Raw genomic sequence first — 144,179 nt, 5'->3', positions numbered from 1 at the left:
CTGAATACTGGTGTTCCCCAGGGGTGTGTGCTGAGTCCCTTCCTGTATGCCCTTTTTACTCATGACTGTTCATCCGTCCATGAAACAAACACCATCGTAAAGTTTGCAGACGACACGACAGTCATTGGCCTGATTATGAACAATAATGAATTCGCATACAGGAATGAGGTACAAAACCTGACAGCCTGGTGTTCCGTCAACAATCTCATTCTCAACACCCAAAAGACTGAAGAGATTGTGGTGGATTTCAGGAAGTCAAGGAAGACAGATCTTGGTCCAGTGTTCATTGGTGGCGAGGCTGTGGAGAGAGTCTCCAGTTTTAAATTCCTGGGGGGCATACATCACCGAGGACTTTTCCTGGGCAATACACACCTCAGCTGTCATTAGCAAGGCACAGCAACACCTCTATTCTTTGAGGAAATTGAGGAGAGCCAGACTGTCTCAAAACATTCTGGTGAACTCCTACCGGTGTGCGGTTGAGAGCATCCTGACATACAGCATTACTGCTTGGTATGCCAGCCGCACTAGGAAGGAGCAGAAGGCTCTGCAGAGGGTCATTAAGACGGCCCAAAACATCATTGGGACTCAGTTACCAGCAATGGAGGACAACTATCAGGCTCAATGTCGGAGCAGGACTTTAAACATCATTCGAGAACCAGCTCACCCTGCTCACTACCTTTTTAAACTACTCCCCTCTGGTAGGCGATACAGGGCAATACATGCACACACTACAAGACTGAAACACAGCTTTTTTCCCAAAGCTGTTAAATTGTTGAACATGGACTGACACCTCCTATACATACATACATACATACACATATTGTGTCTTCCCCCTTTTTACCGGCTGGACTCATCACGGTGTTATTCAATATATTGATACTGATATGCTGCTAATTATCATGGTTCATTTGCACACTGCCTTTTATTTTTTTTTATACTTTATATTTGAGTAAGTATGTTTGTTTTCTTTTATAGTTATAATTGTTCTTATCAATTTACTGTTTTGGTTTTTTATTAGGCAAGGGAGTGCCATCGTAATCTCATTGTGTTGTTGTTGCAACAGTACAACGACAAATAAAGAAATCTATCTATCTATCTATCTATCTATCTATCTAGTCGGCCCAGGTCATCGGACCCTCCTGTGCAACGTCGCAACAGGTCAGCCCCGCCCTATAGTTCCTGCAGCCTGGCGGAAACGCGTTCTCGACTCAGTACACGGGTTGACGCACCCCTCCATCAGATTGACTGTCCGACTAGTCTCCAGCAAGTTCGTCTGGCATGGGCTGCGCAAACAGGTCAGTGAGTGGGCCAGGACTTGTCCGCACTGCCAGACATCAAAAATGCAACGACACACCAGGGTCCCGCCACAGCAGTTCCAGCCTACCCGTAGAAGGTTCGACCACATTCACGTCGACCTCATTGGTCCCCTGCCTGTTTCAAGAGGAGTGCGGTACCTCCTTACCATCATGGACCAGTTCATGAGGTGGCCAGAGGCAACCCCTCTCTCAGACATCACAACCGATTCCTGCACCCGGGCGCTGCTCACAACTTTGGTCTCACGCTTTGGTGTTCCGGCCCACATCACTTCAGACAGAGGCGCCCAGTTTAGCTCCAGCCTATGGTCTGCATTAGTGAACATGCTAGGAACACAGCTGCACACCACCACAGCCTACCACCCTCAGTCAAACTAGTTGGTAGAACGTTTCCACCACCATCTGAAATCAGCCCTGATGGCTCGCCTGAAAGGTCCTAACTGGGTCGACGAACTTCCTTGGGTCCTGCTTGGCATACGCACCGCCCCCAAGGAGGATCTCCACGCTTCATCAGCTGAATTCATGTACGGTGCCCCCCTGGTCGTCCCAGAGGAGTTCATACCCGCCCTTAGGGGACAAGAGGAACAACCTGCAGTAGTCCTAGGAAGACTGCGCGAGAGGCTCGGCAGCTTGGCACTGATTCCCACTTCGCGACATGATCAGTCCCCATCCTGTGAGCCCAAGGAACTACAAGACTGTAAGTTTGTTTTGTTCGCAAGGGCACACCCCGGGCACCGTTGCAACGACCATATGAGGGGCAGTTCCGGGTCGTCAGAAATAATGGGTCCACCTTTATCTTGGACATTGGGGGCAAGGAAGAAGTCTTCACGACGGACCATCTCAAACCGGCCCATTTAGACCTACAACAACCGGTCGAGGTCCCAACACCGTGACACAGAGGCCGACCACCTAGGCAACAGCTAGCACAGCCCGCGAACTTTGGGGATCATATCGCTGGTTCTGTGGGGGGGGGTTGTGTGGCAACGCGCCATCCGCGCAAGTGATCCGGCTTGGCGGCCAGGGCGCACATCGTCGGAGTGGCGAGGCCCAAGATGGCACTGGGCCTTCGTCTTCCCCAAACGACGGGGGAGAACCCACGTGCGCGAAAAGTTTTTATGACGTAGTGCGTACGTCATTTCCGTTTTCGGAGGGCGGGAACCGCGCTGCTTAAAAGGCCTGCGCAAGGCGGGTAAATAAATCAGTCTTGTTCCACAGCTTGCAAACTCATGTCTTTATCCTCGCATCGCGGTAGCAGCCGCTACAAATTAAACATAAATTATACACAATTTTACAAGAAATACAATTTAAAACAAAATAACAAAGTCCATTTTAGGGCAAAAATAAAAATGGTCATACTGTTCCTCTACTAAAGTAGTGATTCAGGTTGTGCAGGTTGGTTCAAGAACTGAATGGTTGAAGGGAAGTAGCTGTTCTTGAACCTGGTGGTGTGGGACTTCGGGCTTCTGTACCTCCTGCCTGATGGTAGCTGCGAGAAGATGGCACAGCCCAGATGGTGGGGATCTTTGTTAATAGATGTTGTCTTCCGTGGAAAAAGCCTGTGGAAACACATTCAACAGGATCTTTCCAAGGGGAATCTTTGAATAGCAAAAATTTGTAGGATGGGGGAAAGAGAGGCGGAGTAGGACCAATCGGAGTCCTCTTTGAAAGAGCCAGCACAGGCAGGAGGAGGTGAATGACCTGGGTTGGTACTGAGCCTCAGGCTTGAACCTACCACAACTGCAGGATTGTGGCCACTTGCACCAAAGAACCTGGGTCAGGAGCCATGAGGTAGAGGGAACAACATCTGTTCATGCTACTGATGGTGTGGAGGGATGTGCCCGTGAGGTGTTGGGCTGAGTCTAAGACTCTCTTCAGCTTCTTACATTCCTGTGCATTTGAATTGCCATCCCAGACCATGATACAACCAGTCAGGATACTTTCAACAGTACATGCCGAACCTCTTTCAACTCCTAAGAAAGTAAATATGCTGGGGCAGCTTCCTTGTGATTGCATCTATATGCTGGACCCGATCCAGGTTGCTAACGCCCAGTGTCAGCCTGTTTCATGAGATACCGTGCCACAGATCTCAAACAACTGTGGCTGGCTCTAACATAGCTAAAATTCCATAGAACCTTGCCTGCTGTGTGCCTTGGCTCCATGTGGGCTATCATTCCGCAAATTCCTGACTACTGTGATAATCTTTAATTCCTCAGAGCCTTCAGCCCTTTGATCCTTACCCCTCAAGTTAGCTGGTCTTGATTCTATCTGGAGTTTAATTTTGCAGATACATGATGACTGTAGGTTGTGATTCTATCTGTGATGTGAATCCACAGATTCCTTGTCTTCCGTAGGTGCTGATTCTATCTGGTCTATAATTCCAAAGATCGTTAAAAGGAATTCAGCATGCCCCCTTTGACCTTCACCAATTTTTGTTGATGCACAATAGAAAGCATCCTATCCGGATTCATCATGGCTTGGTATGGCAACCGCTCTGCCCGAGACTACAACAAACTGCAGAGAGTTATGGACACAGCTCAGCACATCATGAAAACCAGCTTCCCCTCCATGGACTCGGTATACACTTCTTGCTGCCTCAGTAAAGCAGCCAACATAATCAAGGACACCACCCACCCTGGACATTCTCTCTTCTCCACCCTCCCATCAGGCAGGAGATACAAATGCCTGAAAGCACGTACCACCAGGCTCAAGGACAGCTTCTATCCCACTGTTATAAGACTATTGAATGGTCCCCTTGAATGATAAGATGAATTCTTGACCTCACAATCTACTCTGCACCTTTTTGTCTACCTGCACTGCACTTTCTCTGTCACTGTAACACTATATTCCACATTCTGTTATTGCTTTTTCCTTGTACTACCTCGATGTACTGATGTGATGAAAGGATCTGTATGGATGGCATGCAAAACAAAGTTTTTCACCAGAACTCACCAACAAGTACCAAGACCTCACTTGGCTGGCGGTGAGAGGGGCCCTCCCAGTCAGATCCCTCCTGTATGGTTGGACCTCACTCCCAGCGCATGTTGCCCCTGGGAGGGCTGCGCTGGGGACGAGACGGTCGCCCACCTCTTTGCCGGCTGTGGGTTTGCGAGGAGGGTGTGGCAAAAGGTGCAAGGGGCCTTGTCACCGTTCATCCCCAGCAGTTGCCTAACAGAGGATTCTCTGATCTACGGGCTGTTTCCAGGGACATGCGCAGAGACGGACATCAACTGCTGCTGGAAGGTCATCAACTCGGTGAAAGACGCCCTTTGGTCTGCCTGAAACTTGTTGGTCTCCCAGCACTGCGAGATGTCCGTAGGGGAATGCTGCCGGCTGGCACATTCCAGGCTGCAGGAGTACGTGCTGAGGGATGAACTGAAGCTGGGTGCAGCCAACGCAAGGGCTCGGTGGGGAAGGACTACAGTTTAGGGTTCTTCTGCCACAGGAGAGGGAGGGGTGGGGTCAGGCGAGGAAGCCCCTCAAATATTGTAAATATGGGATTGGGGTATCACCCCAGGGAGCCACACGAGTGGCATTGGTGCTGTGTTTTATTTATATAAAAAGTAACACTAAGAATGGAACTGTACACAAATGTAAAGTTTTGAACTGTTTTATTATTGTATATAGTTTCCTTTATTATGAATAAAGTTTATTTTGTTAAAAAAAAGAGAATGCCCCAACCGATGAAGGTAAAGCCGACCATATGCCTTCCTTACTATCCAATCTACTTGTGTTACCACTTTCAGGTAGCTATGGACTTGGACCCCAAGATCTCACTGTACATCAATGTTCTCAAGGTTCCTGCCACTTACTGCATACTTTCCCCCTTACATTTGACCTCCCAAAGTGCAACACCTCACACTTGCCCAGGTTAAACTCCATCTGCCAGTTCTCTGCCAATATCTGCCACTGATCAGTTCAGAGGAGATGTGCGGGGCAAGTTTTTTTTACACAGAGTATGGTGGGTGTCTGGAATGCGCTGCCAGGGGTGGGTGTGGAGGCAGATACAAAAGAGGCATTCAAGAGGGTCTTAGATAGGCATATGAATGTGCAGGAAATGGAGGGGTATGGACTGAGTATGCAGAAGGGATTAGTTTAGCTGGGCATTTGAGTACTAATTTAATTAGTTTGGCACAACATCATGGGCCGAAGGGCCTGTTTTTGTGCTGTACTGTTCTATGTTCTATCTATGTTCTATGATCTAGGTCCTGCTATATCATTTGACAACCTTCTTCACTGTCCACAACTCCACCAGTGTCTGCATCATCTGTAAACTTACTAATGAGCCCATCTCCATTTTCATCCAAGTCATTTATATATAGCACAAACAATGGAGGTCTCAGCACTGATCTCTGTAGAACACCCTGGTCACAAACCTCCAGACAGATGAACACCTCTCCACCACTACCCTCTGTCTTATAAGGCCAAGCCAATTTTGAATGCAATGTACCAAGTCACCATCCATCTTACCATGTGAGACCCTGTCAAGTGCCTTACTAAAGTCCGGATGGACAACATCCATTCCCCTACCCTCATTAATCACCTCCTTGAAAATCTCAATCCAGTTAGTAAAACATGACCTACCCTGCACAAAGCCATGCTGACTGTTCCTAATTAGGCCATGCTTTTCCAAATGCTCATAAATCCTATCCCCAAGAATCCTCTCCAATACCTTCTCTACCACTGATGTGAGGCTCATCAGCCTATAATTTCCTGGCTTATCCCTACAGGCCTTTTTAAACAAAAGGAAAAACATTGGTTATTCGCTAGGCCTCTGGACCTTGTCTGTGGCCAGAAATCTTTGTTAAGGTTCCAGCAAGCTCCCCTCTTCCCTGTCTCAATCACCTGGAGTAAATCCCATCAGGCCCTGGGAACTTATGCACCTTAATGTCCTTCAATAGACCTAACATTGCCTCCTTCTTGATCTCAACATGCCCCAGATTATTAGCATACCCTACACTTATCTCACTATCCTTCTTGTCCGAAATAAAGCAAGTATTTACTGGAAACTCGCCTTAGAAAGGAGAATTCTCATTTATTTGCTTTCAGTTGAGATAAAGATGTGAAGCAACCTACTGCACATTGTGAATAACAAAAAAGACAAACAAAGTTGAAGTTTGAACCGAGTGCAGTTTTGATAACATCTGTGTACACTCATGGGAGCTAGATGTTATTAACCACATATGGTTGCTAAGGAGTGTAGTGCTGTGCTGGTGCTTTCAAAGTGCAACTGATGGTGAAACTGCAGAGTTAACATACAGAAAACCACACAATATGTAGAGCTTGGTGTTATTTTTTGAACATTGGCAGGCAGCCTGAATGTAAGGCTCCAAGCAGAAATGTGTCAACTAAGGGCTCAGATGGAGTGCACATGAACAGGGTTTTATATTTATTTTAGGCATGTGGACATTGCTGATAAGGCCAGCATTTATTAACCTGTGGTTGAGAAGATGGAAGTGAGGTGCTTTCTTAAATTGTTTGAATAAGTTACAACATTGAGCTTATCACCCCAGCCCTACCCTATCAGCAGTATTCCCCTTATCCTACCTTCTCCTACCTTCTCTGCAATTTTAAAGTCAGTTTTATCGCTGTTCTGACCAAGGGTCTCCAACCTGAAACATTCTGTTTCCCTCGCACAGGTGTCACCGACCCTGCTAAATGTTTCCACTTCCTCTTTTATTTCCTATTTCCAACATCTGCTGTCTTTTTTTTAATCTTCCCTCAGCAGCGTCATTGGGGAAAATAGAAGCTCATAATGTAGGAGGTGACATTTTAATGGAGGAGGAGGAACATGTTAAATATGATAGAGGGTGGTGGGTGTATGTCTAGAGCTACCAGAGGAAGCAATGGAGGAGGGTAAAATTACAGCACTTTAGAAGACACTTGGACAGGTAAATGGATAGGTAAAGTTTATGGGGATAGGGGCCAAACACAGGCAAATGGGACCAGCTCAGGCAGGCACCTTGGTCAGCATGGACAAGGGCCAAAGGGCCTGTTTCTGTGCTGTATAACTGTGACTCTATGATTGAGTGGCTGACGAGGAGCAGAGATTGGGCATAAATGGGTCTTTTTCTGGTCGGCTGATATACCACAGGGATTAGTGCTGTGATGTCAAGAGCTGTAGTTGACTTGGATGAATTTTGCTGGCAATACAAAGGCGGGTGAGAAAATAAGTTGTGAAGCAGAACCGAGCAGACCACAGGGAAGTACAGATCAGCCAGATAAGCAATACCGAAGTTATGAAATTGCCCATACTGGTGGGAAAAATAAAAAAAAACTAAATTTTTTTTATATTTATTGTCTAAATGGTGAGAGATTGCAGAGGTGTGAGTTGCAAAAGAATTTGAGTGTCCTAAGTGCATGATTTGCAAAAGTACCTGCGATTAGGAAAGCTAATAAAATGTTTTTTACTGCTTGGGGAATTGAACACAAAAATAGGGAGATTTGCTTCAGTGTAGGGAGACCACATTTGGACTACTGTGTACAGTATTCATCTCCTTATATAAGGAAGAATGTAAATATATTGCAAGCAGTTCAAGGAGGGCTTGCTAGACTGATACCTGGAATGGGTGCGGTGTGTTTGGAGCAAAGGTTGGACAGGCTAGGTTTGTGCTTGCTGTAGCTTAAAAGAATGAGGGAAAACTTAATGGAACAATGTAAGACCCTGTGGGATCATGACAGGGTGAATATGGAATGTATATTTCCTCATCAGAGAACCGAGAACAGAGGATAATTGTTTAAAATAAGGTGTTGCCCAGTTGAATACCAGGAGGTGATTCTTCTCCTCTCAGAGATGTCGTAATTTTTTGTAACTCTCATCCTCTTCCGTCTTCCACAACTTTGTAGGCCAAAGGGCATGTATTGTGCTGTATGTTTCTGTATTTCTAAAACACAATAGAGGCAGGGTATTTTAAAGGCAAGAATAGGGAGTTTCCTGATGAGAAAGACATTGGAAGATCACTGGTCATGGACAGGGATACAGAGTTGAGTCACAATCAGATCAGACATGATATTATCGAAAGACAGAATGGTCATAGGTGGCCTACATCTGCCCCAAATTCATTTGTTTGTATTTTCTTCCAATGATGGAACTCCCTGTTACCTAGAAAGTTCCAGAGTTTGGATCCAACAACGATGAAGTTATGGCGATTTATTTTCACATGAGTTTGATGTCTCTGAGTCAGGAGGCGGTGTTGTTTCCCACGTGACTTCTGCCCTTGTCCTTGATAGTAGGGGCACAGGTTTGGGACGTGCTACTGGAGTAGCCTCACACGGATGGTACAGACTGCAGCCACAGTGCACTGGTGGTGGGGGAGGTAAATATTAGCATGGTGGTTAGGGAAGCAACCAAGTGTGCTGCCTCGTTCTGGGAGGTGTCAAGCTTCTTAAGTGCCATTGAAGCTGCATTCCTCCATACAAGTGAGGGTAATTCCCTCATATTCCTGATTTCACAAGATCACAAGATCACAAGATAAGGGAGCAGAAGCAGGCCATTCGGCCCATCGAGTCTGCTCCAAGGAAAAGGGAAAAAGAAATGGGGTGGGAAAAAAGAGAGAAAAAAAAACTATTCTAATCCCATTTGCCAGCCTTATCCCCATATCCCTTGATACCCTGACTATTTAGATATCTGTCTATCTCCTCCTTGAATACCCCCACTGATCTGGCCTCCACTGCTGTGCGTGGCAAGGAGTTCCACAATTTCACCACCCTCTGGGTAAAGAAACTTCTCCTCATCTCTGTCTTGAAACTGTACCCTCTAATTCTAAGATTGTGCCCTCTGGTCCTGGACACGCCCACCAAGGGAAACAGCCTAGCCACATCTACTCTATCCTTACCTGTCAACATTTTAAATGTCGCTACGAGGTCCCCTCTCATCCTTCTGTACTCCAGCGAGTACAGTCCAAGAGCCGACAAACGCTCATCATACTTAAGCCCTTTCATTCCTGGAATCATTCTCGTAAATCTCCTCTGAACCCTCTCCAACGTCAGCACATCCTTCCTAAGATGCGGGGCCCAAAACTGCGCACAGTATTCCAAATGAGGCCTCACTAGCGCCCCATAGAGCCTCATCAACACTTCCTTACTTTTATACACTATACCTCTCGAGATGAATGCCAACATAGCATTCGCTTTCTTAACCACCGATCCAACCTGGTGGTTAACTTTTAAGGTATCTTGTACGAGTACCCCCAAGTCCCTTTGTACTACCGCACTATCAATCTTCTCTCCTTCTAGATAATAACCTACCCGCTTATTTCTACTTCCAAAGTGTACAACTGCACATTTCTCAACATTGAATCTCATCTGCCATTTCCTTGCCCATTCTCCTAAACTGTCTAGGTCCCTCTGCATTCTTTCTATTTCCTCTATGCTCCCTACTCCTCCACTTATCTTGGTGTCATCCGCAAACTTAGCCACACAACCATTTATTCCATCATCCATTTGTGTCTTGCTGATTGGGATATGCTATTTGTAGGATGCCTACCTCTGAACAGCCCTTGTTGTAAATAGTAGTTCCAGTTCAGTTCTTGGTTAATGACAGCTCTGCTACAGGATATTGAAGGTGCGGAATTTTGTCAATGGTAATGCGACTGAACGTCAAGGACTCTGTGCTAACCCAATGTAACTGCACTGTGTAATGAATTGACCTGTACGATCGGTTTGTAAGACAAGTTTTTCACTGTACCTCGGTACAAGTGACAATAATAAACCAATACAATACCAATTAAACTCGAAAGAGCGCAGAAAAGATTTACCAGGATGTTGCCTGGACTCAGGGGCCTGAGTTACAAGGAGAGGTTGCAGAGACTATATTCCCTAGAATGTAGGAGATTGAGTGGTGACCTGATAGAGGTATATAAGATTATGAGCACCCAGGGAGGGGGTGCTAAAAACAAGAGGGGAGAGGTTTAAGATCAGAAGCAAGAGATTTAAAAGGGACATCAGGGGCAGCTTCTTCACCCAAAGGGCGGTGCGTATTCGGAACGAGCTGCCAGAAATAATGGTTGAGGTGGGCAGATTAGCAACATTTAAAAGCCATCTAGGTAAGTCCATGGATAGGAGAGGTTTAGAGGACTATGGACCAAATGCGGGCAGATGGGACCACCTCACTGGGCAACACAGGCAGCATGGACCAGTTGGGTGAAGGGCCTGGTTCCGTGCTGTATGACTCCATGAGTCTCAAACTGGGCATGAACGAGCAGGTTATTGGAAACAAGATGCCGCACGAGAATGGAGACTGTGAATGTACTGGGGATTAACGAGGAGGCGTGTGCACAAACAGGGCAATAAAAGAGGTTGTGTGTGTTCTGAAAGTAGAATATGTGTGAACAGGCTAATTAAAGCAGTGTGCAGAACAGGAGGCATTAACAGAGGCAACATGTGAACTTGTGGATAAAGGCAACATGTGAACTTTAAAGTAAGAGAGGTTTCAGGCAATGTAAACATTTAGAAATTAAGAAATGAGTCAAAAACTGCAAACATACATCTGCCTAGTGAGCAATGCATCAAGACAAATATCTTGGATTTGTTAAGAATATCCTCAGTACAGCATTTACTTTATAATGTGCTGTCAAAGTGAAACTGTAAACATCCAAGGTGAGTCATTTACAGAAAATGTTCTTTCAGTTCCTCAGAAACCACTGAGTGGATGTGTTAAGGAAACCAACTTTCTGTCTCAGTTCAGTTTTGTCTTTACTCAGGTCACAATAACCACTGACTTTGACTGCATGAGGTTGGAATAAATGGGTCATCAGTAGTTAGCGTGGGGTTTTTCAAACCCCAGTTTATATTCAATCCTCAGTTATGAATTTGGTTTTCAAGTATCAATCCTCTTCCACAACAATGTTCAGAAGATTTTCCTTGAAACTAGTTGTTGCTTTGAACATGAAAATGTAAAGAAAAGTCCACATTGATGCACAATCCAACACTGCAGTGTGAAACACTGAAGCTCCCTCCCAGGTATTTATGCCTTAAATATTTTCGCAAAGAGAGCCAGAATTACAATCTAAACCACTTCTGTGCGCCACCTATGAGAAACATTTTACTTTAACAATGCCTGATTACACACTGATATTTTTAGTTACAGTTAAGGACTCAAAAGCCAGAGTTCACATTGTTCCATTAGCTGATGCACCACACTTACTAGGTGTTTGCAAAACCTTTAGTGCTCATTCCATCCTGATAAAAATCTCAGTATATTCCACCAGACAAAATTCCGGAAATACCGTGCAAGTCAAACCTCATCTGTGCAGAAGTTACCAACAAGACCAACCACATTCTCATCCAGATTGTTAACATACAGTAGATGACATAGTGGTCATCAGCATACCACTGGTCACAGGACTCCAATCTGAAAAACAATCCTACACTATGACTCCTACCACCAAGCCAATTTTGAATCTAATTAGATCCCATGTGATCGAACCTTCGAGACCAGCTTACCACGTGGGACGTTGTCAAAGGCCATGCTAAAGTCCACATAGACAATTCTACCACCCTTCCCTCGTCAATCCTCTTGGTCACCTCTTCAAAAAACTCAGTCAAATTTGTGAGTCGATTTCCCATGCACAAAGCCATGCTGACTATCCCCAATCGGTCCTTGTCTTTCCAAATGCAGATAGATTGTGTCTCTCAGAATCCACTCCAGTAACTTTCGCACCACTGATGTTTTGAATCATCGGCCTGTAGTTCCCTGGCTTGGACATGCAGCTGTTTTTCAATAGAAGTATAAGATTAGCCACTCTCCAGTCTTCTGGTACCTCACCCATGGCTATCGACGATACAAGTATCTCTGCCAGGTCAATACATTCAATAGTGTTAACTTATTTTTTTTTAAACCCCTAGCACCATTGTCTCTATACATCCCCCTAGGATGATACAACATTTGTCAGCAGTTAACGGCTTCCCCACCTGACTCAGCCCCTCCATGTGCGGTAGCAGAAAGAGCCCAGACTTTGGTCCTTCCCCATAAGAGACTTAGCATTGGTGCTAAGTCTTCAGTGCGTCCCTCAGCACGTTCTCCTGCAGACTGGAATGTGCCAGTCAGCGGCATTCCCCTATGGACATCTCGCAGTGCTGGAAGACCAACAAGTTTCGGGCAGACCAAAGGGCGTCTTTGACTGAGTTGATGACCTTCCAGCAGCACTTGATGTCTGTCTCTGTGTGTGTCCCCGGGAACAGCCCGTAGATCAGAGAGTCCTCTGTTGCACAGATGCTGGGGATGAACTGGGACCCTCGCATCCTTCTCCACACCCTCTTAGCAAATCCACAGTCTGTGACCATCTCTTGATTCTTCCAGAAGTAAACTCCAAATGCAGCATTGCATACCATTCAAAAAAACCTAAGATTTTTTTTACAAAACTAACTCTCCACATCTTTCTCTTCAGAAAGCATGTATGTCCCACCTCCCTACGGAAAGATTGCAGACATATTTTCTGCTTGTTCACCATTAGTAACCATTGTGGTGTCTTAACAGGAAATTTCAGTTTAGTAAGAATGTGAGAGTGAGGCCTTTGAATGTTGCATTAGTGTCAATGAGAGAGCTGTGTCCACCAGAGCAAAATCCCAGCATTGTACAATGACAGACATGTGTCCAGCAGTACTATAGTCTAATAGTACGCAGTTACAGACCTCTCATTGGTATCCCAGTGTTACACATAGGGCGACAGACTTGTGGTCACCATCCATCGTACTGTACCACAGTGCCATCAGTAGCGTACCCAGTGTTAAAGAATGACAGACCTCTGCCCATCCATAAAGTACTCCAGTTGTACAATGACAGAACTATGCTCATCAGTGCTATACACCACTGTTAAACACTGATAGATCTGCAACTACAGTATTGTAACCTAGTATTATACAGTAAAAGCCTATATCCAACAGTCTTATACCAACATTATTGTGATAACCCCAACTGCATGGTATCCCATGGCCTGAGCTGAATATGGACCTTGATTTGGACAACATCAGAAGATCATACAGGCTGTCCCCATGTTATAAAGGGCTGACTTATGGACACCTGTCAATGCAAACGAGCTCCTGTTCCCCCTATTCTGTAACCCCTAAAAGATGTCCCAGGTTTGATAATTCCCTAACACTCCCACAATATTACTAGATTCAAAAGTCCGACGTACATATCTGTGTCTGTTCTTATGAACAGAACTAGTTTCCTCTCTCTCTCCACGTTTAGTAATTATTCTTTCTTTTCAGTCTTATGTGCTTTTGATGCCATTCATTACAACACCATGGTTACCATATTGAATGGTTTTTGTGTATTTTCTGACATGAACAAAATCACCTGTAAAAATAGAACCTGCTTGTTATCGGAAAGTCTGTACAGGTAACTCCATTTTTCTTTTCATCGCTAGTGCCTGACCTCCTAAGTATTTTAAACAATTTGTTTTTCTGCTTAGAAACTATTCCGACTCGCTTGTTATTTCAAACTTTTCTGCAGAAACCCAGGTATGCCGTATATCCTGTTTCTCTGGTTCATTTAAAGAAAGGTCGTCATTTTCTGGAATGGATATGGCTAATAATCTGGAGAAGCAAGATATACAGCATATCTGTGGGTATTATATGGCAGCAGAAATGAAACAAGAAGCAAAGCTCTACCCCCCCCCTACTTGGTAGTAGTACCCCCCAACTTTGCTGTTGTCTTTCTCCACAATGTGAAAACAGACCATAACATCATTTCATAATACACAGACAACTGGCAGGTCCGGACATGTAGAATCATGTAAGTGACTGGAATAGTTCCTCATATGAGGCAACCACCTTCTTGCAGTTACCATCAGGCAGGAAGTACTGAAGCCTGAGGTTCCACACCACCAGGTTTGGGAACAGCCACTGCTCTTCAACCATTCATTTCCTGAACCAACCTGCACGACCCTGATCACCACCTCACTAGTGCAACACCATGACCTCTTTGACCACTTTGATCACTTCCACAGCTTCTGGTAACTGCTCCCCACCCACCCCTCTCTCTCACCACCCCCCCCCCCCATCCGTTCCTTTTCTCTCCCCTCCAGATCTACCTGGCCCCCATTATCATGCCTCTTTCCCCTCCTCCCCTCTTTCCATCTACCTATCACCCGCACACTGCTCCCACTGGGTCCCCTCCCCCACTACCCCCCCCCACCTCCCTCCCTTTATTCCATGCCCCACTTTTGTCTCCTGTTAGATTGCACCATCTTCAGCTCTTTGTCCCTTCAACCTGAACACATGAATGATAGAAAAATAGGGGGCTATGTGGGAGGGAAGGGTTAGATAGATCTTAGAGCAGGATAAAATGTCAGCTGAAGGGCCTGTACTGTGCGGTAGTGTTCTATGTTCTATGTTAACCTATCACCTGCCAGCTTCTGGCACCATTCCCACTCTCTCCTCCCCCAACTACCTATCAACTCCCCCCAACCTCACCTGGATCCACCCGCCAGCTCTTACTCCACCCCTTCCCTCCACCTCTTTATGCCGGCTATCTCCCCCCCCATCCTTCAGTCCAGATGAAGGGCCTGGACCCAAAACGTCAACTGTCCATCTCCCTCCACAGATGCTGCCCGACCCGCTGAGTTCCTCCAGCATCTCATGCGTTGCTCCAGATTCCAGTGCCTTCAGTATCTTGTGTCTACAATGATAACAAACCTTCCCTATTTCTAAACTGCACCCCCTCTCCACCAGTAATAAAGGTCAATATGTCTTTTTCCGATGAAACTACTTGCTGCACTTGCTTGCCAACTTTTTGTGATTCATGTACAAGAACATTTAGTTTGCAGTGTACTTCACTCATTTGTAGTCTTTTTCCATTTAAACATTAATCTGTATTTTATTCCTCTTACTGAAGTGCATGACCTCAGACTTCCCCACAATAACTTCCATTTGCCAAGTTGTTGCCCGCTCCCTCTATCTACATCCCTTTGGAAAGTCACAATATCCTCATTTCTTCCTTCTCTTAATCTTGCACTAATGTCCTTATGCTTTTTTTGTTGCTTATTTTGCGGACGTGCAAGTTATGTATAACTTAAGCTGATGTTAATCTATGTTGGTTCCTGTCTTATACTTTGCTGTTGCTGCAGAAAGCTTGTGGAAGGAAGAAGCAGAAATGTGAAGTGCTGAAGCAAACATAAATGCTAGACACTGGGAGAATTCAAAGTTCATTCCCTTTAAGTAATCCCCACACCCCTTCTCCCACACACACACCCCCAACCACGCTTCTTCTCCTCTTCCCTTTCCTGGCCTCTCTCTTTTTTCTACCCCTTTTTTTCTCTCCTTACCTTTGACCCATCCCCCGGTGGATCTGCTCTCCCCTCCTCCCCCACACCTGCCCATCACTATCTCTCACCTGCATCTACCTATCACCACCCAGTGCTCACCCCGCCTCCCCTCTTTTGTCCACCTATCACTGCTCTGCTTTTCCTTCCGATGTATCTGGCTTCTTCTTTTCCTATCTTAAGTCCTGAAGAAGGGTCCTGACCCGAAATGTCAACCGCTTGCTTTTCTCCACAGATGCTGCCTGTCCTGCTGAGTTCCTCCAGCATCATCATGTTTATCATAAGGGCAAGACTGACCTGCCAAAGAGAACTGCGGGACGGCTGTGTGCTATGTCTCACTGAAACGTGGCTTACACCTGCTTCACCTGACTGTGCCATTCAACCTGAGGGCTCCTCAATTCAGTGAATGGACCATACAGCGTCCTCGGGCAAAGTTAGAGGTGGAGGGGTCTGTTTCTTAATCAATAACTTGTGGTGCTCAGACGTGATGGTCCTGGCGAGCTCCTGCTCACCCAGCCTGGAATATCTAATTTTGAAGTGTCGACCATTCTTCCTGCCATGGGAATTCACCTCAGCTATCCTGATGGCAGTCTACATCCCACCACAGATGGACATGAAGCCTGTACTCAATGAGCTATACTCCATGGTCAACAACCTTGAAACAGGATACCCTGAGGCCCTCTTCATTAACGTAGGTGACTTCAACCAGGCCAACCTCAAGAGTGCGTTACCAAAAGTACTACCAGCATGTCTCTTGTCCCCACAAGGGCTCTAACAACCCTTGACCATTGCTATACACCCATCAAAGTGCCTTCTGAGCCACCCCTTGCCTTCATTTGTGAAATTCGGACCACCAGGCTGTGCTCCTCCTCCCTGCATACAAACAGAAACTGAAACAGGAGGATCCGGTACAGAGAGTCGTGCGGTGCTGGTCTGAGGAAACAGATAAGCTTCTAAGTGACCTGCTTTGAGACAGTGGACTGGTCCATGTTTCAAAGACTCAGCTGCCAGCCTAGATGAGTGTGCCCCACCCATCACAGACTTTATCAGCAAGTGTGTTGAGGACTGTGCACCAAAGAGGACAATACGGGTCTTCCCAAACAGGAAACCATGGATGAACCGGGAGATCCACTCCCTACTGAAGTCGAGGACTGCTGCACACAGATCTGGTGATCCCTGACCTGTACCACGGAAATCGAGATATGACCTTCGGAAAGCTATCAGGAATGCCAAGAGACAATACCAGTCCAAAATCAAGTCCCAGACCAGCCATCAGTTATGGCAGGGCTTACATGCTATAACGGGCTACAAAACGAAGTCAGGCTACATAGTTAACAACAGCGCATCCCTTCCCGATGAGCTTAACGCATTCTATGCGCGTTTTGAACAGAAGGGGACTAGTTTGTCACCACCCACCCCAACAGCCTCCAATACACCTGAACCTGTTATCACCATTGAGGATGTAGATCAGTCTTCCTCAGAAAGCATCTGGTCCCGGATGGTGTCCCTGGCCGAATGCTCAGACCTTGTGCTGGAGGGGGTATTTGCAGACATATTTAACCTCTCCCTGCTTCAATCTGAGGTTCCCACCTGTTTTAAGAAGACCACTATCATCCCGGTACCGAAGAAATGCAAGGTAACATGCCTCAAATGACTACTAACCAGTGGCTCTGACATCCACCATCATGAAGCGCTTTGAGACACTCGTCATGGCACGCATCAACTCCAGCCTCCCAGACAACCTCGACCCACTGCAATTCGCCTGTCACTGAAACAGGTCTACAGTAGATGCCATCTCCCTGGCCTTGCACTCAGCTCTGGAGCATCTGGACAGTAAAGACGCCTATGTTAGACTATTGTTTATTGACTACAGCTCCGACTTCAATACTATAATTCCAAGCAAACTTGTCACCAAACTCTGAGACCTAGGACTCAACAACTCCCTGTGCAACTGAATCCTTGATTTTCTGACCGTCAGACAGCAATTAGTGAGGATAGGCATCAACACCTCCAGCACGATTATTCTCAACACTGGTGACCCACAAGGTTGCATCTCAGCCCCCTACTCCCTATATACTCATGACTGCGTGGCCAGATTCTGCTCTAACTCCATCTACAAGTTTGCAGATGATACCACCGTAGTGGGCCGTATCTCAAATAATGATGAGTTGGAGTATAGGAAGGAGATAGAGAGCCTAGTGGCATTGTGTCATGACAACAACCTTTCCCTCAATGTCAGCAAAACGAAAGAGCTGGTCATTGAATTCAGGAAAGGGGGCAGTGTACATGCAACTGTATACATCAACGATGCTGAGGTTGAGACGACTGAGAGCTTCAAGTTCCTAGGAGTGGCCGAGAAAGCTCACCAGTGCCTCTACTTCCTCAGGAGGCTAAAGAAATTTGGTATGTCCCCTTTGACACTCACTGTGTGCATGCATCTGTACTTATGAGTCTGTATATCCATTGGGGAGGAGGTACAGGAGACTGAAGATCCACACTCAACGATTCAGGAACAGCTTCTTTTCCTCCGCTATCAGATTTCTGAATGGTCCACAAACCCATGAACACCACCTCGTTATCCCTTTTTTTTGCACTATTTATTTATTTTTGTAATTGATAGTGACTTTATGTTCTTGCACTGTAGGTGCTGCAGCAAATTTCACCTCATCCAAATCAGTGGTAATAAATCTGATTCATCTGTCTGTGTGTAGCTGTGTATTGGTCTGGGTTGACAGAGGTGACTGTGGGTTTGTACAGACTTGTAACTGCTCCATTAACCCATCTGGATTCATCTTTTCAGAGCGAGTTCCATTCTTCTGTTCAGCCCTCCCTTACCTCCTTCTGAAAACCAACTTATTTTTCCCAGTTCTGATCGAGGATCCGGACTTGAAACGTTAACTGCTTCTCTTTCCAGAGACGCATGGACACTGTATGAGGACAGAATGAGAAGACTAGGCCTACGTTCTCCGGAAGAATGTGAGGAGATCTCACTGAAATTCAGATGGGCTCAACAGGCTGGATGTAATAAGGCTCTCTCCTGGCTGAGGAGTCTCAAACTCAGGGTCACAGTTCCAGCAAAAAGGATTGTCCATGATGAGGAGAAATTTCTTTACTTAGCCAGCGGTAAATATTTTCAATTCTCTATAGTTGTGCAGGCAGAAGGGATTGGTTTAATTAGGCATCATTAGCTTAATTAGTTCAGCATAACAATGTGGGCTGAAGGGCCTGTTCCTGTGCTGTACTGTTCATTGCTCTAAATTCTACCCTGGATCCTGGCATAAGAATAATACAGGGCTCACAGATATAATGTGTTAGCATTTCCCCATTATACCACGAAATGTATTTGTAAATGTCTTTGGTGACCAAAGCAATTTACAATTCATGAAACAGTTTGAAGGATCGTGTCTGAAGGGAAATGGCGCACAGCAAAATCCCACAAACAGCAATTAATCTCTGACTTTATAAACAGAAAACGAACTGCTGGAGGAATTCAGCGGGTCAGGCAGCATCATAAGACCATAAGACAAAGGAGCAGGAGTCGGCCATTCAGCCCATCGAGTCTGCTCTGCCATTCTATCATGAGCTGATCCATTCTCCCATTTAGCCCCACTCCCCCCCCCCCGCCTTCTCACCATAACCTTTGATGCCCTGGCTACTCAGATACCTATCAATCTCTGCCTTAAATACACCCAATGACTTGGCCTCCACAGCCGCCCGTGGCAACAAATTCCACAGGTTCTCCACTCTCCGGCTAAAGAAATTTCTCTGCATCTCTGTTCTGAATGGGTGCCCTTCAATCCTGAAGCCGTGCTCTCTTGTACTAGACTCCCCTACCATGGGAAACAACTTCGCCACATCTACTCTGTCCAGGCCTTTTAACATTCGAAATGTTTCTATGAGCACCCACCACCCCCCCCCCCCACCATTCTTCTGAACTCCAAGGAGTACAGCCCAAGAGCTGTCAAATGTTCCTCATATGTTAACCCTCTCATTGCTGGAATCATTCTAGTGAATCTTCTCTGAACCCTCTCCAATGTCAGCACATCCTTTCTTAAATAAGGAGCCCAAAACTGCACATAGTACTCCAAGTGAGGACTTTGCATCTGTGGAAGCAAAGGGAAAGCCAGTGCTTGGGGCTGAGACCCTGCATCAGGACTGAGATAGGAGGGGAGGAATCCAGTGTAAAGGTGCCAGGAGGTGTGGCAAGGCCAGAGCTGGTCCATGTGAGGAGAGGGTGATGAGGAGATGGCAGCCGGGTGGGGGAGGGAGGGGTGGAGGTAGCGGCAGAAGCTGGGAGGTGAGGGGTCGAGACAGCGAAGGGGAGAGGGAGGGGTGGGTGGGGAGGGATGAGGGGACCTGGCACTCACGGAGCGAGTGCTCCCAGCAAAAAGCAGAAAACGGGTGAGAGAGGAGGATACGGCTGGTGGTGGGATCTCCTTGCAGCCGGCTGAAGTTGCGAGGAACGACCTGCTAGATGTGGAGGTTGGCGGGGTCCATGATGACCAGGGAGAGCTCTCTCTCTCTCTCTCTCTGTTCTGTCTGGGTGAGAGTGCGGCAAATGCTGGAGATACGGGTGCGGGCTCTATCCACAGTGCTGTGGGGTGGGGGGGGGGGGGACAGTCACGTTTCCTCAAAAAGAAGGACATCTTCCTATGAGCAGTTGTCCAGAGAAACGAAGGACGCCGGTGTGGAGCAGTTGACCAGGGCACCAGGACAGCGAAGGGGATGAGGGGGAGGGATGACGGCGGACCTGTAGGAGGAGCCTAAAGTTGAATGTGCATAAAATACATGTGCGTAGCAACCAAGAGCGACGCTGGCCGCCTCGCACACCTCGCTAGAGGACAGATCGGGGTTCTTTTCCTGACCTTGTGACTTCCATCGTCGAGTGAGTCTTTTTACTTTTATAATCACTGAGCATTAACCAGATCCGAGGTGGGGCTCTCCACTGAGGAACGTTCCGACTTGCAGCCGCTGTTATACGTGTGGATTAATGATATTCTAGTTAAACCGCTGATGTGACCATGGAATCGGTCAGCGCTTCAGCGGAGTTCAAGCGGGGGAAATTGCGCGGAATTATAGAAGGGCTTCACTCAGTTTAAAACCATTCAGCACGCGTGCGACGGAACTAAAGTTATTTCACCCTGTTACTTACAGAATGTCGGCCCCAGACACGTTGAATCGGTTTGAATTGACCGGTCCGCAAGACAAAGGTAAAGCCACATAGCTCCTGCTGCATGAGAGTAAACTGCAGATGCTGGGGACCCGAAACATAAACATAAAATGCTGGAAACACTCAGAATTGTGTTCATCTCCACAGATGCTGCCTGGCCTGCTGTGTGTTTCCAGCATTCCCCCCTTTTTTTAACTGCAGCTCGTACCTCAGCTTCTGACGAGATGCTACCCCTGGCCTGCCGAGTTTTCACAGCATTTTCAGGGTTTTTTTTATTTTAAATTTCCAGCGTCTGCGGGGGTTTTGTTTCTGATGTTCAAGCTTTTGTTGTTCACCTACTCCAGTTAGGAGAATCTGGATCATCTAGTTGGGGTCATGATCCAGTCTACTGTGAGCCTGTGTTGTACAAGTATGCAGCGCAGGGTTCGTGGGAGCATTGGCCTTTGCTGGGTTGAGCGGGCAGCTCCACAGTTCCTAGATCGTGACTAATACACAGAGGAAGCGGTGCTTAATCGCAAAGTTAATTAGATTTGCATCTTACTCTTGGGGACGTGTTGACTTGCTGCTGGCAGCCTGCAGCAAATAGAGGGAGAAGAACAAGTTTTTTTTCCCCCGTGGTTTAGCCTCGCTGAGCCTGCAAATATTTTCAACTTTTTTCTCTCTTTCAACTGGGTTTGACGAGAGATCCTAAACTGATATCTGAGTTAACCAACAGACGCAGTTAAGTGGAAGCACAGAAGTTTATACTTGATCTGGGTTTTCTGTCTTGGGTAGCTTCCAAATGTTTAAAACGTCAGCAAATGAAAAATGTAAACACGGCAGTGTCCTGTAGACAAAACGGTTTCTTTTTAATGGCTTCCTGAGAGAGATCTTGACAGAAAGATGGGAAGCGAGGGTCGGAGACGGGGGGGTGGGGGGCGGGGGGAGCTGACAAGGAGCGGGAGGGACGGGCATGGGGACGAAATCAGAGATGGGGAATTGCAAATATAAGGCCGGAATGGGGAGAAGAACGCGGCTGGTGGGAGGATGGTATCTCGAGTAAAGGGGTTCGAATTGAAATGGCTGAGCCATTTCCACAAAAAGAAAGAGAAAACTGGTGGGGAGATATATTGTGATAGAAGGTGGGATTGGGGGAGAGAGTCGTACATTAATATCTGGTACTTTTATTGCAGATCACAATAAGAAACCAAAAAGGAAAACCAAGCCACAGCAGGATAATTGGAGCAGGTGAAGTTTCTTTCATTACATGAACAAACAAATTATATCCTGGGCTAAGGGTTGGAACGCTCTTTATTTACTGAAATACACCGTCGTCTTTTGTTCACTGTTGACGTTGGGTTGGACGGATGCCGGTTGTGGATTTACAGCCTATTAACGCTCCCCGTTCTTTCAGGTTTCGGGAGCTGTACCTGGCGGTCAGCGTCTCCGCTTTTTTAGACCGGTGTATGGAGGAGAAATACGGGAAGCCGAGACCGCGATGAAGATAGACGCGGAGGGAACTGCAACACTATCAAATATGCGGAAACGTATCCCACACACAGAGTCCAAGAGGGTTAGAGCGGGAAAGGCAGAGAGACGAGAGAGAGGGAGTTTGTTCAGAAAGAGTTGTACAGAAAGAAAGAAAGAGGGAGTTTGTTCAGAAAAAGGCACAGAGGGACTGAGGAAGCGAAGGACAGTGATGAAGCAGGAGCAGAATCCGCCATACTGCGCTCCTTTTGGAGCTAAATTGTTCCTATCTGCGTGTGCATTGACAGTACAGAGTCGTGCGGGTCAGAACTTGGTGCATTGCCAAGTTTGGGGAGAGAACAGACAGCGTTTCAGGCCTCAGAGCGAGGTTCCATCAGCCCGGGCAACGTGTGTGTTGGATACGCTCCCGCATTGGAGAGTGGAGCGCGGTTCCTGGCCGGTGTCTGTGTCTGCATTCATTCAGTTTTCTCTCCAATGTGTGACTCTGTTCGCCGGTGGAACACACACGCACAATAAAGAAGCCATACTTCAGCCCGTTTCAAATTGCCTTTGTTTTAGACGGAACATTCAGCCTCACGCCCCATGAGGGCAGGCAACTGATCACATGCCGAGTCACTGCTCAGCTAATCATTTCCTCAAGTACTTCATCGACGATTTGAAAGTGGCTGTGTTTATTCTGTATCTTGTATCTTGTTCCTCCCCTGGGCTAAATATCAAACTGTGTGGACCTTTCTGTGCTCTCGGTCATTTTTTATTTGTCCTCTCCCACGTTCTGTTTTATTCTGTATCTTGTATCTTGTTTCCTCCCCTGGGCTAATATCAAACTGTGTGACCGTTCTGTGCTCTCGGTCATTTTTATTTGTCCTCTCCCACGTTCTGTAAAGTCCTTTTGCCTCTGGGTTGGATAAATTAATTCATCAATCTTCTGTTGCCAAGGTGCTGGTTGCCAAGTTTCTAACTGAGTGGCGGGAAGGGCCGGTGTTGGTCAGAGTCCAGTCAATGGGTGCAACCCTTTTCGTGATCCTTCCCAGGGGAGACTGAAGCTCCTTCGCTGCTCAACAGCAGCTGGAGCCTGAGCCCGGGTTCCGGACAGTCTGAAGCAGAAAAGGGGTGACCTTTCCTGAAGGATGGTCTCACTCCACTTCAACGTCTAGCTCCAAGCAACTCCCGAGGCTCAACCCCATCCGACAGAATCTTGTGCGTCTCTCCACAGGGTTCGGGTACATTGGCCCCAATGCAATGTCCACAGGTTTTGTCGGGGGAGTCCAGCTCAGGTTAGACAGAGGGTGTAACCCTGTCCTCCAAACACCCGGTGGGGGGTCACATGCGCAGAATTTCCTTCAACAAGGGAATGCAAACGTGGCCGTTTCACCCGTTTAAGACGGGACGGATGGCAGTCTCTGGATGGGAGATCCTGCTCACGGATGCTCCACCAGTCCCCAGAGTGGTGCTCCCTGTTTCTGGGAGTACACCGGCTGAGGTCATTGTGAGATCACTTGTGAGGAGCAACGGGACCCAGAATGTGCACAAAATTTTTTTAAAAAATGATGGATGTTCATGCCTAGTTTGAAAGGCATCGCTCTTCCGTTCTCCATGCCCAACGTACCACTGCACCATCCTGACTTAGCTCAGTAACATCAACACACTGTGGTCTGAATCTATAATTCTCTCAATAAAACCCTGGATATTTGTCACTTCTACCCTGTATGGACGTGTGGTGGGGGGAGGGGGGGGCGGGAGAGGAGGGGAGAGGGGCGTCGCTGCTGGAGATGAAGGTCGTTGCTGGAGTCGGTCACTGCTGGCGGGGAGCAGGGTTAACTGCTGGCAGAATATCCCCGGGGAAGGGAGAGGGCCGACTGATGGGAAGAGGGTGTCAATGTTAGGGTAGGGTCAGGTCACCTCCATTGAAGGGGGCATCACTACTGGGAGAATCATCACTGGGGAAGGGTGTCAGTGTTGGGGAGAGGGTCGTTGTTGGGGCGAGGAGTTGCTTTGAGGAGGGGGCATTGCTAGGTGAGGGTCTCAGTGTTGAGGAGAGGGTCGTTGTTGGGGGCGAGGAGGTCAGCTTGGAGAGGGGGTCACTGCTAGGTGAGGGTATCAGTATCGCAGGGAGGCTGTTGGGACAGTCAATGGGGGAGCGATATGACAGGACGAATGATGGAGGATGGTGTCACCATTGGGGGATTGTGGATCACCGCATGGCAAGCTTTGTGAGGGGAGGGTTCTTCACTATTGGGAGAATACCCTTGGGGAAGGGAGACAGGTGACTGCTGGGACGATCATCACTCAAAGTAGGGGGTAGGAGGTGGTTTAGCTTGATGGTGGAGGATGTGATCATTGGCAGAGAGTGAACCATTGTCGGGGGAGGGTCACTGTTGGATCGGGGACAGAGTTGCAGGAAACCATCAGTGCTGGCAAGTAAGTAACTGCCAGGGGAGGGTCACTGTTGGATATGTCACTGTGGGGAAAGACAGGTCAGAGAGGTTTTGTTGTCAAGGGGTCATGGGCTGTAAGTGGGGAGGCTGTTTGAGGCTAGTGAGTTGGGGGGCGGTGAAATTTAAACTGGCAAATTGGTTTATTATTGTCATAGATACCGAGGTTCGGTGAAAACTTAGTTTTGCATGCCATCAGTGCAGATCATTTCATCACATCAGTGCAAGGGAGAAGCAATAACAGAATGCAGAATAACAGTTACAGAGGAAGTGCAGTGCAGGCAGACAATAAGGTGCAAGGCCACAACGAGGTGGATTATGATGTCTTATCGTACCAGAGAACCGTTCAATAGCCTTATAACAGCAGGATAGAAGCCGTCCTTGAGCCTGGTGGCACATTCTCTTAGTACGTGTTGTATTGTTGAGGGATCATTCTGCGGGATCCTGGGTCACTGCTGGGGAAAACTGTCCCGGCCACCAAGCTAAGTAAGACTTGAACATGAAGAAAACATCATTTTCAGCAGGCCACTGATGTGGAGTGGGGGTTGGCGGGGAGGGGGGTGGTGGCGATGGGGGTGGGAGACGTGGATTAACACCACCTTCCTGGCTCAGATGCAGAACCAAGAGGCTGGACTCCTGAGCAAAATACAAACTGCCGAAGGAACTCACCGGGTTGGGCAGAATCTGTGGAGGGAAAGGGATGGTCGGTGTTTTGGGTGCAGACCTCGCTTCAGGACAGAGAGTGCAGAGGGAAGATGGCCGGTATATCAAAGTGAGAGGGAGGGGTGAGATAGAGGCTGGTAGGTGATAGGTGGGACCAGATGTGGGGTAAAAGGCAGATGGAACGAGTGGCGGGTTTTTTCCCTTGTTTTACCTTTCCTGTCCCCACCCACCCATCTGCCCATCATCCCTCCCTTGTCTGGTTCCACCTATCACCTTCCTTACAGCCATAGAGCAATACAGTACAGAAACAGGCCCTTCAGCCCAACTCATCCATGCTGACCAAGATGCTCAACTGAGCCGGTCCCACTTGTCCACATTTGGCCCATATCCCTCTGAACCTTTCCTATCCACGTTCCTGTCCAAGTAGCTTTTAAATGTTGTTAATGTACCTGCCTCAACCACTTCCTCTGGCAGCTTGTTCCACCACCGTATGTGTGAAGAAGTTGCCCCTTTTAAATCTCTCTCCTCTCACTTAAACCTCTGCCCTCTAGTTCTTGACTCCCTTTCCCTGGGAAAAAGTGCATTCACCATTTCTGTGCCCCTCATGATTTTATGCACCTCTGTAAGGTCATCCCTCAGTCTTGTAGCTCTATTCTTATGCATTAGTTGGGCTAATTTGCTAACCTCAGACCTGTCATCCCCTCCTCTCCCCCACCTGGATCCATCTGCTTATATTTTTCCCCTAATCCGTTTGCACCTTTCACCTTGCAGCCTGTCTCTACACTCCCTCTCACTTCTATGCACTTTCTTCCCTATACAGTCCTGTTGAAGAGGCTCAAACCTAAACACCGACTATCCCTTTGCCTCTACAGCCGCTGCCTGACACACTGAGTTCCTCCAGCAGTTTGTTGTTTTTGTTATCCATTCAGATAGTCAGTTTCTTTTCCAAAACTGACTGCTGTTCACACACCAGAGCTTGCAGATAAGGTAAACTGGCGCCCTCTCTAGACGAAAAAAAACTTGGATGTCAAAGTTGAGTTTATTGTCGTATGCACAAGATATTTATTTATTAGTCACACTTACATAGAAACACACAGTCAAATGCATCTTTCTGCGTGACTGGGAATGTGCTGGGGGCAGCCCGCAAGTGTCGTCACTCCTCCTGCGCCAATGTAGCATGCCCACAGCTCCTAACCTGTAGATCTTTGGAATGTGGGAGGAAACCGTGGCACCCGGAGGAAACCCACGCAGAAACGGGGAGAACTTACAAACTCCTTACAGACAGCGGTGGGAATTGAACCCGGGTTGCTGACACTACCGTGCCGCCAAAATACTCTGTGCATGTGTGCACAAGTGCAGTGAAAAACTTACTTGTGGCAGCATCACAGGCTCAGAGCATCAGAGACACAGCAGCCTCAAGAAAAACATAACTTAAACATAAACTATACAAAATTATACATGAACGAACACAGAACAAAAAATAAAGTCCATTGCAGTGCAAAGTGGTCATGGAGTCACTACACTGAGGTAGTGATTCCGGTTGTGCAGGTTGGTTCAAGAACCGAATGGTTGAAGGGAAGTAGCTGTTCCTGAACCTGGTGGTGTGGGACTTCAGGATTCTGTACCTCCGCCGGATGGTAGCTGCGAGAAGATGGCACGGCCCAGATGGTGGAGATCTTTGATGATAGGTGCTTCATTTTGGAGGCAGCAGTTCCTGTAGATACTACCAATGGTGGGGAGGGATGTGCCCGTGATGTATTGGACTGAGTCCACTGCTCTCTGCAACTTCTTACATTCCTGTGCATTCCAATTGCTGTACCAGAGCATGTTGCAACCAGTCAGGGTACTTTTAACACTACTCCTGTAGAAGTTTGTTAGAGTGTTTGGTAACATGCCAAACCTCCTTAACCTTCTAAGAAAGTAGAGACACTGGTGTACGTTCCTTGTGATCGCATCTATGTGCTGGGCCCAGGATAGGTTATCCAATATGTTAACACCCAGTAATTTAAATTTTTGCTGACCCTCTCCACCATCGATCCACCAATGCAGACTGGCACATGTTCACCCACCTTCCCCTTCCTGAAGTCAACGCTCAGGTGTTTTGTTTTACTGACGTTGAGCGAGAGGTTGTTGATGCAGCACCACTCAACCAGGTGTCCTGTCACACTCTTGTAAGTTGTCACGTTGTCTTTGGAAGGAACTTAGTTTGAACATGCAAATGAGTCATGATCAACATCTCTCTGAGGTGATGTAAGGGTCCGTGTCCCGGTTCACTCCCAGCAGCTGTGTGACAGAGGACTCTCTGATCTACGGGCTGTTCCCGGGGACACACACTGAGACAGACATTAAGTGCTGCTGGAAGGTCATCATCTCGGTGAAAGACGCCCTTTGGTCTGCCCGAAACTTGTTGGTCTTCCAGCACTGCGAGATGTCCGTAGGGGAATGCCGCTGACTGGCACGTTCCAGGCTGCAGGAGTACGTGCTGAGGGACGCACTGAAGCTGGGTGCAGCCAACGCAAGGGCTCAGTGGGGAAGGATGACAGTTTAGGGTTCTTCTGCCACTGGAGATAGAGGGGCGGGGTCAGGCGAGAAAGCCCCTTAAATATTGTAAATACGGGCTTGGGGTATCACCCCAGGAAGCCACATGAGTGGCATTGGTGCTGCGGTTTTTATAAAAACTAACACTAATAATTGATCTGTACACAAATGTAAAGGTTTGCACTGTTTTATTATTGTATATAGTTTGTCTTTTATTGTGAATGAAGTTTATTTTGATTTTAAAAAATCTCTGAGTTCTAAACATTCACAGCCATCTGAGAAAAATATTTCCTCCTCATGTTAGCTTATTCCATTCTGGGTATATTATCTCATTATGACAAATGGCTTTGAAGGAATTAATTGCTCCTTAAGTGTCATAGAGTCTGAGAGTCATAGACATAGAAACATAGAAAAACTACAGCACAATTCAGGCCCTTCGGCCCACAAAGCTGTGCCAAACATGTCCCTATCCTAGAAATTACTAGGCTTACCCATAGCCCTTTATTTTATTCAGCTCCATGTACCTATCTGACAGTCTCTTGAAAGACCCTATCATATCCACCTCCACCACCGTTGCCGGCAGCCCATTCCACACACTCACCACTCTCTGAGTAAAAAACTTACCCCTGACATCTCCTCTATATCTACTCCCCAGCACCTTAAACCTATGTCCTCTTGTGGCCACCATTTGAGCCCTGGGGAAAAGCCTCTGACTATCTACCCGATCAATACCTCTCATCATCTTAAACACCTCTATCAGCTCCCCCCTCATCCTCCGTCTCCCCAAGGAGAAAAGGCCGAGTTCCCTCAACCTGCTTTCATAAGGCAAGCTCCGCATTCCAGGCAGCAGCCTTGTAAATCTCCTCTGTATCCTGTCTATGGCTTCCACATCTTTCCTGTAGTGAGGCGACCAGAACTGAGCACAATACTCCGTGGGGTCTGACCAGGGACCTATGTAGCTGCAACAATACCTAAATTCAATTCCCCAATCGATGAAATGTCTTCTTAACCACAGAGTCAACCTGCGCAGCTGCTTTGAGCGTCCTATGGACTCGGACCCCAAGATCCCTCTGATCCTCCACACTGCCAAGAGTCCTACCATTAAGACTATATTCTGCCAACATATTTGACCTACCAAAATGAACCACTTCACACTTATCTGGGTTGAACTGCATCTGCCACTTCTCAGCCCAACTTTGCATCCCATCTATGTCCCTCTGTAACCTCTGACAGCCCTCCAAACTATCCACAACACCCCCAACCTTCATGTCATCCACAAACTTACTAACTCACCCCTCCACTTCCTTATCCAGGTCGTTTATAAAAATTACAAAGAGCAAGGGTCCCAGTACAGACCCCTGAGGTACACCACTGGTCACTGACCTCCACTCAGAATATGACCCTTCAACAACCACTCTTTGCCTTCTGTGGGCCAGCCAGTTCTGGATCCAGACTGCAATGTCCCCTTGGATCCCATGTCTCCTCACCTTATCCATAAGCCTTGCATGGGGTACCTTATCAAACGCCTTGCTGAAATCCATATACACTACATCTACTGCTCTCCCTTCATCGATGTGCTTAGTCACATCATCAAAAAATTCATTCAGGATCATAAGGCAGGACCTGCCCTTGACAAAGCCATGCTGACTATTCCTAATCATATTATACCTCTCCAAATGTTCATAAATCCTGCCTCTCACGATCTTCTCCATCAGCTTACCAACCACTGAGGTAAGACTCACTGGTCTATAATTCCATGGGCTATCGCTACTCCCCTTCTTGAATAAGGGAACAACATCCGCAACCCTCCAATCTTCTGGAACCTCTCCCGTCTCCATTGACAACGCAAAGATCATCGTCAGAGGCTCCGTAATCTCCTCCCTCGCCTCCCACAGCAACCTGGGGTACACCTCATCCGGTCCCGGCGACTTTTCTAACTTAATGCTTTCCAAAAGTTTCAGCACCACCTCTTTTCTAATATCTACATCCTCAAGCTTTTCAGGCCGCTGCATGTCCCCACTACAATCCCCTAGATCCTTTTCCGTAGTGAATACTGACATAAGGTACTCATTAAGTACCTCCGCTATTTCTTCCAGATCCATACACACTTTCCCACTGCTGCACTTGATAGGCCCTATCCTTTCGCATCTCATCGTCTTACTCTTCACATACTTGTAGAACGCCTTGGGGTTTTCCTTAATCCTGCCTGCCAAGGCCTTCTCATGTCCCCTTTTGGCTCTCCTAATCTCTTTCTTAAGTTCCTTTCTTTTAGCCTTATACTCCTCTAGATCTCTAACATTACCAAGCTCACCGTACCTTTTGTATGCTTTTCTTTTCCTTTTGACTAGATTTACTATAGCCTTTGAACGCCACGGTTCCTGTATTCTCTCATGACTCCCCTGTCTCATCGGAACATGTCTATGCAGAACTCTACACAAATATCCCCTGAATATTTGCCACATTTCTTCCGTACTTTACCCAGAGAACATCCGTTCCCAATTTAATCTTCCAACTTCCTGCTTGAGAGCCTCATAATTCCCTTTACTCCAAGTAAACACCTTACTAGTCTGTCTGTTCCTTTCTCTCTCCAGTGCTAACGTAAAGGAGATAGAATTATGATCACTTTCACCAAAATGTTCACCCACTGAGAGATCTGACACCTGACCAGGTTCATTTCCCAATATCAAATCAAACACAGCCTCTTCTCTTGTAGGTCTATCTACATATTGTGTCAAGAACCCTTCCTGAACACACATAACAAACTTCTCCCCATCTAAACCCCTCACTGTCTGGAGATGCCAGTTGATGTTTGGGAAATTAAAATCCCCCATAACACAACTCTGTTATTCTCACACGTTTCTAGGATCTGCTTCCCTATCTGCTCCTCAATAACCCTGTCACTATTGGCCGGCCTATAAAAAACACTAAGTAAAGTTATCGACCCCTTCCTGTTCCTAACCTCCACCCACAGAGACTCTGTAGACAACCCCTCCACAATGTCCACCTTTTCCGCAGCCATGACACTATCCCTGATCAACAGTGCCACCCCCCCCACCTCTTTTGCCTCCCTCCCTGTCCTTCCTGAAGCATCTAAAGCCCGGCACTTCAATCAACCATTCCAGCCCTGGAGCCACCCAAGTCTCCGTAGTGGCCACCACAGCATAGCTCCAAGTATTGATCCAAGCTCTAAGCTCACCCGCCTTGTTCACAATACTCCTTGCGTTAAAATAGACACATCTCAAGCCTGTCTGAACATATCCCTTCTCTATCACCTGTCTATGGTACTTACTCCTAGCTTCCTCTATCTGACAGCCAAACACCTCATCCCACCCCCCCCCCCAACAATTCTAGTCATAGAGTCAAACAACACAGAAACAGGCCCTTCGGCCCAACTGGTCCACGCTGACCAAGGTGCCTGTCCAAGCTAGTCCCATTTGCCAGCGTTTGGTCCACAACCTTCTTGACCTTGAAACAGCCGAAATAATGTCATTAAAAGTAAAATAACAAAAGTCATCCAATGAACCATCTCTGTCGCTGATTCTGAAGTTCATTGGTATGTGATAATGGATTATCACTGAATGATTATTACTGAGTGATTTACCTACTTTCGTGCCTTCATGCCATCTGTAATTCCTCCTACATACATATTTCATTAAGCTGTCACAGAGGTCACGTCATAACCAAATCTCATTGTTTCCGAGAAATGACAAAAAAAGAGGAACAAAGAATAAGCAGCATTCACAAGATAAACATAAATTCTACACGATTTTTACAAGAAAGAACACAATTACAACAACAAAATAGTCTATTTTAGTGCAAAGTGATCAATGTGGTCACGGTGTTGCTGTACTGAAGTAGTGATTAGGGTTGTGCAGGTTGGTTCAAGAACTGAATGGTTGAAGGGAAGTAGCTGTTCTTGAACCTGGTGGTGTGGGACTTCAGGCTTCTGTACCTCCTGCCTAATGGGGCTGCGGTGGCCCGGATGGTGTGGACCTTTGATGATGGATGTGGCCTTCTTGCCATAAGTAGAGATTGAGCAGTCTGAGAAAGACAGGTCTCTTGAAAACACCCTGTCTGAATCATATCTTTGAGAATCTTATAACACTTAAATTACCCCTGAGCTTTGTTTGAACAGTCACAAGACAAGCTGTATATCCCATTGTGCAAGAGTACAGCAAACTAATCTAGTTCCAGAGATTAATCCAACAGTTATATAATATAGTAAAACTTTATTTAACATTTACACACAGGTATTTTTCTATGTTCTTCAACTTGTCTGAGTGCAGTGAATACCATAGAACCACAGAACCATAGAACAATACAGCAGAATACAGGCCCTTCGGCCCACCATGTTGTGCCGACCTTTAAACCATACACAGGCATACACATGACAGAGCGAACCATTGGTATCTGGACACTGAGCAGACGCAATGGAAAAGCAGTTATGAGAAGAAGGCTGAGCCTAAGATAATAAATAAGATGAGGATTAGGCATTGTGGACCCTGAAGCCAGCTTTGCTATTCAAAGATTGATCTGATCTTCAGAGTCATTGAGAGATACAGCACAGGAACAGGCCCTTCGGCCCACTAAACCCACACTGACTATCAACTACTCTTTTACACTAACATTACTTTTATTCTCTCCACATTCTCATCTAGTCCCTCTCACCTTCTACCACTCACCTATACACGAGGGGTCATTTACAGTGGCCACTTAACCCACCAACCCATAGGTCTTTGGATTGTGTGAGAAAACCAGTGCACTGGGAGGAAAAGACTAAGAGAGGAGAGACTAAGGGAGCTAGGGCTTTACTCTTTGGAGAGAAGGAGGATGAGAGGAGACATGACAGAGGTGTACAAAATATTGAGAGGAATAGAGTAGACAGCCAGCGCCTCTTTCCCAGGGTACCAATGCTCAATACAAGAGGGCATGGCTTAAAGTAATCGGTGGGAAGTTGAAGGGAGATATCAGAGGAAGGTTTTTACCCAGAGAGTGGTTGGGGCATGGAATGCGCTGCCTGGGTGGTGGTGGAGGCAGGTACATTGATCAAATTCAGAGGGTTACTAGATAGGCATATGGAGGAATTTAAAATAGAGGGATATGTGGAGGAAGAGGTTAGATAGTCTTAGACAAGGTTTAAGGGTTGGCACAACGTAGTGGGCTGAGGGGCCTGTATTGTGCTGTATTGTTCTATGAAAACCACATGGTCACAGGGAGAGTGGGCAAACTCCACACAGACAGCACCGGATGTCAGGATTGAATCCAGGTCTCTGGCGCTGTGAGGCAGCGGATCCACCTGCTGCGCCACCATACCTCCACACTCCATCACATCCCTGTAATCCTTGATTATCCTGGAATCTGAAAGTCCAGGTATGCAAACAACTCAGTTCGAAGTAGAAACTTCAAAATATTCACAACCATCTCAGAAAATGAATTTCTCCCCGTATTAGCCTTACCCGGAGACTCATGCCGGTTCCCATTCCAGGGGAAACATCTCCAGCATCTCTCCTGTCAGAATTTTATATGTTGCAATGAGATTACCTCATTGGTACAGCTTCTATCCCACTGTTATAAGACTATTGAATGGTTCCTTAGTACGATAAAATGGATCCTTGTCCTCACAATCTACCTCGTTATGACCTTGCACTTTATTGTCTGCTTGCACTGCACTTTCTCTGTCGCTGTGACACTTTATTCTGCATTCTATATTGTTTTGCATCGTAGCACCTCAGTGCACTGTGTAATGTATTGATCTGTATGAACGGTATGCAAGACAAGTTTTTCACTGTACCTCAGTACATGTGACAATAATGAATCAATTCCAATAAGCCCGTTCCATTTACCTTTGTATATTACTTCTATTGCATGATTCTATCCTATAATTTGTTTACGGAATAAAACAAATTGTAGGATAGAATCATACAACACCTAAGGATATAATTTGGCCCCCTCCTTTTCTAGCTGTCTAAGAAAGCCCATAACACCTATTACCTGACAGAACATAGAAGAGTACTGCACAACAACAGGCCCTTCAGCCCGCAACGTCTGCACTGACCATGATACCAAATTAAGCTAAATCTCTTCTGATTTACATGATCCACATCCCTCCGTTCCCTGCATATTCATGTGTCCATCTAACAGCCTCTCAAATGCCTCTATTACCTGTTCTTTCTCACAACCCAGTAAGTTATTTCCTTTTCAACTAATTAACGAATGTTTCCTTTAATAAGTTACAATTGAGTCTGTCTCCAACACCCTTTCTGGACTATGTACACTGTCACAATAACAGTGTGCACAATGAATTTTGCCTCAGCCTCTCCCTGGATTATAATTGCAGCTACCATTAAAATGACAATTTCAGATATCTTCTGGGGAAAAAAAATTACGTGTCAATTCACGTTAGAAATCAGCAAGGAACGTTGCTGAGACAGTATTAAACATTTTACAGGTGATAACAAGATAGATAGAAGAGCAACAAAGATTTAGGGCCAGGAAGGAATGTGCAATGAAGCACAGGATTAAGTGTAAGCAACACATTCTCAAAATGTCACAAAGAGCCTAATTGACAGGTTGATTTGGTAACTGGTAAGGCAACAGCAGGCTAAGACAAGTTCTCAGCACAAGACTAGACAGAATATTGACCTGGACAGCCCAATACATCACGGGCACGTCCCTCCCCACCATCAGTAGTATCTACAGGAGGTGCTGCCTCAAGAAGGAGGCAGCACAAACACCCCTACCATCCGGGCCATGCCATCTTCTCGCAGCTCCCATCGGGCAGGAGGTACAGAAGCCTGAAGTCCCACACCACCAGGTTCAGGAACAGCTACTTCCCTTCAGCCATTCGGTTCTTGAACCAACCTGTGCAACCCTAATCACCACCTCAGTAGAGCAACACTATAACCACTTTGATCACTTTGCACTAAAATGGACTTTGTTTTTTGTTCTAGTTGTATTCTCTATTATACAAATTGTGCATAATTTATGCTTAATTCATGTTTTTTTTGTGAATGCTGCTTATATGATGCTGTGTGCCTGTGATGCTGTTGCAAGTCACTTTTTAATTGCACCCGTGCAGACTTGTATTTCTGCATATGACAATGAACAACTTTGACTTTGAATAAATTAACTCACAACACAGGCATTTAAAAAATGCATGTGGAAAAAAAAAGATGGGGCAAAACTGGGAAAGTGGAGGAAAAGAAGTTTACTACAGAACTTGCTTTCCCCTGGTTTCACACTCCTTGAGGTTCAATTTAACCTGGAATTGAGGCAGTAAGAGCTAGAGGATGCTGCAAAATTACACACTGATTAACACAGAAAAATTTGAAGCTGCCCTGTCTGTGCTACTTGATCAGTCACAACTGCGACAACCAGCAGGGCAACTCACACAAGAAGAAATTTACAGGAAACTGAAAGCAGCTTTGGAAGGTGCCCCAAGAAACAGAAATTAAAAGTCTCAATGAAGATTTCCTTCCCAGATCAGAGAATGTGAAATTTTTTTTAAAGTCCAGTCCAGTGCGGTAGAATTATATGTTATGTATGTATGTTTTATCTTGCTGTGAGATCAAAACTTTCCATGCTGAGATGAATGTAGTGTGGTCTGCAATAGCTTCCTGGTGAGGTAACAAAGACACGAAATTTATAACAGGCTGTTTGGTAAAGCTAGCAACTTGGGTGGAAGGGTGTCACTGCTCTCGTAGGGTCAGTGATATCTTAGGTTCATATTCTCACATGGCATGGAAACAGGATCTTCAACCAACTATGTCTGTGCCACCCACCCATCCATCCACTCACCCATTTACACCAATCAATGTCAAAGTCATATTTATCATCATCTGCACAAGTCCATGTGTGCACAGGTGCAATGAAAAACTTACTTGCAGCAGCATCACAGGCACAGAGCATCATATAAGCAGCATTCACAAGAAAGCATAAACAGAAATTATACAAAAATTTCACAATTAGAACAAAAACATAAAGTCTATTTTAGTACAAAGTATTCATAGTGTTGCAGATCAGTAATGATTATGGTTGTGCAAGTTGTTTCAAGAACCAAATGGTTGAAAGTAATCTTACTTTAATTCCTTTCCTTTAATTCACCCCAATTTCTCATCAACTTCCCTCTAGATTCTAGCCGTCCCCCGGGGACAACCTGCAGCTGCCAACTCACCCACCAACCCGCACGTCTGTGGGATGTGGGAGGAAGCCAGAGCACATAGGGAAACCCGTGCGGTCACAGGGAGAAGGTGCAAACTCTGCATAGGCAGCATCGGAGGTCGGGATCGAACCGGGGTCCTTGGTGCTGTGCTCTGCTATCTGCGCCAGTGAATTCTGAGTCGAGTAAACAATTGGGAGGGCGGAGAGAGGGAAGGAAATGTGATGGAAGGAAATATGGACAGGTTAAGGGACAACAGTGCAAGAAAGAGCAATATTTAGGAAGGCTGTGCACAAATAATCAGAAGTGATGCAATGTCTGGGCAAGTGAGACCACAGGTCAGACACATAAGGCTGGAACGGGTGAACAGGCTGCAGGAGACCCAGAGGTGAGCTCAGGATGATTGGCAGTGGAAGGACCAGCTAACATGGCAGAAAGATTAAGGAGAAACCTCAGGTACAGAGAGAATAGATGGCACAAGAAATTCTTCCTAAATTTGTGTTACATCGGTAAACAACATGGATTGAACGCACTCGGATAAAAATCTCTCACAGTAGGAGTGTCAAAAATGAGAAGGTAAGATAAGATAAGATTTCTTTATTAGTCACCTGTACATCAAAACACACAGTGAAATGCATCTTTTGCGCAGAGTGTTCTGGGGGCAGCCTGCAAGTGTCGCCACGCTTCCGGCGCCAACACAGCATGCCCACAACTTCCTAACCCATACGTCTTTGGAAGGTGGGAGGAAATCGGAGCACCCGGAGGAAACTCACGCAGACACACGGGGAGAACATACAAACTCCTTACAGACAGCGGCCGGAATTGAACCTGGAAGTGAGAGGTGGGAGATTTAAAGGGGATGTGAGGGGTATTTCTTTTTGCACAGGGAGTGGTTTATATCTGAAACGCACTGTTGAAGGGGGTGATGGAATCAGGTACAATTATACATTTATGAGGCATTTAGACGAACACTTAAATAGGCAAGGCAGAGAAAGGGCTTGTCTATTGTACCCAGACCTAATGCGGGCAAATTTGATTCGCGTAGACATGCAAAAAAGGTCAGCATGGACGTGGTGGGCCGAAGGGCCTCTTTCTGTGCTGCATGAATCTCTGACCCTAAGTTGCCCTTTGTCTGGTGCCCACAGGGTTCGATGACGTGGTTCCAGGTTGGAGCTCACTGGTCAAGGAGTTTAACGTCAAATGGTGAGAAGGGGAATGAGGTTGTGGGGTTGGAGAGTTCTGAGGGTGTCTGTGACCTCTCCATCCCTCCACCCGACCGCCATGTCTCAGTGAAGGGTTCACCGGCTACTGCAGGGCTGCAGGTATCTTCTGCCGGGTGGGAACGGGGCATTTCCCCGCACCTCCTCTCCCCACCCTCACCGACCGGGGGCTGGGTGGGGCCGAGCGGAGCCGGGACACTGAGCAGACTCACCCCCTCACTCACTGAGTCAGTGAGGCCGGCTGACGGCGGCTCTTCCCGTGCCTGCTCGCTCCCCCCATCACTGCCGTCTCTGTCACCCTCTCCCCCATACAGTGTCTGTTCACTTCTGACTTACCAACAGCTCAGTTTATTGTCATATGCACCAGTACAGGTGCAGTGAAAAACTTACTTGCAGCAGCATCACAGGCACAGAGCATCAGATACACAACATTCACGAGAAAAACACAAATAAAACATAAATTTACAAAATTATACAAGAAAGAGCACAGTTAGAACTTTGGGTGCAAAGTGGTCATGGTGTTGCTGTGCTGAGGTAGTGATTGGGGTTGTGCCGGTTGGTTCAAGAACCGAATGGTTGAAGGGAAGTAGCTGTTCCTGAACCTGGTGGTGTGGGACTTCACCTGTACCTCCTGCCCAATGGGAGCTGCGAGAAGATGGCACGGCCCGGATGGTGGGGCTGTTTGACGATGGATGTTGCCCTCTTGAGGCAGCGCCTCCTGTAGATACCACGAATGGTGGGGAGGGACGTGCCCCTGATGTGTTGGGCCGAGTCTATCGTTCTCTGCAGCTTCTTACGTTCCTGCACATTCGAACTGCCGTCCCAGCCCGTGATGCAACCGGTCAGGTTCAGGGTACAAACAGATATCAGGAACGGAACCCTGTTGTAACCTGAGGGCTGCCTGTATCGGGTACAGAAGGGAGGTTTCGACAGGGGTCTGGGTATCCTTTATGGTTTTAACCAGGTCTGGGGAATGGCTGCTACACTGCAGAGAGAAGAATTTATGGAGTTGGCATTATTTTTGATCAGTCTGGTGTTGGATTTGACTTGTTATTGTCACGAGTACCGAGATACAGTGAAAAGCTTTGTCTGTGCACCATCCTGACAGATCACTCCATACACAAGTGCATTGAGGGAGTAAAAAGAAAACAGAATGCAGAATATAGTGTTGCAGTTACAGAGAAAGTGAAATGCAGGTAAACAAATAAAATGCAAGGTTGCAACGAGGTAGATCGAGAGATCAGGAGTTCTTTATCGTACAAGAGATCCGTGCAAGAATCTGATAACATCGAAGCTGTCCTTGAGCCTTGTGGTACCTACATTCAGGCTTTTGTATCTTCTGCCTGACAGGAGAAGGGAGAAGAGAGAATGACCAGGGTGGGAGGGGACCTTATGTTGGCTGCTTTCCCGAGGCAGTGGGAAGTGTAGTGGAGACAATGCAGGGGAGGCTGGTTTGTGTGATGGACTGGGCTGTGTTCACAACTCTCTGCAGTTTCTTGCAGTCTTGGGCAGAGCAGTTGCTGTACCAAGCTGTGATGAATCTGGATAGGATGATTTCGATGGTGCACTTGCAAAAATTGGTCTGGGTCATTAGGGACAATTGATTTCCTCAGCCTTCTGAAGTAGAGGAGCTGGTGAGCTTCCTTGACTTGAGTTAAAAGTTGATGTGAAAAATACTTAAAAGTTCATCCATCACTAAAGTTCGCAATGGAAGAGTTTCAACTGAGAATTACCGAATAAAAGAAATCTAGAATCAGTTTACACAAAAGTGTGCAAGAATGAATGATTATCAATAGTTAAGTATTTCTCAAATACCTCTGTTTATTTTCAGAATGACTTAGAAATGACAGTCCTAACAAAGGTAACCTCTAGTAGTTTTGTATTTCTGGTTGAAAACACAACTCTGTGGATATACGTGCAATAATTCTGGCATAAATAAGTTATGACACAGGCTTTGAATCTTTAGCAGCATTGTGCTGTCAGAATATTAATTAACTGTTGTCATTTCCTGAGCTATCAAAGAATAACTGAGATCAGTGCTTCCATACCACAGTGATATTTCCACTGCAGACATTGGCACAAATATTATTTTGACAAGAAACACCACATATTGAAGAAAAAATCACCAAATGTTTTGGCAATGAGGCCTAAGTCCTTTGTTTACTGTTGCAAGATTGTGTCTCATTTTAAGCCATGTTATTTTGAAAGCTTTACTTTTCATTCGTCCACATTATGTTAACTAATACCCAGAACTCTCTTTACAAATAGTAGCCGCCAGCTTTACTTTAGAAAGATCACTTGCAACCTGCACACTGCAATCATTCAACCATTGGTCCTTGATGAGCCTGGGACTTAGGGCTGCTCATTGAACAGGGGTGCATTGGGCCTGTTCAGTGACTGGGGAGAGGGTGACTCAGACACACAGAAGAGTGCTATGTCCCTGTTATTCCCCACACCTCTCCTCCTCTGTCCCTCACCTTCATGCCAGCCACATATGCCCCTGTATCACGGCTGCCACAGAGAGTGTTCTCTAAGGTCTCCATGTTGCAGCATTCTTTATGCTGAAGCTTTATAAAACTGTGGTCAAGCTGCATCTGCAGTGTTGCATTCAATTCTGGTCGCTCCATTACAGGAAGGATGTGGGGGCTTTAGGGAGGGTGCAGTAGATGTTTACCAAGATGTTGCCTGGAGTAAAGAGCATGAGCTATAAGGAGAGGTTGGACAAACTTGGGTTGTTTTCTCTGGAGCGGCAAAGGCTGAGGGGAGACCTGATGGAAGTTTATAAGGTAGAGCAAACTGCTGGTATCCTTTCCCCAGGGTCAAATATCTGATACTAGAGGGCATGTACTTAAGGTGAGGGGGGAAAGTTCAAAGGTGATATGCAGGGCAAGTTTTTAACACAGAGAGCAGTGGGTGCCTGGAATGGGCTGCCAGGGGTGGTGGTGGAGGCAGATATGATCGATGCTTTTAAGAGGCTTTTAGACAGGCACATGAATATGCAGAGAATGGAGGGATATGGCCCATGTGCAGGCAGAAGGGATTAGTTTAATCAGGCATCATTAGCTTAATCAGTTCGGCACATCATTGTGGGCTGAAGGGCCTGTTCGCCCTGCACTGTTCTATGTTTTTTAATTGACTGACTTTCCAGTGGTCAGGAGTATATATCTGTGATTCTCAGAGACAACCCATTACAGGAATATACAGGATATCATTCTGAATATAAAACCAATATAAACCCAACAATGACTAAAAAATGAGCAAAATTCGTATCTGAAATGACTCTGTGAGAAATCACAGAACTTTCAAAAGGGTTACGAAATACACTGTTCTATTGAAGAGTCTGTTGAAAGAATTATTTCTACAGAAACAAGTCAAAAGTTACATATCAACTTGTGCACTCTGTGTCGCAAATAAAGATTAACCATATTGGAAATGAAAGACATTTTCATTGTTCCATTCCAACAAAAGCATTTCCTGGTGCAACTGTATAACCCAAAACCATTTTCAACCTTGAAGAAATCAAATCAGCTGTGCATTGTCCACAATCCCTTGACGTTTTAAAAGATACACATTTTGATTTGATTCAATTCCTGTCAAGAACGGCTTTTGCTCCACAGAATACAAATAAAGAGCTTTCCACCTAAACATTTTGAATCTCACAGAGGATACCCACACCACAGGGGACAGTGAGGAAGTATGCTTGGGTAGCAGTGTTTGAACGACTGTATGAGGGATTGTACAACAGAGTGGTGTAGGACTTTGGTGACACAATATCCAGAGGATACTTGTCTCCCTACTTAAGGAAGAATTTGAGGTTTAGGAAGCAATTCACATTAGATTCATCAGGCTAATTCCTAGAATGAGTGCTAGTCTTATGTTGAAAAGTTATATGGGCTAGATTCATACCTTCTGGAATTTAGTAAGGTGAGAGGAACCTTGACTAGAACATAAAAGATCCTGAGAGATCTTGATAAGGTGAATGTGGAGATCAATCACCAAGGAAAATCTGTTGATTGCAGAGATTGTTGGGCTGGAAGGTGAGGACCGAGAGATGAGATACAGTTTTGAAACGGGAAGTTGACAGTATTTCAAGAGTGCAATTACTCAAAGGCAGCAATGTGAATGGTATAAGGGAAAAGCAGACGGCTTTGATCACCAACTTGGACAGGTACACGGATAGGAAAGGTTTAGAGGGATGTGGGCCAAACACAGGCAAATGGGACTAACTTGGATGGGAATCTTGGTCTGCATGGACCATTTGGCCTGTTTCCGTGCTGTATGACTCTGTGACTCTATGACCTGCATGAGGGGAACAAGCTCCTTCATGTTGCGTTCAGAGTCAAGGTTAAAGAGAAGTACACATGAGTTGAAGTTACACTTACAGTTGAATTAAGATTGTGCGAGATTGTTGAAGTCCAGAGAAAATACCACAGAATGTTACCAAACAATTCTTTTGTGTCTTCCTGCAATATGTAAATTGTGCTTTACATTAAACCATGTTGAGAACAGCATAGATGGGACATATTGGCCCTTTGAGCCTGCTTTGCCAGTGATCCAGATCGTGCCCAATCATAGCACCATTTTCCTACAACCTCTCTTGATATCTACAAATCTATTGATCTCTGTCTTAAATGAATTGAATGACTCAGCTTCTACCTCGGAGAATTCCAAAGATTCCCCACCCTGTGAGTGAAGATATTTCTCATCATTTCCCTTCACAACGGTACACCACCTTTTCTGAGATTGCAACTTCCAGTTCTCAGTTCCTCAGCCACCAGAAACATCCTCTCTGCATCCAGCCCCCTGAAAGAACATTGTCAGTTTTAACAAGATCCTATCTGATTCTTTGAAACTCTAGACAATACAATTTACTCAGCCCATGTGGAGACCCTTGAATCAAAAGGTGATATGAAATATATTTAAAGTTTCATGTAACGTTTAATTATTTCTGCAATATTTTTTGGTGAGAAGGTAAAATGTAAAATTCGAAGAATTACTCCGTGAGAGGAATCTGCAATCAGTTTATCTAAAAGTGTGGTCACACATTTGCTTATCTATACAAACAACTGCTTCAAAGTTTCAGATTGAGTACTGATTGATTCAGAATTAAATGCTGTTTAACCTCCAATAATTTTGCGTTTGTGAGTAAAAACGTTTTTCCATGTATATAGAAGCATTTTTTTCTGAGATACTTGAATCGTTACTTGCAGGTTTTGAAGCTTTGTTGCTTTGTGACTCTGGAAATTACGTAACACTTGATGATTTTTGAATTCCCAATGTCCGATCCTTGTTTCCAATCAACACAGAAGTACATTCTGTTTGGATGCCCAGATTTGGTTGATTAACTCCAGACCAGGAGAGAAGTCAGAGAAAGATTTTACAATGAGGCCTGTTTTTCCATTTGCAAAATTATACTTCAATTTAAGCCATATGTTATCAACGGGAATGCGCTGCCAGGGGTGGTGGTGGAGGCAGATACAATAGAGGCATTTAAGAGGCTCTTAGTAGGCTCATGAATATGCAGAGAATGGGGGGATATGGACAGGCACAGTAGTGTAGTGGTTAGTGTAACACTATTACTTTACTCTGTATTCTGTTATTGTTTAACTCTACACTGTGCACTGTGTAATGAATTGATCTGTACGAACGGTATACAAGACAAGTTTTTCACTGTACCTCAGTACAAGTGACAATAATAAACCAATACCTATTACAGCGCCAGTGATCCAGGTTCAATTCTTGCCACTGTCCATGAGGATTTTCTACATTTTCCCCATGTCTGTGTGGGTTTCCTCCGGGTGCTCCGGTTTCCTCCCATATTCCAAAAGACGTCTGGGTTAGGAAGTTGTGGGCATGCTATGTTGGCACTGGAAGCGTGGCGACACTTGCAGGCTGCCCGCAGAACACTCTACGTAAAGGTGCATTTCACTGTGTGTTTCGATGTACATGTGACTGATAAAGAAATAAGATAAGATCAGATATGGACACTGTGTAGGCAGAAGGGATTAGTTTAGTTAGGCATTTAATTAGTAGTTTAATTAGTTCAGCACAATATTGTGGGCCGAAGAGCACATCCCTCCCCACCTTTGTTAGAACCTACTTGAGGTGCTGCCTCAAGAAGTCAACATCTATCATCAAAGATCCCCACCATCTGGGCCATGCCATCTTCTCGCAGCTACCATCGGGCAAGAGGTACAGAAGCCTGAAGTCCCACACCACCAGGTTCAGGAACAGATACTTCCCTTCAACCATTTGGTTCTTGAACCAACCGGCACAACCCTAATCACTACCTCAGTATAGTGACTCACTTTGCACTACAATGGACTTTGTTGATTTTGTTCTAATTGTGTTCTTTCTTGTATAGTTTTGTATAATTCATGTTTAATTTACGTTTTTCTTGTGAATGTTGTGTATCTGATACTATGTGTCTGTAATGCTGCTGCAAGTAAGTTTTTCATTGCTCCTGTGCAGACATGGACTTGTACATGTCAATAAACTTGACTTTGACTTTGGTTTTGAAAGATAACAGCAGTTGATTGAATACAATTGCAATAGTTTACTTCAATGTTTTGAGTCTATCAAATAGTTCCGTTGAATAACATACTCAGAATAGGAGCACATCGTAACTGATAAAGACTCCTCTGAATGTTGAAACACCTTCGCTGGGGCAAAGTAATTCACATGGATGGTCTAAAAGGTTCTGAGGACAGAAACACCTAAGACTTGCCACCCTTAATAAGTCAAGTCAAGTCAAGTCAAATTTTTTTGACTATGCACAAGTACGCTGAGTTACAGAAACAGTGAAAAACTTGCTTATATCAGCATCACAGGCACATAGATTCAGACAACAACATACAGAACATAAGTTGTACATAAATTATACAAGACGGTGAAGAGAATAAAGACTGCAAAACAAGGCAAGCACAGTAGTGTAGCGGTTAGCGTAACACTTTACAGCGCCAGCGACCCAGGTTCAATTCCGGCCACCGGTGTTTGTACGTTCTCCCAGCGCCTGCGTGGATTTCCTCCGGGTGCTCCGGTTTCCTCCCACATTCCAAAAACATACAGGTTAGGAAGTTGTGGGCATGCTATGTTGGTGCCGGAAGCGTGGCGACACTTGCAGGCTACCCCCAGAACACTCTACGCAAAATGATGCATTTCAGTGTGTGTTTCGATGTACATGTGACTCATAAAGATCTGATCTGATCTGATCTGAAAACATAAACACAATGGGAAACAAGTCCAAGGTAGTGCAAGAGGTGGTCTGTAGTGTTCCAGTTCTAGGGTAGGGTAAGGTTGTGCAGGTCGGTTCAAGAACCTGATGGGTGTAGACACAACAAAATGCCTTGAAGCCTCAGAAGGGTGCTCTCAAACAAAGCGTGACTTCACTCAACTTGAGATGTTTGGGCAGATGACAAATGCTTGTTTATTGCGGTAGGTTTCAAGGAGCCTTAAAAGAAGAGAGGGAGGTGAAGCGGTGTAGGGAGGGAAATCCAAAACTTTGGGCTTGTGCAGTTATAGGTTTGGCCACCAATAGTGGACAATTCTATCAGGATGATTGGAGGAACCCAGATAATTCAGCGCTTTGGGAGTGGTGAGGTCAAGGAGGGATTGGGGAAAAGAGAAGGAAAAGAATTTTTAAAAAATTAAGGCAATGCTTAACACAAACCCAAAACAGGATGGCGAGAATGGGCTTTGGAGTGAGTACTGGCTGACTTCCAATTTGCAGGGGTAAAATATAAGAGATCGGCCAGAACTACATTGGAATAGTCAAATGTAGAGATAATAAAGGCGTGACTGAGGGTTTCAGCAGTGGATGGTGAGGATATGCAGTCAGAAGTTTACTTGGGGGGGGGGGGGGGTGGTCAAAGGACATGTGAACGTCTGGTTCAGTTTTCAGGGATAAGTCAAGTGATATAAACCTTAGACCTAACTGAGATTAGATTGTGCAGTAGTTCGAAAGCAAAACCTGCAGATGCTGGAAATCTGAAACAAAATCAGGAAGTTCTAAATGCACTCAGCAGGTCAGGCAGCATCTGTGAAGAGAGAAACAGAGGTAATATCTCAGGTCGGTGACCCCTCATCAGAACTTACTGTGCAGTTAGTTCAGTAGTTTGCATCACTGAGTGGTTAAGTTAGTGGCCTAAGTAACTGCAGTTGTGGATCTTTGGCTTCAATTCCCACCATGAAAGCGGGAGAATTTAAATTCAAATAGTAAAACAAATTTGGAATTTGAAATATAGGAAAGAAAGCTGGACTCAGTGATAACAATAGTGAAATTTCTGGATTCTTGTATCAGTGAAGGAAGTCCACCACACATGCTTGGTCTGGCCTTACATGTGACTCCAGGAATAGCAACGCGGTTGATTCTTAACTGCCTCCTCAGCTTGTGGAGGATTAGCGAAGGACTGTATTTCCCACGATGTCCACATCCCCAATAAAAACAAAACCACTGGGAACCGTGTGTTGTGACTTCAGTTCAGTTAGGTCCTTTGGTTCATGCCTTCATTGGCATAGGGGACTGGTTTGTGCATGGCACTGGAAGTAAAGTGCAGCAACAATATAGAAGTTGGGACATCATGTTTTACAAATCGTTTGCTGCAGCGTGCTTGGGCTGCTTTGTGAAGTTCTGGTCGTTGTGCTTGGGAAGGATGTGATTAAGCTGAAGAGGGTGCAGAGAGGATTCACGTGAACATTGCCTGGACTGGAGGGTTTGAGTTATCAGATGAGACTGGATCGGCTGGCAGTGTTTTCCCTGGGGCGAGGGAGGCTGAGGGGTGGAAATTTACATGATGATGTGGGGGTGGAGGCATTGGTGGGGTCAGTAGTCACAATTTAGGCGGCACGGTAGCGTAGTGTTTAGCGCGACGCTATTACAGCGCCAGCGATCGGGGTTCGATTCCCGTCGCTGTCTGTAAGGAGTTTGTACGTTCTCCCCGTGTCTGCATGGGTTTCCTCTGGGTGCTCCGGTTTCCTCCCACATTTGAAAGACGTACGGGTAGGTTAATTTGGGGGTTTAAAAAATGGGTGGTGCGGACTCGCTGGGCCGAAAGGGCCTGTTACCACGCTGTAAATAAAATAAAAATAAAAATCCTTCTCCCCGGGTGGGGGAGTCTGGAACTGGAGAGCGTATGTTAAAGTGAGAGGGGAAAGATTTGGAGGGATTCTGAGGGGCAGGTTTTCCAAATGGAGGGCGGTGAGTATGTGGAACAAGCTACCAGAGGAGGTGGTGGAGGCAAAGTTTAAAAGTCATTTGGACAGGTACATGGATGGGAAGGTTTCGAGGGATGTGGACCAAATGCAGGCAAATGGGATTAGCATAGATAGGCATCTATGAACTTACCTTAACATGGACAAGTTAAGATGATTTCTTTATTAGTCACATGTACATCAAAACACACAGTGAGATGCATCTTTTGCGTAGAGTGTTCTGGGGGCAGCCCGCAAGTGTCGCCACGCTTCTGGCGCCAACACAGCACGCCCACAACTTCTTAACCCGTACGTCTTTGGAATGTGGGAGGAAACTGGATCACCCGGAGGAAACCCATGCAGACACGGGGAGAACGTACAAACTCTTTATAGACAGCGGCGGGAATTGAACCTGGGTCACTGGCGCTGTAATAGCGTCATGCTAACCAAGGGCTCATTTCCATGCTGTATAAATCCATGAATCTATGAGGGTGTTGTGGGGATGACTCTCTGGATATGCAAGTGCCCCCAGTTATGAACTGCTTAACGGATGCCTGATCTGATGTGGACAAATTAAAATCGCCCCATTATCTTACGTTTGGCCAGTGCATACAAGAATGACTGATGATCTTGATCATAAGACCATAAGATGCAAGAGCAGAATTTGGCTATTGGGCCCATCGAGTCTGCTCTACCATTCAGTCACGGCTGATTTTTTTCAACCCCATTCTCCCACTTTCTCCCCGCAACCCTCAACCCTCTTACCAATCACGAACCTATCAACCTCTGACTTAAATACTCCCAGTGACTTGGCCTCCTCAGCCCTCTGTGGCAATGAATTCCACAGATTCACTACCCTCTGGCTGAAGAAATTCTTCCTCATCTCAATTCTAAAGGGGCGTCCCTTTATTCTGAGGCTGCGCCCTCGGATCCTAGACTCTCCCACTGATGGAAACATCCTCTTCATGTCCGCTCTATCCAGGCCTTTCAGTATCCGGTAGGTTTCAATGAGATCCCCCCCCCCCTAATCCTTCTGAACTCCAGCGAGTACAGGCCCAAAGACATCAAACGCTCTTCATATGTTAATCCCTTCAGTCCCTGGATCATTCTTGTGAACTCCTTCTGACCCTCTCCAGGGCTGGCACACCCTTCCTTAGATATGGAGCCAAAACTGCCCACAATACTCTAAATGTGGTCTGACCAATGCCTTCTAAAGCCTCATCATTACATCCTTGCTTTTATATTCTAAATGAATATTTATTCTAAATGAATATATATTCTAAATATATTCTAATATATTTATATTATATTTTATATATAATATATTATATATATTATATTTTATATATATAATATATTATATATATATAATAATATATATAAATATATGAAAATATGTTCTAAATGAATGCTAACATTGCATGTGCCTCAGTACCGACTCAACCCGCAAGTTAAGTTTACAACCCATATGTCTTGAGCAGCCTCGTCCAGTCAGCCAGTAGTCAGTTCTCTTCAGATACTGATGGTGATTTGTACAACAGTGTGTTCGATTTCAAAACTGATTGCTGCTTGCAGTTTACATTTTTAAATTGTTCATGAAGGCCAGTTCTTGTTTGCACTAATGGCTTCTACATCTTAAACATTATACTTGAGCGCTCCGTCCTCACAACTGTAATGTTCCCTTCCATACCATTTATAACACTGCCTATCCATGTATCATTCAGTATGATCAATACCTGACACGTCCCTGCCAGTTCGTTCTGGTCAGCTGAAAATTTGTAAGGGGCTCCCTCACTAACCTTGGTTTTAGACTCCAAATGATTTCCAGATGTGAGCTGGCCTGCCTGCAACCCTTTGCATTCCTTCTTTCACTTTCCATAAACAATGGAGTGATTCATGCACCAAAGCATCCGCCCAGAACTTTGGAGAGTTATAGAAATATAATGGGTAACTGAAGGCAAGGCTCAGAGTGTTCACAGTCCTTCCAGAACTGAGCCAACACTTCGGAATGGAACAATGTGATCTAACTGATAAAGAAACCAGAGCCACAATGGTAAATCAAACCAAGCAGCGACACTGTGTTCTGATCTTGAAGGGGTAATGTGATTTTTAGAAAGGTCATTATCATTTTTGGATGTGGATATGCAATCTTCCAGCTGGAACTCTTGGGCAACATCGCTCACCGAGACCGACTGTTCTCCATTGACTCTGTAAACAGGACACCTCATCCACAAAATGGTGCCAAGGAAATCTAACAAATGGTCACAAGTAACAAGGCAGCACATAGATTTTCTGTTTATTATTTCCTCAAAATAAAGCTTATAAAAATTTTCACATCCTTCATAAGGAAACAATCCAAAGTGACAACAGTATTCATACAATAGCTTGAGGTAGGGGAATACACAGATATTTTGAAAATGTTCAATTTTATCCATAAACTTATCCAGAAAATATCTTCTCTCCCTGAATACACTGCAAGTTGTATGCTTTTCAGTACCTTACGACTACAGCTTATTTCAAGAATGGGTCTTCATTACATATCTACATTCATAGACTTGACACTCTCTTCCCTGACTTCTCTGAACCAGCTTCCCAAAACCAGGATCACGGTGGTAGATCTCCTCACTTGTCCCAACTGGCCAGGTCAGTGTGATGTACCTTAGTGTCATTCCCTTAAATAACATTCTGAGAACTTTTGTTGTTAAATTCACCACCATCCCTCATCACCAGCTGGTTTGGTGGAAGAACAGTAGAGGAATTAGACTAATAAGTAGAACACTTGGTCCATTAAATTCAGAAACAGGGGTTCAAATTCTACCACAAGGGAGGTGGGGGAATTGGGTTCAATTAATCTACAGTGTGGGGAGGGAGCTGTTAGCTTTCCTGACTCAGTGTCAGCAGGTGAAGGGTTCGAATCCTGCTTCAGTCACTGGAGGGTCTTCCATCTGGTGGGAGTGGCTGCACACGCACATGCCCTCGAGGGATGCACAGCAATGCAGCTGTTAGTACTTCAGCCTGACAACTCCAGGGAGTTGGCTTCAATTCTGACCTCTGGCACTGTCTGTGTGGAGTTTGCATGTCTCCTTCCACATCCCAAAGACTTGCTGTGAATGACCCCTGGCCAAAGAATTGGGTGGGGGCGGGAAATTAATGGGCACATGAGAGAGAATAGTTCACAGGGGAACACGGGGGGGGGGCAGTGTTAATGGGACTGAGGGGATTGCTCTAAGAGGCAGCATTAATGCAATAGGCCGAATGGCCTCCAGATGTGTTGCAGGAAAAGAGATTTACAAAGTTAAAATATGTTAAAATTAGGCAGCCCAGTGGTGCAGCAGGTACAGCCACTGCCTCACAGCCCCAGAGACCCGGGTTCGATCCCGACCTCCGGTGCTGCCTGTGTAAGTGGAGTTTGCACGTCCTCCCTGTGGCCACGTGTGTTTGCCTCGGGTGCTCCTGGTTTCCTCCCACAGCCCAACGGCATGCCATTCTGAGAGCAGCACGCTCCGGGAGTGAGGGTCCGACTGTGCAGGAAGGATCTGAGAGGGACGGATACCCCACTGCCGGTCAAGTGAGGTCTCGGTGTTTGTTGGTGAGTTTGGGTGACGAGGTTTTCTGCCAAAAGGGCTTTGATTGTCAGATCGAGAAACCATCCCACAGAATCGGCTGTATCCCTCTCCCGCGGGTGTTTCTCTGTGGGGACTTTTGTTTTAATGAGGGGCAGGTAGTGCGTTAAGGTCCAACTGAGTGGAATACTGCCTGGTGACAAGGCTAGGCCCATCCGTCACAACAATGCGGACAGGTAGAACCTCAGCAATGCAGCCACACTTGGTGCTCGCATTAAGCTCACCTTTGCCTGGAGTCACAGAGCGATACAGCACGGGAACAGGCCCCTGCCTATCGGGTCTGCCCTGACCATCAACTGACTTACTCTAATTCCATTTTCTTTTCTCTTCCCACACATTCCCTTCATCTCTGCACAGACTCTACCACTCACCCACACAACAGAAACAATCTACACTGGCCACTAAATCTGTTGGTATAGGAGCTGAGGAACCCAATGGGAACCACTCCTGGATTTAGTTTGGGGGGGGGGGGGGGGGGGTGGGGAGAGAGAGGGGGGAGAAGATGTCCTGGAATGGTCCAAGGGGTCAATGTAGTTGGCAAGTGTGGAGATCTAACAGAAGCACCAAACAGACAGTGATTCACTACACAACAGCCAGCTCACCATCAGTGCAATCCAAGCCATTGTAGCTCAGGTGTAATTCTGATCGGATCAGAACAAGTTGGAAAACATACAAGGTCAGGCAGATTCCCTGCACAGAGAACTCACAGCTCATGCCATTGATGTGATCACTGTTTCACCCTCCACAGACGCCACCTGACCCATTGGGAGTTTTTAACCATTTTCTGCTTTTGTTCTAGATTTCAAATCCTTTACTTCTGGTCGATGGCGGTGATGTGAAGCAACATGGGATGCTTCACAATGCCAGTTTTGATGTGGGAACAGTTAATTGGCTCAGAATTTTCTGCCAAAAAAAAGGTGATAAACTTAACGGAATTCAGTGTTATGAATGTATTGGCAGCTTCTATGCAACGCAGGGCAGTTTCAACAGTCCAAGTTTTTGAAAGCACAAAAGTGCCCTCAAGCTCAAGAAATTGTTCTACTTGTGTTGACTGAACTTATTGATTAGACTTGGGGCTGTCCCTCAACAATGCAAGTAATAATGATAAAGATTTGTGTGATCTCAGTCAACATCTCTAGCCCAGAAAGGGAACAAGTTGAATGCCAGGTCTCATTCCTACGGATGGTGAAGTGGTTTTAACCGTATTAAAATATAACTTTGTTTGCTTTTGTGTACTGTTTTCTCTCTCCATTGAGATCCAACCCTCATTTCCTTCCCTTAATTCCATTTTCTGTACCCAATTTCACTCTAATTTATGCTGCTTTTTCCCTCCCTTCCTTTTCCAAATGCAAACTCCCATTGATGGATGAGGCTCTGACATCCACCAGGTTATCAGATGCCCCAATGTCCTGGCTGGATGGTTACTGGTAACCTACAGCATGAGACCATTCTGTTATTGCCCAGGATAGACATGTGAAGCTGAAACTTATTGATAAAAATAGTGAAAAATATAACATCAGTGGAATTCCAGTTGATCTCAGTTGGCTGTTCCTAGCTGGCAATACAATGATGCCTTGAGACAAGACAGCTGACATTCTACAAATAACACAATTAGTGGTCAGGCACATCAATGTGGAATTTGGAAGTTGAAGTTAGCTTACCCAGCTGTGAATATTTGGGAGACACAAGAGAATGCAGATGCTGGAATCTGAAGCAATAAATCTGCAGAAAAAAAAAATCAGAAAAAGCACAAGATCCAGCTGATTCTCTGCACAGAGATCAAGGATCATGCCAGTGACAGGGTCACTGTTTCTCCCTCCACAGATGCTGCCTGACCTGTTAGCTGCTCCTTTTATTTTCTACTTTTATTTCAGATTTCAAGTATTTGGCTTCTGGTGAATGGCAGTGCTGTGAAATAATGTGGGAAATTTCACAAAGGCCCAAATCACCGACAATTCCAGAGGGAGCTCAGCACACTGAGTCCCTCCAACAGGTTGTTTGTTGTTGTAAATGTAAACAGACTGGCATGGCTGTGAAATTGAAGGCGAGGTCTGATGTTCACATTCTTGAGTTAAACTGACAATAACTTCTAATGAACAGCACGCAGTCAGTGGAACCCCTGTTTCCTGAGGTGTCCCGTTGCTTCACAGTCTGAGCATGGCGAAGAAATATCATCACTTCAGTTGGCTCCATTTTGAATGAATAGGAAAACTGCAAGTTCCTGGAGTAATACAGAAGAGTAATGCAGCATCAGAAGCATCTTTGTTCTAGTCTAAGCTGTTTGTGATAAGCCTTGATACAGTGGCTCTACTCTACTTCCAGCAGCAGAATAATGAAGATAGAGTCCTTTTGCAAGCAATTTTCAAAAATATCAGCGGTCGCCTTCATTCTCAGAGTGGTTCTGAGATTCAAGTCTGATCATCACTTCCTGAAATGAATACAATTCACTGATAATATGCAATTCACTGATAATATCCCCACAAAAACAGTAAGTATTGAGACGGAGTCAGAAAGACAGGAGAAAGACTGAGGCAGTGAAATGGAGCGTCAGAGAGTCAGAGTACAGAAACAGACCCTTCGGCCCAACTGCTCTGTGCTGAGCAAGATGCCCATCCAAGTTAATCTCATTTGCCAGCATTTGGCCCATATCCCTCTAAAACTTGCCCGTCTGTGTCCCCGTCCAAGTGTCTTTTAAATGTTGTAAATGCACCTGCCTCAACCACTTCCTCTGGCAGCTCATTCCATATATGGAACACCCTCTGCATGAAGAAGTTGCCCCTCAGGTTTCTATTAAGTCTCTCCCCTCTCTCTCCTTAAGCCTATGCCCTCTAATTCTTAACTCCCCAACCCTGGGAGAAAGACTGTGAATCGGTGAGACCTGACACAGATTAGGTGGCCACTTCGTCGAGCACCTTCGCTCCAACCACTGCAACAGCCAGGACCTCCTGGTGGCCGCCCACTTCGATTCCACATCCCGCTCCCACACCGACGTATCTGTCCACGGCCTCCTCTACTGCCACGAGGCCAGGCGCAGGTTGGAGGAACAACACCCCATATTCCGCCTTGGGAGTCTCCAACCTGACGGCCTCAACATTGATTTCTCTAACTTCTGGTAACCCCTCCCTTTCTTTTACTTCCCCCCCCCACTCCTTTGTCTTCCCTTATTCCTGCAGCTTCCCTCCCCTGCCTTGATGACCTGCCCATCTCCTCCCCTATCCTTTATTCCATGGTCCACTGCCCTCTCCCACCGGATTCCTTCTCCTTCAGCCCTCAGCCTCTTCTACCTATCACCTCTCAGCTTATTACATCTTCCCCCTTCCTCTCCCACCCACCTACCTTCCCCCTCTCACCTGAACTCACCTGTCCCCTGCCTGCGTGTGCTCCTCCCCCTCCACCCACCTTATTTCCGGCTTCTGCCCTCTTCCTTTCCAGTCCTGATAAAGGGTCTTGGCACCAAACATCAACTGTTTGGATGCTGCATGGATGCTGTCTGACCTGCTGAATTCCTCCAGCACTTTGTGTATTGCTCAGGATTCCTGCATCTGCAGAATCTCACAAGACAAAGGAGCAGAAGTAGGCCATTCAGCCCATCAAGTCTGCTCCACTACCTCACCACGATCTAAACTATTCTCCCATCTGGCCCCAATTCCCAAACTTATCCCTATATCCCTTGATACCCTGACTAATTAGATACCTATCTATCTCCTTAAACACCCCCAATGATCGGGCCTCCACAGCTGTATGTGGCAACGAATTCCATAGATCCACGACCCTCTGGCTAAAGAAATTTCTTCTCGTTTCTGTTCTAAATGGGTACCTTCTAATTCTAAGACTGTTCCCTCTAGCCCTGGACTCACACACCAAGGGAAACAACTTAGCCACATCTACTCTGTCCAGTCCTTTCAACATTTGAAATGTTTCTGTGAGGTCCCCTCTCATTCTTCTGTACTCCAGTCAGTACAGTCCAAGAGCTGACAATCGCTGGTCGTATGTCAGCCCTTTCATTCCTGGAATCATCCTTGTAAATATTCTCTGAACCCTCTCCAACATCAGTACATCCTTCCTAGGATAAGGGGCCCAAAACTGCACACACTATTCCAAATGAGGTCTCACCAGTGCCCCATAGAGCCTCATCAACACATCCTTACTTTTATACGTTACGCTTCTCGAAATGAATGCCAACATTGCATTAGCTTTTCTTACCGCCGATCCAACCTGGAGGTTCACCTTTAGGACATCCTGCACGAGGACCCCCAAGTCCCTTTGAACTGCTGTATTTGGAATTTGCCCCTCATCTAGATAATAACCTGCCCACTTATTTCTTCTTCCAAAGGTACAACAGCACATTTCTCAACATTGAATCTCATCTGCCATTTCTTTGCCCATGCTCCTAAACTGTCTAAGTCTCTCTGCAACCTTCCTGTTTCTTCAATACACCCTACTCCTCCACCTATCTTGGTGTCGTCTGCAAACTTAGCTACAAAACCATTTATTCATAATCTAAATCATTGATATACAGTGTAAAAAGAAGCGGGCCCAACACAGACCCCAGCGGAACACCATTGGTAACTGGCAGCCAACCAGAACAGGATCCCTTTATTCCCACCCTTTGCTTTCTACCTATCAGCCAGTGCTCCACCCATTCTAATATCCTCCCTGTAATTCCATGGGCTCTCATTTTATTAAGCAGCTTGTGCAGTACCTTATCGAAGGCCTTTTGAAAATCCAAATACACAACATCCACTGCTTCTCCCTTGTCCATCCTACTTGAGATTTCCTCAAAAAACTCCAATATGTTGGTCAAGCAGGATCTTCCCTTCATGAAACCATGCTGACTTAGACATATCTTGTCATGTACCCCAGGTATTCCATAACCTCGTCCTTGAGGATCGACTGCAATAACTTTCCAACCACCGATGTCAGACTAATAGGCCTGTAATTTCTCTTTTGCTGCCTCCCATCTTTCTTAAACAGCAGAACTACATTTGCGACCTTCCAGTCTCCTGGAACCATGCCAGATTCCACTGATGCCTGGAAAATCATCTCCAATGCCTCCATAATCTCTAAAGCTACTTCCTTCAGAACCTGAGGGTGCACTTCATCTGGTCTGGCAGACTTATCAGTCCATTTAGCTTCCCAAGCACCTTCTCTCTAGTAATCTTGACTGAACTCAGTTCTATCCCGAGACCCCTGACTATCAGGTATATTGCTGATGTCTTCCACAGCGAAAACTGATACAAAATACTCTTTTAGTTCCTCTGCCATCTCTTTGTTATTCATTATAATCTCTCCAGCACCATTTTCAATTGGTCCTATATCTACCTGTGTCTCTCTTTTACTCTTCATATATTTAAAAAAAACTCTTAGTATCCTTTTGTATATTATCTGCCAACTTGCTTTCATAATTCATCTTTTCCTTCCTAATGACTTTTAGTTTCTTTCTGTAAGTTTTTAAAAGCTTCCCAGTCTTCTGTTTTCCCACTAATTTTTGCTTCCTTGTATGCCCTCCCTTTTGCTTTTATTTTAGCCTTAACCTCTCTCGTTAGCCACATTTGTGCCATTTTTCCATACAGAATTTTCTTCTTTCTTGGAATATACCTATCCTGGACATTCCTCATTTCTTGTAGAAATTTCATCCATTTCTGCTCTGCCATCCCTCCATCTAGCTTACTATTCCAATCAATTTGGGCCAGTTTCTCTCTCATGTCACTGTAATTTCCTTTGTTCCACTGAAATATTAACGCACCTGATATCAGCTTCTCCTTTTCAAATTTGAAACTGAACTCAGTCATATTATGATCACTACTTCCTAAAGGTTCCTTTACCTTTAGTTTCCTAATCACCTCAGGTTCAATACACAGCACCCAATCCAAAGCAGCCGATCCCCTGGTGGGCTCATCAACAAGCTGCTCCAAAAAGCCATCCCATATTTGGCTCCTCTGTGCATTCACCCTATCTAGGCCCTTCGTGATTTTATACAACAGTTAGTGTTGAAAATAGGGAAGACCAAAGCTAACAACAAAATAGTCATTCAGAGATAACAGCATGGAAACAGGCCTCTCAGCCCATCGAATGCACGCTGACAATCAATCACCCATTAATCCCAATTTTTATTCTCTCCATTTTCTCACCAACTCACCCCAGATTCTATCACTCACCTGCACAGTAGTGGCCAATTAACCTACCAACCAGAGCACCCAGCACCAAAGATCAGCATCAAACCTGGGTCACTGGAGCTGTGAGGCAGTGGCTCCACCCGCAGCACTGCCGGGCCACCCATTTAACAGAGAATGTCCTGACGTTGGTAAATATCCTTAAGCTAAAACAGTCAGCATGTCCAGATATAGCAGCAACATCGGATATGACACCATAAATTAGATCCAACTAACATACCTTGATAAATTTACCCTGAGGCTAATGTATCTATTTTGGATGTCTTTGCAATGTTATCAACATGGCAGGGTGTACATGTGTACGTGTGATGTAAGTACAGTGGGTTGTGTGTGACATTAGAAACAGAATCCAATTTTCCCTCTGGTAAGTGTCTGAACCCGTGTATGAGATGATTAGCACAGCCTGAAAGTGCACTCTGGATTTGCTCTGTACACCAATGACATTCTGAGCTCATATTAAACCAGCATTAGATCACCAATTAATAAAACCTACAACATTGAATTAAAAGCAGTTAATTACCTGCTGTGCTGCTTGATCATTTGATTCACAGCTCGTATCTCCATTTCCTTCTGGAATGAAATAAAATGTTTCTTGGTCCTTGCACTTGTTATATGGTTTGTCTTATTTATACCTTTAAAAATTTTACAACCATCTCTGCTTTGCTGTTGGGTTTTGGTCCACTTGGTGTGTGTTTTCCACAGTTTATTGAACAGTAAGTGCCAGTGGTATCTCTGGCTAACAGGCTTGGGGAAGGTGCAGGTCCTGACAGTGGAAAGGGCTAAAGATTCAGAGATTAAATCACTTCACCCAGCAGGTCCTACACAGAATCTTGGGGAGAACCTCTGCTTCATTCGGAAACTGTGATGGTAGCTGGATGGAAACTCCTGGGAATAGGAGAGCAGTCATCAGGATACAATCTCCCACCCAACCAGTGGTGGAAGCCTGACGATCTCTCATTGCATTACGTTTCTGCCCTCAGTGCATGAAGCTCCCTCGGGAGAAAACCTGTCATGTCCTTCTGATTTCTGGGAGTTATTTTATGCATTTCTGCTCTCAACAGGTCCCCATAATTGAATATTTCAGCATTCACTGTTTGAGTTTTTTCCAAATAGTTAAAATTGATGGGTGTTTGTTTACCCGGGGTGTCTGATACCTGCTCCTCGTGGGTGAGACACCCTCGACCACACCACCAGTCCCCACCACACAAAGTTGCACATTCTATTTCCCCAGGAGGGGCTGCAGTTCCCCTAATGTCCCATTCCCAGAACTCTACATCCCTCTCGCCTTCCCTTTGGAGCTTCCAGGATTCCGTATATGAACCAGTGACCTGGGTTTCCACCACTCATCCCTCCTGACAGTGATTGTAATGGAGTCAAGTTGAGCCAAGTCGAGTTTATTGTCACGAGCACAAATTACTGAGGTCCAGGTCCAATGAAAAACTTGCTGCAGCTTCACAGGCACATAGGTACAGACAACACACAGAACATAAGTTATAGATAAATTTTTACAAGTGAAGAGAGAGAAAAAAGTGTGCAAAAACAAGACCTCAGTGCAAAAAACAAAATCACACTCAGAGACAAGTCCGCGGTAGTGCAGGAGGTGGCCTGTGGTGTTCCGTTGCTGAAGTAGGGTTCAGGTTGTGCAGGTTGGCTCGAGAACCTGAGGGTTGTTTAGGAGAGGTGCTTCTCCACATCGCTCCCCAGTCTTCCCCTCACAACCCAGAATGTGAAAGCAGTGAAAGAGAGTGTGTGAAAGGTAAGTAGTCCCAGAACCACGGCAGGTTGGGGCACTGGAATGTCTTGATCAGGATTGATCGCAGGATGGTAATTCATCCACAAGTATCCTGGGAGTTGCTGCCCAATGAAAGCCATCAAATCTCTGCCACTTATTCTCCAACAAACCCCGGCACAAAGTGAGGAAGATCCCACTATTATGGACCAGTAAGTATCTCAGACATATCCCAACTGGGATGTGTCTGCCTGAGGTACTGCTCATTTCTGTTGTTGCACTGAGTAACAACCAAGTCCCACACAAACCACCAGGCATTTGGTCCTTAGTTTACACAACGTTGATGTGTGATATGAAGGGGCAGAACATGCTCCCTAGGTTTCATCAAGTCAGCTCTACTGAAATATTTTAAGAGATGGACCCAGTGGTAAACTCTTACACTATAATGCACTCCTAATGTAAAAAATGCTGAACTCTTCAATACTTACTCCACCACACTGCTACAGATGCAATGAAGATTACAGCAAGAACGGTGAACAATGGGGGCAGTATGCTCCAGGTTAGAATTGTCACGTAACAACCTTCATCTGAAAAGGTGAAAAGTGAATTGTGCAAAATCACAGTGAGCAGCTCAACATTTGAATTATAACAGTATTATTACTCTTATTGGTTTATTATTGTCACATGTATGGAGGTACAGAGAAAACTCTGTTTTGCATGTCATCCATACAAATCATTTTATTACAACAGTGCATTTAGGTAGTACAAGGGAAAAGCAATAACAGAATGCAGAATAAAGTGTTACAGTTACAGAGAAAGTGCAGTGCAGGCAGACAATAGGATGCAAGGTCTTAACAAGGTAGTTTGAGAGGACAAGAGACCGTCTTCTCATACAAGAGGTCGGTTCAATAGTTTTATATTAGATAGGAGCTGTCCTTGAGCCTGATGGAAGCTCTCCTCTCCCCTGCCCAATGGGAGAGGGGAGAGGAGAGAATATCCAGGGTGGGAGAGGTGTTTGATTATGCTGGTTGGTTTTTCTGAGGCAGTGAAAAGTGTAGAGAGAGTCCATGGAGGGGAGGCTGGTTTCCATGATGTGCTGGGCTGTGTCCACAACTCTCTGCAGTTTCTTGCGGTCACAGGCAGAGCAGTTGCCATACCAAGCCATGCTGCATCCAGATAGGATACTTTCTATGGTGTATCTATATATTAAAAAAAAATCGGTGAGGGTCAAAGGGGTCATGCTGAACTTCTTTAGCCTCCTGAGGAAGTAGAGGCACTGGTGAGTTTCCTTAGCTGTGTTGTCTATGTGATGGGACCAGGACAGGCTATCGGTGATGTTTACACCTGGGAACTTGAAGCTGTCAACCATCTCCACTCAGCACCATCGATGTAAACGGGAGTGTGTGCACCCCCCTTCCTGAAGTCAATTGCCGACACTGAGGGAAAGGTTGTGGTCATGACACCATGTCACTAGGCTCTATCTCCTTCCTGTACGCTCACTCATCATCACCAACAACTCACATTACACTGTAGCTTTAATCCTGAAACAATAAGGACATGACAAATAGGAGCAGGAGGCCACCTGGCCCATCGAGCCTGCTCCATCATTCAATAAGATCATGGCTGATCTGGCCATGGACTCAGATCCACCTACCTGCCTTTTTCCCCATAACCCTTAATTCCCTTATGATGCAAAAATCTATCTAACTGTGTCTTAAATATGTTTAATGAGGCAGCCTCTACTGCTTCCCTGGGCAGATAATTCCACAGATTCACTGCTCTCTGGGAAAAGCATTTTCTCCTCATCCCTGTCCTAATTCTGCTCCCCCAAATCTTGAGGCTATGTCCCCTAGTTCTAGTCTCACCTACCAGTGGAAACAACTTTCCTGCCTCTGTCTTATCTATCCCCTTCTCATTCTTCTGAATTCCAGCGAGTATAGTCCCAGGCAACTCAATCTCTCCTCACAGGCTAACCACTCATCTCTGGAATCAACCTGGTGAACCTCCTCTGCACCGCCTCCAAAGCCAGTATATCTTTCCTCAGGTAAGGAGACCAGAACTGCACGCAGTACTCCAGGTGCGGCCTCACCAGTACCCTGTACAGTTGCAGCATAACCTCCCTGCTCTTAAATTCAATCCCTCCAGCAATGAAGGCCAACGTTCCATTTGCCTTCTTGATAACTGTTGCACCTGCAAACCAACCTTTTGCGATTCATGTACAAGCAGTCCCAAGTCCCTCTGCACAACAGCATGCTGCAATCTTTCACCATTTAAATAATAATCTGATCTATTTTTCTTTCCAAAGTGGATGACCTCGCATTTACCAATGTTGTACTCCATCTGCCAGACCCTTGCCCACTCACTTAGCCTATCTATATCTCTCTGCTGACTCTCCACATCCTCTGCACAATTTGCTTTCCCATTCAATTTAGTGTCAGCAGCAAACTTAAATACACTACACTCAGTTCCCTCTTCCAAATCGTTAATGTATATCGTGAACAGTTGTGGGCCCAGCACCAACCCCTGCAGCACCCTAATTTGGAACCGAATCACCTAAAGGAAATACCAGGGTTATTGGCCAGATGTTTGGTCAGGATCTTTAATGAGATGGGGGGAGGGTGAAGACATTCAGGGAGGGGACTCCTGAATTTACAGACTTCAAGGCACAATTGTCTGTAGTTGCGACAATTAAACTCAGGGATGCTCAATAGGCCAGTGGAGTACATAATATGACATGCTTATCAACTACATTTAAGAGGCATTTACACAGACACTTAAGTAGGCAAGGCACAGCAGGATACTGCCCTAATGAACAGTATAGCACAGGAACAGGCCCTTCAGCCCACCATGTTGTACTGAACTAATTGAATTAGTAATTAAAAGCCTACTAAACTGGCCCCATCTGTCTACATGTCCACGTCCCTCCATTCCCTGCATATTTGTGTGTCTATCTAAGAACATTTATTGTATCTGCCTCCACCACCACCCCTGGCACCACATTCCAGGCACCCATTGCTCTGTGCGTAAAAAATCTTGCCCTGCACACCTCCTTTGAACTTACCCACTCTCACCTTAAATGCATTCCCTTCTAGTATTAGACATTTCGACCCTGGGGAAAAGATATGGGCTGTCTACCCTATCTATGCCTCTCATAATCTTATAAACTTCTATCAGATCTCCCCTCAGCCTCTGCCACTCCAGAGAAAACAACCCAAGTTTGTACAATCTCTCCTCTAGTCCAGGCAGCATCTTGGTAAACCTCTTCTGCATCCTCTCCAAAGCCTCCACATTCTCCCTGTAATGGGGTGACCAGAACTGAATGCAATACTCTAGATGTGGCCTAACCAGTATTTTATAAATCTGCAACATAACTTCCTGACTCTTGAACTCAATACCTCGGCTTAATAAAGGCAAGTATGCCATGTTGTAGGCCTTATCGCAAACAGTGATGAGTCAGAGTACAGGAAGGAGATAGAGAGCTTAGTGGAATGGTGTCATGACAACAACCTTTCCCACAATGTCAACAAAACTAAAGAGCTGGTCATTGACTTCAGGAAAGGGGGCGGTGTACATGCACCTGTCTACATCAATGGTGCCGAGGTCAAGAGGGTTGACAGCTTCAAGTTCCTGGGAGTGATCACCACCAACAGTCTGTCCTGGTCAAATCACGTAGATGCTACTGCCAAGAAAGCTCACCAGCACCTCTACTTCCTCAGGAGGCTAAAGAAATTTGGTTTGTCCCCTTTGACTGTCACCAACTTTTACTGATGCACCATAGAAAGCATCCTATCTGGATGTATCATGGCTTGGTATGGCAACTGCTCTGCCCAAGACCACAAGAAACTGCAGAGAGTTGTGGACACAGCCCAGCGCATCATGGACACCAGCCTCCCCTCCTTGGACTCTGTCTTTACCTCTCGCTGTCTTGGTGTAGCAGCCAGCATAATCAAAGACCCCACCCACCCAGGACATTCTCTCTTCTCTCCTCTTCCATCGGGTAGAAGATACAGGAGCCTGAGGGCACGTACCACCAGACTTAAGGACAGCTTCTACCCCACTGTGATAAGACTATTGAATGGTTCCCTTATACAATGAAACGGACTGCGACCTCAGGATCTACCTTGTTGTGACCTTGCACCTTATTGCTCTGCACTTTCTCTGTAGCTGTGACACTACTTTGTACTGTTATTGTTTTTACCTGTACTACATCAATGCACTCTGTACTAATCCAATGTAACTGCACTGTGTAATGAATTGACCTGTACAATCAGTTTGAAAGACAAGTTTTTCACTGTACCTCAGTATAAGTGACAATAATAAACCGATACCAATACCAATGCCTTCATTACCACACTATCAACTTATGCAGCCACTTTCAGGGAGCTGCGGACTTGGACCCCAAGATCCCCCTGTACATCAGCAGGCAAATGGTATTAGTGCAGATCGGCAACAAGGCTGGCATGGGCGTGGTGGGCCGATGGGCCTGCTTCATGTTGTACAACTCTATAATCTGAGGGGAGATGCTCCTCTTAAGCCAAGGGTAAGTGTCTGATGAGCTGTGTTCACTACATGTTAGACACCAGCTACTCATAATCCACTTCCTACTGACATTAGCCATGATAATCAACTCTGACCAAGCCCTCCTTCCCAGGTCCGACGAGGAACATCTGCCTTTATCTCTTTGGTTAGAGACAGACAAGGTTCCTTCAGTATCCTTGCTCTTTCACTACCCCACTGTGCCCCAATCAGTGGCCTCACCCTCCTGAATCTGGCAGGGGACTCAATGAGATCAATTATATTCTCCCCAAGGCTCACTCAGCATGGACCAGGCCTGTAGCCTTTCCTATTCTGCCATTCACTTGTCCACAGCAGAGACATCACGAAGCTGAACACAGTTGGTAGAATTGAAACATGTAAATAATAATCTTTCACCATTTAAATAATAATCTGTTCTATTTTTCCTTCCAAAGTGGATGACCTCACATTTACCAACATTGTACTCCATCTGCCAGACCCTTGCCCACTCACTTAACCTATCTATGTCTCTCTGCAGACTCTCCACATCCTCTGCACAATTTGCTTTTCCATTCAATTTAGTGTCAGCAGCAAACTTAGACACGCTACACTCAGTTCCCTCTTCCAAATCGTTAATGTATATCGTGAACAGTTGTGGGCCCAGCACCAACCCCTGCAGCACCCTGATTTGGAACAATGAAGGGCTGTTAGTAAACTCACTGCTTTGCTGAATCTCTTCAACAAGGATGACGATCGAAAAGACGATCACAACAAAGGAGCTTATGATTCCGCAGAAGTCAATCGAAGCTCGCAAACCTGTTAAGTGCAGATGGTGGGATGAATTAGAAGGATAGCTTCACTGTTTATTAATGGATTTTATCTGATAAATGATTTTCTCTTTACCTGTGCTGTCTAAGAAGCGACTGATACACTTGCAACCCAAGTTCCCAATGCTGATGGTCAGGCAGACGTTAAAAGCCAGCAGGATAAGTGCAATGCACAAAGCAACCACAGGTACAGAGGCAGCTCCTGGAATTATGACCCACAGTTAAGGAAGGGAAGTTAAATGAATATAATGCACGGTTACCATTCCCCAACACTCACTCACGCTTTATACAAATTGCCTCAGGTTGTGGCTGGCACTGGAACGACTACATTCCTTCCCAGTTCCTTGCGAAAGTGCTGAGGGACCTTCCAAGAACACAGAAAGATTGAAACACAAGCAGGTCATTTAACCCCCCCGGACCTGCTCTGCTACTGAACCAGAGCATGTCTGGTCCAGACCCGACTCCACTCGTGCACATCTCCCCCCATCCCCTCACACCTTTGCTCAAAGATCGACCAGTCTCCATCGCAAGGGAACAGCTGATCTTCCAACTCTTTTTCCCCACCTTCACTGCAAATGTCGACTCAGTTTTTCCAAACTCTGTTCCAAGACACCCAAACTAATGGAAATACTTGCTCCCGAATTACCCCACCAGTTCCCATAATGTATTGAGAACTTTGGTCAGATATCCACAAACTTAATAAATACTCATCTGTGTAGTCTCTGCTCATAATTTGACGCTTTGAAGCCAGCTATCATTTTGGTAATTTATTTCATGCTCATTCCCAGGCCAAAATGTCCTTTCTAATGTCTGGTCCCCAGAAACACTTACAGCCTCCAAGTGTGATTAACCAGGACTTATCTGGCTGTAACATAATTCCTTCTTTGTTGCAAAGAAATCAAGGGATAGGGAGACAATGAGAATGGAGCCGAGAGGGATGAGCCATGATCTTACTGAATGGTGGAGAGGTCCTGACACCTCTACTTCTTACACAAGGACCTCTTAGCTCTGCTGGTAGAAGAATAGCCCGAAGTGATTTTCCAATCAGTAATCAGTAACCAATGGTGCAGTCCCTGACTGAACAAACATGACCAATGTCAAGGAAGTGCGGCTGAAAACACAATGGGTGGATTGGTCCACATACAGCAATGGACGACCACCCCCTTCTGAAACCAAACGTGTGCTGACACCCTCTGAGGCGATGATGATGTCACAGCACATGGTATTGGGGTGAAATCGAATGATGAGGTGCGCTCTGCTGTCGATGCCGTGCTTGTACCATCCGGGTGGCTCGACAACCAGGGTTTTCCTTGCCGTTTCTCTAGTAACGTCCAGCAGACAAGCCGGCACTGACACCTGGCTGAGTGTTGTGGGGCTGCAGGTGCTCATGAGCATAGAACAGGACCTTTGGCCCACGATGTTCGTGCTGGGTGTGAGGCCAAACTAGACTGGTCCCTTCTGCCTGCACATGATCCGTACCTCTCTATTCCCTGTATCTCAAAGCCTCTTGAATGTCACTATCATTGCTGGTTCTGCCAGCACCCCTGGCAGCCCGTTCCAGACACCCGCCACTCTATGTAAAAAAAACTTGCCCCACACATCTCCTTTAAATTTCCCCCCTCTCACCTTAAAGCTATGACCTCTAGTATTCAACATTTCCACCCTGGGAATAAGATTCTCGCTGTCCACTCTATCTATGTCTCTCAAATTTTAGAGAGAACCAGTAGCCTCTGTGATGGCAAAGGTCCACAGCCTCCTCCCTCCCTCCTTGCCTGAACAGATCAGTCTCATGTAAATAATGAATATTATTCATGCACGTACCTTTAATCACAATCCAGAAAATGAGGGCAATAGAGATGGCAACAAGAGACACATTGTTACAGATAAACAGGAGCAAAAACAGAAGTTTGGACTGTTTCAATGACGCTGTGGAGAAATGAAGACAAACATTAGAACATTTTGAACCCTCCGTACACTACTGTAAGAGACTGGATAGGCTGAGGCTTTTTCTTTCCCCCCCTTGAAGCGTAGAAGACTGAGGGGTGACCTGACTGAGGTTTATAAAATCATGAGGGGCATCAGGTGAATGGTCACTATCTTTTCCCCAGGGTAGGGCAGTCTAAAACTGGTTTACGATGGGAGGGGAAAGATTTAAAGGGGACCTGAGGAGCAAGCTTTTCCCCCACATTGAGGGTGGTGCGTGTATAGAACAAGCTGCCAGAGGAAGTGGTAGAGTTGGGTACAGTTACAATGTTTAAAAGGTATATAAACAGGTAGATGGATAGGAAAGGTTCAGAGGGGTAGGGGCCAAACACAGACTGGATCAACTGGGACTGTTTTCCCTGGAGTGAAGGAGGCTGAGGGGTGACCTTATAGGAGGTTTATATAATCATGAGGGGCATCGATAAGGTGGATGGGCACAGTCTTTTCCCCAGGGTTGCGGGGGGGGGGGGGGGGAGTCTAAAACTAGAGGGCACAGGTTTAGGGTGAGAGAGGGAAGATTTAAAAGGGACCAGAGGGGCAGCTTTTTCCACACAGAGGGTGGCGGGTATGTGGAACAAGCGGCCAGAGGGAAGAGGCAGAGGCAGGTACAATTACAACTTTTGAGAGGCATTTGGACAGGTACATGGATGGGAAGGGTTCAGAGGGATATGGGCCAAATGTAGGCAAATGGGACTAGCTCAGGTAGACAACTTGGGTCAACATGGATGAGTTGGGCCGAAGGACCTGTTTCCGTGCTGTATTACTCTACGACTCTGGTATGTCCTGCAATGGAGAGCGTCCCGGGTAACAGCACTGGTCTTTGTGAAGGTCAGGCTGCAGGCAATACTGATCATATTGGTTATGGAACAGAACAACATCCTCAGCAGAAGACTGCACCTTAAAGCTGAGGGGACTAGGCAATCATTTCCATACAGAGCATGAGGAGAGCCAGAAGTGGAACACCCTGTGTCTAAGGAGCTCTGGAAGTGTGGTACAGTTTATAAAACACATTGCACTGCTGATAAATCCACACACCCAGTTTGTGCACATCAGGTAACAAAGCACACAGATCCCTTGTCCACATCCCTGGCAGTGTCAGGCTGTCTGCAATTGTCCAGGCTCACATCATACCTGTTAGTTTACTCTATTTCCTGAGAACTATGCTGTAGATGTTGACACTTTGAGGTCAGAGGCCACAGTGCACAGTCACTGACACTTGCCAAACGTTTCCAGACACTGGATTTAAATCTTCCCCAGACAGAAGTTTGTTAATCCACTGGGAGGGTGCAGCCAGAATTCCACAAATCACCGGAATGGTACAGAAGCCTGAAGTCCCACACCACCAGGTTCAGGAACAGCTACTTTCCGACAATCATCAAGTTCTCGAACCAACCTGCACAACCCTGACCCTACCTCAGCAATGGAACACTACAGACCACCTCTTGCACTACCATGGACCTGTCTCTGATTGTGTCTTTGTTTTTTGTACTAAGGTCTTGTTTTTACACAGACTTTTATTTCCTCTTCTTCTTCACTGTCTTGTATAATTTATATTCTGTGTGTTATCTGAACCTGTGTATCTGTGACGTTGCTGCAAGTTTTTCATTGTACCTGTGCTTGTGCACATGACAATAAACTCACTTTAGCTAAGAGCAGAGACCATGACAAAATGGATGACGGAGATTGACAGAGAGGTTGCCACTAACAAGGCTTCAGCGCCCTCCTTCAGCCAGTGGCTGGCTGTGACATCCATTCTATGCGGACATCCTCCCCATCACTTCCAGCCTTCCCCCTTAAAACAAGCCCGTGTGCCAACGTTTCCTTGTTCTGATGAGAGGTCTTGACCCAAAACGTTAACTCTGCTTCTCTCTACACAGATGCTGTCTGACCCTCTTTCATGTCCCCTTCCCAGTGGTGTTGACACGTTCTCAGACTGTTAACTAGGTTCTTCGTCACTTCAGCATTTCTTTCTGTACCACTTCAGACTGCACAACAATCTTTGCCCCATTCTGTTGTTTTCCGCTCATCGTTGCACTGATCATTGTATTTACTACCACCATGTACACTGTTTACTTAACTCTGAGCTTCACATGAGCAAGGAATTTCATTGCACCCTGGTGCAGATGACAATAAACTAACCTGAATCTGAGACACAAGAGACTGCAGATGCTGGAATCTGGTGTGATAAATAAAAAGCTGGAAGAACTCAGCAGGTCAGGCAGCATCTGTGGAGGGAAATGGACAGTCGACATTTTAGGTCGAGACCCTTCACCAGTCCGGACTGATGAAGGTTCTCGACCAGAAACATCGACTGCCCATTTCACTCCACAGCTGATATCTGACCCGCTGAGTTCCTCCAGTGTTTTGTGTGTTAATCTGAATTTGAGTGTTTGCAGCAATTTTGTTTTTAATTTCAGATTTCCAGCATCTGCAGTTTTCTTACTTGTTGACAAGTGAATTCAGACCACCCCTTGTGGGGATATTTCAACCGCAGCACTCTCATTAGGAGAGAAGTCAGGGTGAATAGAAAAAGTTACTTAGCTGTGAGATGGACCACACTTACCAATGACAGAAAATAGGATAATTACTTCCAATGTGGCACCAGGAATGCAATGAAATTCCCACAACCACACTTATTTTGCCAAAGTTTTAAAATTAGTCAGATTAGGTTAACTAGGTACCCATGGGTTATAAAAGCAGCGATTGGACACCTACCTTGTATCAATTCTCTCCGCAAGCAGCACAGTAGCAGCAATCCAACAAATGACACTGCAGAAGATACTATCCCAACAATCGATGCCGCCACAATGACAGTCTCCACAGGAAGAAGACCTGCAATTAAAAGGGTTCCATGTCAGGATAACGAAGGGATTCCCAGAGCAGATGACCAACCATTGATTGTTGCGACAAGCTTGAAGTCCTTCACCATGCCACCCTATTAGGTGAAGCCAACATGGGACGTCAAGGTTACACAATCTGACTTTTCTTAATAAATTCACTTGAGGTCTGGGCTCTCCCTGCAAGGACAGCATTTATTGCCCATCCCTAATTGTCTGACAGAAGATGGTGGTGAGCTGCCACCTTGAAGCACTGCAGCCCTTCTGGTGAAGCTGCGCCCACAGTTTCCAGGAGCTAGACACAGCAGCAATGAAGGAGAACATAGAACAGTGCAGCACAGGAACAAGCCCTTCGGCCCACAATGTTGTGCCGAACTAATTAAACACCTAACTAAATTAATCCCTTTTGCCTACACAATACCCATATCCCTCCATTCTCTGCACAATTCATGTGCCTATCAAACAGCCTCTTAAATGTCTCCATCATATCTGCCTCCACCACCACCCCTGGCAGCACATCCCAGGCACCCGCCACTAAAAAAAAAACTTGCTCCACACATCTCCTTTGAACTTTCCCCCTCTCACCTTAAATGCACATCCTCTAGTAATTGACATTTCAACCCTGGGGAAAAGATACTGGTTAGGCTGCAGTTAGAGTATTGCATGCAAATCTGGTTACTTCACAATAGGAAGGATGTTGAGGCTTTGGAGAGGGTGCAGAGGAGGTTTACTAGGATGCTGCCTGGATTAGAGGGCATGTGCTATCAGGAGAGGCTGGAAAAATGTAGGCTCTTTTCTCTGGAGCGGCAGAGGCTGGGGCTGATCTGTTGGAGGTGGTTAAAATTATGAGGGGCAGAGATAGGGTGGACAAGCAATATCTTTCTCCCATTACTGAGCGATCCAGTACCAGAGGGCATGCATTTAAGGTGAGGGGGGTAGGTTCAGAACAGACATAAGTGGTCTGGTTTTTTGCTGAGAGAGTGGTGGATGCCTGGAATGTGTTGCCTGATAGGGTGGTGGAGGCAAATTCATTGGGGGCCTTCAAGAAGGGCTTGGATAGGCACACCAATAAGAGGAAAATAGAGGGATATGGGCATTCTGTAGGTAGGAGGGAATAGCAATATCTGCACAACATTGTGGGCCAAAGGGCCTGTTCTGTGCTGGACTGTTCTATGTTCTACAACAGGGCCTGTTCTGTGCTGGACTGTTCTATGTTCTACAACAGGCATGGTAGTGTAGCAGTTAGCGTAATGCTTTACAGCACCAGCGACTTGGGTTCAAATCTGGTCACTGTCTGTAAGGGGTTTGTACGTTCTCCGGGTGCTCCGGTTTCCTCCCACATTCCAAAGACGTACGGGTCAGGAAGTTGTGGGCGTGCTATGTTGGCGCCAGAAACGTGGCGACACTTGCGGGCTGCCCCCAGAACACTACGCAAAAAGATGCATTTCACTGTGTGTTTCGATGTACATCTGACTAAAGATATCTGATCTGATCTGACTTGTACAGAGGTACAGTGAAAATCTTGTCTTGCATACCGAGACAAGATTTTCACTGTACCTTGGTACAAGTCATCTGGCGCTGTAAAGTGTTACGCTAACCGCTACACTACTGTGCCTGCTAATACCATGCTAAACCAAAACAATTAGATTTCTGACCCTCCCTGAACAGTCAAAGAATAGAAAAAGTAATACCCGGGAATTGGAGTTCACACTGACCAGCTATCCCTCTTGATCCCAACGTAATCTCCACGTTTCCAATGTGGGGTCATCCACTTCCCCGATAGTTGGTCTCCAGAGTTTTTGCTGCTTCTACACCCTCTGTTTTTATCAGATTGAACTGTTTTGTGTTTCAATTTTGTTGGCTCTGGCTCTGGCTCATCTGGTTAGCCTCTGTCAGCTTCTCATTGGCTCTGGCCCAAGACTACAAGCTGCATTACTTCATTGCTCTTGCCCCCAGACTTGTGCCTCAGGTCACTTCCTTTGTTCTTCCTGAGTAACGCCAGTGGAAACCACTTTAGCAAAGTCAGCCAAATACTGGACCATTCTTTCCATAAGTCTCACTTCTGCCTAACTAAATAAACTACTTCTTATTTGAAATGATCTCTGGTTTAGCAGATCATCGGCAGGGACCTCATTGTGTCCATTTTCAGTTGCTCTGACCAAGCCATCCCAGAGCAAGAAAAAGTTCACAAAATAGTGGCCACAAGAACAGTCTCACAAAATGGCAGCCTCCATTCCTTCCACCACATGGCAAGAGCAAAGACATTTGGTTTGTCTGCTTCCAGGTCCTTAACTCATTCCAGTAAGAAGCCAGTGCTGTATCCGTGTTGGAAAAGCTTGGCTAGAGGAACCAGTCCGACTTCCTGCTGCAAATCACTAGCCAGGAAACTCCACTGGCACACAACATCTTTCTGCTCTCTGAAGGGAACAAGCAAAACACTGTTGTCATGGCAAAGAAGTGTTGGCACAAGTTATGGAGCTCAGTCTCTTCAGTGAGTTTATCCAAAGATGAAAGGAAAGACCTCACATCGTCACCAAGCCTTCCATAAACTCGGAAGATGTTCCTCAGTGAACGTAGTGCAGTTGTGTTGGAAGAATCTCAGCCACAGTCCTCACACTGTGGGTTCCCACAGACCGTCACACCCAGATGGTCTGCTCTTAGTGATGTTGGCTGATAAATATCGGCTGGGACACCCAGGAGAACTTATCTACTCATCCTGGTTTTGTCTTCTGACACACGTGCATTGAGTTGAGGTAACACATGGGATGCTGGTTAGGTTTCTTTGCTGAAAATGGCACTGAGGTCAGCCTGGATTGTGTCCTTGGATCCTGGGGACAGATTTGAACCCATAACCTTCTGATTCAGTGCTGTTCAATAGAGAACATTTAACAAGGAACACCACCTGAGAATAGTGATGGGCTGAGGGATAATTCCCTGGGTCTTCAGTGACCGGGGCCCATTAGGTTCCAAAGGTAGGAGCTACAACAGTGGGTGTGGCAGGGTAGTTGGAGACAAACCACTGCTGGTTGGCACCAACACACTGGCTGTGTACCAGTGGAGTTTCCTGGCCAGTGATTGGCAGCAGGAAGTCAGACTGGTTTCTCTTCCTCACCCAAGAGCACAGAGGTCAATTATCACACCCTCACCTCTTGTGACTGTGACTGGCCCACTGAGTGCAGTCTCTGGTCAGGTAACCTGCCACCATTTTGACTGACGAGGATCAGACAGGCTACAATGCAACTTGGGAAAGCTGCCTGGTGTCCTGTTCCCCACAGAACAGTTCCCAGCAGGAGGTCACTCTCAACAGGCGAACAAATAAAGATTAGCTTGACTGATGGGAGAGGGATTTGGAACAACGGTTACTGTGTGTGGAATGTACTCACCCCTGGAGTCATGATGAGAGGCATTGATCATGTGGATAGCCAGAGGCTTTTCCCCAGGGCTGAAATGGTTGCCACAAGAGGACACAGGTTTAAGGTGCTGGGGAGTAGGTACAGAGGAGATGTTAGGGGTAAGTTTTTTTACTCAGAGAGTGGTGAGTGCATGTAATGGGCTGCCGGCAACGGTGGTGGAGGCGGATACGATAGGGTCTTTTAAGAGACTTTTGGATAGGTACATGGAGCTTAGAAAAGTAGAGGGCTATGGGTAAGCTTAGTAATTTCTAGGGTAGGGACATGTTCGGCACAGCTTTGTGGACCGAAGGGCCTGAATTGTGCTGTAGGTTTTCTATGTTTCATGAATATTAAAAGGTTGAAAGGAGGTGTACAGCCAGCTTTATGTTTTGATGCATTATTCCTCACTATCAAACTGCTTACGATTTATATTAACTGTCTCTACCCCAGTACTGATTTACACAGACTGCGTTCAAAAGCCCACCATCAACAGGAGATGACAAAATGTACCCTCATGACGTGACCCATAAACCAAGCTTACCGTGAATGGTTAGCTGGTAGTTTGCTTGTACAGAGCTGACAGGATTGGTGGCAACACAGGTGTAATTTCCACAGTCACTTCTGGAAGCGCTCGGGATAACAAGGCTTCTGTTCCCATCTTGGAGGTGATGGGAGACCTCCCTTCCATCTTTCCACCACTGATAGCTCGAAGCATCTCCCACGTTACACATGAGCTGGATGGTGGAACCCGGAGAGCTGGCGTTATTCCATATCGAAGGTTTGGACAGCTTATCTAAAGGAGAAACTACTGGTTAATGAGGGGCAACGTTAGCAACGTGCTGTCACTGTGATCTAGAGACCAGTGTGTGAGAAACCAGTGCTCAGCAGGGCAGGCAGCTTCTGTGGAGGGACAAATACAGCTGGTGTTTCAGATCCAACAAAGTCAGCCCCAAACTTCACTTTATTTTTCTACGCAGATGCTGCTTGACCTGCTGAGTGTTTCTGCCGTTTTCCTTTCATTCAATCAATTTGATCAACTAACAAAGTATTATAAGCAGTATTTGATGAATCTCTACATGTATCAATCTGTTATCAGTAATTGTTGCCATTGACCTGATTTCACATTGATCTGATACAAACTGATCCCCTATTGACTTCATCAATCCTTTGTTAAAACATGCACTTGCAGTATGTTTGTACATCGATGAACATCCCAAAGAGTTTGATCCCAATGAGCTCATTTTTAAAGTCGGTCATTTTGTGATAACTGAGGGATTTATGTCAATTGTATCACGAACAGGATTGGGACCACTTGGCGTCTCACTTTTGTGCAGAATGTAATGAGATTACTGGAACAGGTACATTAAACAGTCTTCTCGGATATAAAACATGTTCCACAACATAACAATGAGCTGCTGAGTCTTCTGATCTATCTGTGGCCAATAATTCACCTACCAATTTAATAAGGGGACCAGTAAAAACATGCTCAGTATATTTTAAGGAGTTAAACTGTCCACTTAAATCAGAGGTTGATTTTGTGTGGAATCAATGTACAGTCACTGAAATCAGGCTCATGGCAGTAAATACTGAGCATGAACTAGTACATGTATAGATTTATCAAATACTCTTTTGGATTTGACATGGTCTAAAAATGAGCCTATTAGAAGTGAAGAAGGCAATTCCATAAGTAAAAGTTGGAGGTAATTTAAGAGTCCTCTTTTGCATAACAGGTTGGGTTAGTTGTTGGTCCTGATCTGAGATTGACAGCAACTTGTGAATCTGTGGGGTTAGAGGCTGCCTGCAGTGTTAACTGTGAGGATATGGAATCCGGTCACACATCTGCCATGATCTCAGAGAGTGACAGAACGGGCTCAGGGGACTAAGTGACAGGGACACCGCATCGATTTTTTAATTTACCCTTCAGGTGTTACGGTGAGCATAGGAAGACAAGGATGGGAATTGCTGGACCACATGGCACCAGATGGAGTCGGTAGCAAATGCTCAAGTGAAGTGGTTACCCACAACACACAAAATGGGGGCCTAGGGATGAAGGCCAATAAAAACACATTAAGTAGTGCATTCCTTTCTGTAGTGCTGAGATTGAAGTGGATTTGTTTTGTACTCCACATCAAGGCCTAATGTGGCACTGGGTGAAGGAGAGAACAGCGTTCATTTTTTTACATTTGGACATTGATACCCGAGAAGGATTCATAAAGTCATTGAGTAACACAGCATGGAAACAGGCCCTTCGGCCCAACTCATCCATGCTGACCAAGATGCCCATCCATGTTAATCCCATTTGCTCATATCCCTCTAAACCTATCCACAGGCAGCAGTTCCTCTTCAGATCTCCGGGATCAGCTCGGGAATGCTGTTTGGGAAATTCCACTCCTGTGCTTTGCAGGTTGAACCCTTTAAACTACAGCAGAATAGGGGCCAAAATACAAACTGATTTTAAACGTACCCATTATATGCAGACGAACATCTTGAATAATATTTCTTTGTAGATTAATGTAAAGTCTATAAAGACCATCATCTGCATAAGTCAGATGACTGAAGACAAGTGATCCATTGTAGGGGGAGAAGTCGATGCGCCCGTTGTATTTTTGTATTAAGGAAGGTTTTGCGGATCCCACATGATACTCGAGAACTTGTTCCACGGAGGGTTCTTTCCCTGGGTGTTCTTGAAGTTTTTTCCACTGAAAAACTTCAGTAATCTTCCTTTCATTCTCATCCACTCCAAGAAAAGCCACTGAGCTGCCGGGTGAACGGTAAACCTCTGTTGTATTCTGTGCTGTAAAACATACAAACCACTGGTGAGACTACACTTGGAGTATCATGGACAGTTCTGGTCGTCACATCACAGAAAGGATATGGTTGCAATAGAGAGAGTGCAGAAGAGAATTGACCAGGATTTTGCCTGGAATGAAGGGCTGTAGTTATGGAGTATGCCTGGAATGGAGGGCGTTCCCTGTAATGGAGAGATTGCATAGGCTGGGTTTGGTCTCACTGGGATGGAGGACGCTGAGGGATGACCTTGTAGAGGTTTATAAAATTACGATGAGTGTAGATGGGATAAAGAGTCAGAGTCTGTTTCCCAGGGCAGGAAGCCTAGAACTAACGAGCACAGGTTTAAGGTGAGAGGGGAGGGATTTAATGGAGACCTAAGGGGCAAGTTTTTCCCACATAGAGGTTGATGAATATCTGGAATGAGCTGCCAGAGGAGGTGGTAGAGGCAGATACAGATACAATGTTCAAAAGCCATTTGCTCAGGGACTTGGACCGGAAAGGCACCGAGGTGATACAGGCCTCATGTGGGAAAATGGGATTAGCACAGGCAGATATCATGGTTGGCATGGACGAGATGGGCCAACACGTCAATCTTCTGTGCTGTATAATTCTTGGATTCTATCTGGAAATTGTCAGGGTGAATGATACCTGGAACATGCTGCCAAATGAGGACGCAGAATCAGATACAACCACGACATTTAAGAGGCATCGAGACAGGCACTTGAGGCCAAGTATAGAAGGATACGGTCCCAATGTGGGCAACATTGTCAGCACGGGCATAGTGGGCCAAAGGGCTGCCGATGAACATCTGACTTTGCGTGCCAATAACGTGCGTCACCCAACAGTGCACGGTGTGAGGGGCACAGTCACCCAACAGCGCACGGCATGAGGGAGGTTGCAGCAAAGGGGCAAAGGCTGCTGTTGCCTGGACACGATTCCCCAGTACTCAAGTCACTGAGTGGGATTCCACCGGTGGGCAAGTAAACAGGGCAGCACAGCAGGTGGAGCCGCCGCCTCCCAGCTCCAGAGACCCGGGTTCAATCCCGACCTCCGGCACTGTCAGTGTGTGGAGTTTACACGGTCCCCCTGTGGGTTCCTCCCACCGAGCCCCGGTGCTCCCGCTTCCTCCCACATCCCAACGACGTGTGGGTCCGTGGGTCAATTGCCCCCAATGTGTGGGTGAGGGGGAGAATCTGGGTTGGGGGGGATTGCTGGGAATGTGGGGAGAATGGGTTATAGGGAAATGAGTGGGGGATGGGATTGCTGTGTGAGCTGGAATGAATTCAATGGGTCCAATGGCCTCTATATCTTCTAGAAATATGGAGGGATGGGTGATCTGACTTGCCACCTGCACAAACAAGCAAGCACCGTCTTTGGAAGTTCTCTCTGAGCCTAAGCAGGAACCTTTCCTGCACGTTTAATCAAGGCAACAGGAGGGAGAAGTTGAAGTTGCATGAAAAATACACGTCGCAGGACCCATTACACTAGCCCTCAGAGGTGACGAAACACAGCTCGGATGACGGGGTGGTGTGGGGGGTGGGGATCTCTGTAGGGAAGGAAGAGCAGCGGGGGAACAGAAAGGGAAGGGGAAGGGGGGAGGGACAGGGGAGAGATGGGGGAGGTGCAGGGGGAAGGGAAGGAGGGGAAGGGGGGAGTGTAAGATTGCGTCAATGAGCGGATAATCATTGATGGTTGACAAAACGATGTCACAGGATTTTCCTTCACATTGGCGTTAGACAGCAGACCACAGGTTAATATCCACGTTTGCGATTAATTGTGAAATATGCAAAATAAAAGTAACTTCTTACGAGGGCATCTCTAATCATTTATCCTTTCGGGTTTTGCATTCTGTCCAGCATTGCTAATCATTAACTCACACTATGGGTGCACTCCCACCAGAGATTCTGCCCATCTCTGACGGTTGTGGACACTGTTAACTAACCCAGACTCCACATCCCAGTATCCAAACCACCCCGACTCCCCGCACCCCATACCCCAACACCCCTCCGCCCAACAACCCCCCAATATTCCCACCCAACCCCACTCCCTGCACCCCAACACCCCTCCCCCCACAACCCCCCAAATCCCCACCCAACCCCACTCCTACCCAACCCACCCACCCCCACACCCCACCCTTGCACCACACACCCCCACCCACCCACTCCCCACGCACCCCATCCCCACCCCCACAGCATTCCCCACCAACCCCATTCCCACCCACCCCCAACACCACCACCACACAGACACCACTCCCACCAACTCACCCCATATCCCCCCACACCCACTACCCCCCACATACACTCACTCCCACCACCCACCCCATACATCCCAACTCACCCCCACCCACCACCCTCACTCCCTCCCACCCCCACTCCACCCACAAACACCCCCACTCCCCCCCAGTTCCACTCCACTCCCTCACCCATCCACACCACCCTTACACCCCACCCCCATCCAACCCACCCCCAAACCCCACTCCCCCACCCCCACCTACACCACACACCCCCACCCTGCACCCCACACTCCCCACACCCCACCCCCACACAGCCCTACTCCCCCCAACCACCCCCACTCCTCATCCAGCCCCTCTCCTGCTCTACCCACTAACCCCCCCACACCCACTCCCCCACATACAGCCACTCCAAATCACACCCACACACCCCACCCTCCCAACCCCGCCCACCACCCCATCCAACCCACCCCCAAAACCCCACCACCCCCACCTACACCACCCACAGCCAACCCCCACCTACACCACACCCCCCCACTCCCACCACCCTGCACCCCACCATTCCCCCACCTCACCACCCACCCCACTCCTTCACCCCCGACCCCCACACCCCATCCCCACCCCATCGACTCAACTCCACCCCCACACCACCCCACCCTCTCTACCCCAGCACCTCACATCTCCCCACACCCACTCCCCCACCCTACACCTCACTCCACCCACCCCACTCCCTCACCCCCGACCCCTGCACCCCATCCTCCCCACAACGCACCCCACATCTACTCCCCCCACCCCCACCCACTCCCCATCCCCAGTCTCTCCCTGCTCCACCCACTAACCCCCCCCACCCCCACTCCACCCACCTCCAACCCCCACACCACATCCCCCTACACCCATTCCCCCCACATACAGCCACTCCCAAATCACACCCACACCCCCCACCCACAAACCCCCCACCCCACTCCCTCACCTATCCACACCAACCCACACACAACCCCATCCCGCCACCCACACACCACCCCCACTCCCCCCACCCCCACCTACAACCACTCCACCCACACCCCCCCACTCTGCACCCCACGCCACCCACACACCCCACCCAACTCACTCCCTCACCCCCCCGAACCCCGCACCCCATCTTTCCCACATTCCACTCCTGCCCCCACATCCCACTCTCCCCACTTCAACTCTCCCCACATCCCCATCCCCACTCACTCACTCACTCCCCCCCACCCACCCCCATTGCCTCCCTAAAGCAACTTGCTACCCGCTGCTTCTCGCACTCACTCGAGTCAGTGCTTGGGTGACTCATCCAACACCAAACATCAACTCACGTTGCAGAGACAGCAGTTCACCCAGCGAAGCGGTGGTGTCTTTCAGAAATACCAGAAGTGCAACTTGTTCCAAACTTTTGAATATTTAAAATTTCTCCTTCAGATCCCTGCTGACAAATTATCTGTGCCCCTTCCAATTAGATGATGCAATTCAGATCCAACAATTCACTGCACCAGTAAACGTTTCATTTCTCAGGCCATGTCTTTCAGCCAATCCAGGTCTTGCTATGTGACTCAGCACTTTTTACTTTTTAAACTCGGTTTATATCATTTTATCCCTTTTTTCAGTTTCTCCATTTTATTGAAGATACCCCAAGTGCTGGAGATACTCTGAAAAGTCTTTTCTTCACCCTCTGCAAGACCTGGCTGGGTGTGATCTGAGACTGAAGCAACACACCCAGCAGGGGCCTAATTCAACGTTTAACATCCACTTCAAACCTCAAGCATAATGTCTTACAACATCCTGACTGTCACTGGTGACAATTCAGTCTTCAACCACCACAGAGTAACAGCACCAAGCTTCAATCCTCTCTCACTCTATTCATCTCAATGCAGCTGCTACCCCATGGCACAAGAGAGCCAAGTTCAGTCCTGACCTGCAGTGCTGTCTGGCTGGGGTTTACCCCTTCTCCTTGTGGCTGTGTGGGTTTCCCCCAAGTGCTCCAGTTTCATCCCATATCCCGGAGACGTGCGGGTCGGTGGGTTAATTGGCCGCTGTAACTTGCCCCCGGTGTATGGGTGAGGGGTAGGAGCTGAGAGGGTTGATGGGAATGTGGGGAGAATAAAATTTGGGATCAATAAGACCATGAGACATAGGAGCAGAATTAGGCCATTCAGCCCATCGAGTCTGCTCTGCCATTCAATCATGCCAGAGTTATTTTTCCTTCTCAGCCCCATTCTCCTGCCTTCTGATATAGGATTAGTGTAAATGGGTGATTGATGGTCAGCAGGGACTCAATGGGCCAAAGGGCCCACTTCAATGCTGTATCTCTCTCTGACTATCTCTGTCCAGGCAGAGAGAGAGACACACACACTCACTCACTGGAATGCACACAGTGCTTTGTCTCACTCTGCAGATGCTCTGCAGGGCTGCAGATGGTCCTAGATCTTACTGAGCTGCTCATTACCACTGACACCAATGGAAGGAATTAACCAGGGTCACCTTCACAGCTCATTCCTTGGGGTCATAAACCATGAGCAAAGATCAACATGTGTACTTGCAAAGATGTACAATGGTTCACAGTGATGCTCCTCATAACCCCCTTAAATATTCTCTCCCTTTTTTGCTGGTACAGTGTAGCTGCAATGTGTACAGCCTACAAGACCACCTCAGTGACCCCCACCACTGCTTCAACAGCACTTCCATGACCAAGACAGGCAGGACAGTAGATGCAAGAGAACATCACCTGCCTGTTCTTCTCCAACTTGCTTGCAAGCTGCTAACACTTCAAAATTGCATGGTTAAGCCCTAGAACCTACCTAACATCGAACAGTATGGCATAGGAACAGGCCCATGATGTTGTACCGAAGTAATGAAGCTATTGACACCTAACCCCTTCTGCCTGCACCTGGTCCGTATCCCTCTGTTCTCTGCACACAAGATAAGATTTCTATATTAGTCACATGTACATTGAAACACATCTTTTTGCAGAGAGTGTTCTGGGGGGCAGCCCACAAGTGCTGCCACACTTCTGGTGCCAACATAGCATGCCCACAACTTCCTAACCCGTACGTCTTTGGAATATGGGAGGAAACCGGAGCACCCGGAGGAAACCCATGCAGTCACTGGGAGAACATACAAACTCCTTACAGACAGTGGACGGAATTGAAGCCAGGTCGCTGGCGCTGTAACAATGCACCCATGAATTGTCTGAGAGGCTGCCCTGTGCCATTCATGTGCCTATCTGAGAACCTCTTAAACGCCTGTCATATCTGCCTCCACCCCCACCCCTGGCAGTGCATTCCAGGCACCCACTGCCCTCTGTGTAAAAAAACTTGCCCCACACATCTCCTTTGAACTTTCCCCCCTCATCTTAAATGCATTTGTGAGAGTAGTAGACCTTTCAATCCTGGGGAAAAAAATACCAGCTATCTACTCTCTATACCCCTTATAATTTTATAACCTTCTATCAGGTCTCCCCTCAGCCTCTGCTGCTCCAGAGAAAACAAGCCAAGTTTGCCCAACCTCACCTTATAGCACATGCCCTCTAATCCAGGCAGCATCCTGGGGAACCTCTTCTGCACCCTCTCCAAAGCCTCCACATCCTTCCTGTAATGAGGTGACCAGAACTGAATGCAATTCTCCAGATGCAGCCTAACCAGAGTTTGATAAAGCTGCAAAGTAACTCCCTGAATCTGAACTACATTCCAGGAATACCTTCTGAGATCACGTTTCAACAGTATCTTAGTCAACAAACACATCCCTAGAAAGAACAATCACTAATATTTTCATACAGTGTTTCCTGAGCACCAACTCAGTACAAGAGTGAAACTGGTGAAGTAAGCTCTTACGGATCTGAGTGATTCATAGAATTTCCACAGATAAACCACAACTTACCTGTTGAACTTAAGATTCTCGATAGGATAGCCATGTTCAGTAGATGCAGCATTTGTGATCATACAATTCCGGAGGATCAGCTGAAGTCAAATGGTTCCTCTTTCTGTGCAAGCTTAGAACCTTTTGATGACTGTGGAAAGATATGGGGGGAGAAAGAGGCTCATGTTTAATGGATTCCCCCACTTAGAACATCTAAAGTATGTAACAGCCAATGAAGTGGTCTGGAAGCAGAGCTACCACAATACCGCAGGGAATTTGACAAGCGATTTTAGCACAGCACGATCCCACATATGAAAATAACTGTGCAAGCTGCATTACTTATTGTAATTAAATTGAAACTGTTCGAAACATCGAGCAGGCTGAGTACCATCCTCCTGGAGCAAAGCAAATGCATTTCAGTTATCTTTTCATCAGAATTCTTTTCTGCAGATTATGGTGCCTGCACATTTACAGATGTCCACATTCCAGCATATTAAATGAAGATTGAAAAGCAACATGTATCCACTGGAAATTTAAAATTGTTTAAAAATAGAAAATGATGGGAATCCTCAGTAGGTCAGTGAGCACCAGTGGAGAGAGAAACACAGGAGTTGATGACACCTCATTAGGACAGTTCTTTTAAATAAAGAGTCAACAAACTGAAATGTTAATCATTTCTTGATATTGCCTGATCTACAGAGGATCCACGTTATTTAATGTTTTTTAAATTAAGTGAAAATAATTTCATATCCAGAATTCAGAATCAAATTTATGGTCACTTTCTTACATGACATGAAATTTGTTGTTCTGCTGCAGCAAGACATACAATTACTATAAATTACAAAATAAATAAATAGTGCCTAAAAGAGGAATAACGAGGTAGTGTTCGTGGGTTCGTGGTCCATTTGATGAGGGAGGGGAAGGCCCAAAATGTTTTTCCCTGTATGTTCTTCCATTGCTTGAATTTGCCCCTGAGAGTGCAATGGTCGAGGAATTGTAGGGGAAGGAAGAGCCTGCAGGTTTGATGCCAATGAACCTCATCCATAGGCAGGCTTTGGAGCTGGTGAACTTGCAGGCGGAGGTGAGAAGGCTGCCCCGTGAAGCAGTGTTGCCTCTGAGTGAGAGGGTTCCTCAATCATCCAACCTATTGCATTCACGGTCCAATGTGCCATTCCACTGAGGAAATCTGAGATACAACCAACACTCTGCATTACCTCTCAGGACCACCTTAAAGATCTAAAGGAGCTATTATTACTGAACCATGAATGATACACATCCAATGAGTGTTCAATGAGAAGGCCAGTCAGCCAGTGTTTGTCTACTAGTCTGTTAGCCTTGACCTTTCCAATTTGTGGCGCCTTGTTTGATTACACAGGATAGCATATTGACGTTCAAGACGCTTTTAGACAGGCGTATGAATCTACAGGGATGAAGGGATACGGACCAAGTGCAGGCAGAAGCGATTTAGTTTCATTTGGCATCGGGTTGGGCACAGACATAGTGGGCCGAAGGGTCTGTTGCTGTGCTGTACTATATTCCATGTTGTATATTACCAGGGAGTATATTGGCGCCGTTGTTACACGAGGGATGTAATCAGATAACTTGGTCAGTGCCCACTTCCACCAGACGGGAGACTTCTCTCCTACAACACACCAGCTCCCATGCACTGACTCACCGTGCGCTGGGCAAGGGTTCAATGCTTGGGCGCCGGGTCGCAGGTGGCCGTGTTGTTTGGGCGGTTTGGAACTCTCTGATCAGAAACGTTTGGCCACGGGACAAACCCCTTCCAAATAATCATGGTGTCTGGTACCCCCATCAGAATCCCGGACCCCCATCCCGCCTCCGGCAACAGAATTGCACAAAGTTGTAATGAACCTGATTTCTGGCTGTAGAATCCACGGCAAGGGATCTGTGTGGAATGCATTTGGAAACACTACGCCTTCAAGACAAATGACCTGCGGCCAGTCCGATCAGAAAGCCAACCAATCTATGCTGACTATTTCTGATAAATCCCTGCCTTTCCAGTGTAGATTAATCATATACCTCGTAATATTTTCCAAAAAAACGCGGGGAACTTGAAATGAAACACAGGGCCGGCCGGGCAGCATCCGCGGAGAGAGAAACTCTGAGTGTTTCCAGCATCTTATGGGAATGTTTCAGGTTTGTAGCACCCGCGGTTTACTCTCATGCAGCAAGAGTTATATGATTTCGTTTTGCGGACCCAGCCAATTCAAACCCATTCAACGCATTCTGTGAGTAATAGGGTGAAATAACTTTAGTTACTTCGCACGCGTGCCGAATGGTTTTAAACTGTCTGAAGCCCTTCTATAATCCCGCGCAATCTCCACCGCTTGAACTGCGCTGAAGCGCTGACTGATTCCATGGTCACATCAGCGGTTTAACTAGGATATCATTAATTCACCTGTAACACAGCGGCTGCAAGTCGGGACGTTCCTCGGTAGATCTGGTTAATACTCAGAGATCATAAAAGTAAAAAGAATCACTCGACGATGGAAGTCCCAGAGATCACCAAAAAGAAACCTGACCTGTCCTCCAGCAAAGTGTGCGAGACAGGAGTGTCGATCTTGGTTCCTAGACACCGGCGTTTTATATAACGTTGGGCTCCTCCTACAAGTGTCGTCATCCCTCCGCCTCCACCCCTTCGCAAATCTTGCTCTGGACAACTGCCCCGCCTACAGTCATTTGTGTCAACCGCTCATCGAAGATGTCCTTTTTGAGGAAACATGACTTCCCCTCCACCCCGCAGCACTGTGGATGGAGCCCGCACCTACATCTCCTCCACTTGCCGCAATCTCACCCCAGACAGAACAGAGAGAGAAAGAGAGAGAGAGAGGGAGAGAGAGGGGGGGGGGGGGGGAGAGGGGGGTGGAGAGAGAGGGGGGGGGGGGAGAGAGAGAGAGAACTCTCCCTGCTCCTTAACATCGACCCCGCCAATCTCCACATACAGCAGGTCATTCCTCGCAACTCCAGCCGGCTGCAGGGATCCCACCACCAGCCGCATCTTCACCTCTCACCCCCTCTTCTGCTTTTTGCTGGGACCACTTGCTCCGTGACTGCCAGGTCCCCTCATCCCTCCCCACCCATCCCTCCCTGACCCCTGGCACTCTCCCCTGCAGCTGTACAGAGATGGCCCCTTCCCTCAACTCCATTCAGGGAGCTAACGGAGTGAGGCAGACCTTCAGAAACACCTCCTCCGCCAACCAGGGCTGAGACCGAGGCCAGATCCTGTGACCGCTTTGTCGCCTGGTGCTCCTGGTTGTGAGTAATTTAAATTCCCCCTCCTCATTGCCACACCGACCTGTCAGGGTGAGGTTTAAAGCAATCTGGAGGAACAGCGCCTCGCATTCCCCCTGGGGAGTCTACAACCCGACGGCGTGCACACTGAATCCTCCAGCTTCAGGTGACCTACCCCCCCCCCCCAACTGTCCCCATCTTCCCTCCCCACCTCCCTTATTTGGTTCCACCTTCCCCTCCTATCAGACCCCACCATCCGCAGCCCTCTCTCACCTCCACCTACCTCCTCCCGGCCTCTGTCACCGTTCCTACTCTCCCCTCCTCCGTCTGCCCGTCACCCCCCTCCTCACCTGGATCCACCTATCACCTGCCAACTCCACCCCTGCCCCTCATCTCTTTACACTGGCTAACTATCTTCCAGTCCAGATGAAGGGTCTCGACCCGAAACGCCGACTGCCCGTTTCCCTCCACAGACGCTGCCTGACCCTCTGAGTTCCTCGAGCAGTTTGATTTTCTGTTCCAGATTCTAGCAGCTGCGGTCTCTTCACTGTTATTTGCAAATGTAAAAGTACTAACGATCGCAGGAATTTGTGAAGCAGGCGCACCCACTGTTGCTGCAAAATGCGTACCCTTCAGAAACTTTCTTTCTCTTTTAATCACGTTTCAAGAAATAGTCATTGTTGCTTAGATGAGTGTCCAGGGAGAAGACGGTAATCTTTTGGCTGAATGTACGTCCACACGTCTGAGCTCTTTTCTCCGCTCCTGACCCCCGCCCCTTAAAGATTGTAAATATGGGGTTGGGGTATCACCCCAGAGAGCCACACCAGTGGCATCGGTGCTGTGGTTGGTGTAAATAGTAACACTAATAATTGATCTGTACAGGCATGTAAAGGTTTGCACTGTTTTATTATTGTACATAGTTTGTCTTTTACAATGAATAAAGTTTATTTCGGTTTGAAAAAAATTAATCACTCCCAGCACAGCCAGATGTCAGTAAGGGAATGCTGCCGGCTGGCACGTTCCAGGCTGCAGGAGTACGTGCTGAGGGACGCCCTGAAGCTGGGCGCAGCCAACCCAAGAGCTGCGTGGGGAAAGACAACAGTTTAGGGTTCTTCTGCCACAGGAGAGGGAGGGGCGGGGTCAGGTGAGGAAGCTCCTTAAATATTGTAAATAAGTGACTAGGGTAGTACCACTACCCAGAAGCCACAGGAGTGGAATCAGTGCTGTGTTTTTTATATAAAAAGGTAACACTAATGATTGGTCTGTACACGAATGTAAAGGTTTTCACTGTTTTATTGTTGTATATTGTTTGTCTTTTATTATGAATAAAGCTTATTTTGGAATTAAAAAATAGTCACATCTTCCCTCACAAGCCCAGCAGCCCCCCCTGCTGATAGCACAGATATCCCACCCCGCTTGCACCATATGCAGGTTGATCCTGATCCTCTTGTAACAGAGGACTCTCAGATCTACCGACTGTTCCCAGGGACACACACCCAGACAGGCATCAGGTGCTGCTGGAATATTGCCAAGTCAGTGAAAGACACCCTTTGGTCTGCCCGAAACTTGTTGGTCTTTCAGTGCAGCTGGTTCTCTGTAAGGGAATTCCAGAGCACATGCTGAGAGGTACACTGAAGCTCAGTGCGGCCAATGCAAAGGGTTTGTGGGGAAGGGCTGTGGTCTAAGGTTCTGCCGCAGTGGACACGGAGGGGCTGGATCCTGTGTAATGGCCCCACAAACATTTAAAGAATTCAAAGAGGCTGCAATAGTGCTTTCTACGTAGACTATATTAACTTGATGTTGCCACAAACCACATAGTTACAACACTATGACTCTGTAGGCTGGGTGACACTCTGAATATAAAGAGAGCCGTGCACTGTTTTTGTATTTCTTGTATATATTTTGATGAAAGTTCATTTTTAAAATAAAATCTGCCCCTCCCCCTATTTAACTTTCTTGACTGTTGACCTCAGGAAGGGGAAGGAGGGTGAACATGAGCCAGTCTACATTGGGGGATCAGCAGTGGAGAGGGTCAGCAGCTTTAGATTCCTGGGCGTTAACATGTCAGACAACCTGCCCTGGGCCTAGCACATAGATGCAATCACAAAGAAGGCGCGCCAGCGTCTTAGCTTCCTTGGAAGTTTAAGGAGGTTCAATTTGTCACCGGACACAATACCAAACTTCTACAGATGTACTGTTGAAGGTATCCTGACTGGTTGCATCACGGTCTCGGATGGCAATTCAAATGGGCAGGAATGTAAGAAGCTGCAGAGAGTCATGGACTCAGCCCAATACATCACAGGCACATCCCTCCCCACCATCCATAGTATCTACAGGAGACACTGCCTTAAGAAGGCAACATCCATCATCGAAGATCCCCACCATCTGGGCCATGCCATCTTCTCACAGCTACCATCGGGTAGGAGGTACAGGAGCCTGAAGTCCCACACCACCAGGTTCAGGAACAGCTATTTCCCTTCAACCATTCAGTTCTTGAACCAACCTGCACAACCCTAATCACTACCTCAGTACAGCAACACTGTGACCACTTTGCACTACAATAGACTTTTTTTGTTCTAATTGTGTTCTTTCTTCTAAAAGTTGTGTATAATTTATGTTTCTCTTGTGAATTTTGTGTATCTGATGCTCTGTGCCTGTGAGGCTGCTGCAAGTAAGTTTTTCATTGCATCTGTGCACACATGGACTTGTGCATAGACGATAAACTTGACTTTGACTTTGACTTTATACAAACACAGGAATTAGAAGCAGGACAAGACCACTCTCCTGCTGAAGCTGGTCTGGCCCCTCTGTAAAATCAGGGCTGTTCAGACCTCCCACCTATCCCTGTAACTGTTCACTACCTCTCTCCCCAAGAATCTTCCACCTTCACCTTAAAAATATTCAGTCACTCTTCCTCAAGGTGCAGTAGGAACGGAGAGTTCCAAAGACTCACAACCCTCAGAGAACAAATTTCACCTCCACTCTGCCTTACACTGTAAAGCCCACTGAGCCCTGGTTCTGAGTTCTCCCACAGGAGGAAATATTCTCTCCAGATCCACCTCAACAAGACCCCTTGAGATTTAAATGTTTCAAACAAGTTGTGCCCAACTCCCCTGATTCAGTTCTTCCAATGTGTTCCTGGTTGATCTGGGTCTGCATTCTTCGTACCAGAGGGCCTCTCATCTACGAGCTGTTCCCGGAGACACACACCGAGACAGACATCAAGTGCTGCTGGAAGGTTATCTACCTGGTGAAGGATGCCCTTTGGTCTCCCTGAAACGTGGTCTTCCAGCACAGCGAGATGTCCGTCAGGGAATGCTGCGGACTGGCACAGTCCAGGCTGAGGGAGTACATACTGAGGGACGCACTGAAGCTGGGTGCAGCCAATGCAAAGACTCAGTGGGGACGGACCACAGTCTCGGCTCCTTCCGCTACCGCATACGGAGGGGCTGAGTCGGGTGGGGAAGCCCCTCAAACATTGAAATGGTGGATCAACCCCGGGGGCCACATGAGTGGCAATGGTGTTCTGGTTTTAAAACAATAAGTTAACACTACTGATTGATCCTTCTTTTGTTTATTTTTTGTTCTGAATGAAGTTTATTTCTGAAATATAAAAAAACCTGTATCTCCACTTAATATATTTACCTTTGATTTGTACCCTTTAATAAACAATCCAAAGAAAAATCAGGCACTGCCAGTCATAAAATCTGCCTGTTCCTTTCAGTTCACCATCTCCAGAGCGACGGTACCTGTCATAGGATGGTCTCTAGACATTCATCTTCAAGGTTATTCATTGCCTATCGCAATCGCTGATGTTTTATATTGAACTAACACGTCCTCTTGTAAACTGTATCATAGAATACAGCATGTTCATATTGTAGTGCGCATGCTGTGACTTATGTTTAAGACAGAGCAGAATCAGTCCACCTGCTCACCCTCAATCATTACCTGACGGATGTCAGTGACACTGCTTTCAAGTGACCACAACCTGTTAGTCACATGCTCAGCTTGGGTTTCACTTTGACAAAGGTCAATTCTCAAGGTCATCAACCTTTAGTTTCTCTGGTTCTCTGTCTCCACACACACTGCTCGACCTGCAGAATATTTCCAATACAGGCAGTCCCCGGTTTACACAAGGATTCTGTTCCTGAGAACTGTCAGTAAACCAATCTTTCCATAAGTCAGAAACAAACAATTTCAATGAAGGACAATCAACATGAAAATTTATTTATTGTCCCTCCCCTATGTTGGTATTGGTATTGGTATTGGTATTGGTTTATTATTGTCACTTGTACCAAGGTACAGTGAAAAACTTGTCTTGCATACCGATCATACAGGACAATTCATTACCCAGTGCAGTTACATTGAGTTAGTACAGAGTGCACTGAGGTAGTACAGGTAAAAACAATAACAGGACAGAGTAATGTGTCACAGCTACAGAGAAAGTGCAGTGCAATAAGGTGCAAGGTCACAACAAGGTAGATCGTGAGGTGAAGAGTCCATCTCATCATATAAGGGAACCGTTCAATAGTCTTATCACAGTGGGGTAGAAGCTGTCCTTAAGTCTGGTGGTACGTGCCCTCAGGCTCCTGTATCTTCTACCTGATGGGAGAGGAGAGAAGAGAGAATGTCCCGGGTGAGTGGGGTCATTGATTATGCTGGCTGCTTCACCAAGGCAGCGAGAGGTAAAGACAGAGTCCAAGGAGGGGAAGCTGGTTTCCATGACGCTCTGGGCTGTGTCCACAACTCTCTGCAGTTTCTTACGGTCCTGGGCAGAGTAGTTGCTGTATCAAGCTGTGGTGCATCCAGATAGGATGCTTTCTATGGTGCATCGATAAAAGTTGGTGAGTGTTAAAAGGGACATACCGAATTTCTTTAGCCTCCTGAGGAAGTAGAGGAGCTGGTGAGCCATTACAATGGTACAGAATCAGAAAGTCCCACATTCAATAGCTAGCTTCAATGGCCTTATCAACAAAGTTTACACTGGTTGATAAAACATTTCACAAGTGTCAATAGAAGAGATTGCCTCATCACTTTCCAAAGCAACTCTCTTAAGTGGCCTGCCACTGTGAACCAACAGTTACGTTCTAAAGGAAAATGGTATCAGATTACTGGGGGATGTCACTGCCAGTTTTCAAATAACCAGCTGCTACCCCATTCCACAACTCCTGAAGATGTTTGCATTTCTATGGTTAACTTTCCTATCCTGAAAAATTCTTCAAAAATTTACAGGACAATTTGTGTAAAAGTCAGCTTTCCGTAAATCAGGTCTTCCACAACATGGGGAGTCCCTGCGAACTCCTTCAGCTCAGGTTTCCAGTGTCCTGTACCTCCAGCTGCAGCTTGTCTTCCCTCCTTCCTCATCTCTTTCTATTTACGTCTCCTGCAGAGCGATGGGTCTGCAGTGAACAAGGAGGCATCACCACCTTCCTTCAGTGGGTCTGATCGCTGCCAACCACAGAGGTGCCCAAGTCACCCAGCAGATCAGGCGCCCTGGTGCAGGTCTCTGCTCCCTGACTGTTGGATGTGCACGGAGATTCCCCTGGAAAACCCAGCATCACAAGGGAGGCCTTCCCAGACCAACAGGAGGCCAGCGGAAGACAGATGTTCGTTTACCCGTACAGACATAGCCTGCGGTTGTTCAACCTCTACCTTATGGTTGTTCACCCATGTTCACAGTGAACGGTAGAGACCTGGGCAGTATTGCAGAATGGAGTGACCTTGGTGTTCAATTCACTTCAGTGGCCAGCCACATCAATCTGTGGCTACAGGAGCAGATCAGACATCGGATATCCTGTGGTGAGTGATCACCTCCTGACAACCTACCCCCGCTCCACCCAGTACCTTCTCACTCATCGACTAGGCACAAGTCAGGAGTGCGATGGAATACTGTCCACTTGCCCTACAGAGTGCAGGTCAACAATAACTATAAAGCTCAACATCGAGCAGTACAAAGCAGCCCACGATCGGTGCTCCACACACCATTGGATTGTTGCACAATGGCTGCAGTTTGTATCGTCGACTGTGGTTACTTACCCAGGTCACTCCTCCAGCACTTCTTACACTCATGACTGTGTGGCCAGATTCTGCTTTAACTCCATCTACAAGTTTGCAGACGATACCACCGTAGTAGGCCGTATCTCAAAAAACAATGAGTTGGGGTACAGGAAGTAGATAGAGAGCTTAGTGGCATGGTATCATGACAACAACCTTTCGCTCAATGTCAACACAACAAAAGAGCTGGTCATTGACTTCAGGAAAGGGGGCGGTGTTCATGCACCTGTCTACCTCAAAGGTGCTGAGGTCGAGAGGGTTGAGAGCTCCAAGTTCCCGGGAGTGAACATCACCAATAGCTTGTCCTGGTCAAATGACATAGATGCCATAGCCAAGAAAGCTCACCAGTGCCTCTACTTCCTCAGGAGGCTAAAGGAATTTGGTATGTCCCCTTTATCACTCACCAACTTTTATCGATGCACCACAGAAAGCATCCCATCTGGATGCATCACGGTTTGGTACGGCAACTGCTCTGCCCAGGACCTGAAGAAACTGCAGAGAGTTGTGGACACAGCCCAGCACATCACGGAAACCAGCCTCCCCTCCATGGACTTTGCCTTTACCTCTTGCTGCCTTGGCGAAGCAGCCGGCATAATCAAAGACCTCACCCACCCGGGACATTCTCTCTTCTCTCCTCTTCCATCAGGTAGAAGATACAGGAGCCTGAGTGCACACACCACCAGGCTCAAGGACAGCTTCTACCTCACTGTGATAAGACTATACAACAGTTCCCTTATACAATAAGATGGACTCTGACCTCACGATCTACCTTGTTGTGACCTTGCAGCTTATTGCACTGCACTTTCTCTGTAGCTGTGACACTTTACTCTGTACAGTTATTGTTTTTACCTGTACTACATCAATGCACTCTGTACTAACTCAATGTAAATGCACTGGGTAATGAATTGACCTGTACGATTGGTATGCAAGACAAGTTTTTCACTGTACCTCGGTACAAGTGACAATCAGAGAGAGAGTAACACAGCACCACCTGCTGGTTCCACCCAAACTGCATCGAGTCACAGAACCACACAGCACAGAAACAGGCCCTTCGGCCCAACTCGTCCATGCCGACCAAGGTGCCCATCTGAGCCAGTTCCATTTGCCCAGGTTTGGCCAATACCGCCTGTCAACCCTTCCTATCCAGGTACTTATCCAAATGTCTTTAAAATGTTGTTATTGTACCTGCCACAACTACTTCCTCCGGCAGCTCGTTCCATATACCCACTGCCCTCTGTGTGAAGAAGTTGCCCCTCAGGTCTGTTTTAAATCTTTCCCCTCTCACCATAAACCTATGCTCTTCAGTTTTGGTTCCCTTTCCCTGGGCAAAAGACTGCGCATTCACCTTATCTATGCCCCTCATGATTTTATACACCTCTCTATTATAGGAAGGATAGGGAAGCGTTGGAAAGGCTGCAGAGGAGATTTACCAGGATGCTGAGAGAGTATGTATTATGAGGAGAGACTAAGGGAGCTACGGCTTTACTCTTTGGAGAGGAGGAGGATGACTGGAGACATGATAGGGGTGTACAAAATATTAAGAGGAATAGATAGAATGGACAGCCAGCACCTCTTTCCCAGGGCACCAATGCTCAATACAAGAGGACATAGCTTTAAGGTAATGGGTGGGAAGTTCAAGGGAGATATCAGAAGAAGGTTTTTTACCCAGAGAGTGGTTGGGGCATGGAATGTGCTGCCGGGGGCGGTGGTGGAGGCAGGTACGTTGGTCAAGTTCAAGAGATTACAAGATAAGCATATGGAGGAATTTAAAATAGATGGATATGTGGGAGGAAGGGGTTAGATAGTCTTAGGCGAGGTTTAAAGGGCCTGTATTGTGCTGTACTGTTCTATGTTCTATAAGGTCACCCCTTCATCTCCTATGTTCCAAAGAATAAAGTCCTAGCCTGCCTAACCTCTCCCTATAACTCAAGCCCTCAAGTCCTGACAACATTCTCCTAAATCTTCTTTCCAGTTTAATGACATCTCTCCATCACAGTGACCAAAACTGTACACAATACTCCAAGTGCGACCTCACCAACGTCTTGTACAGACATTGGTGAGGCTGCACTTGGAGTATTTTGAACAGTTTTGGTCACTATGATGGAAAGGTGTCATTAAACTGGAAAGAAGATTTAGGATACCATGCTGTAGATGGAATACCATTGTGATTTGGAATTATTTTGGAGGTCTAACTTCTAGAAATCCCTCCCCAACTGTGGCAGCGCCGTCGCGAGATGGACCTCAGCAAATCCAAAGGGCAGCTCACCCCCACCTTCAGAAGGGCAATTCAGGATGAGAAGCAACTGTGGGCCAGATCCGGGGAAATAAATATAAAAAAATTAAGATTCCTCCACACACCCTTGCGTAGGTGGGATTCTTGACAGTCGACTTCACTGAACAGTTGGCTGCAGAACACACAAGGCCATGACATTTATGGCATTGGTAGAGAAGTTCCAGAGTTATAGGGAGAGGTTGTCCAGGCTAGGACTTTATTCCTGGGAAGGTAAGAGACTGAGGGGTGACCTTATCAAGGTGTATAAAGTCATAAGGGGCATAGAAAGGGTGAATGCGCACAGTCTTTCTCCTAGGGTAGAGGAACTAAAAACCGGATGGTATAGTTTTAAGGTGAGAGGGGAAGGATTTAAAATAGACCTGAGGGGCAACTTTATCATACTGGTGGTCAGTATGTGGAACGAACTGAAGTGGTTGAGGCAGGAACATTAACAGCATTTAAAAGACATTTGGATAAGTCCCTGGATAGGAGGGGGTTTAGAGGGACATGGGCCAGACGCGGGCAAATGGGACCAGCTTTGGTGGGCACCATGGACGTTGGGCCGAAGGGCCTGTTTCCATGCCTCTGTTGCACGTGCTCGCCAACTTCACTCTCACGGCTGAACGGTTCTCCCTGGCTTGTTTCTGATGCCAGAGAACTGAACATAATGCTGTAAATGTCTGAGATTGCACAAAATGAGCCACAAGCCCCAGCACATGAATCACCTGATGCTAAAAAGTTGGTGACTCACTGCCATCAGGTTCTTGAACCAAACTGAAAACCTCTAACTCTACCTCAGACTATTTCTTTTGCTCTGTCGCAACTTGCACTGGTATTTTGTCATGTTTATTTTGGTGCATGTGTGAGTTAAAGCTAATTTTCATGGCATTTATACCCTGGGCATTTGTGCCCGTTACAATAAACGTGGAATCCAGCAGTTCTGTCTACCATTCAGTAAATAGAACTGAGTGGAGTGTGCCACTGGTATCCTGAACCTTGTTACTGGCCCTTTTCTGCACAGGTTCCTCTTTATCTGAATCACCCACGAGTTTGTACAATGTATGGAATCTCTCCCTGCATGTTTTAAGTTAAATAAATCCCAGCTTCACCAGCATTCCCAAAAAACTGATGATCACCCTTGCTGTTACCATCCTGTTCAATCCCTCTCTGATGACCTCCGACGGGCTCACGGTCTCAGGATTTGGGGATTGACATTTAGAACCGAGATCGGGAGAAACCTCTTCAGGTGGTGAACCTACGCAGTTCCCTGCCGCTGATGACCAAGCTATTAACTGTGTTCAAGAATTGGAGGGAGGTATATTTCTTAATACTAGAAAGATCAAGAGATTTGGAGAGAAGGCAGCAAATGAAGCCACGATCATGTTGAATCCTCCTGAGTCTGTATTTTTTTGTGTTTCTCTGACAGAGCTGAGCACTTGCCTTCAGAGCTTCAGGAGTTCTGGAGGAACCTGGAACACGGAACATAGAACAGTACGGGACAGGACTAGGCCCTTCAGCCCACGATGCCTGTGCTGACCATGATACCAATCCAAACTAATCCCATCTGCCTGCACATGACCCACACCCCTCCACTCCCTGTCTGTTCATGCGCCTGTCTAAATGCCTCTTAACTGTTGCGGTTGTATCTGTTTTACCACCTCCTCTGGCAGCACATTCCAGGCACCCACCACTCCCTGTATAAGAAGCCTGTCCCGTAAATCTCCTTTAAACTTAAAGTCAACGAACTTGTTTAATTAGTTGAATTAAACTACTTTAACTACTAGTTTAGTTAGTTCGGCACAACATTGTGTCTGTATTGTTCTGTGTTACTTGGCACCAAAGCCGGTGAAATGCTGTGAAAAGCGACTGCAATCATTTTTCAGCTGAGTCATTCAGCACGATGACAGGCTGTTTGGCCCAGCCAGTCAGTGCTAACCATCAACCACCTACTCGCACCGTTCCCATTTCATTCCCGCACATTCCCATCAAATTCCCCCCCCCCACCCAGATTCTATCCCTCACCCACACACTAGGGGCAATTTACATGATGCTCTGAGCCCGTGATGCTGCTGCAAGTAAGTTTTTCATTGCATCTGTGCACACATGGACTTGTGGGTATGACAACAAACTGAACTTTGACTTTTGACCACAAGAAGTGACTTTGTTTTTCTTTGCACAGATCCACTGAGTATTTTGATCATTTCCTGTTTGTCTTGCCCGTGCTTTGCTAAATCTACAATATTCGTTTCAAATTCCTGGAAGAGGATTCAACTTCAAAGGAAGCCCTCCCCTGACAGCCAATTCACCCCTGCAGCCTTTTGAGAATTTGTTTTTATTAATCTCTCTGCCATTCAGACCGATTTACAAACCCTTAAAATTCAAGTAAATATTTCCAAGATTGAAATTCCTACAAATTCATAAAACTTTCATTAACAATTAAAAATCTAATATTGGTCAAAAGACTTGTCTCTGCTAAAAGTCCAATAGTCAAAGTCAAACTCAAGTTTATTGTCATATGCACAAACAGGAACGGTAGTGTAGCGGTCAGCGTAACGCTATTACAGCACCTGCGACCCGGGTTTAATTCCAGCCGCTGGCTGTAAGGAGTTTGTTCTCCCCGTGCCAGTGTGGGTTTCCTCCGGGTACTCCAGTTTCCTCCCACATTCACCCTCTCGCCTTAATGCTCTGACCTCCAGTATTTGACATTTCCACCCTGGGTAAAAGGACTCTGATTGTCTGAGATAAAAAGTGCAACCTCAAAGATTGTAAAGTCTGGTTTTGTGGAATAAAGCAGGTTAAAGTGCAGTTTGTGAAAGGTGTAGGAGTGTTTCAGTTTCCTGTGGTATTGGGATAAGATCTGGGCCGTGGGGCCTCATCAATTTGGAAAGGATGGACCTCAATAGAACTGGCACATTACCCACTCTACCCAGGTACTGATCCATCCCAGACAGGAAATGGTTCCTCGATATCGGAACCATCTGGGTTTGCACAATATATGGGATATCCCCTTGCGTATTCATTGTTTAAAGTTGAATAAATCCCATCTAGACCAGCCCCACTAAACTGAAGATCACTCTCACTGGTACAATGCTGGTATTTCCTGCACATACTTCATGACTAAAGTAGATCTCTGAAATTAAGAAAATACAGTCAGCCTCCATGTGAAGGTGTTCTTGCTAATAGGGTTCCCTTACATTCTGCTCATTATACTCTGGGCAGATTTATAAGATAAGACATCTTTATCAGACACACGGTTCATCCCCAGCAGCTGTGCAACAGAGGATTCTCTGATCTACGGGCTTTTCCTGGGGACACACACAGAGACGGACATCAACTGCTGCTGGAAGGTCATCAACTCGGTGAAAGACGCCTTTTGGTCTGCCTGAAACTTGTTGGTCTTCCAGCACTGAGAGATGTCCATAAGGGAATGCTGCCGGCTGGCACATTCCAGGCTGCAGGAGTACATGCTGAGGGACGCAATGAAGCTGGGTCCAGCCAACGCAAAGGCAAGGTGGGGAAGGATGACAGTTTAGGGTTCTTCTGCCACAGGAGAGGGAGGGGTGGGGTCAGGCGAGGAAGCCCCTGAAATATTGTAAATATAGGATTGGGGTAGCATCCCAGGGAGCCACACGAGTGGCATCGGTGCTGTGAGTTTTTATAAAAAGGTAACACTACATGAATATAAAGGTTTGCATGATTTATTGTTGTATATAGTTTGTTTTTTATGATGAATAAAGTTTATTTTGGAATAATAAAAAAAATCTGTCATATGTACATCGAAACACACAGTGAAATGCATCTTTTGCGTAGAGTGTTCTGGGGGCAGCCCGCAAGTGTCGCCACGCTTCCGGCGCCAAAGTAGCATGCCCACAACTTCCTAACCTGTACGTCTTTGGAATGTGGGAGGAAATCGGAGCACCTGGAGCAAACCCACACAGACACAGGGTGAACGTACAAACTCCTTACAGACAGCGGCTGGAATTGAACCCGGGTCACTGACACTGTAATAGCATTACGCTAACTGCTACACTACCGTGCCTCCCCAGTTGGGAGAGCTTGGGAAATTAAACCAGAGCAGGACTTACACAGTGAATGACAGGACCCTGGGGATTGTTATAGAACAGAAGGACCTAGGAGTATCAGTACATAGACTATTGTTTATTGACTACAGCTCTACCTTCAATACCATAATTCCAAGCAAACTTATCTCCAGACTCTGAGACCTGGAACTCAACACCTTCCTCTGTAACTGGATCCTTGACTTCCTGACCAACAGACCGCAATCAGTGAGGATAGGCAGCAACACCTCCAGCACGATTATTCTCAACACTGGTGCCCCACAAGGCTGCGTCCTCAGCCCCCTACTCTACTCGCTAGACACTCACGACTGCATAGGAGTGAACATCACCAATAGCCTGTCCCGGTCCAACCACGGCCAAGAAAGCTCACCAGCACTTCTACATCCTCAGGAGGCTAAAGAGATTTGGCATGTCCCCTTTGACACTCACCAAATTTTATAAATGCATCACAGGAAGCATCCTATCTGGATGCATCACAGCTTGGTATGGCAACTGCTCTGCCTGAGACCGCAAGAAACTGAAGAGAGTTTTGGATACAGCTCAGCACATCACAGAAACCAGCCTCCCCTCCATGGACTCTGACTGCACTTCTTGCTGCCTCGGTAAAGTAGCCAGCATAATCAAAGACCCCACTCACCTTGGACGTTCTCACTTCTCCCCCCTCCCATCAGGCAGAAGATACAAAAGCCTGAAAGCACGTATGACCAGGCTCAAGGACAGCTTCTATCCCACTGTTATAAGGCTATTGAATGGCTCCCCAGTACAATAAGATGGACTCGTGACTTCACAATGTACCTCATTATGGCCTTGCACCTCATTGTCTGCCTGCACTGCACTTTCTCTGTAACTGTAACACTTTACTCTGCATTCTGTTGTTGTTTTCCCTTGTACTACCTCAATGCACTGATGCGATGTGATGTGATGATCTGTATGGATAGAACATAGAACAGTACAGCACAGGAACAGGCCCTTTGGCCCACTATGTTGGGTCTGGGGCATATGTATGTGTGAGTGTGTGAGTGTGGGATATATGTACGGGAATGTTGGTGTGGGGGTTGTGTGTGGGTAAGGGGGATATGGATATGGGGGTGTGTGTGGGTATGTGTGTGGGTGTGTGGGGGTTTATGTGTGTTGGTGTGGGAGTGTATGGGTATGTGTGGGTGTGGGGGTGTATGAGGGGTATGTGTGTGGGGTGTGTGGGTGTGGGGGTATGTGTGTGGGGGTGTGTATGGGGTATGTGTGTGGGGGTTATGTGTGTGTGTGGGGGGGTATGTGTGTGGGGGTATGTGTGTGGGTGCGTGCGGGGGATATGTGTGGGGGGATATGTGTGTGGGTGTGTGTGGGGAGTATGTGTGTGGGAGTGTGTGGGGATTTATGTGTGTGTGTGGGTGTGTGGGGGTATGTGTGTGGGGGTGTGTGTGGGGGTATGTGTGTGGGTGTGTGTGGGGGTATGTGTGTGCGGGTGTGAGGGTGCGGGAGTATGTGTATGGGTGTGTGTGGGGGTATGTATGTGGGTGTGTGTGGGGGTGTATGTGTGGGTGTGCGAGGGTGTGGGGGTATTTGTGTGTGGGTATGTGTGTGGGGTTGTGTGGGTGTGTGGGTATGTGTGTGGGGGTATGTGTGTGGGGGTGCGAGGGTGGGGGGTATGTGTGTGTGTGGGGGTATATATGTGGGTGTGTGTGGGGGTATGTGTGTGGGTGTGTGTGGGGGGTATGTGTGTGTTGGGGTATGTGTGGGGTTGCGATGGTGTGGGGTATGCATGTGGGGATGTGTGGGTGTTGGGGTTTATGAGGGGTATGTGTGTGGGGTGTGTGGGTGTGCGGGTATGTGTGTGGGTGTGTGTCTGGGGTATGTGTGTGGGGGTTATGTGTGTGTGTGGGGTATGTGTGTGGGGGTGTGATGGTGTGGGGGTATGTGTGTGGATGCGTGCGGGGGATATGTGTGTGTGGGGGTATGCCTGTGTGTGTGGGGTGTATGTGGGGGGTATGTGCGCGTGAGTGGTATGTGTTTGGGTGTGTGTGGGGGGTATATGTGTGGGGATGCGAGTGTGTGGGGGTATTTGTGTGTGGGTATGAGTGTGGGGTTGTGTGTGGGGGTGTGAGGGTGTGGGGTGTATGTGTGTGTTGGGGGTATGTGTGTGGGGTTGTGAGGGTGTGGGGTTTGTGTGTGGGTATGCGTGGGCGTGGGGGTGTATGAGGGTAATGTGTGTGAGGTGTGTGGGTGTGGGAGTATGTGTGTGGGGGTGTGTGTGGGGGTGTGTGTGGGGTATGTGTGTGGCAGTTATGTGTGTGTGTGTGTGGGGGTGTGTGTGGGGGGGTTTGTGGGGGGTATGTGTGTGGGGTGTGATGGTGTGGGGTATGTGTGTGGGTGCGTGCGGGGGATATGTGTGTGTGGGGGGGTATGTGTGGGGGGTATGTGTGTGGGGGTGCGATGGTGTGGGGGGTATGTGTGTGGGTGCGTGCGGGGGATATGTGTGTGTGGGGGGGTATGTGTGTGGGTGTGTGTGGGGAGTACGTGTGTGGGTGTGTGTGGCGGAGTTTGTGTGTGGGTGTGTGTGGGGAGTATGTGTGTGGGTGTGTGTGGGGATTTATGTGTGTGTGGGTGTGTGGGGGGTATGTGTGTAAGGGTGTGAGGGTGTGGGCGAATGTGTGTGGGTGTGTGTGGGGGGCGTGTGTGTGTGTGGGTGTATGTGGGGGGTATGTGCGCGTTGGGGATATGTGTGTGGGTGTGTGTGGGGGGTATATGTGTGGGGGTGCGAGGGTGTGCTGGTGTTTGTGTGGGGGTATGTGTGTGGGGTTGTGTGTGGTGGTGCAGGGTGTGTGGGTATGTGTGTGGGGGTATGTGTGTGGGGGTGTGATGGTGGGGGGTATGTGTGTGGGGGTGTGAGGGTGTGGGGGTATGTGTATGGGTGTGTGTGGGGGTATGTATGTTCGTGTGTGTGGGGGGTATGTGTGTGGGTGTGTGTGGGGGGCATGTGTGTGTTGGGGGTATGTGTGTGGGGTTTTGAGGGTGTGAGGTATGCGTGTGGGGATGCGTGGGTGTTGGGTTTATGAGGGGTATGTGTGTGGGGTACGTGGGTGTGGGGGTATGTGTGTGGGTGTGTGTCTGGGGTATGTGTGTGGGGGTTATGTGTGTGTGTGGGGGGTATTTGTGTGGGGGTGTGATGGTGTGGGGGTATGTGTAAGGGTGCGTGCGGAGGATATGTGTGTGTGGGGGTATGTCTGTGTGTGTGGGGTGTGTGTGGGGGATATGTGCGCGTGGGTGGTATGTGTTTGGGTGTGTGTGGGGGGTATATGTGTGGGGGTGCGAGGGTGTGGGGGGTATTTGTGAGTGGGTATGTGTGGGGTTGTGTGTGGGGGTGCGGGGGTGTGTGGGTATGTGTGTGGGGGTATGTGTGTGGGGGTGCAAGGGTGGGGGGTAGTTGTGTGGGGGTGTGAGGGTGTGGGGGTATGTGTGTGGGTGTGTGTGGGGCTATGTATGTGGGTGTGTGTGGGGGGTATGTGTGTGTTGGGGGTATGTGTGTGGGGTTGCGAGGGTGTGGGGTATGTGTGTGGGGATGCGTGGGTGTGGAGATGTATTAGGGGTATTGTGTGGGTGTGGGGGTATGTGTGTGGGGGTGTGTGTGGGGTATGTGTGTGGGGGTTATCTGTGTGTGTGTGGGGGGTATGTGTGTGGGGGTGTGATGGTGTGGGGTATGTGTGTGGGTGCATGCAGGGGATATGTGTGTGTGGGGGTATGTGTGTGGGTGTGTGTGGGGAGTATGTGTGGTGAGTATGTGTGGGGGTATGTGTGTGGGGGGTATGTGCGCGTGAGGGGTATGTGTGTGGGGGTGCGAGGGTGTGGGGGTATTTGTGTGGGGGAATGTGTGTGGGGTTGTGTGTGGGTGTGTGAGGGTGTGTGGGTATGTATGTGGGTGTGTGTGGGGGTTGTATGTGTGGGGGTGCGAGGGTGTGGGGGTATTTGTGTGTGGGTATGTGTGTGGGGTTGTGTGTGGGGGTGCGATGGTGTGTGGGTATGTGTGTGGGTGTATGTGTGTGGGGGTGCGAGGGTGGGGGGTATGTGTGTGGGGGTGTGAGGGTGTGGGGTTTTTTGTTTGTGGGTATGAGTGTGGGGTTGTGTGTGGGGGTGCGAGGGTTTGTGGGTATGTGTGTGGGGGTATGTGTGTGGGGGTGCGAGTGTGGGGGGGTAGTTGTGTGGGGGTGTGAGGGTGTGGGGTATGTGTGTGGGTATGCGTGGGTGTGGGGGTGTATGAGGGTTATGTGTGTGAGGTGTGTGGGTGTGGGGGTATGTGTGTGGGGGTGTGTGTGGGGTATGTGTGTGGTGGTTATGTGTGTGTGTATGGGGGGTATGTGTGGGGGGTATGTGTGTGGGGGTGTGATGGTGTGGGGTATGTGTGTGGGTCCATGCGGGGGATATGTGTGTGTGGGGGGTATGTGTGTGGGTGGGTGTGGGGGAGTTTGTGTGTGGGTGTGTGTGGGGGAGTTTGTGTGTGGGTGTGTGGGGGGTATGTGTGTGGGGGTGTGAGGGTGTGGGGGTGTGTGGGTGTGTGTGGGGGGTATGTGTGTGTGTGTGGGGTGTATGTGGGGGGTATGTGCGCTGGTGTGTGGGGGGTATATGTGTGGGGGTGCGAGGGTGTGCTGGTGTTTTTCTGGGGGTATGTGTGTGGGGTTGTGTGTGGGGTGCGAGGGTATGTGGGTATGGGTGTGGGGGTATGTGTGGGGGTGCGAGTGTGGGGGTCTATGTGTGTGGGGGTGTGAGGGTGTGGGGGTATGTGTGTGGGTGTGTGTGGGGTTAATGATGTGGGTGTGTGTGCGGGGTATACGTGTGGGAGTGCGAGGATGTGGGGGTATTTGTGTGTGGGTGTGTGTGGGGGTGCGAGGGTGTGTGGCTATGTGTGTTGGGGTGTGAGGGTGTAGGGTTATGTGTGTGGGTGTGTGTGGGGGGTATGTGTGTGTTGGGGGTCTGTGTGTGGGGTGCGACGGTGTGTGGGTGTGAGGGTGTGGGGATGTGTGGGCTGGATATAAAACTGCCCTGGTGGTGGGAGGCAGAGGGTGGTAGCGGTGGGTGATTTCCTGTCTGGAGCCTGTGACGAGCGTTGCGTCGCAGGATCTCTGCCCGGTCCTTCACTGTTCAATGTCCCTGTCGGTTGTTCTGGGAGAGAACGTAAGTGGCGTGACCAGTGAGTTTGCTGTTGACTCCAAAGCTGGTGATATAATGTACGTGGAGAAGGTTGTCTCAGGTTACACCAGGGTCAAGTACGGTGGAGAAGGTTGTCTCAGGTTACACCAGGGTCAAGTACGGTGGAGAAGGTTGTCTCAGGTTACACCAGGGTCAAGTACGGTGGAGAAGGTTGTCTCAGGTTACACCAGGGTCAAGTACGGTGGAGAAGGTTGTCTCAGGTTACACCAGGGTCAAGTACGGTGGAGAAGGTTGTCTCAGGTTACACCAGGGTCAAGTACGGTGGAGAAGGTTGTCTCAGGTTACACCAGGGTCAAGTACGGTGGAGAAGGTTGTCTCAGGTTACACCAGGGTCAAGTACGGTGGAGAAGGTTGTCTCAGGTTACACCAGGGTCGAGGTCAACTGGGAAAGTGGGCAAGGGAATGGCAGCTGGAATTTAACACAGCCCAGTGTGAAGTGATGCATTTGGGGGTTAAAGCAGGGCTGGACGTCCAGAGCAGGACCTTGGGTTGTTATTGACCTGCAAGACCTTGGTGAGCTGGAGTTCTGAGGGGAGACTTGAGAGGCTGGGGCTGTTTTACCTGCAGCAAAGGAGGCTGAAGGGTGACCTTGCAGAGGTTTATAACATCAGGAGGGGCATGGATAGGGTAAGTCACAGAGGGGAAAGATTTCAAGGGGACCTGAGGGGCAAGTTTTTCACGCAGTGGGTGGTGTGTGTGTGGAACGAGCTGCCAGTGCGAGTGGTAGAGGTTGGTACAATTACGACATTTAAAGGGCATTTGGACCGGTCAGCGGGTCTGGACCAAGCGCAGGCAAATGGGGTGAGGTACACAGGCAGTGTGGTGGGTATGGACGTGCTGGGGCTCTTTTCGGTGCTGTGTAACTGAATCCAACCCAGAAAGGCTGTTGACCCGTGCGAGGGTGCACGTCAGATCCGCTGCTTGTTATGGTGGTTAAGTAATGGGAAAATCCCGAACATTTCTCTCACACAGAATAAGGAGAGCCATACTAAACTGTTATCCGAGAGATAAACATCACCCGTGACAGTACTTCCTATACTGAACTGCCTCAGGGCATTGCAGTTCTAGTACAGGACACGTGCGGAAGAGACGCGATTGAAACGACGACATGGAAGCGGAACATTAAAGTTTGTTATTGACCAGGGCACCCAGTTATCGCCGGTGGGTTCTGCTCCGCACCTTCCGCCTTTCTGGGTGAGTTTGTCAGCAGCCAATTCCCGTCCTGGGACGGTTTGGCGATTCTGTTTCGGTTTATGTGCGTGTGTGTTTGAAAGTGTGCGTGTGCATGGGGGGAGTGCGTGTGTGGGGGCGAGGAGTGTGTGTTTATGTGTGGGTGAGAGTGTGTGTACGTGCGTTTGTGTGTGTGTTTGAAATATTTAAATGAAAATGATGTAAATATACAAATAATCCTCTTCAGAAAGTACTTCAAAAGTAGTTAAACCGACACCGGGATTTAGAATAAAACAGACAGGGAACCTGTGAGGGTCGGAAGCTGTGCAAGTCTTTGCAAACTTGTTGTGGGTTGTTTGTAGAATGCCCCATTTTGTTCACCATCGCCCCTGAGAGCCAACGGCCCTATTTAAAACACCTGTGCCGAAGTCACTGCTGACACTTGTGTGGAGAGTTGGCGATGCCGCAGGGGAGATTGGCTTGTACAGTGGCAGCTCAGGGTGTGGCAGGTTTTGCTGCTGATCTACTTTTCAGATCTCACCGGCCCGCACTGGGATCTCCGCTTCTCCTGTACGGTTGCAGAGGTCGATCCCGCGCCTGGGGCTGGGGTGGCGGGGAGCGACCCAAGGAAATGGCTCGGGATGTACCGACGCCCCTCCAGGCACCACTCGCTGCAGAGCTGCACCGTGTCTCGGCGAGTATCCGCGTTGTTACAGCCGCCCGGTGCTTCTGGTTAAGGCTACAAGCGGAGAAGTGAGACAGGGCTACAGTAAGGAGGGAGGCGACCGCCTGTTCCATCCCCTTCGCTGCTTAGATCTTGGGCAGGGTCACCCACAATCACAGAGTTTAAAATAGATGGTTAGCATAGATGGACAGAAGGGCATGCGTGGACGCGATGGGCCGAATGCACTGCGATGAGGCTAGAAGTACCGGCAGGTCAGATCACATCTGTGGACTTGTTTAATTAGTTCGATTAAACTACTAGTTTAATTAGTTCGGCACAATATTGTGGTACTTGGCACCAAAGCCAGTAAAACGCTTTGAAAAGTGACTGCTTTCATTTTCGAGGTGAGTCATTCAGTACGGGAACAGGCCCTTCGGCCCAGCCAGTCAGTGCTAACCATCGACCACCTACTTGCACAGTTGCCATTTCATTCTCCCACATTCCCAGCAAATCCCCCCCCCCCCCCCCAGATTCTATCCCTCACCCACACACTAGGGGCAATTTACATGATGCTCTGAGCCTGTGATGCTGCTGCAAGTAAGTTTTGCATTGCACCTGTGCACACATGGACTTGTGCAGATGACAATCAACTGGACTTTGACCTTGCAGTGGTCGATGACTATAGGCAATAACTTTGTTTTTCTTTGCACAGAACCCCCCGAGTATTTTGATCACTTCCTGTTTGTCTTGGCCATGTTTTGCTGTTTATAGTATTAGTTTCGAGTTCCTAGAAGAGAACTCGGAACTTCAGAGGAAGCCCTCCCCTGACAGCCAATTCACTCTGGCAGCCTTTTGAGAATTTGTTTTTATTAATCTCTCTGCCATTCAGACCAATTTACAAACCCTTAAAATTGGAGTAAATATTTCCAAAATTGAATTTCTTACAAATTCATAAAACTTTCACTAACAATTAAAAATCTAATATTGGTCAAAAGACTTGTTTCTGCTAAAAGCCCAATAATTGAAGTCAAATTTGAGTTTATTGTCATAGGCATGGTAGTGTAGCAGTTAGCTTAATGCTATTACGGTGCCAGTGATCCAGGTTCAATTCCGGCCACTTTGTTCTCCCCTTTTCCTCCCACATTCCAAAGACATATGGGTTAGGAAGTTGTGGGCATGTTACTTTGGTGCCAGAAGCGTGGCAACACTTTGCGGGCTGCCCCCAGCACATTCTGAGTAATGCAAAAAGATGCATTGCACTGTGTGTTTTTATGTACGTGACTAATAAAGATATCTTAATCTTTATGCACAGGTGTAATGAAAAACTTACTTGCAGCAGCACCACAGATACAGAGCATCATATAAGCAGCATTCACAAGAAAAACATAAATAATGCACAATTTTTATAAGAAAGAACACAATTAGAGCAAAAAAAAGTCAATTTTAGTGCAAAGTGATCACAGTGTTGCTGTACTGAGGTTGTGATTAGGGTTGTTCAGGTTGGTTCAAGAACCGAATGGTTGAAGGGAAGTAGCTGTTCTTGAACCTGGTGGTGTGGGACTTCAGGCTTCTGTACCTCCTGCCCGATGGTAGCTGTGAGAAGATGGCATAGCCCATACAGTGGGGATCTTTGATGATGGATGTTGCCTTCTTGAGGCAGCAGCTCCTGTAGACACTACCAATGGTGGGGAGGGATGTGCCCGGGATGTATCGGGCTGAGTCCACTACTCTCTGCAGCTTCTTGTGTTCCTGTGCATTCGAATTGCCGCCCCAGACCATGGTGGAACTGGTCAGGATACTTCCAACAGTACATCTGTAGAAGTTTGTTAGAGTGTTTGGTGACGTGCTGAACCTCCTAAGAAAGGCACGAAAACATACACGTGAATTAGTAATGGAAGTCAACCATTCAGCACCTTGAACCTACTCCACCATTGAATAAGATCACTGCTGATCTGATTATAACCTAAGTCCACACTCCTTGTTTACCCTGTGTAACATTTCATGCCCTTGCCTGAGGCCAGGTCCCCCAAAGAAACATTCTGCTCTGTTATGATAAGAGTGAAACAGAGGAAATGATTTCCAAGATATGTTCAAACCTTACTTCATAAAGTGCAATTCTTGGGAATTCCTGCTCAATGCATCTCAAAGTGGAGGAAGGGAATTCATCAGAAGCCCAGTATAACTTAATATTACAGCCTAGCCATACTTCCATTTAAATATAGACACAACAGACTACAGAAACTGTAATCTCTGCAGAACATACAGTATGTTGGATGGGTTTGTAGTTCAATGGAAGAATGTGTGCTTTGTATGACTGAGGTCCCAGCTACAATCCCTGCCACCCACGCACTGGTGACTAAATTAACAGCTTTATTTGACCTTTCAAAATAAAGTTATTTTAAAACTAAAGCACACAAATGAAAGTTGGGGCATGAGAGAGACTGCAGATGCTGGAAATCTGGAGCAACACCAAAACAAAACACACGAAGTGGAGTCCCGCAGATAAAGACCAGAAAAAAAAGAGTTCGATACAGAATATCTTATCTTAATGAAATGATCTGTATGAATGGCATGCAAAACAAAGTTTTTCATTGTACCTTGGTACATGTGACAATAATAAATCAATTTACGAATTTAAAGCTCCCTCTACACTGTCCCATCACACACTCCCAGGGCAGGGACAGCACAGGTTAGACACAGAGTAAAGCTCCCTCTACACTGTCCTGTCACACACTCCTAGGGCAGGGACAGTGCAGGAGTCTACCCCTTTACACTGGGGACCTGGGCTGGAGAGTGCTGTTGGTGCGGAGTTAAAGATTCACAAGATCACAAGACAAGGGAGCAGAAGCAGGCCATTTGGCCCATCGAGTCTGCTCCAAGGAAAGGGAAATAGAAATGAGAAATGGGGAATGCGGGAAAAAAAACTATTCTAATCCCAATTTCCGGCCTTATCCCCATATCCCTTGATATCCTGACTATTTAGATATCTATCTCCTCCTTGAACGCCCCCACTGATCTGGCCTCCACTGCTGTACGTGGCAAGGAGTTCCACAAATTCACCATCCTCTGGCTAAAGAAATTTTTCCTCATCTCTGTTTTGAAACTGTACCCTCTAATTGTACCCTCTAACCAGAGATTGTGCCCTCTGGTCCTGGACTCACCCACCAAGGGAAACAGCCTAGCCACATTTACTCTGTCCTTTCCTGTCAATATCTTAAATGTCGCTGTGAGGTCAAGGTTTTCCGGGAGAAGGCTTGGAGGGTGTGGACTAGGCCACAGGCTTCAGGCAGGGCAGTTGCTGGGGCCCTGTGGGCTGGGGTAGAGGCAGAGAGGAGGGTGGTGGGTGTTCCCACACTTGGAGAGAACGAGGAACCTCTGGCTAGAGGTTGGGGGAAGAGGATGAGGTTGAGATGAATGAAAGCTGTTGGGTCTGTGAGGTAGTTTTGGGAGGGGCAACAGAGATGGGGGTGACTGAGGGAGGATGCACTAGAACAGTGTGGTCGGAGGTGGTGAGGGAAGAGGTTGTGGATACACTCACGGCTGTGTGCGTCGTCCGGTTGTCAGAATATGTGTTGAGGATGTTGGTGGTGGGGGTGGGGGGGGGGGGCCTGGGCACTTAGTTATTGTCACATTAACCAAGGTACAGTGAAAAGCTTTAGTTTTGCACGCCATCCGGGCAGATCAGCCCACGCACGAGGTCATCAAGGTTGTACAAATGGAAAACAGAATGCAGAATAAGGTGTCGCAGTTACTGACAAAGTGCAATGCAGGCAGACAATAAGGTAAAGGGCCATGACAAGGTAGATTGAGAGATCAAGAGTTCATCTTTACCATACGAGAGGTCCGTTCAATAGTCTTGTATCAGTGGGATAGAAGCTGTCTTTGAGCCTGGTGGTACGTGTTCTCAAGCTTTTGTATCTTCTGCCCGATGGGAGGGGGGAGAAGAGAGAGTGAGCGGGTTCTAGCTTGTTGAAAAGTTTCTCAAAAACCGTTTCGAATTCACAGCTAGTCTCTGTTCCAGGAAGTTGCATGTCTGTCATCTTCCACTTCCAGAGTCAGAGAGTCATAGGGCAATACCGCACAGGTACAGGTCCTTCAGCCCAACCAGTCCATGCCAACCATGGTGCCCACCCAGCTAGTCCTAATTTCCTGCATCCCAGTTCTTCATGTGTTTCTTAAATGATACGATTATACCTGCCTCAAACACGTCCTCTGGCAGAGTTTAAAGGACTCGAGACACTAAGTCTTACCCAATCTCTGTCAATGGCTCTAAGGGAGCCCATGTTCAAGGCAGCCTGCCACCTTCCAGCATGCATAGGTTTCTGGGCCAATAAGCTAAGTGCTAGAGGAACTCAACGGGTCAGACAGCATCTGTGGAGGGAAATTTTATTTTATTTCAAAAAACAACTTTATACGTAAAATAAAATACATATGAAGGAAAAACAAAGTGCAAAACCCTTTAGTGTCATTTGGTCAATACATTTAGTAGTGTTAACACTTTATCTTTTTAACCACAGCACCATTGCCACTCATGTGGCCCCCTGGAGTGATTCCCCCTTTCATTGTTTGAGGGGCTTCCCCACCCGACTCAGTCCCTCCACGTGCTGTAGCAGAAGGAGCCCAGACTGTGGTCCGTCCCCACAGAGCCTTTGCATTGGCTGCACCGAGCTACAGTGCGTCCCTCAGCATGGACTCCCACAGCCTGGAATGTTCCAGTCAGGAGCATTCCCCTACGGACATCTCGCTGTGCTGGAAGACCAACAAGGATGCAGTTGCAGAGGGAGGTGTTGAGTCCCAGGTCTCAGAGTTTGGTGATGTGTTTGCTTGGCATTATAGTATTGAAGGTGGAGCTGTAGTCAATAAACAATAGTCTAACATAGGTGCCTTTACTGTCCAGATGCTCCAGAGATGAGTGTAGGGCCAGGGAGATGGCGTCTGCTGTAGACCTGTTTTGGCGGTAGGGGAATTGCAGTGGGTCGAGGTTTTCCAGGAGGCTGGAGTTGATGCGTGCCATGACCAGCCTGTCAAAGCACTTCATGATGGTGGATGGCAGAGCCACCGGTCGGTGGTCATTAAGACATGTTAACTTGTTTTTCTTCGCTACTGGGATGATAGTCATCTTTTTAAAACAGGTGGGAACCTGAGATTGAAGCAGGGAGGGGTTAAAAATGTCTGCAAATACTCCCGCCAGCTGATCAGCATGGCCAGGGACACCATCCGGACCAGATGCTTTCCTCATGTTCACTCTCCGGAAGACTGATCTTACGTCCTCAACGGTGACCATTGGAGGCTGTCAGGGTGGGTGGTGACAAACCAATCCCCTTCTGTTCAAACCTGCATTGAATGTGTTAGGCTCATTGGGAAGGGATGCGCTGTTGTTTGCGATGCTGTCCGGCTTCGTTTTGTAGCCCGTTATAGCATGTAAACCCTGCCCTAACTGATGGCTGGTCTGGGACTCTTATTCTGAACTGATATTGTCTCCTGGCATCTCTGATAGCTTAATGGAGGTAGTATCTTGATTTCTTGTACAGGTCAGGGTCATCTGACTTGAATGCAGCAGTCCTCGACTTCGGTAGGGAGTGGATCTCCCGGTTCATCCATGGTTTCCTGTTTGGGAACACCCGCATTGTCCTCTTTAGTACACTGTCCTCAACACACTTGCTAATAAAGTCTGTGATGGTGGTGACATACTCATATAGGCTGGCAGCTGAGTCTTTGAATATGGACCAGTCCACTGACTCAAAGCAGTCACTTAGGAGCTCATCTGTTTACTCAGACCAGCACTGCACGACTTTCTGTACCGGATCCTCCTGTTTCAGTTTCTGTTGAATGCAGGGAGGAGGAGCACAGCCTGGTGGTCTGACTTGCCAAAGTTGGGTGGGGTGAGAGAGAGAGGACAGGAAAGTGCTTGGCTGAGGAGAAGGGTGTGGGCAAGGGAGTGAGTGTCACAGCAGGCTGAGAGTTTCTGGAGGGAGAGTCAAGGGGAAAAAACTGCATTTAGAACTGAACATATATTATCTTACAGTTTCTGAAAGACCATCTTTTCTTTATCTCAAAAATAAACTTTATTCATAATAAAAAGTACATGCACAGGAAGAAACATTGCAAAAAAACAAAAAAACCCTTAACATTCATGGTTGTTACATTCAGTAGTGTAAAACCTTGCTTTCACGTCTTGTGTCAGATCCTTCCTGCATGGTCGGAACATCAGTCCCAGTGCGCGCTGCCCCCAGGAGGTCGCCCACCTCTCTGCGGGCTGTGGGTTTGCGAGGAGGGTGTGGTGAAAGATGCAAGGGTTCTTGTCACAGTTCATCTCCAGCAGCTGCATAACAGAGGATTCTCTGATCTACGGGCTGTTCCCGGGGACACACACAGAGACGGACATCAACTGCTGCTGGAAGGTCACTAACTCGGTGAAAGACGCCCTTTGGTCTGCCCGAAACTTGTTGGTCTCCCAGCACTGCGAGATGTCCGTAGGGGAATGCTGCCGGCTGGCACATTCCAGGCTGCAGGAGTACGTGCTGAGAGACGCACTGAAGCTGGGTGCAGCCATCGCAAGGGCTCGGTGGGTAAGGACAACAGTTTAGGGTTCTTCTGCCACAGGAGAGGGAAGGGCGGGGTCAGGCAAGAAAGCCCCTTAAATATTGTAAATACAGGACTGGGTAGCCCCCAGGGAGCCACACGAGTGGCATCAGTGCTGTGTTTTTTATATAAAAAAGTAACACTAATGAATGATCTGTACAAGAATGTAAAGGCCTGCACTGCTTTATTATTGTATATAGTTTGTCTTTTATTATGAATAAAGTTTATTTTGGTTTTTAAAAATTCATGAAGTTAAACTTTGTAACAACCTTCTGGACTTGTGCTGTCTCCTTCAAAGACTTGTACAAATACAAATCCAGTTTTCTCTGTAGCTGCAACTTCTTCAGTGTTGTACCAAGAAAACAGTAAACCGGTGATTGGATTGTAGAAGTGTAAGGAAGAGTACATGGGAAAGGGTGCTGCCTTCATAGCTGGACTTTGATTCAGTGCTCAGGTGCTCAGGTGACTGTGTTAAATCGTGTGTGTGTGTGTGTGTGTGTGTGTGTGTGTGTGTGTAAGTACAAAAGTCCCTTTGGTGACTCACTCAGGTCCAGTTTGAAAAAGCAGGAAGTGAAAGGTTCCATGTTGGCCATTGCAACCTGCAGAGCTGAGGGAGAGCCACACTGTCAGTGGAGCCCTTCAGATGAGATGTGAAACCAAGGCCTGATCTGCCCCCAGAGGTGGATGCAGAGCTCCTATGGCCCCATTTTGAAGGTCAGAGTGTTCTGGCACTCTGGCCATCAATCAACATCACCTTATAAAGAAAGATTACCTGGTACACAAACTGGACCTGATGGAAGTTTACAAAGTTATGGGAGGCCTAGATGGGGTAGTTGTCTTTTTCCCAGGGTGGAAATGTCAAATACTGGAGGGCATGGGTTTAAGGCGAGGGGGGGAAAGTTTAAAGGAGATGTGAAGTTGTTTTTTACTCAGAGAGTGGTGGGTGCCTGGAACAGGCTGCCAGGGGTGGTGGTGGAAGCAGATACGATAGGGGCGTTTAAGAGGCATTTAGACAGACACTTTTAGAACGGGCAGGGAGTTGAAGGGATACGGACCACGTGCAGGCAGATGGGATTAGTTCAGTTGGGCATCATTAGCTTGGGTAGTTCTGCCCAACATCGCAGGCAGATGGGATTAGTTATATTGGCATTGTGGTTGGCACAGACATTGTGGGCCGAAGGGCCTGTTCCTGTGCTGTACTGTTCGATGTTCTAACAGTTTATGTCACTTTGAAATGGACCCATGATGTTGCTTTAACACCACTGAGAAGCTGGAAAGCATTTTCAGTGCTGTGTCATCACCCTCGGTGATGTCTGCACACAAACAGGCTGTCCTGTCCAGGCCAGGTACCACACTTCCATCAGTGGGAGTCCGCCAGCCCCCCACCCTCCCTCCTCTTCTCCGACGCTCCCTCGAGATGGAGGAGGAGCTGCTTCCCATGGGGTTCTGAGGAGCAAAAGGTGCCTGTGCACGGAGGCGAGGTTGCCGTTGAGTATCGGTGAAGGCAGGCGGACTCAACAGAGCGGGCTCTTGGCCCAGGGGCTGAGGACTGCCCACATGATAGGAGGCCAGGTGCCGTTGTACAGGGAAAGCAGCCAACATAATCCAAGGCTCCTCCCACCCTGCTCACTCTCTCTTCTCCCCTCCCATTGGGCAGAAGATACAAAAGCTTGAGAACACGTACCACCAACCTCAAGGAGAGCTTCTATCCCACTGATACAAGACTATTGAATGGACCTCTTGTACGGTAAAGATGATCTCTCAATCTACCTCGTCATGGCCCCTCACCTTATTGTCTGCCTGCACTGCACTTTGTCAGTAACTACGACACCTTATTCTGCATTCTGTTTTCCATTTGTACTACCTCAATGACCTCGTGCGTGGGCTGATCTGCCTGGATGGCATGCAAAACAAAAGCTTTTCACTGTACCTCAGCTAATGTGACAATAACCAAGTGCCAAGGCCCCCCCACCCACATCCTCGACACATATTCTGCCACAACCGGACGACACACACAGCCGTGAGTGTGCCCACAACCTCTTCCTTCCCTCACCGCCTCCGACCACAATGTTCTAGTGCATCCTCCCTCAGTCACCCCCATCTCTGTTGCCCCTCCCAAAACTACCTCACAGACCCAACAGCTTTCATCCATCTCAATCTCATCCTCTTCCTCTCAGTTCTTCCCCCACCCTCCAGCCGGAGGTTCCTCTTTCTCTCCGTGTGGGAACACCCACCGACGGCAGCCACTCCCCTCCTCTCTGTCTCTGCCTCTACCCCAGCCCACAGGGCCCCAGCAACTGCCCTGCCCGAAGCCTACGACCTAGTCCAAGCCTTCTCCCGGGAAACCTTGGGAGAATCTTAAACTCTGCACCGACAGCATTCTCCAGCCCAGGTCCCCAGTGTAAAGGGGTAGACTCCTGCACTGTCTCTGACCTTTTTATTTTACAAAACACAATCTACAATACTACAAAACTGCAACAAACAGAGACAATGACAGTGACTAAACACAGTCACTAACAGAACTAAACTAAATTAAATTAAAATATCCCCATCCCTACCAAGGATGGCATTTATCCCCACCGCCACCACCCCCCCCCCCCCCCGGTGCCCAATGGTCCTGAAACACCTCCATGGTATCCGTGGACACCGCATATTCCCTCTCCACAGCTACCCGGGCACGGACATAACCCCGGAACATCTCCAGGCAGTCCGCCCGGGCAGCGCTTTCTGCTACCCGCTTGCAGGACCCACGAATAGCCACCTTAGCTAGCCCCAGGAGCAAGTTCACCAGGATATCCTCAGCCCTCCTCGCCCCCCTCCTTACTGGATGTCCACAGATGAACAGGTGGGGACTAAAGTGCAGCCAGAAGGCGAGGAGCAGCCCCCGCAGATATGCAGAAAGGGGCTGCAACCTCACACACTCCATGTACATGTGGTACACGGTCTCCTCCAGCCCACGGAAGTGACAGTCGGCTGGGAGATCCACGCACAAGCTGAGAAACTTATTACAGGGCACCGCTCTGTGCAGCAGCCTCCACCCCAGGTCTCTCGATGTACGTGGGAAGTACACCCCCGTAAAGGGACTTCCACTGGAGAACTGTCCCTGCCCTGGGAATGTGTGACGGGACAGTGTAGAGGGAGCTTCACTCTGTGTCTAACCTGTGCTGTCCCTGCCCTGGGAGTGTGTGACGGGACAGTGCAGAGTGAGCTTCACTCTGTGTCTAACCTGTGCTGTCCCTGCCCTGGGATTGTGTGAGATGGGACAGTGTAGAGCGAGTTTTACTCAAAAGGTCCACAAAAGCGTTTAAATTAATCAAGGTCATCAGTGTGTAGACAGCAGGGATTGAACCTGGGACCTCACACACACAAAACACAGACTCTCCCACTAAGCTACATCCCAGTTCAGCACATGACCTGCAGAGATTACAGTATCTGTAGTCTGTTGTGTCTACGTTTAAATGGTGGTAGGGCTGGACTGTAATATTAATTTATACTGGGCTTCTGATCAAAGCTCTTCCTCCACTTTGAGATGCATTGAGCCAGGGTTCCCGGGAATCACACTTTATGAAGTAACATTTGAACACATCTTTAAAATCATTTCCTCTGTTTAACTCTGATCAGTATTGGTATTGGTTTATTATTGTCACTTGTACCGAGGTACAGTGAAAAACTTGTCTTGCAAACCGATCGTACAGGTCAATTCATTACACAGTGCAGTTACATTGAGTTAGTACAGAGTAAATTGAGGTAGTACAGGTAAAAACAAAAACAGTACAGAGTAAAGTGTCACAGCTACAGAGGAAGTGCAGTGCAGGTAGATATTAAGGTGCAAGGTCACAACAAGGTAGATTGTGAGGTCAAGAGTCCATCTCACCGCATAAGGGAACCGTTCAAAGGTCTTATCACAGTGGGATAGAAGCTGTCCTTGAGCCTGGTGGTATGTACTCTCAGGCTCCTGTATCTTCTGCCTGATGGGAGAGGGGAGATGAGAGAATGACCCGGGTGGGTGGGGTCTTTGATTATGCTGGCTGCTTCACCAAGGCAGCGAGGGGTGTAGACAGAGTCCGTGGAGGGGAGGCTGGTTTCCGTGATGTGCTGGAAACCAGCCTCCCCTCCATGGACTCTGTCATAACAGAGCTCACAGCAGAGTGTCTGTGTAGGGACAGGGGTGAAACATTACACAGGGTAAGGAGGAGTGTGGACTTGAGGTTATCATCAGATTGGCACAGATATTGTGGGCAGAAGGGCCTGTTTCCCTGTGCTGTAATCTTCCGTGGTGAGCCAGATGCCGCTTGTGGGATCTTGCTGTGCTCAATTGGCAGCAATGGATCCTAATTACCAACTGTGAATGGATTTTAAATTAACTCGCCATAAAATGCTCCAGGGATGCTGTGACATGTGAAAGGCATCACGTTCCAAACCCGATGTGCTATCTTTCGGCCGCCTCTAACTTGTACTTTTATCCACAGCATCCAGAACTCATCTGGTCTTCGAGATTTGCTGTTCCTCAAGTGATGTGTCGTACAGAGGCAATTTACAGCTTGTTTCTCATGGCCCTTGTGTGGATTTTATCCAAAGCGAGCACAAGTGAGTACTGGTCTGGAGGTGCTTGAAAGTGGATGTGAAACTGGGCCATGCCGTCGCTTTCTCCTGAATGTCAAGGGTGCCAGTGTGTTTCCACTTTTAAATATGAGGCACATATCTTTTATCCGGAGCTAAAGACAAAAAACGCTGGAGGAACTCTGTGGAGGGAAATGGACGGTCGAGGTTTCGGGTCGAGACCCTTCACCTGGACTGAAAGCTAGAGGGGAGGTAGAGAGGTGAAGTGGGAGGGGTGGCAGGTGACGGGGGGATCCAGGTGAGGAGGGGGTGACAGACAGATGGAGGAGGGGAGAGTGGGAATGACGACAGAGGCCAGTAGGTGGTAGGTGGAGGCAATGCCGGGCTGCAGATGATGGAAGGGACAGGGAAGGGAAGGGCGGAACATGGAACAAAGGGAGTGTGGGTGATCAGGTGGGAATAGTGGGAGGAGTGTGTGGGTGATGAACAGAGCACCCCCCCCCCCCCCTTCACCACCGGGGCACTGCGACTAGTGCCTTCGACAAAATGCTTCCATGACACCTTCTTCCTCATCCTCAGTGGATGTGGAGGCCAATCTCCTGGTAACACCACCAGCCGCAGGTTCACCTCCAGGATACACTCCACTGTTCCCAAATCTCTGTGCCCAAGACCATCGCTGCTGTGGTTCACCCCTCACCTTCTCCAAGCCAACTCTGGGTAATTGGTGAATGCTGATCTCAGTGAGGGGCCTGTTTGTGTGTTGACTCCAGGACTAACTGCTTGAGATCTGCTGTCATAGTGAGGTACAGCACAGAAAGAGGCCCTTCAGCCCATCAAGTCTGTGCTGACCATCAACTAACCATTACCTACAATAGGATACAGTAGCACTGGAGGCAGTCCATAGGAGATTCACCAGGCTAACTCCTGGGATGAGCGGGTTGTCCTATCAAAAGGGACCCGACAGGTTGGGTCTGCATTCCTTGGGGGGGTGACATTCAAACATAAAAGGCCCTAAGGAGACTTGACAGTGTAGATGTTGAGATGTTTTCACTGGCAGGAGAATCACATCCGTAGTGATAATCAACAGGAAGTTATGTTAACCACTCTTGCACTGGGCTTTCCAAATCCCTGCCCTTGTTTTATTTCAAAACTATACTTTATTCATGATATATAATTGCCACTTATCTTTCTTTATATTCAGTCCACCATCAATTCAATACATTCACTCACAATATGGATAAGATAAGATTTCTTTATTAGTCACATGCACATCGAAACACACAGTGAAATGCATCTTTTGTGTAGAGTGTTCTGAGGGCAGCCCGCAAGTGTCGCCACGCTTCCAGCGCCAACATAACATGCTCACAGCTCCCTAACCCATATGTCTTTGGATTGTGGGAGGAAACCGGAGCACCCGGAGGAAACCCACACAGACACGAGGAGAACGTAAAACTCCTTACAGACAGCGGCCGGAATTGAACCCGGGTCACTGGCACTGTAACAATGCACCCATGAATTGTCTGAGAGGCTGTTACAGAGGACCCAGTCCCTCAGTGATAACTGGCGGCAGGAGCCAAGACTGTGGTCATTCCCCACTGAGCCCTTGCGTTGGCTGCACCCAGCTTCAGTCCACCCCTCAGCACGTACTCCCGCAGCCTAGAATGTGCCAATCGGCAGCGTTCCCTTATGGACATCTCGCTGTGCTTTAAGACCAAGTTTCAGGCAGAACAAAGGGCATCCTTCACCAAGTTGATGACCCTCCAGCAGCACCTGATGTCTGTCTCGGTGTGTGTCCCCAGGAACAGCCTGGAGATCAGAGAGTCCTCTGGTGCTGGGGATGAACCGGGACACGGAGCCTTGCATCCTTCTCCAGACCTCCTTTGCAAACGACATTTCCAATTTCAAAAATAAATGTTAGTCATAAAAATATCTACAGAAAAGACAATACAATCAGCAGGTCTTTTCTGTAAATTTGTGGTGTCGTGAAATCAATACACTTATTGAGCCACCAAACCAATACATTCTATTTACAAAGCAGCAGTGCCACTCATGTGGCCTCTTTGAACAATAGACCTTCAAGTGTTTGTGCAGCTGTTACAAAGGACACAACCCTTCAGTGTCTAGTGGTGGCAAGATCTTAGACTGCATTCCTTCCCCATGAAAAGTCTTTGCACTGAGCTACAGTCCGTCCCTCAGCCCGTAGACTGGAATACGTTGTGAAGCCCCACTCAGTGACACAGGAGCTGGGAATAGTGTAAGCTGAGGCTGCCTCACTGTTGCAAGGAATGCAGGAGCACGTTGCACCTGCCTTTGATGCAACAATTAAGTCTTTCTGCATTCATCAGAATCAGGTTTATTATCACCGTCTTATATGACGTGAAATGTGTTGTTTTGCGGCAGCAGTACAGTGCAAAGGCATAAAATTATTATAAATTGCAAATTAAATAAATTGTGCGAAAATAGGAATAATGAGGTAGTGTCCATGGGTTCATTGGCTGCACTATTAGCAGGGGAATCGTGGTGCTCTGTGTCGAGGAGACCTGCCCTCAGTGCACAGAACAACACGAACCACTCACCCTATGTGACAGAGTTAACCACTGTCCTTATGGTTTTGCACAGTGGAAGAGGAGACAGAGCTGAACGCAACCCCCGGGGGATATGCTTGGTTTCCTGGAGTGGATGAGGATCAAAGGAGCTGGGTTGAGGTTTTCCAGTGGAAGAAAGCCAGTGGGAATGTGGTGAACAGAGTCCAGATGGAGCCAGTGTTGCAGTTTCACAAGGGAGTCACAGTGCCTGCCTTGATTCAAAATTACAGCAGGCGCATCACCTTCTCCCCGTTCAACGGGTCGTTTGCCCTTCATAACTTAACTCATGGAGACGAGGGTCTGTATTGGCTTTTCATCAACCTGCAAAGACTCGCCGTCCGAATGGTTTCGCTCAAGGTGACAGGTATGTTGGCCTGACTGGTTTCAGTAACGATGAGTTGTTATGACGAATAGACAAGTCCTGACTGTGATGTTTTTAGTGGTTTAAAAAAAATACTTCTGCAAAAGCAGCACTTGTGGAATTACCCAAACAGCAATCCCCCTCTGTGCTTGGAAATTCAGACAGCTGAAATTCCCCCTGTGTTCCCAAATTAAACTTGAGTCCAGGCAAAAGGGGAGCAAATTCCCCTCTTCGTGCAGTGCCAGGGTCGATTGCATTAGTGCACATCCACAGAGTCCTTCCGCAACAAACCAGTTCACCAAAGGACTGCAGATGCTGGAATCTAGGTGAAAAACACGAGGATGTTGGAGGAACTCAGCAGGCCAGGCAGCATCCGTGGAGAAAAGCAGACAGTCAATGTTTCGGGTCAGGCGGGAAGAGAAGACAAGAGCCTAACTCAAGCCCCCGGGGGCTCTGCTTGGTTTCCTGAGCAATGGAAGAAGGCCAGTGGGAACGTGGCGAACGGAGTCCCCTGTTCTTCTCTTCCCGCCTGACCCGAAACATTGACCGCCTGCTTTTCTCCACGGATGCTGCCTGGCCTGCTGAGTTCCTCCAGCATCGTCGTGTTTTTCAAACCAATTCGCCACGCAGCCTCCCAAGAACACACGCAGTGTGGGTTATACTAAATGCAATGAGAGCACTTGGTGCTGCCTCTCCCTGGAGCAGTGTTGCAGTCGTACATCGAAACTGAATCAACAGACACCACTGTTGAGTCCTGCAGACAGTCAGACAGAAATCACGAATTAATTAACGAGTCTAATACCAGTGACAACGCACATGGTAGTACGTCATTATTATGTGTTGACAATTCAGTCTAATATCAGTGCAGGCATATTGATACATTAGTCTGGGAGCACAATATTACAAGACATAAGCAAATTGGTACAAGGTCCATCTTTTTTATTTGTGAACAGTTTCCTCTTCAAAAATCCTGATATTTGTGTCATCAACTTGCCTGCATGTAGCAGGCAGCTCTCCGATGCTGAAGTTCAGCTGGGAAATTGGAATTTGGAACAAAAAGTCGAAAAAACTTGAGATCCCCAGCAGGGCGGGCCAGAGTCAAAGTCAAAGTCAAAAAGTCGAGTTTATTGTCATCTGCATGTACCTGTGTGCACAGGCGCAATGAAAAACTTACCTACAGCAGCATCACAGGCACATGACATCAGAGACACAACATTCAGAGGAAAAATATAAATTTTCAAAAGGCAACTTCTGTGGAGAGAGGGATGGGGTTCACGTCTCAGGTTATCCCCTCATCAACCTGAAATTTTAAATCTGCTTCTCTCTCTATGGATTCTGCGTGAGATGCTGGGTATTTCCTGCTCCTTTGGTTTTATTTCTGACTTCCAACAGCAGCACTAGGTAACACGAACATCTATGAAGTAGGTAGAGTCACAAGTTGGTATCACCCCCTGGTTTCACTGGAAAGTCAGGGCTGCCACAAACTGGGGTAAGAGTTTGGAATCTAAACTAAATTTTCCAAAGGTTATTAGCTTATTTCTATTTAAAATCCTTCTATGAGATTTACTTTTGATGTACAGAGTGACCTTGGGGTCCAAGTCCATAGCTCCCTGAAAGTAGCCACACGAGCAGATAAAGTGGCAAAAAGGGCATACGGCATGCTTGCCTTCGTTGGTCAGGGCGTTGAGTGTAGGAGTCAGGAAGTAAAGTTGCAGCTATATAAAATTTTGGTTAGGCTGCACTGGGAGTATTCTGTGCAATTCTGGTCGCTCATTACAGGAAAGATGTGGAGGCTTTGGTAAGAGTCAGAAGAGGTTTACTGGCTTGCTGCCTCGATTACAGGGTATGAGCTATAAGGAGAGGTTGGACAAACTTGGGTTGTTTTCTCTGGAGCGGCAGAGATGGAGGGGAGACCTGATCAAGGTTTATAATATTATGAGAGGCATTGTTAGGGTAGACAGTCAGGATCTTTCTCCCAGGGTAGAAATGTCGAATACTAGAGGACATGCATTTAAGGTGAGGGGGAAGGTTTAAAGGAGATGTGTGGGGCAAGTTTTTTTTTGCACAGAGAGTGGTGGGTGCCTGGAATGGCCAAGGGTAGTGGTGAAAGCAGATATAACAGTGGTGCTTAAGAAGCTTTAAGACAGGCACATGAACGTGCCGGGAACGGAGGGATACGGATCACGTGCAGGCAGAAGAGATTTAGTTTAATTTGGCATCATGTTCGGCACAGACATAGTGGGCTGAAGGGCCTCATCCTGTGCTGTACTGTTCTGTGTACTGTTCTATGTTCTATCTTTAATGGCCTATCAACCAAAAAACTAAGGTTTTTAATATTTTAATTGTAGGTTCTTGAATGGGTTTTTACAACTCAGATGTTGACTGATCCTCGTTTTTATTCCTGTTTATTCTTTTCCTGGGATCTGGGCATTGCTGGGATGACCAGCATTTATTTCCCATCTCTAATTGCCCCGTGGGTGGTGAGTTGTCTCTGTGAACCGCTACAGTGTGTGTGGTGCAGGCATCGACCCAGAGCCGCTGGAGTTCCAGGAATAAGACCCAGGACCAGGGATACACTCACCAGTCGGGATGGCATGTGAAGCCCGCAGGCAGTGGTGTTCCTTGGCTTCTGTTGCCCCTGGGGTGGTTTGGGAGGTGCTGTTGGGTTAACCTAGGTGAGGGACTATGCACATTGTAGACGCTACACACTGCAGCCATTGTGCCTTGGTGGTGGAGTGTTCAGGGTTTAGCTGGGGTGCCAGACAAGGGGGCTGCTTTGTCCTGAATGTTGTTCAGCTTCTTGATGTGGCTGCATTTGTATGAGGCTGAGTTTGTTAACATACAGTTTTGTGACGCGATGTATCTTGCACTGCTCTTTTACCTGTCACTTCTCTTCTATTGATGTGTTGTTAGTCTTTTGCGCAAGGCCCAATTTTGCAGAACCACATAATACTTACTTAATGTTGTTAGTTCTTTATGATGTAGAAACCTCATGAGAGAATCAACCCAGCCTTTCCGACACATTCTCATGATGTTTTCTCGAGATTACCAGCCCACCACGGCCCACAATCAATCCAGTATGACTAGCACACAGATTTTAACAGTGACCCTGCAATTGTGCATGAGTTATTGCTTCTATACATTGAGCAACTGAGTATAAGTGACAAACTTTCAGAGAGTTAGAAATGTGATAATATTGTTGATGATGCATATCTATGCCAGTGTGCTACCATTTCTGTGGTATAAAACTGGTAATGTGTTAATAAGTCAAGTGAAATCAGTGAACTATTTAACCTCTGGAAACACAATTGGTTAACCCCACCGCAAAATTAGTCAGTGCAAGAATGTCTTGAAAGTGAGTTAATTCAAAGACTCGGGCAGCCTCTGTGATGTCTTGGCTTTGCATTGTTGAGGCAGTGCTGTGGGGTCAGGGGAACATTTTTCAGGCACCTCCTCTATCTGCTTCACTGCTCCAGGAGGAGGTGAAAGATCTGGTCATGTTTTGCAGACAACCATCTTGTGGTCAAATGTTCTCCTGACTTTCTTAAAGCCACATTTACTGGGCCATTGTGACAAGGCTGTGGACAGATACTCGCTGTCAGTTGTTTCAAAATAACTGTGTTTTAAAAGTGGTCTGATTAGAATTATAGAATGGGACAGTACAGAAAGGGGGCTCTTTCAGTCTCACTTGTTCATGCCAAAATCTGTGAATCCCATTTTCCCTCATTAGGTCTGTACCCCTCTATATGCTTTTCCTCTCCAAGTACTTGTCCAAATGTCTTTTACATATTGTAATTGTATCTTCCTCTCCTACGTCCTCTGGCAGTTCATTCCAGATAACCAGTTCAGTTCATTCCAGATAACCACTTCTCTATAGACCTCTAGTTCCAGACTCCCTTGCCTTGAGGAAAAATCTCTGACTATCTATCGTATCTCTGCTCCTCATCATTAAGATCATAAGACACAGGAGCAGAATTAGGCCATTCAGCCCTTTGAGTCTCCTCCACCATTTCAATCATGGCTGATTTATGTTTCCCTCTCAACCCCATTCTCCTGCCTTCTCCCTGTAACCTTTGACACCCTCACCGATCAAGAACCTATCAACCTCTGCCTTAAATACACCCAATGACTTGGACCCCACAGCCATCTGTGGCAACGAATTCCACAGATTCACCACCCTCTGGCTAAAGAAATTCCTCCTCATCTCAGTTCTAAAGGGACATCCTTCTATTCTGAGGCTGTGCCCTCTGGTCCTAGACTCTCCCACTGCTGGCAACATCTTCTCCACATCTACTCTATCCAGACCTTTCAATATTCAGTGGGTTTCAATGAGATCCTCCCTCATCCTTCTAAACTCCAGCGAGTACAGGCCCAGAGCCGTCAAATGCGCTTCATACATTAACCCTTTCATCCTGGGATCATTGTTGTAAACCTCCTATGGACCCTCTCCAATGCCAGCACATCCTTCCTTCGATATGGTGCCCAAAGCTGCTCACATTACTCCATATGTGGTCTGTCCAACGCCTCATAAACCTCAATAAGACTGCACTTTTAAGTATCATTTCTATAGTCTATCGTTAGTGAACCCTTTGGGATGTGTCAACGCAAGTCCGCTCTTTAGTGCACACAGTGAGATCTCATTACTGATGAAGTCTGAAATATCACAACTCATTCGTCAATATTTTCCCCGTTAGATATGCTGTCAGGACTTTCATTATGGAGCAACTCCAGTTCCCCGGGTGCTGCCATCCAGCTCACCTGCAACGTCAGCGGAGATCCTCATCGGTATCAGTGGCGGAAAGACGGAGGGGAAATCTACCGGCATCACCAGCTGACGAATGGGAACAAGAACCTCATCATCATAAGAGCCTCAAGTGTTGACTGTGGAACGTACACCTGTGTGGCAAGCAACCCTGTCAGCTCCATGCAGGCAAATTACACCCTAACTATTTATGGTGAGTCCGATTTATGCTTGAGAGTAAATGTTATGTCCCCGTGCATTCACACCCAACCTATGCAAGCCCACAGTGCAGCAGAGACAGTCAAGGCAGAATCAGAGCTTTGATATGAAGGCCTGATGGAGTGGAGTAGGGAGGATGATTTCCTTTGGCTGGGATATCACTGGGGAAGAATCATTAACTAGAAGCTGTCCCTTGGGAAACAAGGAGGTAGGTTTGGAGATATTCCGCACTCTGGGCCATTGGAGCCTCTTGTTGCCAATTCAGTCCAGCACATGATAAGACACACCAGACAATGACTTTACCCAACAACTAAACTTCTTTATTAATCACAATTGGTTCAAACAACTGACTCTGCGGATTCAGACAAGACTCATTAACTCTTTAGTTTCACAACTCTTTTAGTTACTCAGCTCTTTGGTTTACTTTCACAACTTCCAAAACCCACAACCTGTATTCAGGCATTACCCACTCTCGATGAACCTGGACGGGATTCGAACTCGGTGAGTCAGTCCTCAATAGGGTCTTCTTCAGTGATTGGTCTCTGGGGTCACTGCTGTCGGTCATCTCATAAGGCGACTCACACATTTCTTCACATTGTCCCCAAATGTTGCTTTGTCCTTTATTGCCTGTACACAGCCTCAATTCCAATCCTTATCTGTACAAGCATGTGTTTCCCCAACGTCTTCAAATCCCTGCTGGTGTCGTCCTACAATTATTTTAACCATTTGGTTCTTAAATTACTGGAGTGTTTATCTGAGATTTGTAATTTAACAAATAGTACTTCTCCACAAGATGTCAGGTCCCAGACACTCCCATCTGCTTGTCCTGTCTTCCAGATAGTTCGCAGTGGGATGTTTCCAATGGGATGGTCCACAGGACTGTAAAGCTGTCTCAGCTGTGTTCTCACTTGAGACTGACCAGGTGTCCGTTACCCCACTTTCCTTCAGTGGGACCCTTTGTTCTGTGGTTCCCAGCATCTCTCCCTAGGCAGTAGAGGGTCCTCCCGAAGCCTAATGGTTGCTACACTCTTCTGTCCCAAAGAGAGTTGAGGCAGTCTGTTGCATCTTCTGAGCAGTCCAATCTCAATATTGCGATCTTTAGTTAACTGAGGCACAGTTCTCAGACATTCCAACCTCTGCAGCAAAGACCCCACATCTATTTTGATTGGATCCAAACCATCATTGGAACGTCCACCAAAAAAATGGGCTCTGTGCTTCTGTTTGCATGGACCTTTCCCTGTCACTTGTGCCTCAGTCTGTAGTACTGACTCAGAGGTTTGTGAGTCCCGATCCCACACCAGAGCCTCCAGGCTACACTTCAGTGCAGTGCCAGCAAAGTGCTGCGCTCTCTTTGGGACGGGCCTTCAAACCAACCTCCTAACTGTGCCCTAAGGTGAAGATAAAAGACCTTGTGGGACGAGTTCAGAGGCAGGGAAGTTCCACCCAGTCTCTCGGAAAACAGCATCACTCGGCATCAGTGGTTAGGTTGCTGCTAGAAAGTTGTCTGCAGAACCTTGCAGTGGGCAGACTGAATGCAGGTTTCCCTGCAGAGTAGCAGTACTGAGGCAAACTATGTCACTGGACTGAAACCACTTTGAATCATCCTGGGCCTGTGAGTGGCATGATTTTTTTTGCCATTCTTTGGTTAAGATGTTTTCTACTCAATCGAGTGATTTAATGAGTGTGGGCAGTTCCAAAACACCCACATATGTCACCCCATTCATTGCTTGCATGACAATTAGAGTCAAGGAGTTGTACAGCATCGGAATGGGCCATTCGGCCCATCTCATCCATGCTGACCGTGGTTCTCGACTGGTGCTCCATCAACCACACTAAACATCCCTTCCCTCCCCCACTGCCACACAGTGTATCTTGTTGACTGAATACACTGAAAACCTGGATGGGCTGAGCTTCTTCAGAGGTCGTCTGATGTCTCTGGGCCTGGAGTTCAGAAAGATGAGGGGGGCATCCCATTGAAACCGACCAAATACTGAAAGGCCTGGATAGAGTGGACGTGGAGAGGATGTTTCCATCAGTTGGAGAGTCTAGGACCAGAGGGAACGGCCTCAGAATAAAGGGATGTCCCTTCAGAACAGAGATGAGGAGGAATTTCTTCAGCCGGGGGGTGGTGAATCTGTGGAATTTGTTGCCACAGAGGGCTGTGGAGGCCAAGTCACTGGGTGTGTTTAAGGCAGAGATTGATAGGTTGTTGATTGGTAAGGGGGTTAAGGGTTACGGGGAGAAGCAGAACAATGGTGTTGAAAAAAATCAGCCATGATTGAATGGCAGAGCGGACTTGATGGACCGAATGGCCTAATTCTGCCCTTATATTGTACTGTCTTATGGACATGACATCAATCATTCTTGTATGCATTGGCCAAACATAAGATAATGGGGCGATGTCAATTTTCCCACATCAAATCAGACATCAGTTAAGCAGTGAATAATTGCAAGCATTTGCGTATCCAGAGAGTCAGCCCCACAACACCAATTTCAAGTCTGAAGGGTTTCTGTCTTCAGAACCTTTCAGACCATCCATGTGAATTACTTTGCCCCAGCGAAGGTGTTTGAACATTCACGGGAGTCTTTATCAGTTACAATGTGCTCCCACTCTAAGTATGTCATTCAATGGAACTATTTGTCTGCACGCAAAATATTGAAGTAAAACTGTGCAATTGTATTCAATCAGCTGCTGTTATCTTTCAAAATCAAAGTTAAGTTTATTGTCATCTGCACAAGTCCATGTGTGCACAGGTGCAATGAAAAACTTACTTGCAGCAGCATCACAGGTACAAGCATCAGATACACAACATTCACAAGAAAAACATAAATTAAGCATGAATTATACTAGTAATTAAACACCTAATTAAATTAATCCCTTCTGCCTACACAATGTTCATATCCCTCCATTCTCTGCACATCATCTAAGAGCCTCTTAAACGCCCCTATCGTATCTGCCTCCAACACCACCCCTGGCAGCGCATTCCAGGCACCCACCACTCTCTGTGTAAAATCTTGCCCCACACATCTCCTTTGAACTTACTTCCTCTCCCGATGCAGGTCTCGACCTGAAACATCGACCATCCTTCTGCCTCCACAGATGCTGCCTGACCCACTGAGTTCCACCAGCAGTTTGTTTTTTTTTGCTCTAGATTCCAGCTTCGGCAGTCCCGTGTGTCTCATGTTTCAGGTGGAAGGCCCTCCTTCATACCCGGCCATGCATGAGTATAGATCGTAAAACATTCCTTCGCCAGACTGTGGTCCCTGGCGTATCAGGAATCTATCCACCAATGTCTTAAAAATATTCAAAGACTCTGTTTCTCCCACCCTTTGAGGACAGGTTCTGCAGACTCAAGAGGGAAAATATTTCACCTCATGTCTGTATTACCTGGGCAACCTCTTTTTTCAATCAGTAATGCCTGCTTCCATTTTCTCCCAGAAGGGGAAACATCCTCTCCACACCCACCTTATCAAGATTTCTCAGGATCTTTTATGTTCTAGTCAAGGTTCCTCTCACCTTACTAAACTCCAGAAGGTATGAATCTAGCCCATATAACTTTTCAACATAAGACTAGCACTCATTCTAGGAATTAGCCTGGTGAATCTAATGTGAATTGCTTCCTAAACCTCAAATTCTTCCTTAAATAGGGAGACAAATATCCTCTGGATATTGTGTCACCAAATTCCTACACCACTCTGTTGTACAATCCCTCGTACAGTCGTTCAAACACTGCTACCCGAGCATACTTCCTCACTGTCCCCTGGGGTGTGGGTGTCCTCTGTGAGATTCAAAATGTTTAGGTGGAAAGCTCTTTATTTGTATTCTGTGGAGCAAAAGCAGTTCTTGACAGGAATTGAATCAAATCCAAATGTGTATCTTTTAAAACTTCAAGGGATTGTGGACAATGCACAGCTGATTTGATTTCTTCAAGGTTGAAAATGGTTGAAAATGGTCTTTGGATTATACAGTTGCACCAGGAAATGCTTTTGTTGGAATGGAACAATGAAAATGTCTTTCACTTCCGATATGGTTAATCTTTTCTTGTGACACAGAGACAATTTGTAAAACAAAAAGAGCTCTGGGTATTAGTTAACATAATGTGGGCCATTGAAAAGTGAGGCTTTCAAAATAGCATGGCTTAAAATGAGACACAATCTAACAACAGTAAGCAAAGGATTTAGGCCTCGTTGCCAAAACTTCCTGTGACTTCTCTCTGATATGTGATTTGTCTTGTCAAAATAATATTCACACAAGTGTCAGAAATTTTCTCTGGATATATAAACTTGAGCATTGAACATCCAGATACCACCTTCATGTGGCAGAGAAACACTGGTCACTGTAATTCATTGAGAGCTCAATAACTGGCAATTTTCAAGAGATATTCTGACAGCACAATGCTGTTGTAAATAACTCGAGCACACGGACTGTTAACAGTCCTTTTATTATCTTGCTAGCAAGGCAGAAGTTAAGGGAAAGCACCGTGCTCTCAATCAAAAACTGACCCTTGTGCCTTTCTTACAGTTCCTTCTGATGCAGTTTTTTCTTGTTCAGTAATTTTCCATGACCTGTGCTGAGTCACTCAGAGGTCAATTACAGGTGACAAAGACATAAAAACAGACACAATCTCAACTGCACAATGTTATCAACCACAAGTACAAAACTACTGGAGGTTACCTTTGTTACGGCTGTCAGTTTTGAATCAATCTGAAAATGAACAAAGGTATTTGTTTGAGAAAGTCTTAACTATTGATAATCATTCATTTTTCACATTTTTGCATAAACTGATTCTAGATTTCTTTTATCCAGTAATTCTCTTTATCTTTCTCAGTTGAAACTCTTCCATTAATAACTTTAGTGATGGCTGAACTTTTAAGTATCTTTCACATCAACATTTGATTTAATTCAAGGAAGCTCACCAGCTCCTCTACTTCCTCAGGAGGCAAAGGAAATTCAATATATGCCACATGACCCTCACCAATTTTTGCAGATGCACCACAGAAAGCATCCTATCTGGATGCATCACAGCTTGGTACGGCAACTGCTCTGCCCAGGACCGCAAGAAACTGCAGAGAGTTGTGAACACAGCCCAGTCCATCACACAAACCAGCCTCCCCTGCATTGTCTCCACTACACTTCCCACTGCCTTGGGAAAGCAGCCAACATAAGGTCCCCTCCCACCCTGGTCATTCTCTCTTCTCCCTTCTCCTGTCAGGCAGAAGATACAAAAGCCTGAATGCAGGTACCACAAGGCTCAGGGACAGCTTCGATGTTATCAGATTCTTGCACGGATCTCTTGTACGATAAAGAACTCCTGATCTCTCGATCTACCTCGTTGCAACCTTGCATTTTATTTGTTTACCTGCATTTCACTTTCTCTGTAACTGCAACACTATATTCTGCATTCTGTTTTCTTTTTACTCCCTCAATGCACTTATGTATGGAGTGATCTGTCAGGATGGTGTGCAGACAAAGCTTTTCACTGTATCTCGGTACTCGTGACAATAACAATCAAATCCAACACCAGACTGATCAAAAATAATGCCAACTCCATAAATTCTTCTCTCTGCAGTGTAGCAGCCATTCCCCAGACCTGGTTAAAACCATAAAGGATACCCAGACCCCTGTCGAAACCTCCCTTCTGTACCCGATACAGGCAGCCCTCAGGTTACAACAGGGTTCCGTTCCTGATATCTGTTTGTACCCTGAACCTGACGGTTGCATCACGGCTGGGACGGCAGTTCGAATGTGCAGGAACGTAAGAAGCTGCAGAGAACGATAGACTCGGCCCAACACATCAGGGGCACGTCCCTCCCCACCATTCGTGGTATCTACAGGAGGCGCGCCTCAAGAGGGCAACATCCATCGTCAAACACCCCACCATCCGGGCGTGCCATCTTCTCGCAGCTCCCAGGGCAGGAGGTACAGGTGAAGTCCCACACCACCAGGTTCAGGAACAGCTACTTCCCTTCAACCATTCGGTTCTTGAACCAACCGGCACAACCCCAATCACTACCTCAGTACAGCAACACCATGACCACTTTGCACCACAAAGTTCTAACTGTGCTCTTTCTTGTTTAATTTTGTAAATTTATGTTTATTTGTGTTTTTCCGTGAATGTTGTGTATCTGATGCTCTGTGCCTGTGATGCTGCTGCAAGTAAGTTTTTTTCACTGCACACATGTACTGGTGCATTGACAGTAAACTCGACTTTGAACTGTGGTAAGTCGGAAGTGAACAGACACTGTATGGGGGAGAGGGTGACAGAGATGGCAGTGACGGGGGGAGCGAGCAGGCACGGGAAGAGCAGCCATCAGCCAGCCTCACTGACTCAGTGAGTGAGGGGGTGAGTCTGCTCAGTGTCCCGGCTCCCCCCACTCCTCCCAGCCCCCGGTCGGTGAGGGTGGGGAGAGGAGGCGCGGGGAAATGCCATTTGCCTCCCATAGATCCATACCCCTCTAGCCCTTGCCTCGTCAAGTGCCTGTCTAAATGCCTCTTAGTGGTACGTGTATCCGATTTCACCAGTGCCTCTGGCAGCACATTCCGGGATATGACTCTCTCTCTGTCTGTGCAAAACTTGCCTCTCAGTCTCTCTGTGCAAAACTTGCCTCTCAGGTCCCCTTTAACACTCCTGCCTCCCACCTTAAACCTGTGCCCTCTTGTTCTTGACATCCCTACCATGGGGGAAAGATTCTGACAATCTACCCTATCTGTGTCTTTCATAGTTTTATATAACTTAAACACTGACATCCTGACTGCCTAATAAATAAAACATATATTAAAGATTTGCTCTAACTTGCAGGTATCCCCCCAGAGCAGATTCAAGTCGTTATGCTCTGGACCACAGGACTGTTGTTTTCCGGATTGTCCATTATTGGATCAATTGCTCTTCATGCCTTACAGCATGCTTCAAAGCAAGGTATGCGTTCGTGTTTAAATCACACTTAAAATATAAACTGGTGGGTACCTCTCTGAGGTTTGTCTCATTAATGTTAGACTTTTAGGCAAAGCAAATGCTTTGAACGATAGATTAACCAGCTTCACCCGTTCCCTTGTCCTTTGTCTTCAGGGTGTCACTGTTCTACACTTCTGCACTGTTGTGAGGTTTGGTATTTCTCAGTGGTTAGTGGGTGGGGGGGATTATAGCCAGAAAGGTGATGATAACAGACCAGAAAGCAGGAGGAACAATAACTAAGATAAAAATCATCGACAATGTGGAGCAACGTTGAACTGGGCAGGAAGTCAGGTCATTGTGGGTTTGTTAGAACTGGAGGGAGATTTTCAAACCTACTCAGTTCGGGCCCCAGGGAACAGAGATGAGGGTTTACCACAGGGAGCAGCCATGGTAAAAGGGCCATAATGGTCTCAGTGGGAATAATCGCATCAATATTTCCGAAGAGGCTCTGAATTAGTACTCGGGCGCTCCGAAAACAGGAGCTGCGGAGCTGAATCAGAACTTGCAGAGGTGAGGGCTGGGGGGGTGGAGGTAATTTTTTTGGAGTGGCAATAAAAGGAGTGGAGTTTTGAGGGAACGGGATAGAGTGGAGGGTGGGTGAAGGAGGCAGCTCACCACCATCCCCAAGGACAATGAATGGTGGACTTGTCAGTTAAAGTGACAAGTGAATGAGCAAAGTCATCTGGTGGTGAAGGGTTCCTTGCATCCAGTTTACCAGTTCCCTTCCCGGACACCATCTCCCCTCCTCCACACTTGTATCTTTGCCCTCGAGAGGTTTTCACCCAGTACCAGAAAGTAGGTATCTGTGCGATCCCAGGCATCAGAACAGACTTCATTACCGACCAGCCTCGGCTGGATACCAGCAATCTGCCGGAGGGACTCTGCGGGTCGAGCAGCATCTCTGGGGGGGGAGAGGGACTGTTGACTTTTCGGGTCGAGACCCTGTGTCGGGACTGAGAGTGGTGAGGGACGATGGCCGGTGTAAAGGGGTGGGGGGGGGGGGGAGTGGCGAGAAAGGACGGTGGCAGGTAAATAATAGATGGAGGCCGACAAAGAGAATAAGGGGGAGAAAATCAGATGGAGAACGGTAGGGGGTGTGGGGGGCAGGGGGGGGGTTGGGGAAGGTGGAGACGGCTGCTGGAGGGAGATAAGCGGGGACACAAAGAGCTGCCGGTGCTGGACTCTGAGAAGTAGAGGAGGCAAGAAGGTGAACCATTAGGGGAGAGGTGCATGGCAGGTGGAACCAGATGAGGGTGGTGGGGAGGGGGGGGTGGTGGGAACCCTGTGTGTGAAGTGAGTGGGTGGATGGATGGAACGAAGAGGGGGAAGGGGACGAAGGTGGGTGAAGTGAGGGGTGGGGAGTGTGTGGGGAAAGGGGGTAAAATGTGGGAGGATCAGAAGTGGGAGGAGAAAGTAAAGACCAGGGGAACTTGATCTCTGCTCCGTCCAGGAGGAGGTGGGGTGAGAAGCAGAAGTACAAGAAACAGAGGAGATCGGGCTCCGTCAACCACAGCAGAAGGGAAACCAGGCTTCCGGGAAAGGGAGGACGTTTCAGATGTCCCGGGACAGAAAACCTCATCTTGAGAGCAGATCAAACTGGGAGACAGGACGTCCTTCCGAGAGACAGGGTGGGAAGAGGCGTAGTCTGAGTAGCTGAGGCAGTAGGTAGGTTTACAGTAAATATCAGTGGATTTCCCATTCTCACCACCTTATCAGAGTCCAGCACCGGCAGCCTAATGCGTTCCTGCTTATCTCCCTCCAGCAGCCCTCTCTGCCCTTGCCTCTCCCCACCTCGCTCCATCTGTGTTTTTCCCCTTTTTCCTCTCTCTCTGTCTGCCTCCATCTCTCATTCACCTGCCACAGTCTCCCATCCCCAACCCCGCTCCCCTCCCCTAACCTGGCACCACCTGCCTGTCACCCTAACCCTCCTCAGCCCACCAGTCGCCTCAGGATCCTTTCTCGTCTCTCCCCTTCTGTCCATGCCGGCCATCTCCCCCACCCGCTCTCAGTCCTGATGCAGGGTTTCAACCCGAAACGTCGACAATTCCTTTCCCCCTCACAGACGCTGCTCGACCTGCTGAGTTCCTCCAGCGGATTGTTTGCTGTTCTAGATTCCAGCATCAGTAGTCTCTTGTTGTCTACATTCGATACCATGTGGGACTCAGTCCAATCATCACCAGCTTTAGGATGATGTATCCATATCTGTGAGATCATTAAAGCAGGGCTGATTTCACATTGGACAGTGGGCACTTTGTAAGTTGGCCCTAGAGTGTAAAGTACCTACCCATAAGGTGCTTCTGTTCCAGACTCTCCGGGGAATCTGACCTGCTCCTGGTGTGAATGAGCTCACTGATCCGCCTTCAGTCAGTGTTCGGGTGTCTGTCCACTTCTGAACTGGTTGCATTGCCTTGTGTGTGGAAACCGAGTCTCTCCTCTAGCCTGACCACCCCTGGATCACTCTGTCTGTACCCGTCCCTTGTCCTGTAGATCTGTCAGATCTGTTATCTGTAGATCGGTCAGCGGGTTACTGTGAAACAAACAGTTTTAATGCTCTTGTTCATTGCACTGTAGAATCTCAGGGGAAATTATTTCATTTCTTGCTGTGGCTGTCTGGCTGGAACATTTCATCCCTCGTCCTTCAGATTGCCCTCATTTTCTGGAGTATTACTGAAGGTATGTTCACAAGAACTCTCCATTGATGAGAAACCGATCACTTGGACAAGAGGTGGCAGGAGGGTAAAACTCCAATAATCCGGCACCCTCGGCACGTCAGTGCAGCCGGACTGGCAGGTTTTCTGGACTATTGGATATTACACATAAGATAAGATTTCTTTATTAGTCACGTACATCGAAACACACACTGAAAGCATCTTTTGCGTAGAGTGTCTGGAGACATTACTTCCCCACATCCGTTTAATTCACTTTTTTTTAAGATGTTACACAGTAGTCCAATAAATTTTCCAGTGAACCAGGTGAGTTTAAAAGGAGTGTGAGGAAACAAGGACTGGTGGGTTCAAAGGGGATGTGGGGAATGGGGCCCTGGTGGGTTTAATGTGGGGAATGGGACCCTGGTGGATTTGAAGGAAAGTGGGAATGGGGCCCTTTTTTTGTGTGGGGAATGGGGCCCTGGTGGGTTTAGAGGGAGTTCAGGAATGGGGCCCTGGTGGGTTTAGAGGAAGTGCGGGATCAGAAGCAGGTGAGCCAGGCACTGAGCCATTGGATACAGATGATTGGAGTCTCACTGCATGTCTGATGGAGCGGACGAGTGTGTCAGTCACTACATTGTGAGCTGCTTTCTCTGCACCAGCTGCATCCACACACAGCCTCACATCCCACAGTCAGGTACAGGTGAGCCTGGGTTTTCCTGGAACAGTGGAGACTTTGACCCGAGGGGAGGCACAGAGTTTTCGTAATGGAGCACTTGTTAAATGGAGTGTGAACTGAGTCAGAGCGGAGGTTTGGTGCAGAGTGGGGAGGAGGTGCTGTCACTTAACTCAGGGCTGCTTGTGGTTCATGGAAATCTCAGGATGCTTTTAAAATGTTACCCAGTATTCAGTGTGAAGTGTACTTATTAAAAAATAATAACTCCTCATGAACAGGATTTATACTTCGCTGAAAAGACAGAAATAACATAGATGAAGTTGTGGAAGAACAGGTTGTGTGTTTGAATGCGGAAGTTTATGGTGAAGCGATCGCGCCTGTGCATTGTGTCCAATCACAGAGAGTCTTTAGTCTCCTCTCCAGACAGGAAGTGGAGGGGGTGCGAAGAACTGAATGACTGATCTGGAGCTCACGGTAGTGTAGCGGTTAGCATAGCACTATTACAGCGCCAGCGACCCGGGTTCAATTCCGGCCGCTGTCTGTAAGGAGTTTGTACATTCTCCCCGTGTCTGCGTGGGTTTCCTCCGGGTGCTCCGGTTTCCTCCCACATTCCAAAGACGTAAGGGTTAGAAAGTTGTGGGTGTGCTATGTTGGCGCCAGAAGTGTGGCAACACTTGCGGGCTGCCCACAGAACATTCTCAGTAACGCAAAAAGATGCATTTCACTGGGTGTTTTGATGTACGTGTGATTAGTAAATAAATATAAAAAAATATCAAGGGTTCAAACACCCGGATTGTTACGGGAGCCACATTCCCATTTGCACGGGGATAAGAAGATTAGGGAAGGGTGTATGTGACAGAAGGATTGGTTTTCGAACGTGAGGCTCCATCTCACGGGACACCACGTGTGGTCCAGAAGGAGCTGCACCTTTAGGGAGGCTCCACCTGGACCGCACTTGGACCAGCGTCCCATCAGAGAGGGTCAACAATATCGTCACAAGGACCTGAAACCAGCGAAGGAAAGGGAGAACTCAAGCAACTTAAAGGGAAGAGAGCGGCCCAATAGAAATGTTAGTTTGTCAAAGTCGAGTTTATTGTCATCTGCACAAGTCCATGTGTGCACAGGTGCAATGAAAAACTTACTTGCAGCAGCATCACAGGCACAGAGCATCAGATACACAACATTCACAAGAAAAACATCAATTAAACAAAACTTATACATGATTTTTATGAGGAAGAACACAATTAGAACAAAAGAAAGTCCATTTTAGTGCAAAGTGATCATAGTGCTGCTGAACTCTTATGATTAGGGATGTGCAGGTTGGTTCAAGAACCGAATGTTTGAAGGGAAGTAGCTGTTCCTGAACCTGGTGGTGTGGGACTTCAGGCTTCTGTACCTCCTGCCTAGTGGGAGCTGTGAGAAGATGGCATGGCCCGAATGGTGGGGACCTTTGATGATGGATGTGGCCTTCTTGAGGCAGCACCTCCTGTAGATACTCCCGATGGTGGGGAGGGATGTGCCCCTGATGTATTGGGCAGAGTCCACAACTCTCTTCAGCTTCTTATGGTCCTGCACATTTGAATTGCCATCCCAGACCATGATGCAACCAGTCAGGATACTTTCAACAATTTGTCAGTGTTCGGTGACAAGCCGAGCCTCCTTAACCTCCTAAGAAAGTAAAAACACTGGTGCACTTTCCTTGTGATTGTATCTATGTGCTGGGCCCAGGACAAGTCATCTGATATGTTAACGCCCAGGAATTTAAAGCTGCTGACCCTCTCCACTGCCGATTCCCCAATGCAGACCAGCGCATTCCTGCTTCCATTCTCGTCCTGACATTTTACTCAGTGTGGATGGTGATATTAAATTATGAAGAGATATTGATAAACTCTTGTTGGTAAACAGTGGGACAAATGAATTTCAGTTGAGTTACACGTGAGACGTTTGTCCTAAGGATGAAACCAAATGCTCAGAAGTAGTGGACACTGACCTAGGGGTCCATCTACATGACTGCAAGGTCACGGGAAGGTTAATGGAATTCGGGCCCTTAAATCCAGAGGAGTGGGTTACAAGGGGATAGAAGTTATGCCACAGACATACAAAGCCCTGGTCAGACCATAGTTGTGGGCCCACATCACAGGAAGAAGATGTTGGAGTGACTGCAGCATAGATTGCCAAAACACTCCCTGGTTTCATGGGTTAACACACCAGGAGACATCACACAAACCAAGGTTGCTGCTCAGAAATGAGAAGCTTAAGGAGTGATTGATGGAAGTTTCCAAGGTCACTTATGGTAACCGATGGGGGAGGTAGGAACTGTTTCTGTCACCTGGGGATCCAGGGCCAACATCTACAAAGGCTTTCAGGAGTGAACTTCAGAAACGAAACATGCGCGTGCGCGTGTATACACACACACACACACACACACACACACACACACACACACACACACACACACACACAAAATGTTGTGAATAGTTGGACAATTGATGCTGAGCTGGGGAAAGAGGTGGCATACGGAGATACATCGGAGCCCAACCATGGTCTCATTGAGGAGGTCCCAGGGTTAAATAGCCTCCTCCATTTCCAAAGTGCATTAGTCTGGCCACAGCCAGTACAAGTGTATCCCCAATAACGGAGTGATCTCAGGGACCCTCAAGTCCCCCATCCTTTGGTGATAACACCACTGGCAGGTATGCAGTGAGGTGGTGTTTACATCGGTGTCACCACCGACACAGTGAGGAAGCAGCGAGGGTTCAGCTTTGGCTCATGAACTACACTCGAGTGGCAATGTCACGGTGTGTGAACATTGACAACTCGGGGTGATGGCGCAGTCCACCATCGACCCAGCATCACCATGACAATACCAGGGGTTCCACCATCCCCCCTCTCAGGACCAGTAGATAATGAATAAGTGCAGCCTTTCCAGCATCTCCCATGCCCCCAGAACCAGGATATAAATCCTGTGATCCAGTGACAGGGAATGGGAGCACTGCACCTTATTGGTTTAACTTCCCGATAAGTAGCATGAGAATTACCACCCACTGTTGGATCTTTGCTCCAGGTGTTGTCACTGCAACAACAGTTGTTCTGTACACAGTGCCTGCCCTGCTTTGGATCACATTTATACTCATGGATGTTCTGAAGTTATCTCATCCATGTGTGAAGAACTTCCTGGAGAAGATAGGTAAGGAGCAGTTCATTTGTTGTGTAAAATTTTCACCGTTAGTAATGAAACAATATGCTCTAAATCCCCACACCATCTGTACTTGGCAGGTTTTCAGATCGTACTGGAATTTAGCAGAATTATTGTGATCACCATCTCCATCATCATCCTGAAGGAAAAGTTTCGGCAGATGAGTGAGTTTACCTCATTACTGGTCCCACCAATGCAATCGACTGTGTTCTCTTCTGAGTAATCAGCATGTCCTATGTGTGCTGGTGGACTGTGAGCATCAGATCATCACCAAACTTGGATAAATTACACTTGATCCCCTCATTCCCAATCATTGATTCAGACTGTGAAGAGCCAGGAGCCCATCACCCCACCCCAGCAGCAGGCCACTCGTCACACGTTCCCAACCCAAGGGGACGTGTACGACTTGGGAACCATGTGTTGATCCATTGGAACCTGTTGGTCATTACCTGTTTACCCTCGTGTCTTTTCATATGGTTTTCCCCTCTGCCATGGCCAAGTCATGCCACTGTCTTTATTCAGATTTAAGGCCCCAGTTTCAGATGGAATGGAATCATATGGGGGTTTTTACTTCAATTCTGGGTGTAGTTGTGCATGGTTTCCGAGTTACACAACAGCACGTTTCCTCAATGAACCCTCATGACACTGATCCAACATCAGAGCTCTCACACACTCCAAGCCCTTACTTGGATGACGGCCTCCAGAGCCCTGACCCCGTGTGAGCCGAGCTCAAGGGAGCGCTGGCTGAGCCCGGTCTGTGGGTCCCGGCCGGACAGGACGAGGCGGGGTCTGCAGAGGCTCCGAGAGCGGACGGGAGCCCCGCACCGGGTCCCAGCCCCACGCCCGCGATCTGTGAATGAAACCCTGGGGCGGTGTGACACCCAGCGGGGAGCCGCGGCGCTGCAGGTCGGCCGCTTCCATTTAAGGAAGATATGCAGATAAGGAGGGCGAAAAGACAGCGTGAAACGGGGAAAAGTAACACTAGGAGACGGGAAAGGCAAAACATGGAGATATACGTTTCTCTAGGCTGATTGTGGGTAAACAGAAGCAATGTAAGGTTTGACAATGTGGCTCGTGTTGATGTTAAGGGGTGATGCATGTGGCTGGCTGGGTGAGCGGGAGCGGGGTAAAGCATACTTACCTGGCAGGGAACCGTCGGTGATCAGGACGGCCGAGGTTCCAGGACGAGGCTATCCCATTGCACTGCGGGTGTGCTGACGCCTGCGATGTCCCCAAATGCGGGATACTCGACTGCATAATTTGTGGTAGTGGGGGACTGCGTTCGCGCTCTCCCCTGGTCACTCATCTAAAGGCAGAGCTCAGGTACCCACGCATTTCTTAGTAGCTGGTTCTACCCGAGCAATTGTATGTGCTGAATATCCAACAGCAACTATGAGGGTGAAGGAGCTGTGCTTGTTAGCTGTGCGTGTTTAAACATGGAAACCTTACAGCGGGGTTCAGTCACTTGCCTCACTTTTTTCATTCTCATGTTTTCCCAAGTTTCACGCTTTTTACCATCCACAGTTACAACCTCAGTGCTCTTTCTCCATCGCACTTGGGTCTCTCGAACAATATCTTCCGCCGCCTGGCGTCGCCGGGGTCCGGGGGGGTAGGGGGTGGGGGTGGACTTCATGCGACTGTTGCAACGCAGCGGCCGTGAGAACCTGGCCTTTCCCCCAAGATCGCGGCCTTCGGTTTTTTTTTTCCAAAAAGTTTGGTTCTACGCCTGAAGTTATGTGCCGACGGCTTTGCAAGCCCCTTGTCCAAAGCTGAGACTGTGAATTGGATCTATTTTGGCCCCCATCTGCAGTGAGCACCCCTGTCCTCCAGAATTCCAATTCATCAACTGGCCCCTTGTCTAATTTTCGTGTCATTCAAAACTTACTAATACCTCCTCCACGCACATCCAGGTTGTTAATAGATCTCACAAACAGGAGAGGTCCCAGCACCGATCCCTGTGGTACACCACCAATCTCAGACTTCCAATCAGACCCTGTGCCTCCTGTCACCGAGCCAACTTTGGATCCAAGTAGCTGGCTTGCCTTGGATCCCATGTGCTTTAACCTGCTGTACCAGCCTACCACACATGACCCATTGCCCACAAGCTTGGTTACACTCACTGCTAATTAGAGCAGGTTTGTTTTGGGAGTGGGGTATTGCAAGGAGAGTGGGGCGAGGATCCAGGCCGTCTTGCTTCTGGGCTGATCCGGGCTAGAGGCAGAGGGAACGTGAGAAGGTGGGAAGGCTGGAGGGAGGGAGGGAGGGAGAGAAGGTGGAAGCGAGAGAAAGATTTATCATCGGTCCCCATGCCAGACTCACGTGCCCACTGCCACCGTCAGCCCCACCTCTCTCCTGTTCTGTCCCGGACTATTCTGTTTCCCCCTCTGACCCATTCCTTGTGCTCTCTCTGCCGCCATCTCTCTTCCTCCTCACTGTATCACTGCCTCAGCCCCCTTTCCCCTCACCCCTTCAGCCCCTCTTTCACCCTCTCCTCTCTTCCCTCTCACCCCATCCCTTGCCCCCTCTCCATCCCCAATGCCCCATTTTTCTCCCCATTCTCGATTTCCCTCTTCTCTGTCCAACCAATCCCCACCCTCCATCTCCCCCTCCCCTCCTCCTCTCCCCTCCCCTCTGTACCCTTCCCCACTCTTCCCGTTCCCTCTCCTTCCTCCATTTCCTTCTCTCCCAGTATTCTGCTCCTCTCCTCTCTCCTCCCTCCCTGTGTTCCCTTCCACTCCATCTCTCTGCCCCCTTCCCCATCTCTCTCTAATCATTAATATCTTTGAGCACGCACAATTCATGCATTACAAATATTAACATGTTAATCTACAATTGTTATCCATGCATTTTAACAGCACTTCATTGGCAGCCTTGCTTATATTTCCTTGTGTTAATTTGGATTGAAAAGTGCCATTGTACATTTTACTGTATTAAAGGTGATGTCGAAATGGGAGTGGGTGTGGGGATAGTCGGCGTGAATTTACTCATTGAGTCCACTTGACATTTTCAGATCAAGGTTGTCACAGCCACGCTCAAACCTGGGGCACGTTCTTCATATTGACAGTCGGGTTTGCCATGATCTACTCTGTGTACACCCTGATTTGTCACTGTAAGTATCAAACATGTCAAAGCATTCAGCGGTTCTGTCACTTTATAAGGAACTCGGTCACAGCGAAAAGTTTCAACTGCTTCTCGCCGTCACTTCAGCTTCTGAAAGGGAGACAGTTGTGGGGAAATCTTCAGCACATTCCTCACTCTCTCTCCCTCTCTCATTTCCACTCCCCCTCTCTTCCCTCCAACCTTCCCACCCCTCTCCCTTTCATTTGGGAGCAACTCTGACCCAGATTTTGCGGTGTTCTGCTGAAAGTGGAATTGCAATTGGTTTGTTATTGTCACTTGTGCAGTGAAAAACTTGTCTTGATATCGTTCATACAGATCAATTCATTACATGGTGCATCGAGGTAGTGCAGGGTAAAACAATGACAGAATGTAGAATAAACTGTAACAGCTACAGAGAAAGTGCAGTGCAGGCAGACAATAAGGTGTAAGGTCATAACGAGGTAGGTTGTGAGGGCAAGAGTCCATCTTATTGTACTAGGGGACCATTCAATAAGCATGGGGTAGAAGCCTTGAGCCTGGTGGTACATGCTTTCAGGCTTTTGTATCTTCCACACAGAGATGCTGCAATGTAGAAATATACCAGTAGTCATAGGCTTCCTATCAGGAAAACACCCTTCCACTGCTCCTCTCTGCCTCCTGTCACCCAGCCCATGTTGGATGCCATCAGCCAGCTCGCCTTGGATCCCATGTGCATTAACCTGCTCTTCCCAGAGGAGCTCTGCCAACTTCCTGCTGCACTTGGTGCTAGGGAGCCCAGTGAAGAGGTACAAACTTCCCTGGACTACCTGGGTGAGGAATCCACCCTAAGATCCTTGGTGCAGGTTGTGGGGAGGGGGGTGGTGGGGTTGGTGTGTAAGGTTAGGTTACATCAACTCAGACCAGGAAACACTGGTGATGCCCAGCAGGTCAGACAGCCTCTGTGGAGATGCAAGTTGATTACTTCAGATTTCCAGCATCTGTGTCTTCTTTCTCTAAGGTTGGATACATCCTTATAAATGGATTGAGAAACAAATCCATTTAAATCTCAATATCATCTACTGCATTCGGTGCTCCGAGTGTGGCCTCCTCTACATTGGCGAGACCAAATATAGACTAGGTGACCGTTTCGCAGAACACCTGCGCTCTGTCCGTAACCGCGATCTGCATTTCCCTGTTGCCGGTCACTTCAACTCCCCCTCCCACACTATCACTGATATGTCAGTCCTCGGCCTCCTCCCCTGCCAGGAGAATTCCAAGCGCAAACTGGAGGAACAGCCCCTCATCTTCCATCTTGGAACCTTGCAGCCTAATGGCATGAACATTGAATTCTCCCACTTTAGGTAATTGCCACTCCCCTTCCCCACACTACCCCCCCCCCCCCCCCCCCCCCCCCCACCACCACCATCTTCCCTTTCCTAGCCCTTTTTTTCCTCTCCTTACCTTTGACCCATCCCCCGGTGGATCTGCACTCCCCTCCTCCCCCGCACCTGCCCGTCACTATCTCTTACCTGCATCTACCTATCACCCCACCTCCCCTCTTTTGTCCACCTATCACTGCTCTGCTCTTCCCTCCTATATATTGGGCTTCCCCTTTTCCTATCTGCAGTCCTGAAGAAGGGTCCTGACCCGAAACGTTGACCGCCTGCTTTTCTCCATGGATGCTGCCTGGCCTGCTGAGTTCCTCCAGCATCGTCGTGTTTTTCATGTGAATGGATTGGTTTGTTTCGATCGGGACTCTGTGAATTTGCTCAGTGGGATTGCATTGCACATTCTCAGGCCAAGGTTGCCACAGCGGAGAAGGTTAGGGGAAGTTGAGGGAGGGGAGGAGAGAGGTTGATGATAAAGTGAATGGGAATGAGACGGCAGACCTTGTCCTGGGGAAAGCCTCGGTCTCTGAAGACGAGGAATGAGAAGGCGGATTTCCTGATCCAGCTCCCTGTCCAGATTGGGAGCCTGTATCCAGACTCCGTGGTCTCCGAGCCCAGGAGTTTCCACCCAGTGATGGTCACAGGCCAGGGCAGCAGAATTTCCTGATTTGCTCCATGTGAAACACCTCGGGGGTCACTGTGGGACCCTGTGGGCAAAGTGACTCTTCCATTGATGGTTTAACCCTTTCCCACAGAACCAACTTCTGGTTGGGGAAGTTAACCAGAGATAACACCAGGGGCTGATGGTATCTGTGGTTAACTTCCCCAACCAGTTAACCAGAGATACCGTCAGCACCCGATATTCAAACTGGACTGTGAGGAAAGGATGGACTGAAACGGGTTAAAATGAAAGAGCAAATGAGAGTCAACTTTTTAGATGTTGGAACTGAGGCATAAATAATCTGACAATATTGTGTATCCATAATTTATAAAGGATATTTTGTTCATTATAGGTAGGCATAAGTCACATGCAGAATCATCTCCATTGAATAAAGAACAGGTAATTTTGATAATATAGATTCCTGCTGTTTTTTAGTGTTGTGTTCAAAGTATGGTTTAAAGAATTCTCTCTCTCTCGCTCTCTCTCTCGCTCTCTCTCTCGCTCTCTCTCTCTCGCTCTCGCTCTCGCTCTCTCTCTCTCTCGCGCTCTCGCTCTCTCTCGCTCTCGCTCGCTCTCGCTCTCGCTCTCGCTCTCTCTCGCTCTCTCTCTCTCTCTCTCTCTCTCTCTCTCTGTCACATGCACACACTCACTGAAATCTTCTGACCCATAACCTGACCCAGAGGGAACCTCTAGGGTAGCCTTCTGCAATTATGGTTGTTTATGTCATTACGATTTCTCTTCATGTTTCACTGCCTCCATGTCTGGATATTTGCTGTCCCTTCCAGTGGGTGCCTGATTCTGCAGATTGTGGCTGCTTTGGTCTTCTCCCTGTGCATCATTTGTTCTGTCCAACTTTCTGCGTCTGTGGTCTGTGTCTCCATGGTTTATGTGTGAAGGTTCGTCATCACGTAACAACTGCAATTTTTTTTCAGCTTCATGGAGAATTGCATGAGTCAGAAACCCTTGGACCAAGTCATAAGGCTGAACCCAAGTCACCCCAGCTGGTTTAGAACAGGCACGTTGGCCTTCATTTGCTGTCCTCACTGCAAGAGTAAATTTTCATGCCTTCTCTGTCACCCCACTGGAGCCTGGAAAACTCGGCGATGTGCAGTTGTAAATAAGCTTATCCTGGAGCGAATAGTATTGCACCCATTCTCTGTTATGGCTTGTGGAGAGAAATTCTCACATCGACAATCGAGCAGAACTTTCCTGACACTGACATTATTGGCCTTGGCTCCATGAAATGTTGAAGAATAAAAGGACAACCCTATCCACCCAGAGTTTACAGGGACTCATAGAGGTCTCTAAGGAGCAACGTCGACAGAGTGTGTGCCTCACCAAGGTCGTCCTGACCGACATCCTGTGGGCTGGAGTGAAGGAGGCCGAAGGCGACCTGACAAAATGATGAGAGGCACGGATAGGGTCGACGGTCCAAATCTCTTCTCCAGGGGTAGTGATGTCAGAAACAAGAAGTGGGAGGGAGAGGGTTTAAAAGGGATCTGGGGGTGGGGAAAGGTTTTCACACAGAGGGTGGTTGATATCCAGGACGTGCTGCCAGACGAAGCAGTGGAGCCAGATGCAATAACCAGATTTACAGAGCATCCAGCCAGACATCTGAATAGACAAGGTGCAGTAGGACAAAGACCCTATGGGATTAGTGCAGAGAGGTGCAGTGGTCAGCAGGGATGTGTGGCCATTTTGGCTGCTACTTGAACAGCTTATTCCATTTATTTAGTCTAATCCTGTGGACACCTTACCATCTTTTAACGCTGTTTAATTTAATGTTAATAAATTTTCCTCGCTTTTCCGTGTGTGATAATTCTTCAATGGGATTGTCTGCTCACCCTGTCAGGTGATGTCATGGGTGCCAGATCCAGGAGACACAAGGGCCTGCAGATGCTGGAATCTGGAGCAGAAAATCAAGGGGACTGAGGCAGGGTCACGACTTGAAATGTCGATCACCCCTTCACCTCCACAGATACCCCAGCAGTTCGTTTTTTTTTGCTGGGTCCGGGATCTCACCGAGCTGATTGGTCGGAGAATTGGGGGGGGGAGTCGACTGGGACGGGAAATCAGTGGGAAAGGGGAGATAGGGATGCGCGCACACAGATTTCTGAAGATTGATGGACAAATTGAGATGGTGAAAAGTTTTTGAGATCCTTGGATGTATTAGAAGCAAAGTTTTGGAATAACAAAGGTAGCATTCTGAAGCAGCTTATAATGCACATGAGGTCTCAGCTGCGATATTGTGTTCGGTTCTGTGCAGCTCAACTTGTGATGGATGTCAAGGCTTTAGAAGGGATGCAGAAGAGATTTACCAGAATTCTCCCGGGGATGAGGGACTTCGGTTCCAGGGAGAGAATGGACAATCTGGGGCTGTGCACTTGGTGGAGAGAGAGGATTAAAAAAAGTTATGAAACCTTGAAGGGTTTAGTCATTGAGTCAGACGGTATGGAAACAGGCCCTTTGGTCTAACTCATCCTGCCGAACAAGGTGCCGTCCCTACATGAGTCCCATCTGTCTGTGTTTGGCCCATAACCCCCTCAACCTTTCCTATGCATGTACTTGTTCAAATGTCTCTTAAATGTCTCCGACTCAACTACGTCCTCAGGCAGCTTATTCCATTCACCCAGCACCCTCTGCATGAGGAAGTTGCACCTCAGGTCCTTTTTAAATTTTTCTCCCTTCACCTTGAACCTATGCCCTCTAGTCTCTGAGTCCCTTTCCCTGGGAAAAAGACTGTGTGCATTCACTCTATCTATACCCCTCATGAATTTGTACACTTCTATAACGTCACCTCTCAGTCTCCTACGTTCTAAGGAATAAAGTCATGGCCTGGACAACCCCTCCCTGGGTAGTCAGTCCCCAGAGCCCTTGGTAAGATTTCAGAGTCCATTATAAAGGGTGAGGTTTCAGGCTACTTGGAAGCACGTGGCAAAATAGATTGAAGTCAGCTTGGTTTCCTTAAGGGGAGATCTTGCCTGACAAATCTGTTGGAATTCTTTGAGGAAGTAACAGGCAGGATACACAAGGAAGAGTCAGTGGATGTTGTTTACTTGGATTTTCATAAGGCCTTTGACGAGGTGCCGCACATGAGGCTGCTCAACAAGATAAGAGCCCGTGGTATTACATGTAAAGCACCAGCATGGATAGAAGATTGGCTGACTGGCAGAAGGCAAAGAGTGGGAATCAAGTGGGCCTTTTCTGGTTGGCTGCCGGTGACTAGTGGTGTTCCGCAGGGGTCAGTGTTGGGTCCGTTACTTTTCACATTACGTTAATGATCTGGATGGCAGAATTGATGGCTTTGTGGCCAAGTTTGCAGATGATGCAAAGATAGGTGGAGGGGCAGATAGTGCTCAGGAAGCAAGGAGTCTGCAGAAGGACATGGACAGTTTGGGAGAAGGGGCAAAGAAGTGGCAAATGGAATACAGCGTAGGGAAGTGTGTGGTTGTGCACTTTGG

The 144,179-nt window shown here is 47.3% G+C and overlaps 2 protein-coding genes, 1 long non-coding RNA gene and 1 other non-coding gene across 10 annotated transcripts; 3 read left to right on the top strand and 1 right to left on the bottom strand.

The window, feature by feature from the left end:
• The first annotated feature begins 20,372 nt into the window (after window positions 1-20,372).
• Window positions 20,373-22,742, top strand: LOC127585949 (uncharacterized). The gene is made up of 4 exons (XR_007958617.1): window positions 20,373-20,459; window positions 20,729-20,784; window positions 21,917-21,971; window positions 22,138-22,742. It is a non-coding gene; the product is annotated as an uncharacterized LOC127585949 (long non-coding RNA).
• A 25,953-nt stretch (window positions 22,743-48,695) lies between these two features.
• LOC127585777 (carcinoembryonic antigen-related cell adhesion molecule 2-like) lies at window positions 48,696-82,961 on the bottom strand. Of its 4 annotated transcripts, none has more exons than XM_052043466.1 (11): window positions 82,803-82,961; window positions 80,402-80,531; window positions 73,955-74,284; window positions 72,032-72,283; window positions 67,977-68,093; window positions 65,100-65,204; window positions 63,355-63,480; window positions 63,172-63,267; window positions 58,425-58,523; window positions 56,728-56,777; window positions 48,696-52,462 (listed from the first exon to the last, which is right to left on the bottom strand). In XM_052043466.1, the coding sequence occupies exons 2-11, from the start codon at window positions 80,451-80,453 to the stop codon at window positions 52,406-52,408; spliced, it is 1,284 nt and encodes a 427-aa protein (XP_051899426.1). In that variant the 5' UTR covers window positions 80,454-80,531; window positions 82,803-82,961; the 3' UTR covers window positions 48,696-52,405. The 4 variants fall into 4 exon arrangements, with proteins under 4 accessions (XP_051899426.1, XP_051899425.1, XP_051899427.1 ...); XM_052043465.1 differs by having other exon boundaries at window positions 48,696-52,255; window positions 82,803-82,938; XM_052043467.1 differs by lacking the exons at window positions 80,402-80,531; window positions 82,803-82,961 and adding an exon at window positions 77,798-78,167.
• An 18,143-nt stretch (window positions 82,962-101,104) lies between these two features.
• Window positions 101,105-142,525, top strand: LOC127585776 (uncharacterized). 4 transcript variants are annotated; one of them, XM_052043462.1, is made up of 12 exons: window positions 101,105-101,203; window positions 102,212-102,433; window positions 114,125-114,242; window positions 116,835-117,164; window positions 121,856-122,116; window positions 128,922-129,038; window positions 131,646-131,747; window positions 135,460-135,582; window positions 135,672-135,755; window positions 138,602-138,700; window positions 141,071-141,117; window positions 141,651-142,525. In XM_052043462.1, exons 3-12 carry the CDS (start codon window positions 114,170-114,172, stop codon window positions 141,726-141,728), a joined length of 1,314 nt encoding a protein of 437 aa, XP_051899422.1. In that variant the 5' UTR covers window positions 101,105-101,203; window positions 102,212-102,433; window positions 114,125-114,169; the 3' UTR covers window positions 141,729-142,525. The 4 variants fall into 4 exon arrangements, with proteins under 4 accessions (XP_051899422.1, XP_051899421.1, XP_051899423.1 ...); XM_052043461.1 differs by lacking the exon at window positions 101,105-101,203 and adding an exon at window positions 101,209-101,256; XM_052043463.1 differs by lacking the exon at window positions 101,105-101,203 and adding an exon at window positions 101,851-101,866.
• On the top strand, window positions 136,725-136,888 carry LOC127586147 (U1 spliceosomal RNA). Its single transcript, XR_007958652.1, has one exon. It is a non-coding gene; the product is annotated as a U1 spliceosomal RNA (small nuclear RNA).
• Window positions 142,526-144,179: the final 1,654 nt, after the last annotated feature.

This window comes from Pristis pectinata, chromosome 34, assembly GCF_009764475.1.
Source record: "Pristis pectinata isolate sPriPec2 chromosome 34, sPriPec2.1.pri, whole genome shotgun sequence".
NCBI classification, from domain to species: Eukaryota; Metazoa; Chordata; class Chondrichthyes; order Rhinopristiformes; family Pristidae; genus Pristis; species Pristis pectinata.
This window is presented reverse-complemented; position numbering and strand designations above follow the sequence as displayed.

Excerpts from the sequence above, each read along its gene's own strand:
- LOC127585776 (XM_052043462.1), top strand. The coding sequence starts at position 114,170 with ATGTGTCGTACAGAGGCAATTTACAGCTTGTTTCTCATGGCCCTTGTG. Across the intron at positions 135,583-135,671 it reads GAACTTCCTGGAGAAGATAG|GTTTTCAGATCGTACTGGAA; the intron begins GTAAGGAGCAGT and ends TGTACTTGGCAG. Across the intron at positions 141,118-141,650 it reads CTCCATTGAATAAAGAACAG|CTTCATGGAGAATTGCATGA; the intron begins GTAATTTTGATA and ends ATTTTTTTTCAG.
- LOC127585777 (XM_052043466.1), bottom strand. The coding sequence starts at position 80,453 with ATGCTGCATCTACTGAACATGGCTATCCTATCGAGAATCTTAAGTTCA. Across the intron at positions 63,481-65,099 it reads TTTCTGGATTGTGATTAAAG|GAGCTGCCTCTGTACCTGTG; the intron begins GTACGTGCATGA and ends TCATAATTCCAG. Across the intron at positions 63,268-63,354 it reads TCGCTTCTTAGACAGCACAG|GTTTGCGAGCTTCGATTGAC; the intron begins GTAAAGAGAAAA and ends TGCACTTAACAG.